Below are 142902 nucleotides of genomic sequence, written 5' to 3'. Positions count from 1 at the left end.
ATATTAAAACACTGCTTTACACGTTTGGAGCCAGTGTGTGTATATTAAAACATTGCTTTACACATTTGGAGCCAGTGTGTGTATATTAAAACATTGCTTTACACGTTTGGAGCCAGTGTGTGTATATTAAAACATTGCTTTACACATTTGGAGCCAGTGTGTGTATATTAAAACATTGCTTTACACATTTGGAGCCAGTGTGTGTATATTAAAACATTGCTTTACACGTTTGGAGCCAGTGTGTGTGTATTAAAACATTGCTTTACACGTTTGGAGCCAGTGTGTGTGTATATTAAAACATTGCTTTACATGTTTGGAGGCAGAGTGTGTGTATATTAAAACATTGCTTTACACGTTTGGAGGCAGAGTGTGTGTATATTAAAACACTGCTTTACACGTTTGGAGCCAGTGTGTGTATATTAAAACATTGCTTTACACGTTTGGAGCCAGTGTGTGTATATTAAAACATTGCTTTACACGTTTGGAGGCAGAGTGTGTGTATATTAAAACATTGCTTTACATGTTTGGAGGCAGAGTGTGTGTATATTAAAACATTGCTTTACATGTTTGGAGCCAGTGTGTGTATATTAAAACATTGCTTTACACGTTTGGAGCCAGTGTGTGTATATTAAAACATTGCTTTACACGTTTGGAGCCAGTGTGTGTATATTAAAACATTGCTTTACATGTTTGGAGGCAGAGTGTGTGTATATTAAAACATTGCTTTACATGTTTGGAGCCAGTGTGTGTATATTAAAACATTGCTTTACATGTTTGGAGCCAGTGTGTGTATATTAAAACACTGCTTTACACGTTTGGAGCCAGTGTGTGTATATTAAAACATTGCTTTACATGTTTGGAGGCAGAGTGTGTGTATATTAAAACATTGCTTTACACGTTTGGAGCCAGTGTGTGTATATTAAAACATTGCTTTACATGTTTGGAGGCAGAGTGTGTGTATATTAAAACATTGCTTTACATGTTTGGAGCCAGTGTGTGTATATTAAAACACTGCTTTACACGTTTGGAGCCAGTGTGTGTATATTAAAACATTGCTTTACACGTTTGGAGCCAGTGTGTGTATATTAAAACATTGCTTTACATGTTTGGAGGCAGAGTGTGTGTATATTAAAACATTGCTTTACATGTTTGGAGCCAGTGTGTGTATATTAAAACATTGCTTTACACGTTTGGAGCCAGTGTGTGTATATTAAAACATTGCTTTACATGTTTGGAGGCAGAGTGTGTGTATATTAAAACATTGCTTTACATGTTTGGAGCCAGTGTGTGTATATTAAAACACTGCTTTACACGTTTGGAGCCAGTGTGTGTATATTAAAACACTGCTTTACACGTTTGGAGCCAGTGTGTGTATATTAAAACATTGCTTTACATTTGTTCCTGTAGGCATCCAGCTGAAGAAGGGGCAGGAGCAGCAGGAGCAGCAGGCCAAGCGGGAGCCGGTTGGAAACGATGTAGCCACCATCCTCTCCCGACGCATCGCTGTGGAGTACTCCGACTCAGAGGACGACTCCGAGTTGGAGGAGAACGATTGGTCCGAGTAACACACTCGGCATTCTCTCTCTCTCTCTCTCACTCACTCACACACACACACACACACACACACACACACACCTTACAAGCGGCATAATCACTTAAGATGCACACACACACACGCACAATCAATCAGTCGATCACACTCTCACTTGAATCAATTCCCACTGTACCACATTCACAGGTTGTTGTTACATGTTGCTAAGAAAAGAACAGACACAAAGCAAAGCCTGCATACAATCACATGCTGTAGGTCCATAACATAAGCTGAATGGTCCAAAACTGGAAGTGTAGGGGTGTATTCAAGATGCACATTGTAAAGAGACTAGTCGTAATATACTGTACCTTGTTAGGTTCTTATACTGTGATGCTGACCACTTTCTCAAACCCTAACATTCATTTTGACACTTAAGTTTCAAAGCAGTGTGAATACACCCATCTGTCTACCTGTTATTATAACACTATACAGTAGATGCCCTGTGAAGATGCTTATTTTATGTATAGTTATGGCTTAAGAGTGTTAGAAAAAACATAGAAACTTCCCTCTTAAGCTAACCGATGTACTTGTCTTTTTTTATGTTTTTACTGATACACGTGTTATGTGTAGACAGGTGTTTAATATGTAGACTACAGTAACTGGAATTGAAGAAGACCTGCTCGGCAGTAGCTGTGGTCAGTATCGTAACGGGTTCAAGCCACTGAACGGGGAGAGCGTTTGAAATGAGTTCTGAAACAAATATGGATGAAAGACAGTGGTGAGATTAAACGAGCATTATAGACAGCCAAAGACACGCCCACTTCCAGGTTAGGCATACGGATTTCATCCATCATTTATTTTCCCATAGATATTTTGTAAAATGCTTATGAAAATAGTTTTACTTGGTCAAACCAAGCGATACAACTATATTTAGAATCAGAGGAGACCATAGAACATTTCCACTCTGACCAAAACGTATATGTATATATATATATATATATATATATATATACATATATATATATATAAGGTAAAGGTAAAGTCCCACTGATTGTCACACAATGTGTGAAATTTGTTCTCCGCATTTGACCCATCCCCTGGGGGAGCGGTGAGCGGCAGCGTGCGCCGCGCTCGGGAGTCACATGGTGATCTAACCCCCCAATTCCAACCCTTTGATGCTGAGTGCCAAGCAGGGAGGCAAATGGGTCCCATTTTTACAGTCTTTGGTATGACTCGGCCGGGGATCGAACTCACGACCTCCCAGTCTCAGGGCGGACACTCAGACCAAAAGGCCACTGAGCTGGTATATAATTATATATATGTACGTATATAATATATATAATTTTTCCATTTTTTGGGGTACGAGTGAAATTATATATAGTCACTCCTGCTTCTAAATATAGCTGAATCACTCGGTTTGGCCAAGTAAAACTATTTTGGTAGCAGTTTACATTACAGCTCGGTAACATGGTAATAACCAGGTAAGAAGCTTGGTGTTTCCCATAGCGGTTTCCTTCCTTTGGGTTGGGTTGGCCATGGTTAGGTGTAGCGGTGCCTGGGGGAGCACTCTACTGAGTGCACTTTTCTAGTTAGTATTTGTTTCTGGCCCTGTTAACAATTACATACATTTCAGTCTAATTACCCAGATATACCCATTTTTGGTAATTACATGGTATTACCTAATTATTACTTCTTTACCATCCCACTATTGCCCCCCTATTACCATGTTGTTACCAAGCTGTAATGTAAAGTGCTACCACTATTCTTCCAAGCATTTTATGAAATGTCTATGGAAAATAAAATAGCGGCTGAAATCCATTAAGTATGCTTAACCTGGAAGTGGGCGTGACTTTTGCTCTCTATAGATCATAGTAGATATGGTGAGTGAGCCATCTGAGTCATGTATAAGCTCTGTAAACTTTGACCCAGAAGAAAATAAAAAGATGACAAATGAAGGATCAGGGTTGGGCTGCTGTCTCTTTACTGTTCCCCTGTCGTCAATGGAGACGACACATACCTAGCTCTAAGATTTCAGTTTCCGTGGTAACAGTAGTACAGCTGAGGGGAGTTGCCGGGGAAACAGAGGAGCACCGAGCTAGGCCGAAGATGGAACAAATCAGTCAAGGCAGGAGTTGTTTTTATGCACAGCACATTATTTTAATACAAAATTAACAAGATCTCTCAATTGAGTGAACTAACCAAAGCAATTAAAAAGTACAACTAACACCTTGGAAAAATATACACCACGTTCACACACTGGTTTACAATATCTCAGTTAGTGCATGTTGATTATCGTTTATACGTTTCATTTTGCAGATACTTTAATTTGTTGTGCCATTTTCGTCCAAAAAATAAAGTGCATTTCACATTGAAAACTACGCATACGTCTACACAAGATGCTGTTACTTGTAGCGTCTCCACCTCCTGTCCTCCCACACACATATTCTCAGGTCCTTGAGTGTTTGATATTTAGCTCTACATTGGTACTCAGAATGACACCCCCTCCCACTGAACTAAAAGCCCATCATTGGCTACACAATTGGTCAAAAACACAGACGTACCCCTCTGTTGCACTGTACACAATGGCCATACTTTTGTGTACCGTTACACTGCAAAGTCACTCAACACAGAGTAACAGGCGAGTCCATATGGAGAAGTATTACATCCAGTCATCCAACACCGCAGCTTTTTACTATTCTTGGATACAAAGCCCTTGTTTACACCTGCTCAACCATGAAAGTCTCATCTCAGATCTTTACAGATACCAGGTTGACAATACTGTGTAGGCTGCATGGGAGGGAAACATTCACCAGAACAGGCTGTGTACCACTGCTCTCTCAAACATCCCCCCAGTCTGTGTAGCCAAATCAGTGCAGTCATCACATTATACCAGCTTTTGCAAACTGGCGCATATCGAACCGAGGAAAGTGAAACTCAACAGAAAACAAACTACAATGACAGAATAGGTGGAGAAATGTCATTCAAAATCGGTGCACCCTGTCTCACCCCCTAGTTTGACTGGCTTTGGTAGCACCATGCACGGTGGTATAATGTTCCTCCTCATAAGCATGCCATATTTACAGAATCCAATTAGTCAAGAGGAGGGGATATCAATTAGACAATTTCTTGATTATGACTACATTCAGAAAAGGCTTTACAGTGCCATACTGCCATATAATACAACATCAGAATCTGAAAGAATTCAGGCCAGACTAAAGTGGGGGGAAAAAAATAGAAATTCTCAATGAATATAACAAAATAGACTTTTCTCCAAATGTAAAGGAATAAGAGTTTGTGATGGTTTGTGATGTGCCAGCTTGACCTGTTGGTGCTCATCGAATAACTACAGGGTTCAGTCTGACACGGTGCACAAGTTAACATACACAGGCTACGTTCCAATGCTCACAAATGCCATTCTTCTGCTTCCCTTACACATCCCCCCATTTCCACACATGATCCGAGACCAGGAAGATGTCATTTGTTTTTGCATTTGGTGGGAAGTCCTCAAATGCTAGTGATCGACCACGTTCTCTCAGATCACTTGTTGGTAGGCTACTATCGGGGGAAGGGATGCAGCAAGGAAGGACAGAAGAAGAAGCATTATTCTTTCTATTTGGACGTGGCCAATTTAGCTCATAGAATCCTTCAGAGGTCACTTAGCGGACACCTGCCTTCCTTGACCAGACTACATTGATTTAAAGTAGAATAGCATATCAGTGATATAGAGGAGACAGAGGACACACAACAGGACTATAGGATCCCAGTTCATTCAAAACAGTCCCATTCACTTTGGCTTGAAGTGCTGGAATTCTCCGCGGAGAGAGTTCGTGTCCTAGTCCTGCATCCTCTTCAAAGCTCTACATGCCGTATAACAAACACATAACGAGGTCACTTCTCTCCGAATTGACAGGAAGACTGGCAGCATTATCCTCTAAGGTCAGGGGTCAACAGGAAGTCGACACAGACACACACATGCACACACCCCGAGGCCATGCAACTCGTACCGTATGCACAAAACACAGTCCCTATTCACATACGCGCACAGACAATTCATGTTACGACACCTACGACAGTTCGTATGCTCACAAAGGCAGAGGCTAAACAGAAAACTAGTGGCAAGCTTTCACAATTTCATTCAGGTATCAGAAATGATCGAAGTCTGATTTGGGGTCGTGAAAACCCTTTGCAGAGAAATGAGGCAGTGGTGTCACCGTGACAAATGAGGAGTTTGTGGCAATCAAAATCGATTTCGTCCACTTCTTCGGCCCAGAAGTGATGATCCTATCTGCTTTAACATATATCACTGAACCATCATACTGTAATACCTTGCCTCCTTACTGGAGCAGTCGTTATAGTACTTCACTATGCAGGAAGAAGTTATTATTCTTATTATTATTGCTGTCTGAGTATTGCTTCACATCTATAAAATAACTACCGCTGATAGGCTAGTTATTGCTGAAATGATTTGTATGAAGGAAATCCTGCATGTTTTGGGCTGGAGGAAATCAGAGCAGCTGGTACAGTAGGTGTTGTGTTGTGTCTTCCATCAAATGACGTGGTCCAGAGTTTGATCAAAGCACAGCTGGAAGAGCAAAACCTGTTGCTACTGTACAGTCAAATGATTAACAGCTGCAACCATTAGTTGATTCATCGATTAGTCAATCGACAGAAAATTAATCGCCAACTATTTTTTATAATCGATTAATCGTTTAGAGCAGAGGTTTTCAAAGTGGGAGGTGGGCCTCCCCGGGAAGGAGGGCTCCAAGCAGTTTCAGGTTTCAGGAGAGGCTCAGTGAATGGAAGTTGGTTAGTTATTATTACATTAGTTATCAAAATGAGATCACATAATAGCCTACATGTGTGTGATTTGGTTAAAGATAGTTCAGAGATACAGTAGTTTTGGGGAATTTTACTATTTTTCTCACCTTCCCAGAGTCAGAAACTAATAAATGCCATCAGACAGGCACTTTTCTATGTATTTGATGTAGTCTGAAGTCTGTCAAACAGCAATATCAGGCTATCTTTGCTCAATTGTTGACTGCCTTTGGGATTAAATAACATAATCATGATCCAATAGGCTTCCAGGAATTGAGCAAGAGGGGGGGCGCCTTTTTCCAAGCTTTGTCTGGCCCACAGTCTCAGACTTTGAAAACCCCTGGTTTAGACTAATTTGTAAGAAAAACACGAAATAATTCTCATTCCAGCTTCTTAAATGTGAATATTTTCTGGTGTCTTTAGTCTTCTATGACAGTAAACTGATTACCTTTGGGTTGTGGACTGTTGGTCACAACAAAAGACATTTGAGGATGTCATCTTAGGCTTTTGGGAGATGGACATTTTTCACCATTTTGTGACATTTTATAGACCAAACGACTAATCGATTAGTCGAGAAAATAATTAACAAATTAATCGACAATGAAAATAATCGTTCATCGCAGCCCTAGAAATAATATTACAAATTTCATATTTCTGGAAATGGAAGGGAATTCTTGTGACTGGTTTTTCCCACATCTGCTGATGATTGTAGCTCTTTAAATGTGATGCATGTGAGGTACAGTGTATATCTAAATCAAGTATTAGGGTCATGTTAACATCAGGATGTACCATGAGACATTAGGCCTGCAGTACGGACACACTGCACTGCATGTCAACGCTGCAGGAAAAAGGAAGATCTGTGCTGCTCGCATGCAAATTACATTGAAATGTAGCATGCAGGTCACATGGTAGTGGAAGGAGGTTTAGGAATTTATGGGCCTCTCTAGACAGAATTACATTCAGATCCATTCATCATTTTGTAGATTCCCTGACCAGAAAATAAGACCTAGAATTGGCTTATTGTCTGTCTGTGGTCCCTAATATTTTTTTTGTAATGATCTTATTGTAGGCTAATTAACATCATTTTATGGCATCACTATAATATTATTACAGGGACTAATACCTTTTACTGTAATATTTGTGTAGAATCCTGTTAAAATCAGAGGATTACTATCGTTCTATTACATAAGGGTTTTCTCAATCTCCGGACATTCAAAAGGTGAAAAAAGCAATGTCGTTCCTAGAAGTGAAGGAGGTTAAATGGGCCTATACAGTCATTACATAACCAGAGAGGCCTATGTTCGGTTTGAGACCCGTAAGAATAAAAAGCCATTGGGCTGGCTGATCGTGGGGGGTCTCCAGGGACTTTTGAGAGACAACACACGCCTCCCAGATACAAGCTGAACTAATCACATTCACGCACCGAGCAGGGTGGGGACAAGCTTTCCATACAGTGACATGGAGAGAGAGAGAGAGAGAGAGAGAGAGAGAGAGAGAGAGAGAGAGAGAGAGAGAGAGAGAGAGAGAGAGAGAGAGAGAGAGGGAGAGAGAGAGAGAGAGAGAGAGAGAGAGAGAGAGAGAGAGAGAGAGAGAGAGAGAGAGAGAGAGATAGAGAGAGAGAGAGAGAGAGAGGTGGTGGGGGGGGGGGGGGCAGAGGAGGAGCGGCTTGATTTCTTTCTTGGCGTCTGTGGAGGACGCGGGGCGCAGATCACAGAGCAGTGGGGCTATTTATAGCTCTCCGTGGTTGTTTAGCTTTCGACGCACGTTCAGAGTGCAGCAGCACAGAGAGAGAGAGAGAGGGATGGGATGCTACTCCAGCCTCACATGGGCTCCACTGTGTAAATCTCCCATCTCTCCTCTTGTCCGACACATCGCACGGACAGTTGCTTAATCTGCCCGGCACATTTACGCACGCACAGGAGTGCAATCTAATCATAATAATAATCTCTCCCAATTTGAAGGTGGTGGGGGGGGGGGGGGGGGGGTGGGGAATCTCTCCCAATTTGAAGGTGGGGGGTGGGGGGGGGGGGGGGGAGTCCATGTCAAGCAAAGCTCCAGTGCTGTTAACGATATTCACATTCTATATACAGCTGCTGCCTGAACACGTGATGCATTCAGCACGCTCCGCAGAACAAGGAAAGGGCGTGGCATGGAGTGAACAGGAGGGGGCGGAATGGAGACCATTTACCGGGGAAGACAGTGAGATACCTTGCCCTATGTTGAGCATAACAAAAAACACACTGTCTGCCATATACATCCAGGCAGGCTATGGATGAATAACCAAATAGCCTCTCTCAGTAGTCGGAACTGAATGTGCAGCCCTCTGCTAAGAGCTGTGTTAAGACTATCACTATCCCCTCATCTCCCTTACTACTGCTCACTCTGACGCTGGATGGCTCCAGGCAGGAGCAGAGCAGCAGAGCCAGCCCAGGGCACCTCTCTCTTCCGACCCGGGTGTGGGTCAGACGTCGCTCGGGGTCCGTGCCCGCTGTGCCACGCTGGCTGGCACACAGCCGCAGCACACCAGCCACAGCGCCTTCTGGATCTCCTGGTTCCTGAAAGCATATATGACCGGGTTGATGACGGAGTTGTAGGTGGCAGGCACCAGCGTGGCGTAGGTGTAGAGCGGAGGGTAGGTGTAGTCGGCGATGAGGGAGTAGACAGTGAACGGCATCCAGCAGGCGGCGAAGGTACCCAGGATGATGGCCAGCGTGGACACGCCCTTCCTGGTGGTGACGTAGTGAGGCGTGGCGGCCAGGAGGTGGTGTTGCAGGGCGATCTGGTGAGCGTGGCGCATCACAATCTTACAGATCTGCACATAGAGCTGCAGCATGAGGCCAAAGAGCAGCAGGAAGGAGACGGACAGCACGGCGATGTTGTTCTTGGTCAGCGGTCGCACCACGCTGCACGTCTCCTCCTCAGCCAGACAGTTGATCCCCGTGACGGGCAACAGCCCCAGGCACAGCGAGAGGCCCCACAGCAGCACCAGCATGGTGTAGGTGAAGGCGGCCGTGCGCTCCGAGTTGTAGGTGAGGGCGTAGTAGAGCGACAGGTAGCGGTCGATGGTGATGGCCAGCAGGCTGAAGACGGAGGCAGAGAAGGAGGCTACCACCAGGCCCACGGTCAGCAGCTGGGCCGAGTCGGAGCGCAGCAGGTAGGCACAGGTGAAGTGGAGCACCAGGCCCACGCCGGCCAGCAGGTCAGCCAGCGCCAGGCTGCCGATCAGCAGGAACATGGGCGCTCTGAGGGCAGGGTTCTGCCAGATCACCAGCACCACCAGGGCATTCTCACAGGCGATGAGAGTCCCGGACGAGCACAGCACAATGTCCCAGGGGTTGATCAGGAGAGGCAGCTGGCTGGGGGGAAGGCTCTCCTCTGGCGAGTACGTCCCCAGGCCTGTACTGTTGTCCAGCCCGCCTCCGCTGGCCCACGCTGTGGGGTCGGTGCTCAGCCAGCTGGGGGTGACCGGCGGCTCCTCAGTCATTGTGCCCCCCGTCTGAAAATGTACATACACACACACACACACACACACACACGCACACACACACACACACACACACGACACAGGCTATATAAACACATAGGCCTGCAACAACGGCAATGCACTTTGTGGTCATGACACATCCTTTACTCTATCCACAATTCACACCCAATCTCAAATCAGTTACATTCTCTGCTATAAAAGCACGTTATGGACTCCATAATGTGCTTTTGTGTGTGATCCTCCATCATATGGAGGATCACACATTTTGCCATTGTATGCTTGGGAAAAAGGAAAAATAAAAAAGTGGCGACAAGGTAGCTCAGCAGGCCAATGTAAACAGTAAATAGAAGAATGAGCTTCTTGATGCTTATAGAATAATTTAATAAAGAAGTAATGTACAGGTATACTTAATCAGTTACAAGTACATCTTCAGAGAAGGACAAGGGCACAAAGCCATTGTATGCTTAAAACATCCAGAAGCAGAACACTTGCTACACCAGATACAGTAGATGTATCAGCCTGTAGGCCTCTGGTTCTCTCCCTCTTTAATAAGTGAAGAAAAATTAAACACCCGCTGTGTAACAATAGAATGTAATTTTTTCTCCTCACATGTTTGTTTATTGAAGCTTTCAGGGCATACAGTAGGCCCTATATCAGTATTTGAGTTTCAATGCCTATTGTCGGACAGACACATGTTATGAGGATATATCTATGTGTAGATCCAGTATAATAGTGACAGTATAAATATAGTAAAAATATTCAATTAAAAAAAGTACAGAAATGTAAATTTGAGCTGTTCCACTTAATAAACATGCAATGTAGTTGCAGATTAGCATTAGGAATTCCATAGACCTTCTGATCTATGTAAATGAAAGGTATTGGTTGTTATGATGGAGGCCTATATAGATTAAGCAGGCTGTAGTAGGTACAGGGGTAAATGTGAATAAATTACGACACATGGACAAGGATCAATGCAACAGAAGAACATAGTAGAAAACCAAAACCAAACCACATCAAACCTCAGGCCAGATTGGCTGAGGACGGATAGCATCAATAACCTTCCGTGGCAATATTTCATGGTGTTGTCAACTTGTCAGAGGCTAAGTAGCCGACTGTTCTCCATTCATAGCAGAAGATAGGCTACCAAACATCATTTACGTCTCAACCGCCATGCATCTAACGTTACCCTGAGTCCCTGTCTGACCATATGGCGCTGCTATGGTCTGCTGCACCTTGCATGATTGCATCGGAGAAACACAGCGGTTGTTCCACGTCAGCAAAAGCCTACGAAAACAATGGGCAGCATTTTTCCATGCATGTCCCATAATATGCTTATTCTGAATCGTCCATCCAGCCTACCTTGACTCTGAGGTGAGACTCCCGTCTAGATGGAAGGGCAGCGGCAGCCTTGTATTTCCATGTTATTGAAAAGGATGGCGGCAGGTGCAGCGCCGGGGCCAGATGCAGCCCGGGGGATGCTGATCCTCTGATAATGGAGAAGAGCGCGCGAGTCGAGCGCCTATTTGCCGTTCACGGCGCATCGCCGTGGACTGCGGCTGTGCAAGAAGCAGCGCGCAGAGCAGAGCAGCGGCGGAAGAGAGAAGGAGGGAGGGAGGGAGGGAGGGAGGGGGAGAGGAGAGGGGTGTGAGAGAGTCCCAAACGGGCCAGACTCCGAGATTGAACTGAATGCTCCCTGCCTGCCTGCCGTCTCAAGGGCACAGACAGATGCGCGCAACTCACCTAACAGTAGCCTATAGGCCATTACTCGATGTATTTTGATATGTGAGAAGGTAAAATTATGTAGGCTAGCTGTTTATCACATTGAAAAACATCGTGCAGCATTATTTAAATTAAACGTTTATTTTGAAATACTTGTTCCTCAACCATTCATGCCATGATGCCAATAACGCTCATTTAGACTCGACTCACTCGAGTCATCTGCAGAATACATGAGATATTATGACATGTTATATCTAGTCTGATGTTAGCCAATAAGACGCGGAGACTTCTTTCTTTCCTCCCAGCCTCCTGTGCCGCTATTCTGGTGCTGTCTGAGCTATTAACAGTAACCATGATCTGTCACCCCGCCCCCCCTTCTCCTCTCCCCACTTTCTCTGTCTCTCCCCCGTCCTCCATCTTCTCTCCCTCACCTCTCCATCCTCGTGGCACTGCTTTCAAAACGCCTCCAAGAAAGAATAGTTCAAAAGGAAATTCTGTGTGAGCTGCTAGTTATGCATACATCTGTCCGCAGTAAGCTGACCAAACATCTCAGTAGGTGCGTGGGTGGTTTAATGGAGCACCTGATGCCTTTAGGTCTGAATGGATTAAAAATAGCTCCTGTTCCAGTAGAAGGCAGGGCTACCAGGTACCACCGCTAAGGGGTGATGTTGAGCTCATGAGTCATCAGTGCGCACCTGTGGGAGAGAGACAGAGGCACGCACACGCAGCCTGAATCTTATTGGCTTTATTTATTTTTCTTTAAAACAGAAAATGATCGCTTCACAACAGGCCTTTCAAGCAAACCCTCACGTTAAACTTGCCAACACCTACAAAACGGTATCAAAAGTGCACCATAGTGTTAATACATCTGCTTAAGTTCTAACATTTTCCAATGATAATATTATCTTCTTGTAATATTTATACAAATACCATTCTGTACACTGTAGAAATACACAACCTGGCGTGTCTCATACTTGGGACACTGTCACCCCCCCATTCTCCTCCTCCTCCTCTTCTTCCTTCTATCCACACTCCAAAAGATGACCCGCTCGTAAGTAAAACCTATTGCAGAATTACAGTGTGAGCAGGGGTGAACACGTCTCCAGGCCAATATTACATTATGAATTATTAAATACCCATTCACCTCACACCCAAGGCAAAAACCAGCACGCAACTCATACAACCAACCTCTGTACAACCCTCATTCAACGTCTTTTTTTAAAAACAATCTTGACACGATTTTCATTCATTATCACCATGGGTCATTGGCCCTGCAGCAGCAGCGGCGGCGGCAGCATCCAGTCAGAATGGGGGGGGGGGGGGGGGGGGGGGGGGGGAGTGGACAGGAGGGGCAGCTGGTGCTGAGGGGAAGCTCCAGGCTGAGCTGCAGCGACAATGCGCGTAAAGCACAGGTATGGATTACAGCTGTGCAGGCAGGGGTCACACCACATGGGCCGTTGTGGTGCGTTTATTGTCCGTGACTCCCCCCGGAGAGGGAACTGAGCTTTTCTCCCCGGGCCACTTTCAGTCTCTGGACTGGTAAAAGAGGATGTATCCCGACTCAGAGTTCTTGGAGATTTCAGAAGTGAGACCGTAGAACTCTTCTATGGCCTGGGCATCAATTTTCTACAGGAGGGGAAAGATGACATTTAGTAGAGTTACAAAATACCAAAAACAACAACAAAAAAATAAAAATAAAGAGCTATGAAACGCTCTTGTGAATAAATCAAACTTGAGAAAAATTAGACTGAGGAGTCACTCACCTCTACAATGTCATCGTCAAACAGCAGCCAGAAGTCATGACTCTTCACAATGGCAATGTAGTGACCCCTGTTTGGACCACTGGAAATAAAAGACATTTGGGTCAGTTCTAGAAGGTAAACGTTAGCCTATCCTATCTTATTAGCCTGACCTGCATAACAAAACACGTGTGTTGCTGCAGACTAGATGCAAAAACTGGAGGACGCCTAAAGCCTCGGACGGACTGGACAGACTGGCCCTTTATCTTGACACCCCATGCTTCCATCAATCCACATGAGCAGAAAATTGCAACTGAAGTTAAGGGCTTAAGAACATCTTTAAAAAGGACTGATCCAGGATGTGGGACTCTTAGGTTGGCTATTCTGGGGTATTTGAGGCTGTATTCAGGCAGCACACACACACACACACACCTCCCACAATGCACCACCACAGCAACCAGGTCGTAGAGCCTCTCAGGATTGGTGGCGTCTCCGGAGGTATTGAAGAGGCGGAGCTCCAGCGGGAAGACGACGCGATAGGACAGCTTGGTGTAGCGCTGCAGCTGCTCCATGTACTTGAAGCGCTTCAGGTGCAGTGCCAGAATCATTGGCAGCTTCTTTACACGCATCCTACATCACAAATGTAACAGTGGATCAAACAGAAATGCCTAGACGCATAGAAAGAAATGCTTAAAGGACCCAGATTTTGCTAATATAATGTATTATTATTTTATTGTTGGCCTCCACTAGAGTAGATTTGCGTGATTCAGTTAAAAAAAACTAATTGTTTATCTTGTACTGGCTCTTACACGTCACACACCAGTATGCATAAATAATTAACATGTATATACTGACCTTTTGTGTGCCTCCTGTTTACTTCGACATTCTTCACAGTAGTATTTGTACTCGCTGCACAGAGTCTCGGTGTTACTGAAACCTCTGGATGGAGAAGGAAAAGGCCCCGAAGATCAAATTAGTCCTCGTCTACAAATCAAGGTTTTGATTTCAAAACATGATCCATTCCCTTCCTGCAATTTGCTGTGCTACTCTCCCATAATGTAATGAAAGCCACGGCAAAGCTGAAACCTGTTGGGGCATCTTCTTCTTATTAGCCATGCAATAAAGGCTTTTTAAAATGTCTTCTTCAACAGTTCACTGGAAGTCAATTATCATTGAAAGCCCAAACCAAACTGTAGAAACACTATCCTCTCACTAAAACATCAATTGGGGGGGGGGGAAGGGGCAACAACAGGTGATTAAACTCTGAAGTGGTATTTTGTAAGTTTTGTGCTTGAGTTTACTAATAACCTCAATACTCATTCAATACTGAGCAGTGCTGTCATACCAAACAAGCAAACATTTTTGCCTGTGTAGTCTTCATATTCATATGGCTTCATATGTCCCATGCCTGGTGCTAACCTACTTCTGTGATGTTGCTATACCTGAGGCAGTGTGTGATGGAGGTATTCTGTTCTACATCCACAGAAAGGTCCAGAAAGTCCTCATCTTTGCTGCTTATCTGAAGAGAAAAGTGAACATCAAACCACGCTAACCATAAACAATCCCAAAGAACTACGCAGACACATCAACCTGTTACCTGATCACTTCCGATAATAGTTTTACAGTGAAAACTAACAGTATTCACAATGTTAACTAAGCATTTATAATGGTGGGATAAGTGATAATACATTTATTCAATAATACTGAAAAGGAGGCCACTGCAACACACACACGCGCTGGTGCAACGTATAGGCCAGTGCAATCAGTGTCAGAAATCTCAGTAACACTTTACAATACGGCTACAGTAATTAACTGTTAATTACTGCTTAGTAAACCTTAATCAACCCTTTGTTAATGGTAATTAACTAACCCTTACCCCAACCCTTAACTAACCCTAACCATTAACTAACCCTAAACTATTAAATAATGTATAAATTAATACTTAGTTAACATGAACACCATTAGTAAATGATTAGTACACATTAGTTAACTGTTAATTAGTTAGTTAGTTAATGTTTATTAAGCATCAACTAACCCTTAATTAATGTACCCTTATTGTAAAGTGTTACCGATATCTCACTGGTTGAAGGTGTACTAATGATCAGTGAAATCAGCGGCTGTAGTGATTTGCTGGAAGGAAAACTCTGTAAACACGGCTCTTGATGTGTAAGCTATGGAAACGTCCCACTCGTACGCCGGCATCAGCAAGGCATCTTACCGTTTCACAGGTGAGGCAGCGCGTCTCGTTGGTCAGCGTGCCTTGGAAGATCTCGTGGACCCAGGTGGGAGCGGGCGTGGCGTTGCTATTGTTGTTCTGGGAGTCCAGCGTGCCGTTGGCCAGGCGGCCGTTGGTCTTGTCCTGCTTCCTCTCCTCCTGCAGCAGCTCAGAGATGGTGTTGAGCAGGTAGTTCAGGAACTCGTGGGCATCCTGCTGCATGTAGTTGTCAAAGAGCTCTGAGGTGGAAGATGACAAGAGGGAGAGCGACAGTTGAAACGCCATTTTAGATGTTTTCAGCGAGTCGTTCAGGAAGGCAAGGAGATCTGACACACTTGATCAAGTTGTAGAGAACAGTTTTGACTTTTGAGCATGCAGTATTATTCACCAATGACACTGACTGTTGTGCTGTGGACTGTGTGACCCCGTTAAGGAACTGAGGGGTTTTCCCAGGTTAGCTACATTATATGAGGAAGTGCGCATGCCAGTGTTTGTGTTGCTTGTTCGCTGCATCACGAATAAACGACACGCGAGTTGGCGCGACCGCACTGCAGCAAGGCGTCTGACTCACGTTCCTTCTGCACCTCTACAAAGTGATGACTTGACACTTTCCTCTGCTACCATTACAGCTTACCTCCATGCCTGTCTCCTTCACACACTGATGAGCTCCAAGGGTAAAAATCCTGTCCATCTCTTTCCTTTGCTCTTATTTTGCCAACAGTTCTCTCTTGCATTATCATTCTTTGGTCACAGGAATGTAAGTTGATTCTACTGTTCCACGCATTCTAAGCTGCTACGGATAAAAGCATCAAGTCAATGCATAAAATGCAGATGTACATTTGCCTTTAAGGCTTTAACCTCTGCTGTTTTCTCTCCTGTAACTGCGTATTCTAAGCAGAGCACACCCACCCTCCCAGGGTTCATCAAGAGTGCATCCCTTCCCAGTCTCACCATTCTCCCAGGGCCTGAAATTCGGCGTGGGATTGCGCATATATTCTGGAATTCCCGCATAATTTGAATTTACACACACACACACACACACACACACACTGAGAGCTCTGCTCTCCAACATGTAGGTTGACGCAACAGGCTATGTAAAAGGGGGGTCCATTTTCGAGTGAGCAGACTATGTAGCCTACAGTACATGTCGTTGCCCTGTGTTATTGCTTCCAGTTGAACGTTATTTTCAGCCTAAACAGCCAACCATGTGCGAACTGTTCCTCTGTGTCGGCTGCTTGCTTTGATGCTCTCTCTCTCTCTCTCAACCAAGAAAAAAATAACCCCTTCCTGCAACAGCTCTCTCTCTCTCTGTTAGTATTATATTAGCTGTTTTTAACATTAGTGTTAGTATTTATTTAGCCTATTACTGTAAATGTAGCCTAGTACAATGAATGATTGTCTTAGTGTTTGTGTTCACATTAATCAAGTATTCATGAATTAATGTTTAGGGATAGTTTATGTATGTATATTTGCGACCCCAAAAGGCAATTTATTATTTTGGCCGGTAAAAATATGCTTGGACTCTGAAGAAGAATGTTTTCATGCAGACTTATGTTGCAGGGACTAGAATCATCATACTGGTGTAATTGTATAGATCAAGGGTTTAATCGAGCATTCATGAAGTGCTTTAGAGGAGATTTCAAAATATCAAGATATATATCTTGTATCGCGATATAGTCTAAAAATATCTAGATAATATTTAGAGGCCATATCGCCCTGCCCTAGCTTCAAATGGCCAAAATCTTTAGCCGACGACTGAATAAACCCCCCGCCAAAGTCTATAAATCCCCCCCCAAAGTCTATAAATCCCCCCTATCTGAAGAACATAACGAATTCCCCCCTAGTTTGCAAAGTGAATTTCAGGCCCTCCTCACCATTCTCCTTGCGTAGTCGTGTGATAAACTTCTTGGGCGGTATGACGCCCACCTTCCTCTTCTGGTTGGCGATGCTGTGGAACAAATCGGCCAGGCAAGTGAGCAGGTTCTCCTTCCGCCGTGGCTGGCTGCGGTACGCCAAGATCTTCTCCCGGAATGGTCGGCAGAAGTACAGAGCCTGCAGCACTGAGTTACAGTAGCAGGTGTTCCCGAACTGAAAGGAGGAACACGTAAGACACAGACTCAGTATGAGTCAGGCAGACATAAAGCAATGATGCAGAACCAGCAGAGTATATCATCTACTCACATTGACCAGGCCAAAGTAGTGCTCATTGACGGGAAACTGCTCAGAGCCAATCTCTTTCTCCAGAGCAGAGGCATTGGCGCCCTGCAAATACACAGGTGCCAAACAATTCAGTATTTTCTTGATACAGGATAGGATACACGAGAAGAACTGTAAAAACACACAAACACGGTACTTCCATCCGTAAGCATCAGCATCAAGGTCATCTATTGCTGAGATCACATAAAATCACTAACTTTGGTTAAAAGCTCAAAGACCATGCACCCATTTTCGCATCCACTTTATGCCATTAATAATTTCCAATTTGGTTAATATAATAATACAAAAAGCATACATCAATTATCTTTAACTGATGGGTGAAAATTATTGCAGGTGTAACGTGAAACTGTCCCTGGCCAAGGCTTAAACGCATTCAAACGGGCTTTAAAAATGAAACAAATCTGAATAAGGGAAGATGACGACACTGGGAAAATTACATATGTGTCAGGACAGGAAGTCCAGACGGTTTTAATATTAGTCCAGTAATCACTGGTTGTTTTAAGCATTGCATAATCACTCGTGTATGATTTCACAAGGCCGATTAATTAATATCCACTGATGCGATATAGGAAGCAATCAGCTAGCTGTACATGGACCTGGACCGAGCCCCCAACTGCGCAGCTAACCATGTCGCCATTCGCTGCGCTAATAACCTTTACGTAGCTTGTCAAATGTCAGCGCGTCAATCTAGCTATTTTTTTTAACAGTTGGGCTAACGCTAAATATATTTCAACTTAACTGACTATTAAACTGAAATCACGTATCCAGCTGTTGGCAAGCAGGAAGATTTAGCTAGCTTGAGTAACATTAGCTAACTAGTTAGCTGCGAGTCACAGCTGTAGCAGGTGCACTGTCACTGTGCAAAATCATACGCTGCACCAAGAAAGCGGTATTGTTAATAAATTACACCCGGCCAAGTCGTTACATTAGATGAGTTGAAGTGGAAGTAGTCAAAGTTCAGCTATCAATATAGCTAACGTTAGCAAAGGAACCAGCGGAGAAGGTAGTAGTGGGTAGCTGCTGTGGTCGGAAAACTGCTTGGCTAGGAGACCAGAGTTGGATGTTTTGGGCCATTTCACAGCTCAGAATACAAATATCGTTAGTAATAAAGCCACGGTTGTCGTGTTATCCTAATAATCGTACGAGAACGACATGTACTCACCATGGTACAAAAAGAGGCAAATTTGGAGACTGTCATTAGGATTTCCATTCGGCTAGCGCCATCTTCCACCCAATCGCCGCGAGTAGGCGAGGACAGGGCTCCCTCGTGAGCAGCAGCAGCAGAGCGGCCAGGCAGGTCTTGTTTCTGCTGAGCTGCTATTCCAAGAAACGGGCGAAGCGAGAGGTTTCGATCCTACGTACTTCCGCCTTCGCGTAAACCCTATCTACCGCAAAAAAGAGTACATGAGCAGTTGAGTAATTTTTCCTAATTAAGTTGAGCTAAACGTTTTTTTTTGTTTTTTGTTTTAGTTTCGCTAAAAGTTGCAGGTGTTCTGGTGCAGTAGCCAATGATTTCCATTGGCTGTAGTATGACGTGAACTATCTTAGGCTTTTTGCGCAAGCATCATACAAACCTCAATTAACGTTACATACTGTGTGCTAGCTAATGTACCTAGGGAAATAACACCAAAGTAAGTAGCAGCTTGTAAACACGAGTCTGTTTCTTTTTCAGAAAACGTTAGCCCTTTTGCTCAGATTGTCTACTGACGTAGTTAAACAAACCAGGGAAAACCACAAAATAGCAACGACTACATCTGATCAAGGACCAGTTTATATATGGTTAATGGTTGATTGAAGCTTGGAGTACATCTTGGAGTATATCTGTGAATGCACTGACTGGATCTGCTGACCTAACATCAACATGCATTTGGTTGATTTGGTTCAGGCAATATTTTGGCAAGCCTGAATTCTATTTTACAAGGTGGAGTTTGGGGTCCTTTAATCTCTCTTTCCGCCGTACCCGCCATCTTGTAGTGACCGGGGGTAAGATTATGCTCCGTATTATAGATACATTTTTACATTTATTCGAATAGTATGTGGACACAATTCAACACATACAAGCACTCGTCATCTTTTTTACATCTCAGTTTGTTAATCCCCCTTTAAGTCGCGTCCCAAAGAGAGATACAGCCTTTGTAAGTGAACAGGAGCAGCAGCGTGTCTCTCCATGTGGGCCTACCAGACTAATTCAATAGGCCACGAAAGGCTCCTAGAAACAGCATTTTACTGACAGTCTCCTAAGTCTGCTCTATTATAACCCGGCTTTGCAGTTAACTTTGTAAGTTTTATTAGATATTGTAAAATTGTAGATCCAGTGCCACCTATTATTTTGGTGAAACGCACGATCAGCTAACGTTAGCTTTCACGTTGACGTTTTGCCACAGCCGGTGTTAGCGTTAGTAAAGTAGTAAAGCTCTTGCGGTCTATGGTCGAAACAACAGGGATGCAAACTAATCACATGAAAGTCACATTTTTGATACCGAAATAGGGCATTTAGGTGAATGATTTGAGTGGTGTTGTCTGCCCTGGTATCTCACTTTTTTCACTCTTGACTTTGCATCCCTGAAACAAACTCTTGAAAAACTAGAGATTGATTGGGATATGTGTTACTGTAGGCTATACTAAACTTGGATCAGCTAACGTTAAGAAGGCAGAATCTCACATGTACTCCCTATCTGTGGAATAACGTTACACTAACTACTATAACTAACTACAGTCTATTCTTCTCCCGCAGTAATTAGGCATCATGACGAACACCAGAGGCAAGAGGAGGGGGACGAGGTACATGTTCAGCAGGCAGTTCCGCAAACATGGTGAGGCCTTATTTTAAATGTGTAACCTAATACCAGCTTCACAATCCATGTCTTTCAATAACCTGGCTGAATATTTTATAGGCCCGATTCCCCTGTCCACATACATGTACATCTACAAGAAGGGAGATATCGTCGACATCAAGGTAAGACTTAATGGTCATCTTAGATGTTTTTAATAGATGGGAATGAATTGTGTACAATAGTGTTATATCTCTCTCAGAAAGATGACATCAAACTCCATTGCAAATTCTGTCAGTAAATCTTTGCTGTGCTCATATAGGCAAACATGCACACCTTTCAGAACATCACTGCATCCTTGCAAATGCCCTGGTAAAATTGACATTTCTATCAATCAGTTCTACTTTCAGAAAAATCTACTAATGAAAAGTGCAAAATAAAAGTTGACATTTCATCGAGTAAGATCTGCTTGGAGTAATACATGTGAAATTTACCAATGTCCTCTAAGCATTTAGGAAAGGCATGATGTCATTTTATCCTAGGTAGTGTTTGCCAATCACATAGACAACTTTAAACTGCCTGAACCTTCAACAAACCGAAACATAACATTCTCTTCCACACAAGAGATCAAACTTTTAACGGCGTCTTTTGGCTTGCAAATACCCTTGCACTGTTGAATTTGTTGAACATTAGTTGAATTGGCACCATGCATTGTGATGTTGCTGCATGCTTTCATTGTTTAAAGCCCCATTCAGCAACTTTTCCAAGTTTTGCTATTGCAGTATCGATATCGCCGTTCAAAGTCAACAAAACATAGCGCCAGAAAGCTCTATGTACATGTTGTGACATCGGGTACTCACCACGTGATGGAATAATAATCCATAGTTACGTGAAACGTCATTTTCGTAGCAAAACGTCCTTGTTTTCATAAACACAGCGCTTTCGCTGTACAGCACATGCACGCGTCTTACAACTGCGGTGTGTGACCAATTGAGGTGACATTCTCCCTGTTACAAGTCACTGTACCATCTTCAATGACTAAAAAGCTGTTATATTAAGGTGACAAAGTTATTGATTGGGGCTTTAAATATCTAAAGTCTTAATATGTGACTCTCCAGGGCACAGGTACCATTCAGAAAGGAATGCCCCATAAGTGCTACCACGGCAAGACAGGGCGTGTTTACAACGTAACCCAACATGCTGTGGGTATCATCGTCAACAAGCAGGTCAAGTAAGTAGAACATATCTTATGTTTTGTTTGTGGCAAATCTTGATGTCTCATTTCACCCCTAATTTAGACTTCCATCTATGAATGATTGATGATTACCCCACCTTCACTTTGCCACCAGGACTGTTTTGATGTCCTCAGTGGTCATTCATGTGGGGCAAAGTATTTGATCCTTAAGCATCCCAGCCTCACTGCTGTTTTGAACTGGCGTTGCAATGAGGAGACAGCAGATAACTTGCAGATATTCATAATCATGCTAAATACAAGACTGAATTTTGAGCGAGAGCCACCTGTCTGGTCTCTTCAGTGTTACGTTTTGATTTGATTGTGGGATGTGAGCTCATTTTGTCCTCTCTGCCCTTGCAGGGGCAAGATCCTGGCCAAGAGGATTAACGTGCGTATTGAGCATGTGAAGCACTCAAAGAGCAGGGACAGCTTCCTGCAGCGCGTCAAGGCCAACGAGAAGAAGAAGCTGGAGGCCAAGCAGCAGGGCACCTGGATCGAACTGAAGCGTCAGGTACCAACGGACCCAAATTGCCTTGTCTCCTTTTTAATATTGGCGGTTGTGAAATTATTTGTATTGTAGTTGTCGTACCTTAAGCAGTTCATTGAAAAGTTCAGTGGGAGGTCTTTGAGACGGTCGCTCAGTGATGATTCTCCTCCTATGATTGCAACAATGAAATTAAATGCAATTTCTATTTCACCGGCGAACTGAGAGTGACCAGCAAACATATCACAAGCGTACCACATTTATACCCCTTATACCTTAGTGCTTGAGCATATACAGCTGGTTTATACCACTGGACTTGTCATAACTGCCAGCAATCACCACTTGGCCATGTACATAATGTATCTGCCCTGTCTAGTACACCCAGATTCCTCCAAGCCTCTATAAGTATACAGAAAATGTAAGTCTTGTCAAGGTCTCAAATCTCTGCCATTTTTAATTGAGAAATGTGTAGGAATCATGACATTTTAATTGGTATTGTGTATAAATGGTAGTGTAAAACACTTCTGTTTGGAAACTCAAATGCATGGCCATTCATTTGAAGGAACTGATATCGATTTGTGAATCCCGATATTACGGTAGTCTTAATATAATGCCTTTTCCGTGGATGCTTGAAACTTTAACCCTCTTACACTTGCGTGATTCAGTTCTTGGCGCAACAAGATCTCGTAAACAATATTTTTAGTGCACCAGGTTAGAGGGTTCCTTGTTCAATTTACAGCATTAGTTCTTTGAGAATCTCTTTCATATCCAAACAAAATTGGTATTGCAACTGAAATATCAAATTGGACGTTGTGTAGCGGAATCGAATCGGGTAATCAGTGGCGATACCCAGTCTTATATTCGGGTATACAGAAATGGTCGATCAGTTACGGTAGTTTTGTTAGGGTTTTTCTCACCTATCACAGATTGAATGTCAGTGGGGTGAATAATGCTCAGTCACATCTACTTTTTGACCTCCTGAAATTCTTTGTGGTTTCTCTTCTCTGCAGCCCACTGCTCCCCGTGAAGCCCGCTTCGTCTCCACCAAGAACAACACGCCCCAGCTGCTGGAGCCCATCCCCTATGAGTTCATGGCGTAAAGTGCTGACTAAAATAAATGTTTGTACACATGCGTCTTGTCCTGTCTTGTTCATTCACACACTGACTCTGTGTTAAGTTGACATGGTGCGCTGGTGCTCAGTGATGATTCTCCTCCTATGATTGCAACAATGAAATTAAATGCTATTTATATTTCACCGGCGAACTGAGAGTAACCAGCAAACATGTCACAAGCATACCACATTTATACCCCTTATACTTTTGAAGCCTAGCACAATCACCGCTTACAGTGCACATTGTGCATCTGCCCTGTCAAGGATACACACACAGGTTGCACAAGGTACAGCTGAGATGATGTTTTTAGAAGGTTATTGAAAAATTAAGTGTATTTCAGGCATTTAGTGGTACAACCTGTTGCCATCTAGTCATGCTAGTGAATTGAGAACAAGGCTGTGTAGACAAGGTAACCAGTCCCCATTTTATTAGTGTAGGTAGGCCTAAGTTAGTTAAGTAATAATACACTTGTGCTGTATTGCAGCTGGTGCACTAGATGGCAGTATGTACAAGGATGTGGGCTTTTAGTATGTCCTGCTTAAATAGCGATGGACTTCAATAGAGCTATATCCAAATGGGCGATAGAGGGCAGTATGCACTAGTAGGAAGTCTTCCCTGATCAAGAGGTAAGAGTGCAGTTACATTTATGCTGTCAGGTGTAATGGATAACGTTAAAAAAGCCCTTGCATGTCATTTCTGTTACTGGCCCTAAAAGCTACAGCAAATATGTCATTCCTATAATAGTTTTGTATGTTACCTGTTTTCCTTTGGACTGAAAAATAAAATTGATCAGTCATAGACTCAGCTGCTGTCTGATGCTTGGGGCGGTGGGGGGTGGACACCCCCTGTCCTACCATGATGTGTGCTATTTAATCAGCGGAGGCTGAATGGCTGACTGGTTATGTGACAAATGGGTTATCTCATCCCACCTCAGTACTTTACCCAATATTTACACCAATTAGGAGCAGTTTACAGAGATAGTGGCAGCAGCTGGGAGGATGAAGTGGGTGTGAGGGAAATCAGGAGAGAAGAGGCCAATCTGTGTTCAATGAGGATTGTTGTTCATATATTTAAGGTGTATAAATTGTAGAATATTCTGGAAAGATATTAACTGAAAAGATCCCTAAGTCTTTTGTGTAAAGGGGATACAGGGGATATTTGAGTATCTACAAAGTATATATTCAAAAAAAGGAGGTGCCTTGGAAATATAAGTTGCAAAATGAATGTGGAAATCCCCCATCACACCTCAGTGGCCCCCCATAGAGATAACCATTCAGAGGTTGTGCTCCCCCCTCATAACCCTAGGCCTAAGGTCAGGGAATCTAGACACAGGTCTTATCAGGACAGAGTAATAAGTATCCAACAACCTAAATAGATAATACCAGGAAACAGAAAACCAAATAAAATGCAATCAATCAATGAATCGGTGGCACCTAAAGCCCTCGTTATTGATCGGCAAGAGCTGGATTTAGCTTGTATTTAGATAAGGCAAGCGGTGCTGGTTAGTAAGTTGCCTGTGTGTTTTTGTATATTCCCACAGCTTTACACATGCTGGCTACACATCTCGAATATATCAATTCAGCATCAATGGAGTTGCATTCAGAATATGCATTTACGTGGAAACTGTTGAATGACTACCATGAAAGATCAAATAGTAATACTAAATCTAATCTAATCATCATAAGAGGACTTTACACCTCTTACACACTATTGGGAGGCTACTCCAAATACCATAATCTGAATTTTGGCCTGCCTATACATCTACAGTAAACCCTTTGTGTGTGTGTGCGCGTGTGTGTGTGTGTTGTGTTCTCACAGTTAGACGGGACTGTGGCGCTGACTCATGGGAGTTACTGATTGAAGGAGGAAAAGGTAAACAGCGAGGGAGAGAAGGCGAGCGAGAGGGAGGAGGGCAGAAGGGGCACGAGGCCTGTGGATAAAAGCTGTGCAGCACTATGAACTCCTTAATCACACACGTTTGACACACACACACAGATTGAGCCTGTCAGCTCAGCCAGCGGCCCCAGAGCAGCTGTATCGACCCTGTGTGTTACACATTAACCACACACACACAAACAGTAGATCATTAGATATGGACATAGAGGCTCGCACCACTTATGCAAGAGGAATTCTGTGGAAATGTATTGCATTGATATAGGCAGACGCAAAATTATACCAGTATCTGATCATGCTTTTCCTCAGCTAATTTTAAAATAAAGAGACGTTCAGTGGCTGAAGGTAGTGTTATGTGGGTGTGATGCAAGTGTGGGTGTGATCACATGCAGTATGTCCACATGATGTGTGTGTGTATTTGGGATAGGCTTGACAAGGTTTGACAAAAGCACAAGGAAATCCCATCCCAGGCCAAACAGCTCACACTGTATCTCTGTGGGTGATAGGTGGGGTGATATAGGCTGTGTGGCTTGGTGGTTATCAGGTGGGTGGGGGGGGGGGGGGGGGGGGTGGGACATGGTCATATACACACATATATACAGAGCCAGCTGTATTGATCATGTCCCTGGCAGTAGGGGACCGGATGGGGAGAGGAGGAGGCTGATAACCGTGTCAACTGACCCGCGCCTGCTGAGCTGGAGCGTGGGAGGGCACCGAGGTAACGCCCGACAGCTTCTCAATAGGCCTTATTCACCTAAGTCAGTCAAAGGTTTCGCATGAGAGCATGGCATGGGCCACAGAGGGTTATCTCATGTTTAGACAGGTAGATATAGTCTTATTGGATTGTCAGCATCCCATTTAATAAAGAGTCACCCCTCCAATCTGTCTTTGTTTTTATATGTCCAAAAGCCTTAGCATAGTTATTATGAAAGATGTTTGAGGGTTTTAATCATGTAATTTTGGATTTGATTGTAATTTTAAATTGTAGTTTAACATTTTCATTGGTCTGTAGTAGGTCAGAGAAAGGTTGACTTAGTTGAGGTTTGTGGGTTACAAAGGATTTCACTGAAGACTAATTTCTGACAACAATAAATCACAGCTATCAGAAAACAATATTGGAGGATTGATAAGATTGAGATTAGAGCAATAAATTCCATGTGTGTTTGTGATTAATGGAGACAGACAGTCGCCTCTCTCTCGCACACGCGCGCGCACACACACACACAACCACACAGTAAATCAGCATAGGGACACACTGCAAGGAGCCTGGATGACATTTTTAAAGCCTGTATCAATCAAAGTGTAGGAAAAAGTCATGGACCTTTACAATGTTTGTGTACAGTATAAATGGGATGACTATTAACAGCTAAACTGCTGTTGAAACGGCTTTTAAATGTTTCATTACCTGTAGCCTACTACATCTTACACAGCCGAGTGGTGGTGGTCTTCCTCCACCACCTGCTCATCCTCTGAACAGAAGAACCAATCAAGCAGTGGGAGGCTTTGTAAGTGTGTAAAAGATGCCACCTTTTCAAAAATGTTTTGTGTTATAGTAAGATCACCTTTAAGTCAACAAATATATATTGTTCAATTTAGTTTTTGCTGTATTGGCCATGTTGTTTATGGGGTTAGGACACCCCCCTTCTGTCCCTAATTGGTACATTCCAATAAGTTAAATTATGCACAGGTGAGTAGCTGGTGGTAGGTCAGTAAATGTCCTGCCCCTTGACTGATTTGGTCTGTAGCCACAACACCACATCTAACGTGTGTTATTAAAGATGGGGGAGAGGCTGCCAAGTCAGAAAAGCTACATTTGTTCTTTTTTTGATTGTAAAGCCACGTTCAGTAAGTCATGGAAGCTAGAGGCTCACCTTTGCAAACACACAGGATTGGTAAGTGGTTCTGATCTGCTATAGTAAGACAAACAAATGCAAAGCCTAAGATGTAGATACTTGATAAGATGAAAGTAAAGTACAGCAGTCAAAACAGCCGACATGTTTGCTTAACAATTAATGTCCAATGATTGTTCGGTTTATCTGTGTGTTGTTTCTCAACCTCAAGAGACCGTTCTCCTGTGAGAATTGTGACAAGTGCTTTTGCACCCGCTATCAACTCACCAGGCATGAGCTCAGCCACAGTGGGGATAAACCACATGGGTAAACCACTGCATTCCTTTCTTTGTGATCACTAAGAAACTTCAAACAACTTGTATGGTGTTTTCTCAAACTGCTTTGGTTCAACCTCTGCACCCACCTGCTGCCATCTGCAGGTGTCTGGCTGATGGATGTTCTGAGGCCTTTGTCACACATGCCAGCATGAAGAACCACATGGTTCGAGTTCACCAGCACCAGGAGAAGCAATATCAGGTGAGAGCGTGTCCTCTTAAAAACACCATTTCAAAGTGACACTGACTTGCTCCGTCAATGGGATTTTGCTTTACTGTCTCTCAGTGCGAGCATCTGGGCTGTGGAAAGGACTTCAACAAGAGGAGCCAACTGACTGCCCATAAGAGTGAGCACACACAGCTTCTGCCATTTCGGTGAGTACGGCTGTGGAAATAAGTACATGCTGGAATTCTTATGCCGTGCCCCATCGTCGCCAATCTGAACTTGTATCATTTTATACAGCTGTACTTTCAATGGCTGTATAAGGGAATTCTCGACTGTTGGAAAACTGAAGCACCACCAGAAAGTGCATGCAGGTTGGTGGTTAGTTTTAACCAAAATGTTTATCCTTTTTTTTACTGATGTAAAAACAAGTGCATCTGGTCCCCTATTACAGGTTACCCTTGTGAGGCTGAAGGCTGTCCCTTCCAGGCCAAGACATGGACAGAACTCCAGAAGCACAGAAAGATTCACAGAGGTATGAATGTACTGAGGTGAAGCACTAGTCATGTCGTTGGTGTATTACATGCTTTGCTACTCCAGACCTAAAATAGCAGCCCATAGCATTAACTGTGCAGATACCACTTGGTGCATTTCAGTGCATGCCATTGAATGGGGACGTGTGACTTTGTGTTCTCAGTCAAGTTGCAGTGTGCAGAGTGCAAAAAGCTGTTTAACAATGCCTGGTTCTTGCACCAGCATGGCCAACACACCCACTCTGGGGAGGAGAGGGTGTTCTGCTGCCCCAAAGAAGGCTGTGACAAGAAGTTCCGTAAGCGCTTCAACTTGGACAATCATGTACTGGGCGACCATGAGGGCGAGAAGCCCTTCAGCTGTGTCCATCCTGGCTGTGGAAAGAGCTTTGCCATGAAGGTAAACCTGCACACTAGTGGTCATTATGTGATGCTTGGATCAACTTGAAATAGCTGCATCCCCACAGATTAATCAATGCCAACAGAGACAACAAGAGGTTGTGTAATCACACCTGACATCCTCAATGAACATGAACCTGAGCTTTTCCTTAGATCTGCTGGCTGTAACTAACTGATGACTTGGCTTGTTCAATGTACCCTGTTCATTAGGAGAGTCTGTGGCGACATGGAGTGGTGCATGATCCAGCCAAGAAAAAACTGCAGGTATTTTGTGCTTTCCCAGCCCTTATTCCCCAGATGGATAAATGCACCCCGCCCCCAATCTTCTAAGTTCTGTTTGCCTTCCAGAAACGACCTCCCAAAAGGAAGCCGTCCTGGCATAAGGCACAGCAACTCAGAATGGCAGCTGCATCGACACAAGCGGAGACCCACAAACTTGCTGCAAAACTGCGCAATACAAAGTTGGTGGATACCAACCCATGAGGCTGCACTGTACATATCTTGGTTCTATTAAGTTTCATTTAAGGGTGGCACAACACCACCCAATCTTTCTTTTCAGATGCACCTTTTGTTTATCCAAATATGAAATAAAGCCTCACTACAGCACTATTATGCTTAGCAATTTCTTTTAAACCAGTTTCAAAATGTGGTTACTCATCATTGGGAGTAGAGTATACTAATCAACTGTCTGCTCATATCTATCAAACATGCTGAACTAGCTTCCAATGTCGTGTACATTTGCATGGTAGATTAGTCATTGATCCTTTGAAGGAAATCTTTATTAAACAAACACACATTCACACATGTATAAAACGCCAGCTGACTGGACAGCTGGTTGTCATGGTGATGAGGCCTAAGGGCAGTTTGAGCCCCTAGGGTGCGGCAGGTTTCTAATAAGGCCTGGGGCTTATTCAGCTGGATCCAACGTTGGTGTTGCAGATAAAAAAACTCTTGATTAAAGTGACTATAAGTAATGATCCTAGATGACGGAGGATCAGAGACTTGTTTTATACTATAGAACGTTGCATCCATGTGAATACAGCCCTGGATTCTACTACAGCCCGGTGAGGTGACTACAGCCCAGATAGTCTGCTACGGGTACAGTACCATCTCCCTGTGGGAGTGAACACAACATGACCATATGAACACAGCAGTGTGTGAGTGCAGTCTGTCGAGTGACGTGGCACAATCTGGAACAGCCGCCACCTGGTCAGGACAGGCTTGGCCCGGTCAGGTCCTGCAGGGTCTATAACGGTTCTGAATGGATTTGGTCCTGGATAAAGCCAGTGTGGAGCGATGTAGCATGTACCAGTTCACTTTGGCCCAGCTTGTTCCCAATGTAGAACAGTATAGAACAGTCTGGCTGGATTCAGTCTGGTGTGCTCTATGCCAGGCTGCCAGGCCAGGAGACCACGGTGAGCCCCACCCGGCTGCGCTGCTCCTTAAGCATGGGCACCAGTGCTGAGTGGCTCATTCCCGCTGTTGACAGCCCGTTGACTGCTACTATCATGTCGCCACACCTAGGATGACACACCAGGAGACACGTCAGCAGGGATTACAAACCGCATCTGACAGCTTGGAGTAATGCGCCACTCAAATAGCATTATATGGTGACGTATCATATGACGAGAACTCATTTGAGATGACAGAAGCATTTGATACGGCATGTTTTTTTTTTTTTTTTTTTGCACATATTAAAAAAGAAAGAAAAAAGGAAAATAAAAGCTTGTGCCGGTAGAGACAGGAAACCCTATGTGGGCTATTCATGGGTCTCTACTTCAGAAGTTAAACCAATACTAATAATAATCAATACAAAGCATACAATAACAATATAAACTAAAACAAGAGAAAATAAACAAGCAAACAAATAAAAAGAAAAGCAATAGTAAAAAAAGAAAAAAAAAGAGCAACCAAAATGAGTAAGTAGACAGACAAGTACTTCAGTAGACAGTTAAAAAGTCAGTGTGATTTTGAGTTTGGATTTGAAGGAGTTAAGAGATAATGCTTGATTGGCGATATTGATATGAGTGTTCCATAGTATAGCAGCAGCCCTGTAGCATATTGGAAATCACTATCTTACATTAGGAGGAAGTGACATGAATTAATTTTAAGTAGACCACCCTCCGCTTCACTTTGTTGCTATTGAGACATTCAGGGAAAGATACAGAGCAAGGAAGACCAATGGAGAAAATCCTGCTGGATTGTGACCCAGTTCAGTGGAGGGAAATTACTGTGCATTTCAGATCCAGGGGTATTAACTACACAGTCTCTGGCTATTGTTCTTAGAATTTAAGGTCAATCAATGAATCCTCCAGAGAGCAGTTTAGCCTCCATTCACTTACATCAAGGGATATGGAGGGTGGAGGGTAAATCCACCTTAACTCTGTTCTTACACCCTTTAACTTTCAGAATAGCGTTTACTCACGTCTTTATCCTGACATAAATCTATAAGCCATACTGTTAGTTCAAAGTATGTATAGATGGGCTGGTTTAAGGAAGAAAGCGCTGTGTGTTATCACCAAATGGGAGGTCATGCAATAGTTTTTCTATTCATCACCACACTGGTCACAGTCAGTCAAGTAAAGGACGGCTGATCACTCACTTGAGGCGGCCATCGTAGTACGCAGGTGTTCCAAGGACGATGGTCTTGATAAAGAATGCCTGGTTGCTATGGTTTTCCTCGTATCCCCCGACGATGCTGAAGCCCCAACTACCAGGATGGCTTCTACGCAGTACAATCTCATGACTACTGTGCAGGTAGCTGGAAGACAAGAGGAAACTACTGATTGGAAAGAATGGGGGGTGTAGGGGAGGGAGGTAGGGCTGCACAAAAGTGACAACATTTATGGTGATTGGAGATTATGTGGAACATTGGGATGATGCCATGAACTGCATGAAATGCAGGTGGGCTCACGTTCAAGATTTGCCCTTTTCTTTTTTCTTCCTTTCTCCCCGGGTTTTCTTCCATTTGAACCCCAATTGTCCTCAACCAATTCCCCCCGCTGTCCCAGTCGTTGCTCCACCCCCTCTGATCTGGGAAGAGTTGTAGACTAACACATGCTTCCTCCGATACATATGCCAGCCGCTTCTTTTCACTTTTCACCTGACAGCGAGGAGTTTCACCAGCAGGACGTAGCGCGTGGGCGGATCACGCTATGCCCCCCCAATTCCCCTTCCCCCAGAGGAGGCGCTAGTGCAGCAACCAGGACACATACCCCGCCGGCTTCCCACCCGCAGATACGGCCAAATGTGCCTATAGGAACATCTGACCAAGGCGGAAGTACCGATGCTGGGAATTGAATCTGGGTCTCCGCAGTGGTAGGCGAGTGCTTTTACCTCCCCCTCGCCACTGATTGGTGAATCGCTCGTAAAACTGAGAAAAGGCATTTGCATATGACGATGTCAGACCAGAAGCAGCTAAAACTCAACTCCATTGAGTGGGCGGATTCACAACAGCAGAACACTTTTTTTATACGTCTCATCATAGTGTTGCATCACAGCAGTACACCCAGAAACGCTCATGCATCACACAATTCTTCAAGCACATTCAAATCCACGCCACACGATTACAGTCAAAGACAACTACATACAGTACCTAAGCCACTAAGCCAGCCTTGCTCTCTTACATGTCTTCTCTTCGGCTTCTTACCTGGGCAGGCCCAGCCACATGACCCAGGAGGGGGACCAGCCGGCGTCGTAGTCGCTGTCGTGGGTGTGAGGCAGCAGCTGGTCGTGGCCCTGCTCCTCCACCATGCTGACCTCGAGCGCCCTCAGCTGGACGGAGGGCGAGGCAGCGCTGGCCTTCAATGTGCCCACTGCCTCGCTGTGGCTCAGGTAGGTCAAGTCCTGCCCATTGATACTCAGCAGGACGTCACCTGGATGATGGAGTGGAAAGAGAGGGTGAGGAAGAGAGGCTTCAATTCCTGGAATGCTGCCGGCAGGACACTCCCCAAGTTTGAAGTCGATTGGATGAATGGTTCTCGAGATAAGCCGCTTTTTGTATGACTATGCGTGTTTCCGAATTTCACAAAATTCAGCACTGCACTTCGTCAGGCCCCTCCAAAGCTACGTGCAGACTGCAGCGACGTTTGTCGCGTGTAGTAGACGCCGGCTGTCGCTGCTGCTCATTCATTTTGTATCGCGTCGCCAGGTATCCCAGCATGCTTTGCAAGGCGATAAACAGCGGCTGGCAGCGACGAGAGGAGGGGCCAGTTTGAAATCGACCAATTGAAGACGGAAATACAGCAAGAAAGCCAATCAAGCTGCAAGCACTAAGGACCAGCAGGCAACAGCAGGCAACAGCAGGCGTCTACGCGCGAAAAACGTTGCTGTAGTCTGCACGGGGCGTAAGGGGACTCCCCAAGTCTGGAGGCGATCCGAGCAATGGTGTGCGAGTTATGATGACCATTTAAAATCTATAACATTGCCCCCCCCCACATCAGATTAATTTCGGATCCCTGAAAAGTTTCAGTAAAGTTTGGAGGCGATCGGAGCAACTGTGTGCCTTGCAACTCCGGACGGAAGGAGGGACAGACAAACAGCAATGTTATATGGCTGGCGTGCAAGTGGGGTAAAACCGCCCATATATCTCAATGGGCTGACTCACCAAAGGACGGTGCTGTGGCTCTAAACTACAGGTTTGGGGGTTCTAGAGCAGAACACAAGACGTCTGCTCAGATTTGCATTTAATGCGGTGGTTAAATCCCCGATCGTGTCTGCCTGGGCTGGGCTAGCAGCTAAATTCGAACTTCGCTGAATGGATAGAACGGGGGATTTACCCCACCCTGACCACGCCCCCAGCCAGGCTGAGCCAGCTAACCCAGCGTCTATGAGGACGAGACATCGCCTCAACCAATAGGAATTGGAATGTCACCCAGCTCGAAGGAAACAGAATTGGAACTGGAATGGAATGACGAGAGACAGCATTTTAAATTCCATTCAATTTGACTTCTAAGGGAGGGTGTCTTAACTTAAATGACTTGAACATAAATCAAACATTAGGAATCAAATAAGACAGTAAAACAAAACCAATACGCTCAATCATAATGTATGTATTCCGATTACATGTTAGGCATCAAACACCATCTGGGTTATGATATTCAGTTTTGAAAATCTACAACATTACATATTAACTCAGATAAGAGAAAAAAGAAAACGTGGAATTTCACAGAATTTAACTAAAATCTTTTTTATTATATAAAAGGGAGCAAGTAGGCAATCTGTCTGTTCTCTAGATCATAGATCATAATATTCACTGTTGGTTATGGCTGGTTTGTCTGTTGATGAAGGTGTAGTGTACAACAGTTGTAACGATAGGTGGCACCCTTTCGTCTGTTTTTGGGCTGCCAGAGAGGGTCTTTAAGATGGCTGCCGCACCTGCGTGCTGGCCCTCTCAGTAGATCACTCAGAAGCTCGACAAGACCGCTTGTTGCCAGCTAATGTTAGGATATAGTTATGGATGCACTGTTTTAGGTATTATTCTTTTGTCCCACTTTTGGGACCATGTGACCGCAAGAGGCTATTGTGGATGCCTCATGCAAGCAGCAGAGTGGAGCTGGCCAGGGAGAGGGAGTCCTAAGCCATAGCAGACAGCTAGCTGGGTGAGTACACTGCTCTTTCATTCATAAACCAGCCCATTCATTGTTCCATGTTTCATTATGTTGCGTGTTATTACCAGTCCGCCCCTAGACAAAGATAACCTATAAGATTGGACTGGGCCGACACATAACATTTGGGTTGCCCAGGAGCCTAGGCGAGCGTCCAGGAATTCGAATTCAATTCCAATTGTTTTCTGTAGGTTTTTTCAGATTCCAATTCCTCAGTTGTATTGGAATTGATGCGTTCGTTCATTCATGAATTGACCCCAACACTGAGTTGCAAATCATGACAATAATAATGCAGATTTGACCTAACCCTCCTATTATTTTACTTTTACGAGGGAAAGCAGTGCTCACCTCGTTTGATTCGTCCATCCCTCGACAAGCAGCCGTGTGGTTGGACGCTGGTTACAAAGATTGGCAACTCCCCGCTCTTGCTGCCGCGCCCCCCTGCCACAGTCATGCCCAGAGACTCAAGAGGCTCCTTCTTCACAGTGATATGTTTCTCCTTACACGTCACACACTGGGAGAGGTCCTGCACATCACACACACACGCACGCACGCACGCACGCACGCACGCACGCACGCACGCACACACACACACACACACACACACACACACACACACACACACACACACACACACACACACACACACACACACACACACACACACACAGGTTCAATCCCTATTCCATACCACAGCAAATTTGTATTTTAACAGCTGTGTGTCTAAATGTCCTTGAGCCTACTTAGTCATTGTAAGTAGCATTGGAGGATAGATCATAATGTAAATATTAAAGCACAAACTCTGACACACACTCTCCACCCCCACAAACACATATCTCAGCTACACACACTCTCCACCCCCACAAACACACATCTCAGCTACACACACTCTCCAACCCACTCACCCCCACAAACACACATCTCAGCTACACACACTCTCCAACCCACTCACCCCCACAAACACACATCTCAGCTACACACACTCTCCACCCCCACAAACACACATCTCAGCTACACACACTCTCCACCCCCACAAACACACATCTCAGCTACACACACTCTCCACCCCCACAAACACACATCTCAGCTACACACACTCTCCACCCCCACAAACACATATCTCAGCTACACACACTCTCCACCCCCACAAACACATACAGCAGTGATTCCCAACTTTTTTCTGACTCATGGCCCATTTGAAAATCTCAAAAATGTTCACGGCCCACATCCGACCATAAACAGTACGGAGGCCAAATAATGTCTTCTCAGAGAGCTTTTTATTTTAAAGATAAAAGGAGCTGTCCATCAGCACCACACAGAAGTCAGAAACTAAAAGTGAGGGGGTGTCTGCAATAGAGTAATTAACAACGCACGCATGCACGCACGCACGCACACACACGCACGCACGCATGCACGCACGCGCACACACACACACACACACACACACACACACACACACACACGCACACACACACACACACACAGCACATGCCCTCACTCTATGGGTGCTGGTGCGGGACAGGTGCGTGGGCACAGGGCTCGGGGTGGAGCTGTGGTTGGGCAGGAAGTGATCAAGGCAGTAGAGGTCTCTGGTGGAGCTGGACTTTGGTGGTGGAGGAGGTGTCGGCTTGCTGGCTCGGCCAATCAGCAGATGGACTCTCTCTCCGCTGGCCTATGAAGTCAGAGTCAGCGCGTTAGCAACAACCCCATATAAACAGTGCAGTAGGGCTGGGCAATAATTTGATTTTGATGATATGAAGATATTTTAATATCGTGACACATTTATCCCATCTAAATTGATGATGGCAAGCAAATTTAAAAATACAAACTCTCGTAAAACAAGGTATGGTAGGAATATTATTTGAATAATTTTGATTTCTTTGACATCAAACCGAACATTACCATTCGGTTCAATGAGATGAACATTAATTTGATTATTTAACATGATTTTTCATACATTAACCATATGAGTATGGTTGGGTACCGCAACCCGGTACCGGTACCTTTACAACCAGTACTACCAGTACCAAATTACAACGCAGAATTAGGTGCCTCATTTCGGGGCCATGCCCGAGCTGCTGAGTGAAATATCTGCCCTCTGGTGCTCTGAAACACACCTTCACTAACATTATCGTTTTGAGCGTGCCACTTGAAATCCTCTTTAAATAAAAAAATCACTTTAAATCCACTTTCAATTTTAAAATGTATCGGTTCAAGCACAGTTTAGGCACCGATAGCGTTTTAAAAGTATTGTTTTACCACCGGTACCGAAAAAATACGAAAAAAAATACCCCGAATACGTATATTGATATTGAGAAAGATCCTTATGATTATTGTGAGATTATTGTTTTCAACCATATCGGCCAACCATATCCATTCTTACCTGTATGATCTGTGCGGCCTGTTCTGGAGTGCCGTGGTGGAGGTCCTGCTCGTTGACGGCCAGCACGCGGTCATTGCTGCACAGCCTGCCGTCCTTGGCCGCCAGCCCTCCCTCTAGCAGGTCCAGCACGAACACGCCCGCCTCGTCGGTCCTCCGCACCAGCTTGATGCCCAGCTGCTCCGACGAGTCGCGCTTGTTCAGGGTGATCCTCAGGCTGGCCGGGCTGGAGGGGGTGCCCTCGGGGGTGGAGCAGGGGGCCTGGGGCACGGCCGGCGTGGAGGAGGAAGAGGAGGGAGGGGCCCGGGATGCGCAGCGGCGCTCCCGCAGCACCGTGAGTTGCAGAGTGGCGCAGGGGCGCGCCAGCGTCGAGCGGGCAACACTGTGCGGCACGTTACTGATGTCCACATTGTTCACCTGGGGAGAGAGGGCCGTTAGAGAGAGGTTAGACGCTGTTGAAACAGTGATGGATGGTGGTTTTAGGAGGAGGAAAAGATGATTTGCAAGGCATCAGAAACATCAAGACAGGACTGAGAGGAGGTGTGACGGCAATATGGTGGCAGCCTGAAGGTTAGAGAAGCTGGATCATGATGGGGAAAAGAATCTCCATATAGGAAGTGAATGAATAATACTATAGCCTCCCTTAACAGCTACGATCAAGGTGAACCTTGAGCAAAGTACTTAACCACTAATTGCTCAAGTGATAAGCTGAACAGTGGCCAACACTGAAAACGAGTGGACATGTTCCTCTAAATCTTCCCCGGATAAAGCCAAGGCCAAGCAGCACTGAAGAAAGACAATAGAAATTGACGTTTGAAGGTCCTCACCTGCAGTATCTGATCCCCAGCCAGCAGCCTGCCGTCGCGTGCGATGACCCCGTCACGGTACACTTCCTGAATCACAATGTTAATGAGCGGCGTCTCATTCCCCCCCACGATGCTGATGCCCAGCTCGACGTACGGGTTTGCCCGGTGGACCTCTATGGTGGTTATCTCTCCTTCAGGAAGGGAGGGCAACTTTACACAGCCTTGACGGACACACATGAAATCACGTTACAAAGTTGCATTTCAAATTTCTATTTCAGATCTTCCTATAGGATAATCATGTCTGAATGTGATTATATCACCTAGAAACACTGCTGGCAGAGAAAGTGTGTGTGGGGAAAGTAATGCCCTCCTTTCCCTACTTTCTCGATGTCCCATTGAGCAAGGCACTAACTTAACCCCAGCTGCTCTAGTGGGCAACAGCAGCAGACTGCGGTTGTATTGGGCAGGTGTGAATATGAAGTAGGGTAGGGTGTTGGAAAAGAGAACAGCCGAATTTCCCTGGATAATTTAAGGTTTAAAATAAACTCTGAGACTACTCGGACTCACACAAAAGGTATAATTTCACATCTTATATCACTAGTATTCAACCCTAGGGAAGATGCTCATTCAAATGGAAGAGGCGGTACCGTACCCTCTTCAGCGGAGAGAGGCGGAGACTCGGGGCAGTCCCAGCCAGAGGAGGCGGAGCTAACGGAGCGGAGGAGGTGGATGCAGGGATTACTGAGGGGCCGCTTCACCCTGGGCACAACACACTCCAACCCTACCACACCTAGAAAGAGAGAGAGGGACAGAGAGAGAGAGAGACTAAGAATGAGAGGTTAATAACACACACGTTCGTTAGGTTACGTGGATATCTTTGCTACTGTGCCTTATCACTGGATTTAGCTCGACTGGATGCTATGTACAATCTAAAGGTCTTCACTTTATCTTATCATCTGAGGCTGACAGAAGTTTCAAGCAAGGATGAGGCCAGCGGAAGAACTCACTGTCTTCCTCGGTGCTTTCCTCGAAGGCGGGGTTGTCGAGTCCGGGGTCGTCTGTCCACACGGGCCCGTCGCTGCTGCAGGCGGTGGGGGGGTCCGGGGGCGGCGAGGGGTCGCTCTCCCTCAGGTCTGTTTGCGGCGAGCGGGGCGACCTGGGGGGGCTGGTCGCCATCGCTTGCTCATCCCCACTCTCGGACCGTGGGCCGTCCACGCTTGTCTGCTGACACCGCGTCCCGGGACACCTTTCAGCGAGCAACAGACGGGTGTAATAAAAAAGCTATCCGGTGTCAGTCAGCCAGTCTGTTAGACATGTACGGAAAAAAGTTCCACAACAATTAATGTAATGTTGTTTTGATCAAGTTCCCCCCCTAGCCCCTAGCACATGCTTCCTGCACTAGTGCAGCGACCAGGACACATACCCTTAATCCGGCTTCTCACCCACAGACACGGCCAATTGTGCCTGTATGGACGCCCGAACAAGCCGGAGGCGACACGGGGGCTTGAACCTGCGACCCTTGTGCTGGTAGGCAGTCAATTAATGTAATGTGATACTTTATTGATGTGTACAGGGGAAATCTAGTCTTACTTTGCCCCTTCACTCGTGCTCATGTCATGGACCCTTCAACAGGGCAGATTCTTGCTCATATGGGTGAAAATACACACACACACTGCCCAGTCTCTCTCAATGTCTCCTCACACCACGGCTCTTCTACCCACTTTGAGAGACACATGCCGTCTGCAGTGTTTAACCTGTCCACACTTGCACGCCCTCTGTAACAAGATCAACCGCTCCACCTTGGCCACCGCAGAACACTGTGGTCTGGCATACTTGCCATTTAATCTAATAGACGGTGTCCAATCCTTAATCTTCGACACAAACAATGCTGATTGACAAAGTCACACCGCGGCAGCCGAGTCGTCCCGCCCTTGGCTCCTGCTCACTGTATCTTAGACCAGGGCTTTTCAAAGTCTGAGACTGTGGGCCTCCCCCCAGACAAAGCTTGGAAAAAGGAGCCCCCTTGCTCAATTCCTGGATGCCTATGGGCTCATGATTAAATTATTTGATCTCATAGACACTCAACAATTGAGCCAAGATAGCCTGATATTACTGTCTGACATACTTCAGACTACATCAAATACATAAAAGGTCTGTCTGAAGGCATTTATTAGTTTCTGACTCTGGGAAAGTGGGAAGAAAACAGTAAAATTCTCCAAAACGACTGTATCTCTGATCTATGTGATCTCATTTTGATAACTAATGTCATATTTTTTCACTTCCATTCACTGAGCCTCCCCTGAAACTGTTTGGAGCCCCCCTGTGGAGGCCCACCTCCCACTTTCTGAAAACCTCCGTCTTAGACCTAAGTCTACATGGCAGAGGAGAGGCTCCTACTGTATCTTAGACCTACGTCTGCATGGCAGAGGAGAGGCTCCTACTGTATCTTAGACCTAAGTCTACATGGCAGAGGAGAGGCTCCTACTGTATCTTAGACCTAAGTCTACATGGCAGAGGAGAGGCTCCCACTGTATCTTAGACCTAAGTCTACATGGCAGAGGAGAGGCTCCTACTGTATCTTAGACCTAAGTCTACATGGCAGAGGAGAGGCTCCTACTGTATCTTAGACCTAAGTCTGCATGGCAGAGGAGAGGCTCCCACTGTATCTTAGACCTAAGTCTACATGGCAGAGGAGAGGCTCCTACTGTATCTTAGACCTAAGTCTACATGGCAGAGGAGAGGCTCCCACTGTATCTTAGACCTAAGTCTGCATGGCAGAGGAGAGGCTCCTACTGTATCTTAGACCTAAGTCTACATGGCAGAGGAGAGGCTCCTACTGTATCTTAGACCTAAGTCTACATGGCAGAGGAGAGGCTCCTAGTGGTTCTTAGACCTAAGTCTGCATGGCAGAGGAGAGGCTCCTACTGTATCTTAGACCTAAGTCTACATGGCAGAGGAGAGGCTCCTACTGTATCTTAGACCTAAGTCTGCATGGCAGAGGAGAGGCTCCCACTGTATCTTAGACCTAAGTCTGCATGGCAGAGGAGACGCTCCTACTGTATCTTAGACCTAAGTCTGCGTGGCAGAGGAGAGGCTCCTAGTGGTTCTTAGACCTAAGTCTACATGGCAGAGGAGAGGCTCCTAGTGGTTCTTAGACCTAAGTCTGCATGGCAGAGGAGAGGCTCCCACTGTATCTTAGACCTAAGTCTGCATGGCAGAGGAGAGGCTCCTAGTGGTTCTTAGACCTAAGTCTACATGGCAGAGGAGAGGCTCCTAGTGGTTCTTAGACCTAAGTCTGCATGGCAGAGGAGAGGCTCCTAGTGGTTCTTAGACCTAAGTCTGCATGGCAGAGGAGAGGCTCCTACTGTATCTTAGACCTAAGTCTGCATGGCAGAGGAGAGGCTCCTAGTGGTTCTTAGACCTAGGTCTACATGGCAGAGGAGAGGCTCCTACTGTATCTTAGACCTAAGTCTGCATGGCAGAGGAGAGGCTCCTAGTGTTTCTTAGACCTAAGTCTGCATGGCAGAGGAGAGGCTCCTAGTGGTTCTTAGACCTAAGTCTGCATGGCAGAGGAGAGGCTCCTACTGTATCTTAGACCTAAGTCTGCATGGCAGAGGAGAGGCTCCTAGTGGTTCTTAGACCTAAGTCTACATGGCAGAGGAGAGGCTCCTAGTGGTTCTTAGACCTAAGTCTGCATGGCAGAGGAGAGGCTCCCACTGTATCTTAGACCTAAGTCTGCATGGCAGAGGAGAGGCTCCTAGTGGTTCTTAGACCTAAGTCTACATGGCAGAGGAGAGGCTCCTAGTGGTTCTTAGACCTAAGTCTGCATGGCAGAGGAGAGGCTCCTAGTGGTTCTTAGACCTAAGTCTACATGGCAGAGGAGAGGCTCCTAGTGGTTCTTAGACCTAAGTCTGCATGGCAGAGGAGGGGCTCCTACTGTATCTTAGACCTAAGTCTGCATGGCAGAGGAGAGGCTCCTAGTGGTTCTTAGACCTAGGTCTACATGGCAGAGGAGAGGCTCCTACTGTATCTTAGACCTAAGTCTGCATGGCAGAGGAGAGGCTCCTAGTGTTTCTTAGACCTAAGTCTGCATGGCAGAGGAGAGGCTCCTAGTGGTTCTTAGACCTAAGTCTGCATGGCAGAGGAGAGGCTCCTACTGTATCTTAGACCTAAGTCTGCATGGCAGAGGAGAGGCTCCTAGTGGTTATTAGTCCTAGGTCTGCATGGCAGAGGAGAGGCTCCTAGTGGTTATTAGACCTAGGTCTGCATGGCAGAGGAGAGGCTCCTACTGTATCTTAGACCTAAGTCTGCATGGCAGAGGAGAGGCTCCTAGTGGTTCTTAGACCTAAGTCTACATGGCAGAGGAGAGGCTCCTAGTGGTTCTTAGACCTAAGTCTGCATGGCAGAGGAGAGGCTCCTAGTGGTTCTTAGACCTAAGTCTGCATGGCAGAGGAGAGGCTCCTACTGTATCTTAGACCTAATTCTGCATGGCAGAGGAGAGGCTCCTAGTGGTTCTTAGACCTAGGTCTGCATGGCAGAGGAGAGGCTCCTACTGTATCTTAGACCTAAGTCTACATGGCAGAGGAGAGGCGAGGTTTAATCTTTACCCTACTAAAGAATGTCACGTCAGCCCTCACACTGACCTCTTTTGTCTGAACCCGTCTTTCCCTGTCTTTTCATGGCATGGCGAGAACATTCTTCCCTCCCGAGCCTACGCTGGGATGTACCCTTCTCCAAATGTGATTGATTAAAAGGTTTGGACAAGGAGACTGTTGACAGTGAAGGTTAAATGGGTTGGAGCTATGAAATACTGAGCCACAGGTTTGACAGCTTGTCACCAGAACCGAGAAGGGCTACAGAACGTACTTTCTGTTTCTTTGGACTATCGCCACACTTTGGATACAATTTTCAAGGCATACAATTGACAAGACTAGGGGCTGTGGTAGGTGTCTCATGTCAAACCAGTTTAAGCAACAGCTTGTTAGCAATAGCTTGTTAGTGTGAGCTTGTTAAGGACAATCTCCTCTTAGAGGTGTTAAGTGGGTATTGTATAACCAGTCAAAAGGCAAGACGTCTCAACAAAGCAATGTAAGTTTCCTTAGCAACAGACATTGGTTTAAGGAATTCAACCAATCAGAGGTCTGGTCCCGAATCAATAATCATTAGATCGTGCAAGTGAACACTAATTATAATCTTGTTCCACTCAACTGGAGCTCCACGCTGGAAGCCTTTTCCCAAATGTACAGTGCACTGTATAAAAGGAAGTCTTTCCTTAAAGACTGCTTCTACGATTGCATGACTAACATGCTAGGGTCCTCTCTCCTTGTGTAAAGAATAAAGACTTGTATTCACAGAGACATCTGATTCAGCATATTAATCCAGGTATTGGTTGGTGGGTACAGCCTGAGTATAATATGTTCCAGAGTAAGTCCCTCCTTATAAACCGGTTTCAACTGATTCTTCACATACATACTGTACATGTCTGTGGTTTAGACTGTTATCATTTCTAGTAAGCTGACTCAGTCTGTAGCTGTTACTAGTACAACTAGTAGCTTCCCATCAGCACTTTCAGGTGTTGCACACCATACACACTTCACATGCTGTAGAGTCGACTGTCGATTTTTATTCTATTTTACTATGACCTGGTAAAGACAATACACACAGTCTTATCGGATCCTAAAGTTATCTATTTCTGTTATTTATTTCCCGCAATAGCATGATAAAAAGATAGGCACCAAGCAAAGTAACATCACTGTTTTAGCAATAAGTATGCTGCGTAAATTCTCCAAGTATTGCTACATTTCTTCAGACAGCCTTTCACATGTTGAATTGACACTATTTTCATCCACGTAACAACCGACAACATGTTATCTCACACTCATACATACAATTGTCTTTCTCACTGATAACGAGAGGGACAGAGAAAGGAAGAAAGCAAGCAAGAGTGTGAGAGTGTGTGTGTGTGTGTGTGTGTGTGTGTGTGTGTGTGTGTGTGTGTGTGTGTGTGTGTGTGTGTGTGTGTGAGAGAGAGAGAGAGCGAGAGAGTAGCTAGATCAGAGAGAAAGCGAAGAAGCGGGAGAGAGAAAATGCCATCTTGCCATCCCAAGTGCAGCTGACCTGACGTCCTGCATTGTTAACTCACCAGAGGCCAGGGTTGCCTTTGGCTGTTTCACAGAAGAAATGGTTGAAAAGGTCTCTGGTGTTGAAGTTGCTCAGCATGGTTGCAGAATGAGACCACAGAGCTTCTTGTCAGCCAACCCATGACTGCGGTAGGGAAACACTAATCCCCCGTCACATGACTTACAGCCCAATAATCCCCTCAGGATCTCACATCACCTGGTCCAAATGGGTCAGAAGCCAAACCATGTGGATGGACTGAGACCCTTTAAGATGACAGTGGTTGAGTCTAACCATTCTGGACTAAGATCTACGGTACATAGTGAATCTTGCCTGGTTCCCAATGGAAAGTATGGAGGCATTTCAAATGCATACCACTCTTCGACCCATGGTTATTAAGATGATGTTTGGAGAATATACATGTACTACGCGTGCTCGATGCCTATAGAGGCTCGGCCTCACCCATAGCTCTTATGACATCACTGATGACCACTGCGTGTCGCTGCCTCACCTGCTCTATGACATCGTAATTAGGGCAATCACCTAATTAAGAAATCCAGCTTCGTCAGGTCACCGGCACAGCCCAGGGGCGGAAGCCATCGTCTCCGTCTGGTTCCTCCCGATTCTACCTGTTTATACTCCCATCACTTATATAGCCTCACACTGATGGCATCAGTGATAATGTCATCAGTGATCAGTGATGACATCACATCGTCACTGATGACATCACATAAAAAATCCAACTCCATCATCACTGATGTCACTATGACATCACTGATCAGTCTTGTCACAATGCATCCTTGTGTGTGTGTGTGTGTGTGTGTGTGTGTGTGTGTGTGTGTGCATGCCCTTATGACATAACTTTTGACATCACTGATGACATCACTGATGACATCATATCGTTAGCTAATTAGCTTAATTAAAAAATCCGGCTCTGTCAGGTCACCCACACTGGTGCCCTTTACACCCCCTGAAAGTTTCAGCCTGATCGGACTTGAAACGGCGTACCTGTGGCCGGACACACAATTGAAACATACAAACTATAAATATCGCCCACATACTCAATTTTATATATAGATAGTGTGCGTGCATTAGGTGACATACTTCTCAGTTTCAGTAAGTGTCCAATCCATCTGGTGTCTTTGCTACTCATCTGATTAACACCCACATAACTGCAGCTCATACCTGGCTTACGTGTCAGAAATGTGTGTGCAGAGATTAACGTGCACTGATGTGTGAAATATGAATCAAATGTGTGCCATGTGTAGCCTGTCTGTCCTGTCCATGTTCATAGCAACTCATCTGTGTGTGTGGTTCCATCTACCTGTATGTGCATGAACCTCGTACTGTATGTCTGCCTGTATGTGCATGAACATGTCATTGCGGTCTCTAGTACCTGTGTTTGAGATGTGCCTCCAGGTCACAGCGAGGCATGCTGAGGGAGCAGATTGGGTTCAAAGGGCAGGACACAGACAGCTTGTCCAGCAGCTTGTGAACCAGGATGCTGGACCTCCGGCACGCCTGCAGCTGCAGCCGCGCCCTGTCCAGCGGGCAGAAGTCCCGCTCCTGCAGGAAGCTCCGTAGGCAGCGGGCGCAGAAGGTGTGGCCGCATGGCGTGTCCAGCGGCTGGACCAGCGGCTGCAGGCAGATGTGGCACACCAGGTCATCGTCCACCTCCAGGCGGTAGTTGTAAAGGTGGTTCTCCCGGCTGCGGTGGATCTGGCCGCACTCGGAGCACAGAGCCTCCAGGACCGGCTCCGCCGGCCCGGCCGGACCCACCTCACAGCCCGGGCTGCCCATCCCTGCTCCTCCCACCCGATTTGGCTTTGGCACGAATGACTCCAGCGGGGGGCTGCGTTGGATGGAGAGGGTGGGGGGGGGAGGTCGGGATGGGGCACGTGCTCCTATCCCATAAGCTTCAGAGGATGAGCCGGTTGTGGAGAGGACAGATGCCCCCCAGTGGCCAATGGCACATCACCCTGTGGGTCAGAGGGCAGAGACGGGGGGGTTAAACAGCTGTTTCAAAAAGACGAGTGTCTGCTTCCATTTATTCATGTGGACAATACTTTGTGTACGTGTCATGAACCCACGTGTAACCTGCGTGAATGTGTGTGTGTGTGTGTGTGTGTGTGTGTGTGAGTGTGTGTGTGTGTGTGTGTGTGGTGTGTGTGTGTGTGTGTGTGTGTGTGTGTGTGTGTGTGTGTGTGTGTGTGTGTGTGTGTTTGTGTGTGTGTGTGTGTGTGTGTGTGTGTGTGTGTGTGTGTGTGTGTGTGTGTGTGTGTGTGTGTGTGTGTGTGTGGTGTGTGTGTGTGTGTGTGTGTGTGTGTGTGTGTGTGTGAGTGTGAGAGAGTGTGTGTGTGAGTGAATATATGTGTGTACGCTGAGATTATGTATTGCTGCAGCTTCTGCCCACTAATCTGACAGTATAATCTCTCTTTTGCTCTCGCTTGCTGCAATCTTCCAATTCCACAGAGAGGGAATTATGTGGGATTGAGGCAGAGAGAGGACACAGATCAGAGGAAGTGGGATTGGGAGAGCAATAAAGAGGGGAAAATGGTGCCGGGAAGAGGTAGAGAGGCTTAGAGAAAGGGAACAAGGAGAGCAAGAAAGGGTGGTGCAAGCGATTCATGGGATGAGACCTGATATCAGAGATAGGAATGGGGACAGAAAACGACAGGAAAAGGGATGGTGTGTGGAGACAAGGGAGGCGGGGGAGGCTCCAGAAGGGAATCAGACACACAGACGGCGAACATGGTCACAGCCAAGAAACTGGCAGGGATTCTTGAAACACTTCACAGCAAACAATTACTGCAGCTTGATGTTTTCTCTTTCATTGCGAGCCGTGTGCATGTGCTCTGGCCCGTCCACAGCAGAGACAGCGGCCCACTCACCAGGCGACCGAGCACAGTGGATACTGACAACTAGTCATTTCCACTGGACACATCCACATCCAAAAGCCATGTAGACCTTCTGCTAGAGTCTATTAGCTGAGACCTAGGGCTGGGCGAAAAATTCAATATTATCGTTTATCGTCTTTCAGTGGAATCATATATGATGATAATTCATTCAATTATATGATGATGATGATGATGATGATAATATGGTGATTTGGGGATATCATCATGACACACAATTCAGCTGTCTAAATTGATGATAAGCAAAGTTGACTCACTTTACTTACTTTACTTAACAAAATGAAGTTTCAAACATTTTTAAGGAATATTATTTGAGTAGGCTATTTCTATTTTGTGTCACATCGATCTCACCTAACATGACCATTCAGTTCAAGTGGATTTAATGAGATGTTGCATACGTGAGCCATATCGTGATATGTATCGATACCAAAACAATCTTTGTGTTCATCGGGATATTGATTTCAGCCCAGTCCTACCGAGACCCTCTGGGGGCTAATAAATAGCCATCGACAGGCAGCAGGGGGCGCACTTCAACACGCAGTGGGCCGGCCAAGCCACAGAGACTACCTGCCTCTGTTCAGCTGAGGGTCTGCTCCTGTCTCCATGACGACCTGGAGCCTGTTCAGTGGGGCTTGACATTCAGAGTGTAGCCGGGGAAGGATGCAGCCGAGCTACACAACAGATGCACTTCTCTCAGCAGGACGCCCTCCCTGCTACAGGCTGGAAGCTCGTCAGAGAGAGGGGAGACGATGAGAGCCCCTTGTAGGCCTGGGCAATATATCCATTATATCATTATCATGATATCGACTATTATCATGATATCATGACATGAGACTAGATATCGTATTAGATTTTAGATATTGTAATCGTGATATGGCATAAGTGTTGTCTTTTCCTGGCTTTAAAGGCTGCATTACAGTAGAAGTAAAAGTGATGTCATTTTCTGAACTTACCAGACTATTCTACCTGTTCTATTATTTGCCTTTAGCCACTTAGTCATTATATCCACATTACTGATGATTATTTATCAAATGTATCATCCTATAATAACAATGTGAAGTCTCTGTGTGTGAGTGTGTGAGCAGCAATTGTGTTGGGCCACAGCTATGCCATTTTACGTGCGATCGCGCTGAATCTTTCAGGAAGCGTAAAAAGCACCTCTGCGGGTGACCTATTTTTTTTTATTATATAATTAGGGCTGACTAAATGGGCCAAAATGGCAAACTAGTAGTGGCCAAAATGAGCCAACACAAGTTCAGCACCATGGAGAGCTCCATTCGTTAGCTACTGATGGAGCTCAGGGAAGTGGACTATGAAAACCCTCTGGGGAGAGAGAGGAGAGGCTGCATGCCAACTCTGCGAGTGAGGCCTGACTAAATGGCTAGTCACATAGGGACGGCTATTCTGCTAGTTGTATACATATTTTGTGAAAGCACCAGTAGTCATCCCGACAATATTGTCGCAATATCGATGTATTTGGTCAAAAATATTGTGATAGGCTATTTGATCTTGTCCATATCGCCTAGCCCTATCGTGTTTTAATAAAAGTGCTTGTGACATGTCACATGATGTGACTTTGACTTACAACTGAACATTGATCCCACTTCATAGAAAATACCATGATATGATTTTTGATCCATATCACCCAGCCAGCGCTAGACCCTTCTTCCTCTTGTCTCCGTGACTAGTTCCCACTTCTGTGACAACCTGCCTCTGTCTCCTCGACTACCGGACCGGTAGTACTTATTTCAGTCTCCTTAAGTACGTGCTCCTGTCTCTGTGTGACTGGCTGCTTCTGTCTCTATCCCGCAGCTGGACATGAATTAATCATGAGGACACAAAGCTTCTCTGTTCCTATAACAAAGCTCTGACATCACCACACGCACACAAACACACACACACACACAGACACACAGACGCACACACGCACAGACAGACTTGTCCACATGCAGGCACGCAAGTATACATCTCAACAAGCAAGAGCAAACATGCATACTCACACACACACACACACACACACACACACACACACGCACGGGGTCCTGTTGAGGGTATCAGAGCCTGTGAATGCTGTTTATCAATAAGTTAAGGCTTTAGGTCTTCACTGTGCCAGCAGTTTAGAGTGCCAGCCACAAAAGCACTTAAATCTATTTTAAACATTGTTGGACTCTGTAGCAACAGATTCCCTTACACACGCCTTTTGAAGACTGCTAAATGCTTAATAGCTGCCATGCAACATCTCTCTTTTGATCCCAGAAGGGACTCTGTGTGTGTGTGTGTGTGTGTGTGTGTGTGTGTGTGTGTGTGTGTGTGTGTGTGTGTGTGTGTGTGTGTGTGTGTGTGTGTGTGTGTGTGTGTGTGTGTGTGTCTGTGTCTGTGTGTGTGTCTGTGTGTGTGTCTGTGTCTGTGTCCAAGGCCACAGTGTTATTGTCAGTGCACTCATTGGCTTCCTTTGCTTTCTATTGATAAATAACTGTCTGGGCCCTACACCTGCCCATGCTAGCAGATCAGTCATTTTCCCACAGATGACATTTACTCTCACAATATAGAACATGTCATATGCAACAAACTACCTCGTATGCACAAATGACATTTTCAACTGAGATACAATTATGTTTTGGGCCATAAATCTCAAATCTGATGTCCTGTCGGCTTAGCCTACATTTTCATAAAGCCCTATCGCAGTCTCTTATCTTCAGCAATGTTCCAGCAAAGCTGTTGCAAAGTCCGCTGCTTCTTTCTAAACAGTCACAGATGCAATGAAAACAACAACAAAAATGACATTGATTTAATTGAAAATTACAATATATTTTCTTCACTGCCATGATAGCCCTAATTTGCTTTAGCTATGCACCAACTGCAGTGTCATGATCTATAAGCAGCTACCCAAATGCGTTCAGCACATTTGATCAGACGAGGGCATTTTATTTTTTGTAGCCTAATCATTGCCCCCATCTGTCTGACTCCATCCCACCCTCCAGAAGCGGAATAGGACAGATGAAGCGACAATGGCAATCTCAATGCAAAGCTCGACAGAGTGACACTGGATGTGCAAGCAGAATACGTTATGCAGTGGTCATAATTTACCTGTTCTGGCTTCTCCTTCGTGCCGTGAACTCCGGTGGCCCCGGGAAGGGGACAATTAGCTGCGGGACCTCAATCACACATTCACCGCAAAGGACCGTTCCTCAACCGCACGAAAACGCCCCCGTGCCTCTCGCGGCGGTGGACCGCCCATCGCTTCAGCTCCCCTGGCCGTCAGCGAGAGGGGCGGGACCTGGAGGTGTCAATCCAAAGCCGAGACAGAGGTGGCTTTCAAACTGCCTGATCAAAAAGGCAGGAAAAACAAACAAACAACATAAACACACTAGTTTCATTTATTTCTGTATTTACTTCAACCGTACAATGTAAGTAAGCGTATTTCTAAATACATTTTGATACTGGCGAGGCAGTTGTTGCATTGCGTCAAAAATAAACGACTGGAACTGGCGAGGCATCACAGGTCAGAAACTCACACGGGGTCCTCGGTTGAAAGTCCCCGCGGAGAAGTAAACAATTTTTAGTCTCCAGACTTATTAAGTTAGCCTTTTAAACTCATGACCTGTGTTTGAGCCACCACGACACGATGGCAGACGAGAGTGAACTGGAGAAGTATGTCAACTCGGTAACTTCACGCATTAAGCTATAGCTACATTTCTAGGTAGCTTTCTTTCGTAACGTTAACCCTAAAATCCACTCGTCCCTAACTAGGACGACTATTTTTGGACGACAGCTGCTGTGTGTTTTGTGTGTGTGTGTGTGTGTGTGTGTGTGTGTGTGTGTGTGTGTGTGTGTGTGTGTGTGTGTGTGTGTGTGTGTGTGTGTGTGTGTGTGTGTGAGAGAGAGAGAGAGAGAGAGAGAGAGAGAGAGAGTGTGAGTGTGTGTGTGAGAGAGAGAGCATGTGTGAGAGGGAGGGAGGGGGAATGAGCGTGAAAAGGTGAGAGATTTCGAGGTGGTTTGAAGAAACCCTGTCCCTTCACATTATAAACGTAGTGTGTACTGTTATGTGGCTAAAGGTCGCCGGCTAAAACAGTCTCCTCTTCAGAGACTGCTGATTCAGCAGCGCGGGTCAAACCAGGACACGCTGTCCCTCATTCACTGACTTAATGATTCACTCTCTCCTCTCCTGCATCCCTCTGTTTTCTCTCACTTAATGAAATTGTTCCTCCACTTGGCTCCCTCCTGACGTCTTTGTGCCATCTCGATCCTCGACTCTCACAGACACTTCTTCTCCTTTGCATGACTCCATTTCTTTTCATGCATAATCTTATTGCTCTATTTCTACCCCTCCAGGCGTGCAGTAGAGGAGCTCCTGAGGGAGACCAGCAGGGCTCGGGTGAGAGCTGAGACCATGGGCCCTGCAGGATGGTGAGTATCTGACCTGACCTGTCATCTTTTCATTTAGCCTAAGGCTTGGCGATATGGACAAAATCAAATATGATTTTTTTTTTTTACCATACATTGATATCGATATTGCGACAATATTGGTGCTCTCACAAAATCTTTACACAATGAGATTTTTGATAAATAAATAATCATCAGTAATGTGGATATAATGACTAAGTGGGTACAGGCAAATAATAGCACAGCTAGAACAGTCTGGTAAGTTCAGAAAATGACATCACTTGACTGTAATGCAGCCTTTAAAACCAGGAAAAGGCAACACTTATGCCATATTACCATATACAAAATCGAAGAGGATATCTAGTCACATGTCACGATATCGATAATATTGCTATATTTCCAAGCCCTAATTCAGCCTTGACACATTTGTAATTTCTGCATGGTGTGCTGTTACTTATCAGCTTAGCTGTAGTTTGTGCATGTGACTGACTGTACTGGCACTGACAACATGCTGTGCCAATGCTGCTACACTGGAACCATTCTTCTGCTTTAAACACAATGTGGTATATTTGCGTTTATTCTGCGGTCATTCTGTCTGCACTGCACCCAGGGCTCTAGATTTAGATTAGATTCAGAGAAAGCTTTATTGGCATAAACTAAGCATATTACAGGATAAAATAATAATGTAATAATAAAGTAAAGGATAGGCACTCTAATTATAGGAACTCCGTTAGCTCTATTGTGTATCTGGCTTGTTAATTGTAAGCACCAATTAACCTACTTCTTGTGCACCTGTTGAACTTGGCAAAATGGGAGGGTTTATAAAGAGACAGTCGGCATGTGTGGGAACGCCCACAAAATGTTATATGGCTTGTGCGCGAGTGAGGTAAAACCGCCCATATATCTCAATGGGCTGACTCACCAAAGGAAGGTGCTGCGGCTCTACACTACAGGTTTGGGGATTCTAGAGCAGTAGAAAACCACGGGTAGCGAGCACACTCAAAATGGATAAAAAACTCACTGGGTGCAGGGCAAGTAAGAGTTCAGTGAAGAGAGAAAAGCCAGCACTCCAAATGTCCTTTCATAGGATTTAATAGTTCCTCAAACCTGGGCAGCAGCAACGAACGTTTCAGTCAAAGACCTTCCTCAGCGTTGAGGAAGGTCACACAAAGTAAACACCCCTTAAGGACCCCTGGGGGTCCCCGGACCCCACTTTGAGAACCACTGCTTTAAGTTACTGAGATAGCCTACTTTTTCGAAAAGAGAACATTGTTAGATGGCCAGAGGTCAGAGCTGGCCAGAGGACATTTGACTGTCAATAGCTCCATAATTGGACAATTTACTTTTATCCAGTTCATTTTGCTTATGGAGAGCCACAAAGTTTGTACTCTGTAATGGATATGGTTTAAAACGTAGTGAAGTGCAATATTACTTAGGAAGTGGAAATGTACCGGTACTTAAAAAGTAAAATCACAGACTTTAAACAGCTCAAACCAAACTAATGAGGGTTATCTTTAACCTCAGTCCAAGAATGCACATTAGCCCAATTCATTTTAAAGAGTTGAATTGGCTCCAGTTGAAACAGTTCAACAGTTAAAATTCATCATGGTCTATAAAATATTGCATGACCTTTGTCCAAATTACTTTACTAAGTACTTTCAGTTTGTTTAGGACACTCATAGCCTGAACACGAGAACTAGTGTAGCAGACTTGAAACTACCCAATCTAAAAAGCAATGTGGGGAGAAGTACATTCCTCTATATGGGGGGGGGGGGGGGGGGGGGGTAGAACAAGATCCCTAATGAAATTAAGTGTGCGGATTCTCTGAACGGTTTTAAGAACCTTCTGAAAAGATTCTTACTGAGTAAGTTAGAGTAATGTGCTGAGCCTTTCTTTGAAATGGTTTTTGAACTTGTGTTGATTGTATCTCTTGTTTCTTTTTATTCTTGATTGATCTCTATTGTTTATTTATGTTATGTGTTACTGTATGTCCTGTTTTCTAAGACAGGGACCATGTTGGAAATAAGTGTCCGCACTTTTACATGTTTATCCTTGGATTTTGTTGTCTTTTATATCCATAATAAAATCAATCAATCAATAAAAAACAGTACTCAAAAATTAGAGTACACACAAAGGCCAATTACAGTGATGTGAGTAATTGTGATTACTTCCAACCTGGCATATTTGTCACAGGACTTGCAGACTAGAATGTTATACACATACTGTATGTGACAGGAGTGTAACACATCTGTAACACTGCCAGATGTGGGAGTTGAAAGTGTGTGCCGCTCTCTCTGGTCTGTCAGGATGAAATGTCCGCTGCGGAGCACCAACAAGCGTTTCCTCCTCAACACACTGCGCTCCACCGGCCTGCAGCGCCACTCCACTGGGCCCGGGGGAGAGGGACAGTCCGCCACAAGAGGGCGCCCGAGGAGCCAGTCCCAGTCCCGGGACAGGAGCCGCAGCAGAACACCTCCCAGAGAACACAGAGCTCATGTAGGCCACAGGGAGCAGAAATGTCCCCACAGGGACGGTGGCCAAAAAGATACGAGACACGACAGAGACAGAAGGCATAAAGACAAAGACAACAGAGACCATAGACACAGGAAGGATGTTCCGAACAGAGACAGTGAAACACACAGCTTTCAGAAAAACCTCTCTCCAGGCAAGGCGCACTCCTCCGGGGAACATGGGCGTTCCCACCACAGCTGCCCTCTGACCGGCCGACACGCCCCGCAGACCTGCCGGCAGGTCAATAGGAGCTGCTCACGCTCACCTGTTGGGCACGTGCACAGTGGAAGGAGCCAGAAATGACGTTATATACTTGGATTTTTATTGCAGAGGTCCACAGCTGCTTCCTGCTATACCTTTCTGATACTGGAGAACAAATGGCTAGATCTCCCCCCCTCCCCCCTTTCTCAGAGAGTCAGGGAAGAGAAATGAGTGATATGTTGTCAAAGGGTAAAGCTGGTGTTTTTTGTTTTTTAATTAAAGTGTATTTTCTTCTTGGACTACTGGAGTCTTCATCTATCGATCTATCGATCTATTTATCATCTATCCATCTCTCTCTCTCTCTCTCTCTCAATATATATGTATGCGAGCTGCAGGGCGGGCGAGCCCAGGAATCGAGCGTGCGAGATGCCTAGTTATAAAAGGGAGCAAGTGGGCACTGTTTGTTTCCATATGACCAAAATCATATTATGACAGGACTGATGATGTCATAGGCATTGTGGCATCATCAGTGATGTCACTCGAGCAATTGTGGTTTTTGGTTACATACTGGCAATTGTTACATCACTCATGATGTCATAGACATTGTGACATCATTGTGATCTCATCAGTGAGTGATGTCATCAGTAATGCAAAGTTGAGCAATTGTGCCGCTGTGCATGCCAATAGAGCAGGGCGAGGCCACGCAGTGGCATATGCGAGCTGCAGGGCGGGCGAGCCTAGGAATTGAGCCTAGTCATTCAAATAACCCCTAAAATTGCATCCCATTCTCCTGCAACAAGTGTTAGTTTTTGATGACACTGGATAGGAACTCTCCCCCACATGAATTGGGTCTTGAAGTCACAGCTGTGTTTTGTACTGGTGTTTCCTTAAATTGCTCTAACAGCCAGTGGCCAAGATAATGCAGTGTTGTTTGTGGCAAACTAGACTTTTTCATTGAAGGGTTTCCACTGAAATGAGAGCCTATGAATGGCAGGACCAGTATGCTGCACACTTTCTTGGGTGAGCCATAATTTACAATGCTCTCCTCTCACATTGAATGATGAATGGTTTGCTGTATTTTCTTTTCACCTAGAGGAGGCTTGATTCCAATTATAATGTCATTAGCATTCTTCTGTCATTACTCCCTGTTGGCAATGTTTACATAAGCCATGCTGTCGCCACTGGGTAAGCACATTTTATCGTGTCTCCAACTTTTTTGACATATATATATACCAGCTATCAGAAATGGCTTTGTTTGTGAAAAAAAAGGAATAGTCTTGTTTCCCTGACACTCCTACATGTTCCTAACACTTCTGGTAGCATGGTTTCTGCATGCTATTAAATACTGTAGTACTCCGTTTAATAATGCTATAACAACAACAACTAATAGAGTAGTAGTAGTAGTAATAATAATGTACATATAGCCCTATAGATTCATAAATCTGAAATTGTAAATTATAAATGGAATTTGATTAATCAATAACATTATATAACCTATAAGTTCATAAATGGATAATACTCTTATTGAAGTAAGGCTTAAAGTTGTAGCCCAAATTAATCGATTAAAACAGGCATAGGCTGTCTGTCAACTCCATGTAGCCTATGCAGCAGGGGTTTAGTTGTGTGCAAACGTTTTAGCGGCTCATGGGCTTCCAGGACAACAGGTGGGCATTTGCTCAAGCGTTGACGAGGCTGTATAGCTGTACTGTGTCATTCCATCTGCTGTTGATACCTGTTCTGTCCATTTAGCCTGTCTCATTATAAACTTTACTATTTTATTGTTCCTCAACCACTGAGCTTTTTTCCCTTAAACATTGAAACTGTCAAGCTCTTTGGTCAATAACTTGGCCTGATTACCCATAGGCCTATTATGACGCAAAGTGGCGCTGCATTACTTGTGGCTTTAGCCATTACGCAAAATACAGGCTGGAAAGTCGCCTAAATTGCGTTTTACGCCCGCCATGCTTCATAAACCACGTTGTCCATCTCCATTGTAGTGGAGAATAGCTTGGGTTAACTGTTTCCTTCCTATTTGAAACAATGTGCAAATATAAACACCATTAGCCATAGCCTACATGGGGTGATTTGTATGGAATTGGTTTACTTGAACTTTATTGCATCACTGAGTGCCCCATTAAGATACCGAGGAAAGTGCTATAATTGCTTTTGAAGAACTCAGTGCAAATAGCCTGTTGATATTATATCAACGTAAAAGCATGATCGTCCTGTACAATATTTGCCAGAAAAATATAGGTAAACTACATTGAACATGTGGCAAAGGCTTAAAATTTTGCATTATGACCCAGGGAGCTCAGGGGTTGTGGAGACACGCGCCACGCACGTTAATTGAGTCCTGTTCCTCACTCCAACCTAATTGGTTTACCACGAGGGGTGTGTTTAATGGGGCGAAAACACGGCGGCGTAATGGCCAGCAAACATGGCGAGAGTGCAGTGCGTAAAAGCGAGAGCTGCAGGTCTGTTTGTCATTGCCGACAGGGTCGGCCCATCATGCAGCGACCATGGGCCTAGACACGTTAAATGGTGTTAAATGACGCATTTACAGAATGGATTTTAAGTCACCAAGTTCTATGTTAGGTCAGGTGTAGACACATGAAAAGGTTGTGGAAACAGGCCTGGTGTTTGAGCCTTTCTGGCCCTTTCAGCTACTTTTCAAACTATCTCTCCATCCAAGTCTGTTATCTCAGAGGTCAACTAATGCTTGCGCCCATAGCCTACTATCGATTTCTCCATATATCAGCCACAGTATACAAGCGCCATAGCCCATATCCATATAAATTGTCGATGGCTTCATTTGACGACAGTCCAAGAAAATCTCGAGACTGACGCGTTCTTGTTTCTTTCGCGCTCTCTGGGCTACTACAGCCTGGTTCAACGACCTCATTAACCCACCACCCCTCCACGGGCAGAGGTGGGCTCTCCGGTGACAGGTCCACAGATACACCTGTCTGTTGCGGGGGTGAACGCAGGTGGATGCAGGTAAACAGTGCGGTGTTTACCGAGAGGCATTGATTTGCGCGCTGACGGCCAGCTCCATTCAGCCGCTGAAAAATCCGAGAAGCTGCAGCCCCAAGGAGAATATCCTGGAAACAAGGGACTAAGGTCTGCCGTTTTGAGTAAACAGAAACCAATGGCTTGGGCGCTGCAGAGTCACATGGTGGTGACTGTGTGACACACCTGTAGAGCTGCAAGGGCCCGCAGTTGCGCCAGAAGCAGGTAGAGCGAGCAGAAGGTCCGTACACGCCGAGGAGGGCGCAGGTACATGCGTGCGCAAACCGCTCCAGAGCCTCGGTTCCTCGGCAGTCATGAATCGGGAAGATCATTATTACCCATCGCAGGTTTTTAAAGAGTCCTGTGCCTACCAGAGGTCGCAGGGGGGCGAGGACTACAGCCACAGCCCGCCGCCCTGCCTCTACATGAGCAGGCAGGTGCACTCTGTCTACAGCACGCCGTCCATGGGAGCCTTGGACCAGGCCGGCCTTCCTGACATTGTCCCATCCTATGGTTTACCCATGAGGGATGATTCAGGTGTGCCGCAGCTCCACCACCCCCAGGGGCCGCAGCAGCAGCCTCTCCCACCTGTCGGGGGGTACGGAGACACGGGGGAGCAGAGCAGATATCACCTCCCTTTCCCCTGGATGAAAACCACTAAATCTCACGCACACACCTGGAAGGGCCAATGGGCAGGTAATTCCTCACACACCGATTCAAATCACTATGGCTACGCGGTTTATTTGAGACCATAACAACAGGAAGAGGAAAAAATATGAATAGTAGTAGGCTATATACGAATTGAAAGTAAGATTGGCGGGTGGGGGGTCACTCTGAATAGCCTACAGGTAGGAAATTGAGTTTATCAGGAACTGGTTCTTTATCAGTCCTGAAAATAAAGATCAGAAAATAAAGAATGTTTCATTTCAGTTACATTTTGGTTCAAATAGGCTACTATAATAGCTAAATACCCTAACGGGTGCAGAAAGTTGAATTGACTGTGTCTGAGGCCTATGACATCATGTCCCCAACAATATTATCCTGGGTGTTTCAGTTTACCTGTCAGTCATTTTGTAAAAGGCCGGAAGGTCAGTGCTTGTTTTCATCAGGTCTTATCGCCATACAAATTTGCGTTTTGTCTATAAGGCCTAGCCTAAAGATTTTCACAAATCAGTGATGTCGTAAGCCGCCTATATGTCTGTTAAAAATGCTCCAATATTTTACAGTCGTTCCATTTTTTTTAATTGATGTAGGCCTAGTGATAAATAAATACAATAAATAAATCAATATGGATTAATATAGCCTATAGGCATATAGCGGCATAGGCTATCCCATTATAAACTTTGTTGTCCAAAGCCTAAGTTATCGACCACAACAATTTAATTTGACTTAGCCTATATTTCCCTTTAGTCTACTGTCTAATTACCAGATGGAAGTATATTCCTAATAAGCTAAGTTTTGGGCCACAAACTTTCTTCAGATGAAATGCGCATGACCCACACAAATACGCATCTTCACAAAGTCCATCTTAGCAAATGATTCAACAGAATTTATCTCTTCTTATTATTAGGCCTATTTGCTTAGGCTATTGCTTATTATTTAAAAGGATTTGAAAAGACAAAGACTTTGATGATCAATTAACCAGTCTTAAAAGTTGGCATAAAGGCCTCCTGCGAGGCTGCGGCATTGTAATTTTGTGGTCACTTTTTCCCCACGATGTTATTCTGATTAAATAGGCCACAATGGATTCTAACTGCTGTTACTCCTTTGATTGGGCATAGTAATTATGCATATTATTATTAATGTATATCTTAGCTTAAATCGTATTTTCTGACGGTTGTGCGTAAAGAGAGCCCCCAAAAACTCATTCAAAATCTCAATATCATGCCATACAAAATGAATACATGCGTCAATGTAGACTATACGTGATTTCTTTCATTCACAAAAATGGTTACAACGGGCTTGTTGCATTTTCTAAGTTAAAAAATATATAGCCATATAAAAATGCAAATATGCAGGCATAGGTCTATGTGTTTTCAGTTTTAATCAACGCAAATATTAGGCTATGCATGTCAACTTTGTGTTTTTTTTTTTTTTTTTTTTTTTTTTTTATGTGACCTACTTAGTTTTATGCATAGGAGCGCAGCCTGGCCCTACGGATCATAATATAATATTGGTACAGTATTCATATATTTTTAAACTAGATTTCTAAGGCCATAATTAGTTTAGTTATTTAATTAATTAACATTTCTTTGTTGTTTATTGGGGCTATTATTTGGTCATTAGTTTAGGTTTTACATTTACATTTAGAGAAAGCATATTGTCCAGCAACTGTCCAAAATGGCTTCAAATATCTAGCTGTGGGACGTATTTGTCCATATAGGCTCAATCTATTTTATTCCATTTCACTTTGTTGCTGATAGAATAAAATAACTTTTCGCCAGACTGATTAACATTGTTCATGCATGCATGGGCAGGGGGCTCCTTGAGGGGACCAGGGGGCAACAGCAAAACGAGGAATAATAATTTCACTATAATTTAATTTAGACTACTAGAAATTCTCCCAATGAGGAAATGTATAATAATGAGTTATGGAATCAATGGTTTCACTATCACAAATGATCTGACAACAGAATTGCCTGTTTGGGTCCCTGACAATACCTCATTAAACGGGGGTTGGCCTAATGTAGGTCTGTTGGAGTGTGTGACATGAAAATGTCTGCGTATATCTCCACTCTGGTACAGCCCGGCATCTAATAGCCTATCATCTAATAAACTCACTTTGTTACTTAATTTCTGCATGGGACAAGTGGAACAATGGTTTCTGACAGGCAAGATATGAAGCTATTTTTGGTGATGAATTTTTTGACTAAGTCACCAAATGTGCACAGCTCAGAGGAACACTGGTCCTCAGTGCTTCCCTCCTGTGATTATTTATGTATGTATGTATGTATGTATGTATGTATGTATGTATGTATGTATGTATGTATGTATGTATTTATTATTTTATGGGCTTATGGTTCCAAATAGATTTCTGATCCAAATGAGAACAATTTGGATTCTAAGTCTCTATAGGTTGGCTATGGCAGAGTTTATTTTGATATCTATATTTGCTGTAATTGATATTAAAAACATAGAAACTCACCTCCCATGACCTCGCACATACAAATGTCTCATCTCAACATCCTGGCTCCACTCAGTGCAGTACACTCAAACTCCACTCTAGCACTGAGCATGATCCCATTCCTCTCTTCTCCTCTGTCTGTCTGTGTGCCTTCTGCTTCTCTATCTATCTAGGGCCGTACGTGATGGCGGAGACGGAGGAGAACAAGCGCACAAGGACAGCCTACACGCGAGCGCAGCTGCTGGAGCTCGAGAAGGAGTTCCTGTTCAACCGCTACATCTCCCGGCCACGGCGCGTGGAGCTGGCGCTGACCCTCAGCCTCACCGAGCGACACATCAAGATCTGGTTCCAGAATCGTCGCATGAAGTGGAAGAAAGAGGAGGACCGGAGGAGAGCAAGAGGGACCGACCCTGAGCAGGACTCTTCCATCACCTCCGGGGACCTGAGGGAGGGTGCCTCCACTAATGGATCCACCACCACCCCGCCTCTCTCTCCCCTGCATGGCCACGCTCTCTCAAACTCCGGAGAGCCCGCCTAGACTCCGAGGAGGGCAGACACACCAAGAGGCACTTATTCTCAAGACTAAACCCAGATCACAGGAATCCCCCACTTTTCTTTCAAGAACCTCCAAATAGATACATATTAGACCCCATCTGATAAGGAGAGGATTTATGTTGTTAGATATTGGCCTACCTCTGTACAAAATGATATATTGTAGGTGGGGTGATGAGAGTATGAAACCATAATGACAAGTCACAAGTGACATGAAACTATTCCTCATTTTGCGCATTGGGCATTTAGCCCAATGGAACCCCTTCTTGGACACCTGGTGGACCCCAGACCCCAACTTTGGGAGACTGGAGGGGCATTTCTGTGATCTCACTCACTTCGCCATGGGTCGGAGCTTCTGTTGGGACATATGCTACAACCAAAAGACATGATGTGTGAACCATTGACTGTTATATACAGTCAATGATGTGAACATTACCAAATCATGCAAGGACCACCTCTCTTTTTTTGTCATAGAGGAGACAGAACCTAGGTGGATTCAGCTGCTTACACAAACTGTGGTGTTATGGGCTAATCTGTCTGCCATGATGTCTTTGTATTCTTTTTGACCTCAGAGAAATGAGTGGCATTTACAATCAAGTTTAGTTTATGAGTGTATATAGTATGACTCACGAATATAGGCCATATTATCAATGTTAAATTTTATATCAATTGTTAAACTAAAAATCAATGATCCATGTGTCACATTGCTTGAAGAATTCATTAAGGATGAAGCATGACTGAATGTTTACTATAGGCTACATGTTTAAAAACAATACGATGGGTAAATTACGCATGATGTTATGCGTATTACGCAGCGTAATTCAGAATAAAACCATCTCAGTTTACAATATCCATCATGGCATTCATAGGTTTTACATAGAGGTGGTAAGTGGCACCGGTGAAATGCCATGTATCCAAAAATAAGTTACAGGTTCATAACTTGTGCGCGTCAGTGCGCACGAGGCCTTGGAGACGCAGGTGACAGATCTTCTTCACCTCATCGACGCCGCACGCTCTCTCCACTGTGCGCTCGTTGCCAAGGCGCTCGGACAACTGTCGTAAAATGCTCTGCTTGTCGCTCATCCGGGCGCAGATCACAAACGGGAAGCCGAAGCGCTCTTTGTATTCCTCGTTGAGTCTGGCCATGCGCGATACCTCCGCGGAGGTCAACGTGTCCAGTCCGGCTCGTGCCTGTTCCTCGCGCGACTCCCGGGTCAGAGTGCCACTCTGGAGGTCCCTGCCCGCGAGGTCGGGGTGACATCTGAGGATCCCCTCTTTACCTGAACACACATGGAGATGGAGACTGATGATTACTGCACTGCCACATACCTTGCCTTGACCTCATTAACACTTCCATACATGTGGATGGGATGTACTGGGATTGTATGACTGGGATGTCTCCCCATAGACTAGACCAGTGGTTCTCAAACTTTTGCACGTCAAGGACCACAGACAACCATTTGCTAAGCTTGTTGCTTTTAGATGTTTTATTACAGAAAGACAGTGTATGAAACCCATGACAAAAATAGTCATTGGGTCATTGTGTTTGGCTATATGGATGGAATTATAGTGAAAATAGCCCAAATGATTCCCCTTTTTGCTGGGTAGGCTACTCATAGAACCGCCTCAAGAACCTACGGGACTAACGGGAGTCCCCGGACCCTTTGAGAACCACTGGACTGGACTATTAAAGCTGAATTTATGTAGACTAAATCAGTAATCAGTGGGCTTTTTTAAGCAGATTTAGGCTATAGCTATAAGTGCAACAAAAAGTCACAGGAAAATATATTGTGTTTGTTTTGTGCACAATGGCCTGGGACACTGCTATGTTGTACAGCCCTCCCTAAAACGCAGATTAACGTTGATTTGTGAATAAAATAAAATGCACGACCAACCGGATTCTGGAAGAGCCTCGATGAAATCATTGATGGCGGCCTCCAAGGCAGCCAGGCTCGCAAAGGGACGCCTCGACCATACCGCAGCCGTTATAATGGGGCATTTCTCCACCACATTACCGAGAATATTCACAAAATCTTCGTAGGAAAGGGCATTTACTGCGCTGATGTCCATGCTGTTTGTGGGGACGCTCTCCAGTTATTGCATAAGCAGTTACTACTGACCTTCGGACATGCCAAAGTCAAAGCCCCTGCCATGGGGGTTAATGCACCGTGCATTATGCACCCTTGGACTTGGTGGGGTTTGGGCACTTTTGGTTTCCATTTCAAAAAGGGTCCTTTTACCAGGTCAATGTCAGTGTTGAGCGCCTGCCCACATAAACATTTGTGCAAAACCCTGTCGGAATATTTCTCATATTTCAAATGTTGCCAATCCGTCTTGGAAAGAGTAGCTTAGCCTGAAGGGTGACAATTAGTCAAGCACTCTCTCCTGCGCGGGTACAGCGCGAAACGGAGATAGTCTGGCAAGCGAGACTAGTTAAGCACAAAATCCCAAACATGATGCATGCAAATAGCCTACATAATACCCCTTAGATGCAATGGTCAGATAGCCTATATTAAACATGCAAACTCTGATCTCTGGCGCCATCTAGCGCACAGACAGAGCCACATGTTATCCTAGACTGCTTCTGTTTGTCATCTAGATTCTACAGCGTTTTACTTCAACATGCAAACATTTTGTGGATTTGCTTTAATACTTTATTGCATGTAGCCTATAGCCTAATATCTTCAAAAGAACAAACGTACAGGCAGTGTAATATATAAACCCACTGAAATCTTTCAATGAAGCATCAGAATTAACCGTTTTAAAAATATGTAAAAATGTATTAAAAAACGAAAATAAATACAAATAAGTCTCGGCAGAATCTGTTAGTAACAATTGGAATAACAACAACAACAACAACAACAACACTGTAATCACATTTCACTGCCAAAAAAATATTAAAAGGCAAATTGCAGTCATAAAAGTAGGCCTATATATTAAAACAACAATAACAGTGTTTTATGAAACCTGTTGGAGGAAGTTAGCTGCACAGATTAAAACTCAGAGAATATAACACTGTAACAACATACATTATTTTCATTGTTCAAATATCACAGGCTGAAATCCCAGTCCTACAAAAAAAAATCATACAGCAAAATAAAAATATCAAAATATGTGTTAAATAAACAAAAGTAAAATAAATGCTACATATTATTCAATCCCACCTGGTACCCTGAAAAAGCTGACAATATTTAAATTGTGTGGAGAATATGAAACAACTATCCAACTCTTCTATTACATAATTGGAGATTATTATCATGAAGCTGTCTTAAAATAATGCTAAGGTGGGTTTTTTGTACATTTCCTCCAGAAAAGACCACTGGGTTTACCTCAACATGCATTCAGTGAGCAGAAATGACTGGCACTCAATTCCATCAAAGATGCTCACTCTGACTCTTCTGTATCATGTTTCATTTTGTCATCAGCTGTCTTGACGTCAGAGTCGGACGTTGTTGCTGTTGTAACTTCTTCAGTGGCATGGGTCCGACAATACTGATTGGATGACTGCGTATGATTGTCCTTCTCTTTTATCAAAGCTGAAATGTCCAAGATGGCAGGTCCATTCTGGTAGTCCGAGTCTTTGGAGTTCCGGTCTGGGATATTGTGGTAGAGCTGAAAGAGACAGGAGCTTGGTTAGGTAGCCGCATTACTTTTTGATAATTATGCTCCTAATGTCCTGTCTGAGGGAGATGTCAGCCTTCTCTGTCTAATGGTATAGATGAATGCTACACATCAAATAAAGTCTACCAAAAAAATATGAATGTATTTGTCCCCAGTCAGCAGGTGCCTACCTTCTCTTCCATGTCTGCCAGCTGGTCATCCATGAAAGCCAACAGCTTGGAGAAAGGAGGACGGTTGCCAGGCTCCAGCTCCCAGCACTTACAGATCATCCCATAGCTGAAGGAGAGGGAAGATGAAGTATTCACAGATTTATCTGGTGTCCTTGCATCAAAATACATATATGTTTTTGGCAGGACTCAGGTGGCTCAATCTGCCCTGGTGTTTATATACTTGCAACCATATAGATTATTTTCACTCTCACTCACTTATTGTGCATGCAATTAAAATATCTAAGATGTGATAACAGTGTTGGATTATGGACTGGGGACACCTACACAGACTCGCCGGCATAGTACGGGCACTCCATCTTAAACCCACTCTCAATCATGGAGTAGAATGTGCTATCCACCTTCATGCCGGGGTATGGAGTGATGCCTGAGAGAGAGAAAGGGAACGAGACAGAGACAGAGACAGAGAGTGTTTATCATTGGGCAGGAATTGTTTGCACTGTCTTTTAAAGGTGTTGAATGCTGTTTGAGAAGGCTACCGAGTGAGAAGATCTCCCACAGCAGAATTCCATAAGCCCAGACGTCACTCTTCATGGTGTACATCCCCTGGAAGATGCTCTCTGGCGCCATCCATTTCACTGGCAAACGCACCTGAAAGACAACGCAGCCATATCACACACACACACACACACACACACACACACACACACACACACACACACACACACACACACACACACACACACACACACACACACACACACACACACACACACACACACACACACACAAACACAAACAACACAGGCTCTGATAAAAGCACTTTAATTAAAAAATAATGGGAAACAAGGTGGAAAGGTGATATTGTGACATACGTCTCCTCTCACGACATAGTTGGAGTCGTTGTCGATGTCCCGGGCCAGTCCAAAATCCCCAATTTTCACCAGTCTGCTTTTTGTCACCAACACGTTGCGGGCTGCCAGGTCACGATGGATGCACTGGAGACAGACAGGACCAAATAACACTATATTACTTCAATCACATCGCATCCTCAAACATCAAGCCCATAATTGTGTTATGGCATAATGTATTATCTCACCCCATTGTTAACATTGTGATTTAATGTACAGTGTGAACATTTTGATGGAAAAAGATGGTACATGTCAGCTAAGCAGGAGTTTTACACAAAATTAGAGGTTGTAGTTTGGTTACATTTTAATGTTTGTAAAGATTGGATGAAAACAGACCAGCAGTTGGAGTTATGGTGGGTTAAGAAAGCATATGTCCCATCTACAATTCAAACTCCTCAAAAACAATTTAATGTGTATTGGTAAAATAATGTCTGCCTCTATTTTTGAGGAACAAATGTAGGTATATAAGGGAATGTGCAAGGTACAATCTCAGAGGGATAGGATGAGGGACAATCCTTATCTTATCTTTTTTCTATGTAGAAAAATGCAGTGGTGGTATGTTGCATGGAAAATAAAAGGGATCTCTGTGTGGGGGTGTAGACTTAAAATATGTAATGTGTGAGCCTCGCCACAGTGTGGCCCTGTGTCCTTACATTCTTGGAGGAGAGGAACTCCATGCCCTTGGCCACCTGGTAGGCAAAGCTCAGCAGATCATCGTAGGTCAGCGTCTCCAACTCCTCCTGTTGTTCATCTGACTCCTCAAAGATCACTTGGTCTGGAGATAAACCGGGATCAGTTGGGATCTACACAGCTCAGAGGGATCCACTACACACACACACTGCTCAGCGAGATGCCATTAACAGGCTCTGCATGTCGGTAAATAACATCTGTCTTTTAGATATTTTCTTTTTATCTTTGAATATTGATATGATCACTACACTGCATAATTACACTAAGACAAATTCCTCATAATCTTGCATATTGTGCCAATAAAAGTGATTCTGATTCTTGACGACATGTAGCCTATGTTCCAGTGGCGGCCGGCCACTAGAGGGCGCCAGGGCGCCGCCCCACCTACGCACATAGGAGGGGGAAATAAAAGGTATATATATATTTTTTGGGGGGGGGCCGGTGTGCAGCATGCACAGCAGGGCCCTTACATTCCACTCAGTCGCCGCATTTGAGCACGGATCCAGGGCGAGGTAATGTCTTTCCACTTTCCAGTCCGGTAGCTGGCGGTAATGCACCTCTGGCTAATATTGTGGCTAGCTCGTTACAAGGAGGACGCTGCGGCATTAAAGTTGAGAGCCTGTGTCCCAGTTCACTTGAAGGCAACACAGTCTGCTTCATGTGTGGGCATGCCGACTTTCCCCTCTTCCCTCTCTGCTCGCTCTCTGGCCAGTCCTTCAGTCCTCATTGCAGCACCCCGACAGGACAGACACAGCGAAAATGGCAGCGGCTTCGTCTTGCAAGCCGCCCAACGCTTGTAGAAAAAGCAGATGCACGAAGCGAAATATGGAAATATTTTGTATACCTTGCCGACAGCGAAGGCAAGCCCGTGGACACATCGAAACCAGTGTGTAAAAGGTGCTTCAACGCGACCCAAGCGAAAGGCTCAAACACATCGAACCTGGCTAAACATCTTGCTGACAGGCACCCCGACCTGTTCAAAGAGTTTAAAGACCGACAGGTTAGCGAACGTGAACGATAAACATACATGCCCTCAAATAAGTCCAACGAGTATTGTGTGACAAGCGAACTTGTTTCACTGAAAAAGTTCGCTTGTCACAATAGCCTACTCGTTTACAGTGAAACACGAGGCAATGTGTTCGAGCACAGATCTCTGCCAAGAGTCATGACATGTAACGTTTAGGGGAGGGGACATCAGATGACTGCATACCATGTACAATATTTAATAACACTATGGCCCTCAATGCCAGTGTTATTAAAGCTTTTACATGGTAAGCAGTCATCTGATCTCACCTATCCTACAATAATCCCAATTATTAATGATATACGGATTCATTGTAAAAAAACACCTAGCCTACACGTATGGGGGGGGGGGGGGGGGGGGGCTGGGAATACACCACATAATAAGCCTACATTTCAATAGCCTACATTTATGTGTGAAAATAATATATATTACTAGATTAACCATAAATCTGGCACTTCATGTTAATGAAGCTTAAACCCAGGATTATTAACCCACATAGGCTACACTACAGCACAGGCACACTACAGTTGATGTGCACTAAAGTAGACTGAACACAAATGACTCAATACACCTGGGCAGAGTTCTGCACTTTACTGAGCACACCGGCCCTATGCCAGGTTTCGACCTGGCCTTGTTTTAAATGAGCGAGGTGAGTATTAGATAGTGAGTAGCCTATATAATCGGCAATACATATGTAGATTCATAATGATCTATATGTGTACTGTTTTGGGTCAACTAGTTTCTGCCATGGACGCCGTCCGGGGCCTTCTGGCTTCCACCAGTGCTAAGCCAGGATCTGTGTAAATTGCACATGCGCTGTTCGCTCTCAAAACAAAGGGATTCGGGGCGCTGGTATCTAGCGACCAGGTGGAGGTGGGGCCAGGTAGAGCGACGGCAATGCATTCTTGACGGACTCTATTTGCATGCACGAACGTGCTTTCCTCATAGGTAATGTAATGTAACTCATTCACATGCTGTGGCAAGTCCTTCTTCCAAAGTGTTTATGCCATGTGCTTTTCAAGTAAATATGGATGCTAAAGGGAAGTTTGATGTAGAGATCAGAGGGCTGCTGACCAGGTTACTGTCTATTTCTGTAATCTGCTCCGTGATTGATATGCCTACTAATCTGTTGCCCATATGATTCAGAAGGTAGGCTACTAGTAGGCTAACGTCCGTTACTACTTGCTTGATTTAGGGCTGGAGTGGATGATAATTCAATAGCCTATTATTGTTTGTTGTCTTTCAGTAGAATCATCATGATGATATGAAGTTATTTTAATAGTGACATTTCTGCTGTCTAAATTGATGATGACAAGCAAATGTTACTTAAAAACTGATCAAATGAGGTATGGCAGGAATATTATTTGAAAATGTAAGGTTTGTTTGACATCACCATTCAGTTCAATGAGATGAACACTGATTTTGCATACGTGAAACATATGATATTGATATTGAGAATAATCCTTATGATTATCATATTGATTTCAACCCCATTGTCCAGGCCTATAGGCTATTTGGTATAAAAAATGCACCAGCCGCTACTGCTATGTTCTCCTCATTTAGGGTTCAACTGAAGGAGAGGCTGACAGTATGCTTACCTTCACAGCTGTCCGGTCCAGAGTTGAGGTTGAGGAGGGCTATGTTCTCCTGCCCCCTCATGGTGGAGGGGTACATGGGCACATAGTTATCCACCAACTTGCTGAGAAAACACAAGCATATATCATTATACCTCACTACATCTACATCTGAAATCACATCCATTATTCCAGAGTAGATTTTGTGTCTCTCCATAAACAACAGAAACTGGACAATGGTAAATTGGTAAAATGTGGAGCCATTTACAATGAACAATCAGTCAGCAAAGAAGAAAAGAGTGAGCTGGCCTTACTTTGTTTCTGCACTTTATTTTGTAATCTCCAAATTTGCCAATTACAACAATGAGATTTGAAGTCTGTATCGAATGTAATCGACTTTAACAGTGTTCTCTTTTTCTAAAAAAAAGAGGGTAACTCAGTATCTTGTACCCTGAGAGTACAGAGTAAAAGAAAAAGCAAATTTTTACTTTTAATTAAATAAGTTTGTGCACAAAGTACTTTTAACTACCCTACTGTGTAACCTACCAAGCAAACTCCTTAACAGAGAATCATTCCATAAATATGGCTGTGCCTCTACCCATATATCTGTCTAGTGCAGTGGGACTCAACCTTTTCCCTAATCAAGAGCCGCATTGACCAATTTTTTTTTTAGCAAGAGCCACAATCCCAAAAAGTCCCCTTTCCTCCCATTATTTATTCTTAGATTTTTATTTATTTATTTATTTTAAGTAGGACTTAAAAGAGCCATAGCTACCCATAAAGGAGCCACATGTAGTTGGGATAATCAACTTGCTTTGTCCGGGGGCCACTTTTGTATAATGATAGGAGGCCAGGGGCCATTTAACAAACAAACAAACAAACAAACATTAATATTATTTTTTCTGTACAGTAGGGGATTGTAGGTTTTTGGGGTGTCAGCCAGAGTTTAGTCTGACAATTATGTGCACACAGGATAGTTAGGTTAAGTTAGTTAGGTACATATTATATATAACTGCCTGAGTGGCAAGCAGATGGCGGCATTTGTCAATTTAGCTGGAGCTCAGTCAAACTTTATTTGATGTTAGTTTTCATTGTGAATTAGAAAATGGTTGGGGGGCCACTCTGCACCCTATCGTGGGCCGCATCTGGCCCCCGCGCCGCAAGTTGAGTATCACTGGTCTAGACCCTCGGGTTGAGTATCACTGGTCTAGTGTCTCTACATATGTGACACACCCTGTGTTGACCTATCCCCAGTGTTATTCTCCCTCCCACCCATTCCCACCTGGAGCTTTTCTTGGGCAGGTTGTGGTACAGGCCGCTAAAACGGTCCTTATTGAAGGCGTCGGTCAGAGACTTGTGGTAGCGCTCCCTGTTGTTCTTTAGATAGTTCAACAGGTCTCCATAACAACAGTACTGGAAGATCAGGTATGTGGGTCCTAAAAGACAACAGACAAATAATTCTTAGCATTTATTTTGATCTCCTAGTACAGGATGTGTGGTGGTTGATAGAATCAGATAAGTTCACACTCTAAAGGTATAGTAAATTGATTGAATATTTTTTTGCGATCATCAGAAATGTTGTCACAAATTTTTGCATCATCCTAAGTGGCAAACTCCCACCACTTAATCAGGATCAAATCAGATACAATAATTATATTGTTGATAAAAATACTATCACTTTTGCTGTCTGCCATAGAGTTTCTCCTCTGTGATATAGCTGTTTGTTGACTTTACTTTTCTTCCAGAACATTGGGTGAGTCGCTTAGGCTAGTTTTTTGTCTGTAAATCTGTTTGTGAATTGTTTCGGCTAGATTTTCTGTCTGCAAGTCCTTGAGTGAAACTTATAGTAGTTTAAAGCTGCTAATTGCTCTCAGCTGACATCAGGTCAGCAGGCGTGGTGAACGAGCCATTGATTGCATAGGCGGGGCTCAGAGCCCCTGTTGAAGCAGTACTTCTTAGCACAGTCAGTCTAACGCGGCAGCTGTAAGCGGCACGAAGCCTCTGGGCACGAAGACTCCCGCACGAGGGTAGGCCAGAGAATAGGGCTTTGTGTTACTTCTCTTTTACCAACTACCTACTCTTCTACCCATGTGTCTTTCCCCCATCCCCGTTGTTACATCAGCCCGTAGACGCCGTAGATATCGCAGCTTCAGATGTAGTAACCCATGTAATTTTTCCTACCCAAAGCGCACAAGTAGTCCCTTTACTATTATTGCAGGACTCTGGAACTGTCAGTCAGCTGTTAAGAAAACTGAGACCATCTCAGCTCATGCTCTCTCAATCCCTCCACTTTCTAGCTCTCACAGAGACCTGTATCATACCTGAGAATACTGCTACTCCAGCCGCACTCTCTGTGGCTTACTCTTTCTCCCAAACCCCCAGACCCTCTGGGCGTGGGGGAGGCACTGGTCTCCTCATTTCACCAAAATGGACCTACACGGTCACTCATCTCTCTCATCTCTCTATATCCTCTTTTGAGTCCCATGCAGTTGCTGTTTCCCTACCTGCCAAGCTCAACATTGTGGTGATCTACCGCCCGCCTGGTCCGCTGGGTAACTTCCTTGATGAGATGGATACCCTCCTCTCCGTCTTTCCTGAGGATGGCACTCCACTCATTCTTCTGGGGGACTTCAACATACAGGCGGTAACCCTGCAATCCCCCCTCTTCCTTAACTTCTTCTCATCCTTCGATCTCGACCCACTCATAAGGCAGGGAACCTGCTTGACCTGGTCTTCACCCGATCCTGCTGCACTTCCAACCTCACTGTCACTCCTCTCCCTGTATCTGATCATCATCCCTTCCCATCTCCCTCCCCAACCCCCTCCCAGCTCCCACCCATACTATCACCCCCCGACGCAACCTAAAAACTCTCACCGACAGCCCTCTCCTTGGCTGTCCTGTCCCTGCTCCCTTCAGATGAGCAGTTCTCTCTCCTATCCACTCAGGAGGCTTCCACTACTCTTTTATCCTCTCTCTCCTCTGCTCTTGACTCTCTCTGCCCTCTCACCTCGAAACCTCCTCGATCCTCTCCCCCTGCTCCTTGGTTGTCTGAATCTCTGCGTAATCATCGAACAGAGCTTCGGGCAGCTGAGAGGAAATGGAGCAAAACACAGAACCCCAGGGATCTCTCTGCTTACCACCTTATCCACTCTAACTTTACATCTGCTGTCTCAACAGCAAAAACCTCCTTCTTCATTTCTGAAATCCAGTCCTCTGCCTCCAACCCCAGCAAACTGTTTTCGACCTTCTCCTCTCTCCTCAACCCTCCCTCACCTCCCCCACCATCCTCCCTCTCTGCTGACGATTTTGTAACCTTCTTTGCTAAGAAGGTAGATGACATCAGATCTTCCTTCCCCCCTCCAGTCAATAGCTGCAATACTCCCGACTACAACTCTCTGACCCCTGCTACAGGACTTACCTCCTTCTCTCCCCTCTCCCCCGAAGAGGTAAGCTTGTCAGGTCAAACCGTGCCACCTCCTGCCCCCTTGATCCTATCCCTTCCTCTCTTCTCCAATCCATCTCCACTGATATATCTCCCTTCCTCACTACCCTTATCAACTCCTCTCTATCCTCTGGTCTTGTGCCAGCTCCTCTAAAGACTGCTAGAGTCAAGCCCCTCCTTAAGAAACCCTCCCTTGACCCTACTGCCATCCAGAACTACTGTCCTGTCTCTCTTCTCTCATTCATTTCCAAAACCCTTGAACGGGCTGCTTCCAAGCAACTTTCTCTCTATCTCTCCCAGAATGACCTACTGGATCCTCTACAATCTGGCTTCAAGGCTTCTCACTCTACTGAGACAGCCCTCCTTTCAGTCACTGAGGCCCTACACACTGCTAAGGCCTCACCCTCTCCTCTGCCCTTGTCCTCCTTGACTTGTCTGCAGCTTTTGATACAGTGAATCACCAGATTCTTCTCTCTACTCTCTCTGATCTAGGCATCTCAGGATCTGCACTCTCCTGGTTTGCCTCCTATCTCTCTAACCGCTCATACCAGGTTCTATGGCGAGGATCCCTATCCAGATCCTGTACTCTTAGCACAGGTGTGCCCCAGGGCTCAGTCCTGGGCCCCTTGCTATTCCTTCTCTATATCAGATCTCTTTGCCATGTGATCTCATCTCATGGCTTCTCTTATCACTGCTATGCTGACGACACTCAGCTCTACCTCTCTTTCCCCCCCTCAGACACGCAAATCGAGGCATGTATCGCTGCATGCTTCAAAGACATTGGTGCTTGGATGTCTGCCCACCATCTCAAGCTGAATCTTGGTAAGACAGAGCTACTCTTCCTCCCCGGGAAAGACTGTCCCCTCACCGACCTTTCCATCTCCATTGACAACACTACTGTGTTTCCCTCTCAAACAGCTAAGAACCTTGGGGTGATCCTTGACAATCAGCTGTCCAACTCAGCCTACATCGCAGCAACTGCCTGCTCCTGTATGTTCTCCCTGTACAACATCTGCAAATTCCGTCCGTTTCTCAGAAGGGAAGCAACACAACTCCTGGTCCAGGCACTTGTCATCTCTCGCCTGGACTACTGCAATGTTCTTCTGGCTGGGCTACCTGCTGCAGCCATCCGACCGCTTCAGCTCATTCAGAACGCTGCAGCCCGTCTGGTATTCAACCAACCCAAATTTTCTCATGTCACTCCCCTCTTCTGGGACCTTCACTGGCTTCCCATCTCGGCACGCATTAAATTCAAAACACTGGTTCTGGCCTACAGGGCAGTACACCAGACAGCGCCCCTGTACTTACAATCTATGGTCAGGCTCCAAATCTCTCACCGTTCCCTCCGCTCCTCCACCAGTGCAGGATGCCTCGCCCCTCCTCCACTATGGGGGCTCAAAGGTTGCGCATCCCGTTCGCGACTCTTCTCGTCCCTGGCACCTCAATGGTAGTCTTGGTTTCCAGACGTTTGGTGAGCGGCGCCAACAGCGCCCCCTAACCACCAAACGTCTGGGAATTTCACTGTCAAAATCTTTCTCTTCGAGCCCGGCGAGAACGGCCGGCAGCAGACACGCCTACATTTATTATTAGAATTTTATTTGGTAGCGGCAATGCAATATTTCATAGTTCCAATATAGAGCAAGACACTGATGTGCTGCAAAGAGAGTTTATACCTGTTGTTTATTTTACAATAATTTTTCCTACCCGGAAGTGGTCCGCTGAACTTGTGTGAAGTCATTAGCAGCCAGCAGGCTCTGTAACGTAAGCCTCGGGAGTCGGGTTTATCGCTGGGGGAAAGACCTCTAGCCGCCGGGGCCGGATGAAACACGTCCTATTAACAGGTTATGTTTGTTTCTAAGTGATTAATATGTTTCTCCGCAAACGCGGCGATGTTTTGCGAGACACCGGTTCTGCATGAGAACTGCCCCCAGAAAGCAGGCCCGCCCACAGCACTCATGATTGGTTCTCCGATGCAAGGCTTCCAACAGCACCACCTAACGTTATGAAAAGATTTAAATAGTAATATTCTCAGTCTTACAGTAGTGAAACGGATTAAGACTGAGGGCTGAGTCTACCTCAATGGTGGAACGAGCTTCCACCTTCGGTCAGGATGGCCGAATCACTGCCGATCTTTCGGAAAAGACTAAAGACACACCTTTTCAGGCTTCATCTGGGCCCTTCTTGAACTAACTTCTTTCTCTTAAAAAAATAAAAAATAACCAACTTGTACCACTGTTCCTTCAGAAGTTGTAGTTGTCACAGACTGTGTTACATAGTTGATTGCTCTATTGCTGACAAAAATGTGTTATTGTAAGTCGTTTTGGATAAAAGTGTCTGCCAAATGACGTAATGTAATGTAATTGTGTACTAATTCCATTTGGTCCAAGACCGTAAGACACACACAAATCACATAATTAAGGCTTGTTTGTTAAAAATAAGTTCAGTCATTTTCATTTCTTTCTTAGTTCTGATAGAAATTGCCATTACTAATTGGTTGTATTATTTATTATGTGTGTTTGATTGGGTGTGGTGAATGTACCTGAGCCTGTGCACGCCCCGAGCAGGTTAACCACATTGGCATGGTGACCGATGTGAGTCAGCATCTTTAGCTCTGACATCAGAGCCTCCTTCTCCACTGTCTGGTGTTTCTCTGCAAGTCAAACACCAGATCAGCCTTATCCAAATGACCTCAGGAGAATTTTGCAGTTCACTCATGGAACAGAGCGCGTCCTAAACACTGACCTTTAAGCATCTTGACAGCCACCTGCTGTGAGACTCCAGGCTTGTTGATGCCATAGGCTGTAGCTTGGACCACCATGCCAAAGGCCCCAGAGCCAAGTTCTTTACCTGGGGGGATGCCCATACAACATTAAGGTGAGTAATATAATTCTAATGAGCTCCACTTTAAAATGCTAAATTGTCTGCCATGGCAACCCAGGAGGGAGTTTACCATCCTGTAAGCTAATTACTGCACAGCAAAGATATGGACCTTACAGTCAGTAGGTTTGTCTCATTCATACCCAGTTCCAGGTTCTCCCTGGGGAACTCCCATTTCTGGTCATACTGGAAGTCCTTGAAGTTGATGTAGATGTAGTCATTATCATTTGGTCCAACCATCTGGATCATCTGTAGCTGGGTCTGATACTGGGGTTTCTATTGAGAGAAAGAGAGAGAGAGAGAGAGAGACAAACAGGTTTGATGCAATATTTGTGTGTGTGTGTGTGTGTGTGTGTGTGTGTGTGTGTGTGTGTGTGTGTGTGTGTGTGTGTGTGTGTGTGTGTGTGTGTGTGTGTATAGATGTGTAATGCATACCTTTCTTTTGACAGTGTACATGAGCACTGCAATGACTACTACCAAAGCCAGAAGCAGGAACAAGCTGCATAATTTCAGCATCATAGAGTCAGAGCCAGGGTCTGCAACACCTAAACAACAGCTATGTATGACCACCAGTTTCTAATCACAGTAAATACAAAATAAAATAAATAAAAAAGTAATGCAAAACTGATTTCCCTACCTGTGGAGGCCAGGGTTTGTTCTGAAGGTTCAGCTCGCAGCTCAGGGCTGCACCAGGAGCCAAGTGAATTAGTAAGGCAACACCGAAAAATGTCGTCTAAATCCACTGAAGTTGTGATGTTGAGTGAGCTATTGAGTGGCTTGTTACAGAACAGATCAGAGTATTCTTTGGAGGACCCTGGGACCACTTTCCAGAGATCAGAGCTGCAAAGATACAATGTAGCAGGGATTTGAAGAAACTCAAAGCTTAGTTTTGGTTATGTGTTTGTGTGAGCACATCAGAGCAGTAATACCCTCTGACAGGAAACATACCTGCCATTGGACAGAGAGCTGGACATCCAAGTGACATTGACTGGTCCGGGATGCGTAGTGTGACAGGTGGTAAAATGGCAGTTGAACCTTGGAGGCTCTGAAATGTGTGGTCAGTGGGACTTTGTATCATATAAAATAACAGTAAATAGGCCTGTTTAAATTGCGCAGAGGTTATATAACTTATAGAAAACACACGCACGCACACAAATGAACACACACACACACACACACACACACACACACACACACACACACACACACACACACACACACACACACACACACACACACACACACACACACACACACACACACACACACACACTATATCATGGTGTATCCATCTTACCTGCCACACACAGTGATATGGTCTTTGTTTCTTTTTGTCTTCCCGCCTCCAAATGCAGCTTATATTCTCCAGATTTTTGCTGATTACATAACTCCAGAGTCCTGAGGAGAAGATCGTGTCATGGCCAACAATTCCCTTTGATAATACAACTCATGTCATGTGATTGAGATGATTTGTGTCTGTCTCCATTTGCCTATAGAACTATGAACTATGGGAAATACTTAGCATAGGTCGAGTTCTTAGATAGAATGGAGCCCTTGCAAAAAGAACTACCTGTTATTGGATATCCGTGTGGGTCTGCGGCACTCCGTTTTGTGTTTGTCAGGGTCTTCCCAGACGCAGCCCTGCAGCATAGGGTGAAAGGAGACATTGGCTTGCAAGCAGAAGCTGGATGCCTCCTTGGCCAATATGGTTTTGCTCTCATCGAGCTGGACAACGAGGAAACTTTCAGCTGAGGAGACACAGGAATGAAATTCAAGCTGAAAGTCAGCTGTGCGTTGTGATGAATGAATGTTATCTTAAGCATCTCGGTCTAAAACGAATTATATAGCCAATGCATTCTGAGCCTAAATAATTAGAAAGAACAAGACAAGAATGATTCAGAATTATGATTATATGGTAACATTTGAAATCACCCTACACACAATTTACAAAGTGAAAAAGTAAATTGACAAGAGTTGAGTTCTACTAACCCAGGACACGAATGTGGACAGACTTAGTTTTGTTTTCGTTGTTCCTGCATGTATACATGCCACTGTGGTTCACATTAAGTGATTCGATGAACAGGTAAGCCATTTTATAACCGTCATGGTTATCTGTCAGACAAATCTGGGAAGAAAAGAGAATGCCGATAATGTTGATTTGAACGGGAAATATCAATGCAATTATTTTTCATGATGAGTATGAATGAAATATGGTAAGCTAGTTTTATGGAAAGCACAAACGGGAAGAAATTAAACTCTATTCACACAAAAATTCAAAGAACACCACGGAAACTGAAGATACTGTCAGTGGTCACACACTCTACAATAGGAATTACCTCCTGCTTGGTGTTAACTTTGCATTCTGCAGAGTCAACTGTTTTATTGTCTCTCTCCCACTTGGGATATGATTTTGGCTTGTGTTTTGGCCTGTGTCTGCAGCGAAGCAGCAGGGGCTGACCAGGGCTGAGAATCACCTCAGAAACCTCCTCACTCTTCCTCCAGTCACTGTCCATGTCTGAAACACACACACACACACACACACACACACACACACACACACACACACACACACACACACACACACACACACACACACACACACACACACACACACACACACACACACACACACACACACACACACACACACACACACACACACACACACACACACACACACACAGCAGGGCCACAATAAGTCATACAACAATGGACATTGATTACACGGTCAGCGTCTAGAGTGTTTTCATTTATGGGGTTAAATTGTGCACATATTAATGCTTTAGTAGCTGTGATTAGGGGCTAGACATACATTTCACTTGATTGACAATAATGAGTTATATGCAATTTAAAAAGCAAGGCAGTTTGATCAGGTTAGAGAGAGACCAGCTGCTGGAAGGCTGCTGTGTGTGTGTTTTGTGTGTGTGTGTGTGTGTGTGTGTGTGTGTGTGTGTGTGTGTGTGTGTGTGTGTGTGTGTGTGTGTGTATGTGTGTGTGTGTGCGCGCGCACACGCGTGTGTGTGTTTGTTTGTTTGTTTGTGAAGATGTGCATATGAAAATGAAAACAACTACATTTCTCTACAAGTGGATAAACCTATCTTCTTCTGACATGGTTTGGATTTCATTTTTGGACTTCGTGGTCATTTAGTTGTTGAGTATTTGAATTACCATAGTCATACAGCTGGGAGCATTGTTCTCCTTCAGTGTTAGAGGCACAGCACATCACTGGTTTACTGACATAGAACTTGCTGTCTACTTTGCTCTCTGTCTTCCCGCTTCTGTTTAAGGGGAGGAGAAACATCGTTATTTAGATCATCTGGATTATTTCTGTCTGACATGGGAAGGTTTTTGGTGAAATTAATATAAGCAGACTACATTATTAACAAATCGTTGTTGGGTGAAATCTTGGTAACTCCTGTTTTTCTCTCTCTCTCTCTCTTCTCATGTCCCTGTGTGACTGGTCATTTTAGTCAGGCCTAGTTCACAGAGTTGGCATGCAGCCTGTTCTCTCTCCCCAGAGGGGTTTCATAGTCCTCCTCTTCACTGTCTGGTTACAACTCAGCTCACATGTGTGCTGCTCCAGAGTTCATGGGCTGATTCAAACTGTGCTCACCTGTGTGCTGCTGCACTCTGGAGCTCTCCATGGTGCTGAACCTGTGTTAAGGCATTTTGGCCACTAATTAGCCATTTTTGCCCATTTAGTCGGCCCTAATGACCTAATTCAAAAAACCGTCTATGTTAGGTCACCCGCAGGGGTGCTCTTTATGCTTCTACACTTTGAAAGATTCAGCCCGATTGTGCTCACACACATACATATAGACACGTTGCATTCTCATTATGGGATTGAAGGATTCCAGGCTCCTCTATGGGTTTAAAAAGGTCTACCATCCTTGGTTTGACAAAAGCCTCTTAAAACCCACTGGTTAAACTGAAAAATACATGGTGGTCAAGCTGAGAACTACTGTTTTTCTTAGTTCCTCAAAAAGTGATATTTTGGAGATATTCACCCGACAACAATATCTTTGACAAGTACATCCACATGCGACATGCGATATCTTACCCAGACCTGTCCATGTGGTCAAACCATTTGATTGTGGGCTCTGGGCAGCCCTTTGAGACACATGTAAACCAGGGGGAGGACATTCGCGTTTCTTTAGGGACCAATTTCAGCTGTGGTATTGCGGGACGCTCTACAGAAAAAAAAACATAAGGTAAAATTATAGCTTCATTACCATCGATTACATGAAGTTTATGTATATAAATATATAAATAAAAGCACAATTTTTCTCAGCATCCAAAAGCCTAGTGTTGTTTTTCTGCTCAGTTGTGCTCTGACAGGACCAAAAGCTGAGGTGAGAGAGTGCTATAGTGTGAAGTTGCTCACTCGACACAACGTGGAGAGACACAGTCAGGCATCGGGTTCGGTTGCTTGTTTCACAGCTCAGCTTGTATTCCCCAGAGTCTGCCTCAGAAAGAGGCGGCAGGACCATGAAGTAACTCCCATTCCTGCTGACGGTTCAGGGAAAAGCTCTGTTTGTTGCTTCAATCTAAACAGTCAACACAAAAGAAGGGAATAGACCTACACACACACACACACGGACGCACACACTTACGTTGTCTGTATTAGCTGTGTTCCCTGACTCCAGTTACAGGCAGAGTCTCCAGAGAACTGCTCGAGGGATATGTTGAGTTTCTTACCAACATACACCTCTATACTGACGGGACCAGAGGCTTCGAGATGATCAGCTGGCAGAAGATATGACACCTGAAGGATAAGACTCACCTGTTAATTTCCCAGCATTCAGTGTGGTTAGGACCATCCCATTCAGCGTTGGCATTTCATGATAACTAGCTCTGATACCCATTGGAGCACACGATCACTAAATAACCATTAAGTCAGGCCTCGCTCACAGAGTTGGCATGCAGCCTCTCCTCTGTCTCCTCAGAGGTCTTTCACAGTACACTTCCCTGGGTGACTCCACTTTCACTTTGGCCAGACCGCATTCCTATTTGGCACGGGTACCGGCAGGGGTCCCGAGCAGATGGTGACAGGGCCAGATTTTTGAATTCAGTAATTAGGGCCAACTAAATGGCCAAAAATGTGTTATTAGTGGCCAAAATGAGTGAACACAGGTTCAGCACCATGGAGAGCTCCATTCGTTAGCGACTGATGGAGCACACCTAACCTGATTTGGAATCACCCACGGAGTGGGACTATGAGGCCATTTACACCTGGCGCTAACATGCGTTTTCTGTGATCAGATTGCAATCAGATTGTGTTTTATCCCTTGAAATGCTAGGTGTAAACACCCCCAAAACGCATTGAAGGAGGATTGCAATCTGATCGGCCAAACCACCTCCAGAGGTGGTCAGGGATGCATTGTGTACACATTGAAAACAAGTGTAAATGCAATGTGTCCTCTCAATCTGGATAGAGCAACATTATGCGGATTGAGAGGACAACCATTTCTGCCATCAGATTGCAATCAGATTGCAATCTGATGGCAGTAAACGCATGTTAACGCCAGGTGTAAATGGAATCAGGTTAATGTGGTCAAGCACAATCTGATTGCAATCTGATGGCAGAAAACGCATGTTAACGCCAGGTGTAAATGGCCTCTATGAAACACCTCTGGGGAGAGAGAGGAGAGGCTGCATGCCAACTATTTGAGGGAGGACTGACTAAAATGCTAATTAGTGATTGGGTGCTCCAACGGGTATCAGATACTACTATAAAGGCAGGACCGTCTCGCTGTATCTCTGTGTGTCCGTTGCATAGGCTATCTCACCGAGATCCGATTGACTTAAGTTGGTGAGTGTGTTTCTGGGACCCTGGCATGTGCAGTGTATAATTTGGTGCAATTTGGACACATAGTGCCGCCTACTGGCAACACAGAAAGTCGTTTATTTTGACAACATTTGTTTGATCGACTTCACACTTGGGGAGTGTGTTGCTGGGCACCTGAGGAAGTGCATTGTCGAGCTTGGTGCAATTTGGACATGTACATACTGGAAACACCGGAAGTTGTTTGTAACTTGGCTGTACATGGTCAAATTTGCCTCAAACTTCACGTTTGATGAGAGTCCAGCCCTGAAGATATTTACATGCCAATATTCAGTTATAATCATAGTGCCACCTACTGGGAACACCAAAAGTGGTTTGTATCTAGGCTGTACATGGTCGAATCTGCCCCAAATTACATGTTTGATATGAGTCCCGGCCTGAAGATATTTACATGCTAATATTCAGTTATAGTCATAGCGCCACCTACTGGCAACACAGGAAGTAGTTTGTAACTAGGCTATACATGATGAAATCTGCCTCACACTTCACATGTTTGATGAAATTCCCTGCCTAAAGACATCTACATGGAAATATTCAGTTATGAGTTATAGTCATAACGCCACCTACTGGCAACACAGGAAGTGGTTTGTAACTCGGCTGTACATTGCTAAATCTGCCCCAAACTTCACATCTTTGATGAGAGTCCCAGCCTGAAGACATCTACGTGCCAATATTCAGTTATAGTCATAGCGCCGCCTACTGGCAACAGGAAATAAACATGTTTCATACTTCTTTCGTACTCCTCCTCGCGGGTTGACCAGAAATTTCATGGTGTGTTCTACTGTTGATATACTGGAACATGAGGCATACTTAGTGGGTGTTCTCTAGCGCCACACAAAGCAAGGAATATCTGTATGTATGTACTGTATGTATGCAGTATGTGCGTGTGCCGGGTGTGTCCTATCTCGTCTATATCTCGAGATCCATTTCTCCAATCGACTTCACACTTGGCGGGTGTGTTGCTGGGAACCTGAGGAAGTGCAGTGTCAGATTTGGCACAATTTGGACACGCTCAATATTCATTTATCTTTAACCCTTCAGCCGGAGGCAGGACTCGCCATCTTTGGCTGCTCGGAGACCTCTCTGGACTTCCCCACAGCTGTGCAACAGTCTCTGACACTGGGGACAACTGTTGCAAAAAACTCATCCTGAAAGAATGGAAGTCCCCCTCTTCACCTTCTTTTCAACTGTGGTTGACGGACATGATCTCTGCCATAAGGATGGAGAGGCTCAGATCCCTGAGAGCCAACTCAGTTAAAAGGTTTCAAACAATTAGGAACCCGTTTCTGGCCTACCTCGACGAGGTTGGGGGCAGTAGGTGTCTTGCCTGATTGGTTTCCTTAGGACCCCCTGAGGGGACCCCATGTGCAACGTTTCTTACAAGCACATAAGCACACTATGGATGGTAGCACTATATTATAATTGTTGATTATGTTTGTTTTTTCTTTCTTTTCTTTTCTGTGTCTGAGCTTGTTTGTTTGTATGTTGTTACAATTGAAAAGCATAATAATAATAATAATATATATATATATATTAATTTATCTTTGAATAAACAAGAAACCACACTAGCATTGTTTAATAATAACAACACACAAAATAGGTCTAATATAAGCTTTTAAAGGTATGTGCTCTTTTCATCTTTTGTGGCAGAGTGCAACCGAAAGACAAAATGATTGAATTCTAACCTGTCCCCATGCAGTGTAAATGGCTTGTGGTCAAACTCAAATGCTGTAGTACCTGGGAGGCATTAATTCCGATAAACAGAAATGAAACAGGAATAGGTTTGTTCACTTTTGAGTTATTTCTCATCTAGTGATGTTCCACAACCTCTTGTTTTGCACTTTTGTTTTTATTTTTTTATTTTCAGGTAGAACAATTCGCTCACATCCATGCTAAAAATGTATGCATTAATTTGGACCTATAATGCACTTTGGATAAAAGCATATCAAATAGTATCTAATGTATGTCCAGCACTATCTCTCTTAGAATATAGCTGAGGTTGTGTCATGATTCAATTCTTGCACATTTCAAGTCTTGTACCGTATATCCCTTCCTTGTATCTTGCCAAAGTACAAAGTCAATCTGATTGTGACTCTGAATGTTGATTCAGCAATTAACTCAAGAAAGACTAAGCCTATTACTCATCTAAACAAAATAACAAAATAAAACCGTACCTCCTGACCGGGTACGCAGACCGGCAGCTTCTGTGCTCCCCCTCCATCAAAGCTGTGTGTGCTGACAGCACCCAGCATGAAAGCAGCTTGAAAGACAAAACATTACAGGCTGATTTCCAGAATTCAACCTGTGTGCATGTGTGTTTTATGAACAGCCCTAAGCAATTCCATTAGCTATTTTAAAGTGGGACACATGTCATGTAAAAGCTATAAACTTGAGGAAGTAATTTAGGTAATTGAATCATTAAGATAGCTATGCCTATTTCTTTCAACTGCTTTAAGTTATTGGCTATTATTGTGGCCCAAGGAATTAGGGTAACACTTTAGAATACAGCCTGCAAATAACCATGTAACTACAGGGTAACAAGACTGTACTTATAGTGTAACTACAGGGTAACAAGACTGTACTTATAGTGTAAATACAGGGTAACGAGACTGTACATATAGTGTAACTACAGGGTAACAAGACTGTACTTATAGTGTAACTACAGGGTAACAAGACTGTACTGTACCCCGTAATTACCCTATAAGTACAGATCTTGTTACCCTGTAGTTACAGACTAAATTCACTTCTTTTTTTCTTCTTTTTTTTATTGATGTTTTTGCGTAAATCACTTGACATAGAGAATTCAGTTCTTATATGGTATGACCCAGACCCATCCACCATCACACAGATTTACATCGTTTTTTACATTATATAAAAACAACACAAAGACAGAACAGTAAACAGAAAAAAAGGAAAATAAATTACAACAAACAACAAAATGTAAATAGAAAAAAATATATATATATATACCACGTGATCAGATCTTATATCTTACAGTACCTGTGTTATCTTATCAGGAGGGTAGAACCTCATTTAGTCTTCAGACCTTTCGGTTAGCTTTAAAAAGTGACCCCACACCTCAATGAAGACATCTTCTCTATAAGTTACCCTTTCATATCTGTGCGGCACATTAGTTCCATCCATTCCTCGAATGTAATAGGAGTAGGTGCCAATGTCTTAATGCGATTCTACATCCTGATATCATGGCCATTCTATACCACAGCCATTGGTATTTAGACAATAGTATCTTTTGGTAAGAAGCCCAGTATGCAAGTCGCAGGAGACTTATGCAGTTTTTTATTCAGTACTTCACTCAAAAATACTAAAATTTTGTCACACATGTTCTTAACTCTCTCACATTCATACAGCATATGTACAAACGTACCTATATCTTTATCACACCTCCAGCAGGTGTCATTATTTCTCAACTTAAGTTTGGCTAGCTTACTGGGGGTCCAATAGCTTCTATTTAACACTTTGTATAGGATAAGTTGTGACTGTGCTTCCCGAGAGCATTTAGACCATTTGGCCACTAACTTCTTCCAAGTGTCTTCAGAAATGTCTTCACATATATACTTCTCCCGGCTTAATTTCAAGCCTGTCAGGTTGGGTGCATGATGATCTCTGATGACATCATAAAACCTTGATGCACGCCCCCTTCTATACCAGTCCTGATAAAATACCTCTTGAATCCCAGTTAATGGGTCAAGTGAAGAATTTGTCACAGAGGATATACAGTGCCTAATCTGCAAGAACCTATAGAAATGTTTGTTGTCTAATCACATGAAAGACGTCTTATCAATTTTCAGTCTTTTATTAAACCAAACTGAGGCTCTTGGTGTAAGATATGGGTTAGCTCTAGTTAATTTGTGTGACTGGTTCCAGGTTTCTCTAACAAAAGACAGAAGAGGGTTCTTAAGAGGTATAGGTCTGTCTGATTGTGTTAGGAAGGATTCTAAAGACAAAGGAGACACCAGTTCTTCCTCAAGCTTGACCCAGACAGGTACCTGTTCTACAGAAAGATTTGACTCGGATAGCTGTGAGAGTGAGAATGCATAATGATACCAGGTTAATTTTGGCAAAGATAGACCACCTTTTTCCTTAGCTGCATACATTTTAGCACAACTAAACATAGGTATTTTTCCCATCCACAGATAATTTATCATACTGAATGAGCAATTGAGGTGGGAGAGTTAGGGGGAGCATGTATAGAATGCAATTTAATTTAGGGGCTATTATCATTTTCACTAGATTTTTCTTACCAAGAAGGGACATATACATTTTGGCCCAGGCTAAATTAACTTCTTGTAGCCCATAGTTACACTATAAGTACAGTCTTGTTACCCTGTAGTTACAGGCTAAATTCACTTCTCGTAGCCCATAGTTACACTATAAGTACAGTCTTGTTACCCTGTAGTTACACTATAAGTACAGTCTTGTTACCCTGTAGTTACACTATAAGTACAGTCTAGTTACCCTGTAGTTACACTATAAGTACAGTCTTGTTACCCTGCAGTTACACTATAAGTACAGTCTCGTTACTCTGTAGTTACACTATAAGTACAGTCTTGTTACCCTGTAGTTACACTATAAGTACAGTCTTGTTACCCTGTAGTTACATGGTTATTTGCGGGCTGTATTCTAAAGCGTTACCCAAACAAACTCAAGACACGGCAAAAGAAAAGTTTCCTCATGCTGTCTAAGGAGCAGAACAGATGTGTTTTTAGGAATCACCCATTTTGTTCTAAAATAGTGCCATATAGCATCATGTCAACATGATTTTCCAGTGAGTATACACTGGACTAGATAGATATATATATATATGTACTGGATAAAGCAGAATACTAGTCGAAAATCAACATTCATAGTTCACAATCATGAAGAACTTAACATGCAAAAACAAATATCACCATAATTTCTGATAACATGAAACAGCATATTGCTTACATTAAAAAGTCATATCTTTACACATGTCTTAAAAGTCAGAAAATGTGACAATTATTTAATGACTATCCCAGTGAAACATAATCTACATTGCAATTACACTGACTCCGCAATATCAGCTACTGTTCAAGAGAGACTTCAAATGGCCTGACTCACCCACAATGACTTTCCACATTTATGCACGCTAGCTCATCAACTGGTTAGAAACCCCGAAATGTTGATTGTGAACATGCCTGAATGCCTTTTAAACAGGGGAAGTTTGACACTGCAGATGATGACGCTGTCAGCAGCCTATTAGCTACTGGCTGATAATATTTGAGAGAGAGAGAGAGAGAGAGAGAGAGAGAGAGAGAGAGAGAGAACTGACCCATTGTTTTTTAACTGAAATTTACAGTTCAAAGCCTAACCCTAATAACTGATTTTACAAGTGTGCCAGAACAACATAATTTATGTCAATAATAAAACTGCCTACCATAAGCAACAATTCAGTCGTTATATTATTATTACTGTATTATCCACATTATACACACACACACACACACACACACACACACACACACACACACACACACACACACACACACACACACACACACAACCCTCTCACTCCCCCCCCCCCCCCCCCCTCTCTCTCTCTCTGACAGGAAATGGACAGGAACTTTCTAAAATGTGTCCCCCACCAGACCACACGCATGTTTTCAAAATGTGGTGATATACATGCATTTGATTTTATGACGTCAAGCTTCTTAATTATTATTTGCCCATATCTCGTGTGGTGTTCTGACCGATCAAATCTCGGGAAATACAGCGAGGTTGCATTCTGACGCTGTGTCTGGCTTTCCTGTCATTTTCCTGCTGTAGTATTGACATAACTGTATCTAGCCCTGACTGAATCCACAATCTGCAACAGTTTATACAGTTTAACAATGATTAAAATACAACCCAGCCGATTGCAACATCACAGACCATCCGCATTCAACATTCAAAGTGCCTCAACTCAAGAGACTACTTTCTTTTTGGATGCAAGTTCATTTTGCAGCAGGTTCTGCCAAGCATCGGAGAAGCATTGTACCCACAATGCAAAGCTATGCTAGCTGGTTTGTAGCAGAGCAGCCTGCCTGGGAGCAGAAAACAACAACAGCGTGAACGCGGTTCAACAACAGGCTACTTTGTGAAGCAGCTGCATGGATAGCGATAATAAGGACGATCCGGATTTTACGCATGCAATGCTCCTTTCGCAAAAGAAAACGCATTATAGCCTTATAATGTGAGTACTGCAAAGGCTTACGTATTTTCCACCAGCTGGAGTTATATTAATCTGTTCATTTAGGGAATCTGTTTGCAGGCTAGCTGGCTAGCTCGCTAGCTAGCTCTCTGCATCCCTCTATGTTTGAGTATCTTCCGGCAGCAGCGGCAGCAGCAGCTTGAGGTGCCATGAACAGTGGACTCCCACCTCCAGCTGCTCCGCTCGGCCCGGGTGTCGGGATACCTAATGTCAAGGTGAAGTTCTGCCGATACTACGCCAAAGACAAAACCTGCTTTTATGGAGACGAGTGTCAGTTTCTGCACGAGGATCCGTCCATGTCGAGCTTGTCACTGCACGGCGGAGGCAGCCCCGTGCCGTTCTCCATGGCTGGGGGAGCCGTGACGGCAGCGGGGTACTCCCTCGGCGGCTCCGCGGCGGCCTGCCCAGGCGGCGGGCAGGGAACCACTGCGGTCTCCAAGAAGAACGAACCCCTGGGGCCTGCAGGCACGCCTCTGGAGGGGCAGTTATTAACCAGTGAGTATGCGCTGGTTATTAGAGAAGCCCAATCACACAAGGCCTGACACGGGCTAAGTGGCTGTGACTTTACTTTTGGGCCATGCTGGGCTTTGGTAAAATTTTGCCCGAGGATTCAAGTGAGGCCTCTTTGCCCCAAAACAACGTGGGTTGCATTTGCTCGGCACTGAACATGCAAAACAATTGATCAGACACATTGGATGGCTAACGTTAGTCTTGTGAATAGTTTTGGCTGCAGTTAACGCCAGTCATGCTTATAACAACCCGATAAAACTAGCAATGAGGTGATTTACTGATGTAGCCCACACGAAGAAGGCCTGCTGTTTTGTATGACAGCTGTGACTGAGTGAGTGGGCAGAAAGGCGAGCTGCTAGCTAGTGTAACGTTAGCTATTAGCCAGATAAACTGCATTCAACGGAGTGATTGTGTTTTCTATTTAGATTGGGGTTGGCCAAATTATATGCGGTCATGTCACTTAACACTGTCTGAGGAAATGTTGCTTAGTGTTAGCTTAGCTTATTTAACGTTAGATATTAGCTAGTAGTTTAACGTTAGCTAATAGCTAAGCTAGCCATGCGCAGGGCATTGTTTTTGCTTTGTGTCAACCTGTTTTTCACGGCATAAACAAACTAACGTTAGTAAGTAACTAACAATCACCCACCACCCGGCCACTGACGTTAGCTGTCTTTGTCCAGTGTAATTGGGCATGCCAGAAATTAGTGTAAATAGTTAAAATCATTGAGGATCTCGCACTGTGGCTGGCTGCTTTTAGTAGTGGCTCACGACTGCAGCAGTAACGTTAGTAGAAGTGTTTACGTTTTTTCCCTGTTCCTAATTATCGTTAGCTCTGACTGTGATTGGCTATGCATACACTATGTAGTGCTGTGTCAAGTAGTTTATAGCATGACAATTAGATTGTTCCAGCTGCAGTTAGTAGTTGCTCAACTATGCTTTCTGTCACCCACAGTCCCAGGGATGGAGGGCGGGACCCTGAGCGATGCCAATCTGACCAACTCATACTTCAGCAGCAGCTTTATTGGGGTCAATGGGTTTGGAAGCCCCGCAGAGTCAAAATACTCTATGATGCAGGTACAAGACAGTAGTTATAGATTAACTGAAAGTTGAAAATGTGGTTTGATAAAGACTGCATTGAAAACATGTTGATGTGCTCACATGCTGTTTTAATTATGGCTACGGGTGCCCAGGTAAATTGGGTACATGTGTTAATTAAATGTATACAGTACCAGAGCAATGGAAGTCCAAAATGCTTGATTGATTTGTCACATGACTCACGTAGGTCCATTCCATAGGCTCCATTCTAGCATCAACCTATAGTGAACATTCAAGGATAGTTCCAGGAAATATGTGGTGGGCTATTTGAAAACATAAAAGAATGCTGATAATATACAATTTGATTATTTAAATGTCTTACCCTTTCCTAAGTACATCACAAACAGTCCATTCTGTTGCAACTCTACAGCACTGCTTAATCCAGAACCTTACTTCCGGGAACTATTGCGAGGTAAAAAACAAAGAAGAAGAAAAGCCCATTGGAGTGAATGGAGATGATGCAACTCTTACTATCTGAATGGCTCTGTACAGTACCATTTAGATACTTCCAAACCTCTTTTTTGTCATATTCTTCTGCAACCCCTGTATTCCTTGTTTCTCTCTTTAGCGAATGACTACCAGCAGCAGCTCTCCCAGTCTCCTCAACGATGGTGCCAAGAACTTTAGCCACAGCGCTCACGGTAAGACCCCTACGATACTCCATGGAGCAGCACTCGCCACTCATCTACTGAACACTGAAAGCTGCAAGAGAGCAGCACACCGCTTCCCAACTCCTTACCCCTTTATGCTCTTCTGCAGATCCAATGAACTCTCCCACATCTTCACTGTTCAGTGATTTTGGTGCTCTTAGCATATCACAAAGGAGAAAGGTGAGCACACCAACACCATTTTTTCTGCTTTCAATACATTTAAAGCATGTTCTCATGTTTTTAGGCAGAGTTCTGTACTTTTGCATGAGCAGGTACTGGAAACGTGGATTTATTGTCTATAATCATTGGTATATTTTGTCTCATATGGGAGTGGTAGATACATTTGATGTGATTTTTGACTTAGATGTTACTCCCTGTGTATGTCGCCAGGCTCCTAACCCAACAGCAAATGAATTCATCCCTAAGGGAGCTCCGCGCATGGCCACCATGGTCCAGTCCCCTGTCCAGACCTTCCCCTCGCCCCTCGCCTTCCCACATCCTGGCCTCAGCAGCTCCACAGCTGCTGCTCTGGCTCCTGGTAAGGCTTTCGGAACTCCATTAACTAGGAACTCACCCCATTATATTTCACATTTTTGTACTTTATAGATGACTCAGTTTTGTTTTCCATCTTTAACTCTACAAATGTATGGCCTCGCAAATTTGGGAAATCCCTCTCGTCTATCAGTCCATGTGTGATACTCGAGAAACAGATTTTGTGTGGTTGGGACTGTTGTGTGTGTGGTCTGCCATTTTTTAAGTAGTAGTAGTAGTAAGAATAATGATGCATTTTATTTGTACTGCACTTTTCATTCATAGTGAATCTCAAAGGGCTACAGACTGAAAAACATGCATGCAAAATAGTCACATTTTCATCATAGAAAAAACAGGGGATTTCTCAGTGGTTTTATGTCTGCCCTGGTATCTGTCCCCTTTTGCACTACCATGACGTGAAAAAACCTTCCAGCCTTAACACAAAAAAGCCTTCCAGAATAAAAAGGTTTTTAGGCTTGTCCAGGTTCTGCGTGGCCCTTACGGTTAGGTAGACTGTTCCACAAACGCGGTGCAGCTGAGCAGAAGGCCCGATCCTCCATGGTGTGTGGAGCCTCAGTACTGGGGGCCCTGAGGAGCAAGCCGTTGGTAGATCTAAAAGTGCGGATGGTGGAGGTAATCGGTTCTTGTAGGGAGGGAGGCACATGTCCGTTAAAGCATTTGTAGGCGAGTAGCAGGCCTTTGTAGTCAACCCCTGAATGAGACACTGAGCCAGTGCAATGAGAACAGAGTTGGTGTTATGTGTTTGTGTTTTCACACTCTCAACAGGATCCTGGCAGCACTGTTCTGAATGTACTGGAGGTTCTGGATGCACCTGCCCAGGGGTCCCAGTGAAGAGTGCATTTCAGTAGTCCATCCATGAGGAGATAAAAGCATGGACAAGCTAATACTTCCCTCTTGTCCCTAAATTTAGGCATGTCTCTTTCTGCCGGATCTTCTCCCCTCCACTCCCCGAAAATTACGCCCCACACCTCACCTGCCCCTCGCCGGCGCAGCCATACCCCTAACCCTGCCAACTACATGGTGCCCACGAGTGCATCTGACCAGGGCCACATCATCCAGAAAGAGACAGTAGGGGGGACCACCTACTTCTATACGGACAACACCCCGGCACCAATGGCTGGGATGGTACGTGCCCCACACAGTGTCCTGGCTCTGCATTGTAGTCACGAAATGTATGTGGACAAAATAAACACTCCACTAGAGTCCTGATTTGACCAGAATGCAGTTATTTCACGAGAAATAGATTCAAGAAGCCTCAAGCTTGTAGTTTGGGGGGGAAAAACACATTTTGAACAAGCTGCTAGTTTTGATTTCTCAATAAATAGGAAGTTGTCTTGCTGGTTTCATTGCAGGTGTTTCCTACCTACCATATCTACCCCCCTACTGCACCCCATGTGGCTTACATGCAGCCCAAAGCCAACGCCCCGTCCTTCTTCATGGCTGATGAACTCCGACAGGTATCGCCCACTCTTCCTCCTCATGCATTCACTGATATCCATTCCCCCTGTGTGTTTTTATATCTGAAGGTGATGTCATGTCTTCTCTCGTATTCTCCAGGAGCTGATAAACAGGCATCTGATAACGATGGCCCAAATCGACCAAGCAGATAACCAAGGTAAATGGTCAGTTGTGTTGTGATTGGACCTTTGACACAGGTGGTCCTGTTTAGAGTTGATATTGATTTGATTATTCCACTGGGTGTGCAGTGGAGTGAGGCAGGCTTGCACCATATTTGTTCATTTCAATTTACAAAATAGATGGTTTTCTGCCCTGCTGTGGGCCTCCTAAGGGGTTCTTATCATCATGTGATCGGGGAGGGGGGTGTTTTCACTGCATTGTTTGTGGTTTTCGCAAGTCTTCCTTCCAGTCTGACAGGACACTCGCATTTTGAGGGTGTCTGTTCTCAGAAACGCACAGATGGGCAAAAGTGCATGTGAACTGTCAAATTTCGGTTTGGTTGAACTGTGAAAACAAATAATCTGTGAAAACACAAAGGCAGAGTTAAGCACTGATGTAGCTGTGGTTGACATTAGTTGCCCCATATGGTAAATGGACTACCGTAAATGGAATGGACTGCATTTATATAGCGCTTTTATCCAAAGTGCTTTACAATGTGCCTACATTCACCCATTCACACACCGAAGGCGGCCAGCTGCCACGCAGGGTGCTGGCACAGCCATCGGGAGCAATTTGGGGTTCAGTGTCTTGCCCAAGGACACTTCGACATGCGGACTGGAGGAGCCGGGGATCAAACCACCGACCTTCTGATTAGTGGAGGACCCGCTCTACCTCCTGAGCCACAGCCGCCCCTGTCTCGTAATATGGGTTACGTAAAACCTACGTAAAGATTTCTTTTAGATTACCGGTATGTGTATTTTGAGATTTGTGTCTGTGTGTATTTCCCTGAAACGACTTTTGTCTTTGGCAGGCGTACCGACTGAGGTAGACAGCTATCACAGCCTGTTTCCCCTAGAGCCCCTCCCCCCACCAAATCGCATGCAGAAGACCAGCAACTTCAGCTACATCACTTCCTGTTACAAGGCGGTCAATAGCAAGGATGATCTGCCTTACTGCCTGAGGAGGATACATGGTGAGAAATGTAGTGATGAGATGATTTACCATCTTTTAAAATATTGACATTGGTTTCTAGAAAATTCACAAAACTGCATTGGAACAAGTGGAATTCTCTTAACACATTGGCCGAATTTGTCCCTACTACTGTAAATTCCGGACTATAAGCCGCGGCTTTTTTCCCGTTTTTTGGCCTTTTTTGCCCCCTGCGGCTTATATAACGGTTCGTCTTATCTATGGATTTTTTCCCCAAAAAAAAAAAAATCTCTCTTTTTTAGCACTCTTTCTAACTATAAATCCACTTCTGTTTTAATTTCCTCTCTTGCCCTCTTTTAACAACATAACATAACATAACATAACACAACACAGGTAAGCAGAAAGAAAAAGACGAAGCAATCACGCCATGAATGAGGAAATGACTCACCTGCTGGAGGCTGGAGATACACCGCTTGGGCTAAACTTTTACTCCGTGAAACACTATCGATTAAGTCCGACATCGCTCAGAGGTTTTGAGCAGCTTGAAAACAAGTTTGAAAACGTGCAGAAGTCCATCCACTCACTCACTAAAGAAAATAATGCAACCGTGAAGAGTTTCACTCGTGTCCAGCCATCTGGCCGAGTTAGAGCCGAAGTCCCGAACACAGTGAGAAAACCTCCCGAAGCTGCTGCTGCCTGCTGCAGCGGGGTGCATATTGTCCGGCCAGCCGACCGAGAGGCATGCGAGCCGGGCACTATTAAACAGTTGGGGTGTGTGAGGTGGCTGGCTGTGGAGGTGGCGGTTTCTCCTCCTCCTCCTTTCTCCCGCACACCGGGCGCCTCGGCCACGTCCAGACCCCGGCCTGCCACCGAGGGCCATCTTCATCTGCCTACTCCGCTGGCCCGACCGTCAACTCATCCTCCAGGCTGCGGGGAAGAAGCCCCTCACCGTCCGCGTTGGTGCAACAGAAACGCGCAACATACAACAGCATCATCGAGTCAATGGATATCGCTTTGGCGTACTGTACCCAGCGAGACTCGTCATAACCATTGATGGACAGCGGCGGAACAAGAGCTCAAAGTGAAACTGCCGAATATCTTTTGAGTTGGACTGGTCAATAGTACTGTGAGTAACTAAAATAAAAAAATAAAAAACGGAATTCTCTCTTCTTTAGCACTCTTTCTAACTATAAATCCACTTCTGTTTTAATTTCCTCTCTTGCCCTCTTTTCACCACACCGCGGACACTGTGTGCACTGTAAAAAAAAACAAAAAATACCACAATGTGTGATTTTGTCTGGGGATTAGTGACCTGACTTTTGTTTTGTTGAAATGTTAATAAATGGGAGCTTCCCCAAACAGCCATCTATTTCCCGACAATCCCCTCTGTGCACGAAGCCTTACATATGGTAATTAAACATCAAAACACCCGCGGCTTATAGTCCGGTGCGGCTTATAGAAGAAAAAAATAGTCACCTTTGAAGGTGCGGCTTATAGACCGGTGCGTCTTATAGTCCGGAATTTACGGTACTCAAGAAAAATGGAAGAAATAATCTCATCTCTCCTACTGTCTCAACGAAGAAACAATACTAGTGAAGAAATCATATTTTTCCTTAGTAAATACAAATAGACCTGTTCATAATTCACAATCCTTTATTTTTTGGAGTGGGCAGTGGGGTAATTGTGATGTCCTGTTTCCTCACATCCCCTTAGTATAAACATAAAATCCATATAACTTGTGGCACTCATCCTAGTTGTAGGTGGCAAACAGGATATACTGATACTGTTTGATATTTTTTAAATTGTTTATTTCTGCCAATGTGTTGTGTATCTGATTAAAGTAACCTTTGACTCGGATGTTCAGGTTTCCGCCTTGTTAACACCAAGTGCATGATGCTGGTGGACATGTGGAAGAAGATTCAGCACTCCAACTCTGTAACACTGCGGGAGGTCTTCACCACCAAGGCCTTTGGAGACCACTGTGAGTGTGTGTGTGTGTGTGTCCAAGCATGCATTTGTGTATCTGTCTCGTGTGTCTTCTGCATAGTTCATTTGACTTTTTTGTGTGTGTGTGCAGTCACGTGTTTGTTTTGTATCCACATGTCTCTGCAATTGGTGTTTAATTGGGTGTACATTAGAATATTACCAAAGAGTATAGAAGGCAAGAGACGATACATTCTGGTGCTTTTTTGACAACAGCGCTGCTGCCATTTTGGCCTGAAAACTGTTCCTTTCGCCAATGGGACAACAGGATAGAACCATGACAGCCAATCAGAGGCAGAGTAGGGGGGGTCTTGCGAAGAAATGTGGTGCTCCCCATGTTTCAATGGAACAACCTATTAGCCTTTAGTTCTTATCAATATAAGTTATTTGACAGTACATTAGACCTCATGGCAGTGCTACAAATGAAGCTGTTGACACTAGGGATGTCGAAAATCATAATTTTCTTTGACCGACAACCGACCCTCATTAGCCGACAATTGTCGGTTAACCGAGAAGATTAAAATGCGCATTTTGACTGTCTGTGCCCCATTAAACCCTTACCACAACAAATGCTTGATTTCTTTTGATTAGAAAGCGTTTATTTTTACATCTACAAGCAGAAGAAAACACATTAACAAAACGAAAAGACAAGTTGAATCCTCCAGCCATCTAAACAAAAACATTCCTCCGATAGGCTATACTGCTTAGAGCTGCACGCTTTGCATATTAAGGACACGTCAATTGACACGCAGCCACCCCGTGAAGTACTTTGAGTGGACGACAGCCCAGGGGCTGCAAGGCGCACTGACAACGCGTGCATCACTACAGTATCTTCTACTTTTAGCAATATATAATACCTGCTTTTGGTCTCACTCCTTCTCCCTCTGTCTTCACGCACGCAACGAGGGCTATGCTCTCTCTATCTTGCAGGGCTCCACATGCAGCTGTCAGTAGCTGCTTTCACACCGGCTTTGAAAGTGTCAATGAATGCAGTCTACAAACAATCCGTCTCTCGTTGTGAAACAATTCCCCCGAACTGCTCTGTGTTGGACAGTAAAGACTAACTTAATTGTTACTTTTCAATCGTCAATTAGACGCATGTCTGCATTTTTGTAACACGGTAAAAAACTACTGTTTGATCATTGAGTGCGAGCGTATGCATGCGTGTGCATGATGAACATGCATGCAGAGAGGGAGGGAGAGAGAGAGAAACCAAATGAACCAGTGAAGAAAAAGTAATGTGCACGTTCCATCAGGTTTGACTCCAGACACGGACGTGCGCAGTGCACGCTGAACGCTGTGAGATGAGCAAGGTGTCGGGTTTCAGGCCATGCGCTCCTGTCCTGACCAAACTGAAAAGCCGTTTCATGACAGCGGCTGGAACACAGAAGCAGCTGACTGGCTGGCTGTAGTCTGCACAGGGCAGGCAGGGCGCCGCGTCAGGGGAGAAATGCATCGCACTTCTCCTGTCTGCTCAAAGCAGAGGGGGGCGGGGCTGTGGCGCATATATGGAGCGACAGAAGTCGGTGCTGCTGACAATGCACACGGCTTTTCTCTCAAACATTTGGAAAAGCCTTTCTCTAAATTAATGTTCTGGCAGGAGCTTTTAATTTCTATATCCTGCTGCTACAGTAACTACTTGTTAACATTGCTTACAGCGGAGGAGGAAAAAAAACACCATATTGGCAACAGTTGTATGCCAATTTAATATGCAAATTAACCGTTTGACCGACATGCTTAACCGACCAATGACGTTGTCGGCGGTTAACCGGTTAACGGTTAACCGTCGACATCCCTAGTTGACACTAGGGATGGCCACCAATTATCGGAAAATCGATAATTGATTGTTAAACATCATGTCAATCACGTGGATTCTTTTTTAATCAAATAGATGTCCTGAAAGCATGCTGAAAGAATGGATTTCAAGTCACTACGTGATAGCAACCATGCAGGGGGCGCAATCTAACACTTGTGGGGGTGGAGCTGCCATCGAAACTACAGCCAGTCACTGAAGCAAACATGAAGAGAGCAAAGCGAAGTTTTGTGTGGGATCATTTTGAGTTAAAAGACGGCGTAGCTCAGTGTAAACACTGCAATGGCGTGTATAAGTACAATACAGCCATGACGCCAATGATGTACCACTTGAAGAGCATACATCTGAGCCTGGTTAACAAGAAGAACGAAACCTCATCCTCCTCTCAGCCTACCATCACTTCAGTGTTAACGCAGAGGAGATTTGATGGCCAATGAGCAGAGAGGATCACCCAGACGATCTGCAACCTCATCAAGATGGATATGCTGCCCGCATGTATTGTTGAGGGCAACGGTTTTCAACACCTGATCAATGTGATTGAGCCAGTGTATGAGATTCCCTCACGACGCACCGTCATTGAAAAGTGCTACGAAAAAGAGAGCAGCAGCTGTCTAACAAGTTAGCCACAGCCGGCCGTGTTCATTTCATTGAGGAAAACATGTCTTTAGTATTTTCTGCTATAAAAAATAAATAACAATGGATAATTGATTGTTAATTGACCCGATTTTCGATTTTGGAAATTTATTAAAATGCCCATCCATAGTTGATACGCTTGTTATTACAGCGTGGTTTCTGAACTACTATTATCAAGTTTGGCTCCGTTCAGCTGTTAAAAGTTACAAGGAATGATCTCATGTCCAGCTGGCTGATAGAGACTAGAGATTTTTGTTACTAAGTAAAAAAAAATACAGCAGTAGCAGTACAATTCAGGATAAATGGAAGATACACGCTTAAATGGGGGGTATCTACAGTGACTACTGTACTGATATGTGTTCGGTTTTGACAGTGACTACTGATGTGTTTGGTTTTGACAGGGACTACTGATATGTATACGGTATTTACTATATATGTGTGTATATGTATATATACTGATATGTGTTGGGTTTTGCTAATAGTTCTAACGATTCTCCTCTCTGTCTTTTTGTCCCAGCCTTGGTTTTCTCCTATGACTTCCATGCGGGGGCAGAGACCATGTTCAGCAGACATTTCAACGACCCAACAGCAGACTCCTACTTCACCAAGAGGAAGTGGGGTGAGCTGGTCTTCCCTCCCTCCCTACCTCAGTCCCTACCACACTTATATCCTTCCTCCCTCACACCAAGGGTAACACTTTATTTGGATATTTTGCCTAGAGAGTCTATACAGGGTATTTGTAACATTTCAACCACTTTAATAAGTGGTTGTAATGTTGACCCAAAAGAAATCGACGCTTCGAAGCTTCAATCGTTGCCATGGCAATCGACGCTCAAATCAGCAATCAGCGCTTTGTTGTTATTGTTTCCCCCCCCTCCTCTCCTCTCTCTTTCTCTCTCCATAATATCTAATGTGAGGTGTAGCTTCGTGAGACAGTCTCTAGTTTCCTGGCTGGGCGGGGTCCTTCAGGCCAACACTGTTTTTAACACAGGGAACTCACACCGGCACGCACCGTGAACACAAACAAATGCACCCTAGGCTTGCCACGGTATTAGGTGTTACCGGTGTTACACGGTAGTGGGGGATACACCGATTACATAACATGTCCACCGTTAACACAGTTTGTTTTTATGGAGGAAGAAATGAAAGGAAAACAGCAGTTTCAGCGTGCGCCTGGTGGAAATTACAAGCGCTCCCTCTGCTGCAGTGTGGCTCCACTGTTCTGGTTAGACCAGCAACTAACGTTAGTTAACGCTATGCATCTTATGAACACAAATTATGCCCTCCTCATACAAATGTAGGTAAGACCCTTTAGCTAAGCCTGCTTGTGCATGCGGTTGTCACTGCGGGCAATTCTCTGGAAATGTGCCTTTTTTTCCACAGCGAAAAGTCGATGCTAACTTCTTAGCATCAATGCTAGCGGGAGGGAGGACTTACTTACCATCATTCAGTGATTGCCTGCTTACTGCTGCTTGCTGGTATTGTTAATCCCATGTCAGAAAAAGTCTCCAGATGTGTCGCTAATTTTAGTTTCTTTTGAGAAAGATTGTCTCCACGGGCATCTGAAAAGTTGTCTCGAGTCAGATGCAGCCATGAGTTGTGAGGCAGCCAGTGTTGTATAGCTGTGAGCATCCACGCTAACATTAATACGTTACACAGCAGCAGCGTCTTGTCTCTATGACCCTACAGAATGGACGGTTAAAGCATAGACTCTTGCTTACTTTAAAACTTTTATTATCAACATGCATATAACGTAACGTTCGCTCTAGTCTAGCTGCTGCTGAGGATATCAGACTGGTGTCTCACTGTTATTGTTCCCGGGGACAACATGCACTAGTAGGAACTAACAATCCTATTATTTAAAAATAAATGACGGTGTCACCGGTAACACCGGTGTGTTTATTACCCGGTGGGAAAATGTCCACACCGTGGCATCCCTACACCCAACAGCCAGCCAGTAGCCACACAGACGGTGATCTGTGGTCTGTTGTAAACATGAAACTTCATACGCTTCTTTCCAACCCAGTGTGAGTAAAGTGTTCAAGTGAATTCAAGTTGTTTAATTTGTTTATAATGTTAGGAATTAACAGCAGTCACAGAACGTGAATGTGACGTTGGCTCTGTCTATCACATGGATTTGTTATTACAGAGTGGTAGTGAAAGTGAAGTTGGCTCCGTCTATCACATGGATGAATGTACATACAGCCAGAGCGCACATCATATTAGGATGAGACACGTAGAACGTGTTTGTTAGTATAACGTTAGTCACTCATGTAAACTACCGTAGTCACCTTTAGGTGACAGTCACCTTTTTCATCCTAAAATAGGAGGATTTCTGAGTGGTTTTCTGTCTGGCCTGGTGTCAGACGATCAGCTCAGAGAGCAGAGGGAAATCCACTAACGTTACACTGAGCTCACCTGAATAAATTCACAACATTTCGTGGCAAATAATAATATCCGCACGTCTGACTTGGAGCAGATGAGGAGCGTTTTGTCAGGAGAAGCCTGGAAGGAAGTTTACTATGGGCCGCGGACGATGCTGAGCTGACAGTGCTTTCAACTGTGTGAGTAGCCTACAACATGTTTGTTCCTCAGCGGGATCGCCACAGCCGAGAACGCGCACAACTAGAGATGTAACGGTATGAAAATTTCACATCATGATTATCGTGAGCAAAATTATCACGGTTATCGTATTATCACGGTATTCATAAAAGATTGCTGGAAATGTTCAAAAAGTACTGAGAAGACTCACTGAAATCATTTTACCTTTTATATTGAAAACTCAGACGCAAAAAGGATTGACACACTCACTGAAATAATTTCTCGAAGGCTGCACGTTTGCATCTGGGAGACTGTTGCCAACTTTGGTTGATGATGGACAGTATTTACCATGTTTTTCAAAGCACTGTAATCACAGTAACACGGTAATCACGATACCACGGTTTTAATGATAATGAGAATGTGAAACGGTACGGTTATCGTAAGGAATTTTATCACGGTTATCATTAAAACCGGTAATCGTTACATCCCTACGCACGCACAACACTACCCGAGTTTTTTTTTTTTTTTTTTTTTTTTTTTTTACCCGATTTTGATCAATTTACTTAGCCCTACTTATTAGTTGACGTTCAACAATTCATCTGTTAACAGTATCTAGAGTCTATAGGTGCGTTCACACCGACCTATTAAAGTTTGTCGCTGGCGTCGAGTTTACATACAAAGTCAATGCAAACGAGCGATTGAGCGTATATTCGCCTGGGAGAATAATCGCTGGCCGTCCGAGCGGCAGAGACAGAGCGATAGGGAGAAAATACGCTCGTCGCTCAAGATGAAATATTCCAACTCGAGCGAAAATACGCTGGCATCAGTCGCTCGCTGTTCAATGCTGATTGGCTGCCGTGTGAGAGTGAGTCAAGGATCACTCTGGTTTGGAACAAACCGCTGGTTTATTGTGTGGCAACAAACCGCATTGACAGGCTGACAGCTGACATGAAGTGAAGTCTGTACTACCGGTATGCAGCTCGCATTAGGAGCACGCTGATAGGCTTTAGCTTGTAAACAATGACGGTGGCTCGTAGTGGATAAACAGCATGACATTGCGTAACATTATATCCCCCACATGTCCGTCATTTCGTGTGCCTGTTGATGAGCGATTTAAACAGAGCGACAGAGCGATTCCAAAGGGTTGACTTGAGCGACAGAGCGAAAAATAAATATCTCGGTGTGAACACAGCTTATGAGACAAGTCATGAACATATTGTACCTACATATTAGCTAGGTGCAGGTGTGTGGAATGGGAAGCAAACAGAATCTGTCTGTTGAATCTCAACTAATAAGCTGTTAAAACAACATCTACAGACAAAGCGAAACGGTTGAATTGTTGAATGTCAATTAATGTCACCTAACAAGCTGTTAAAATGACTATCTAAGACTAAGACTAAATCTAAAATTGAGATTTAACCATACAATAAGCATCAGAAAGGCCAAATACTAGTAGGCTACTGTTGCCAGTCAGACCGCAAATAACCAACACATAAACAGATAAACATCTTATTTGCTGATAGGCTGATGGCAATCAGCAAGGCTCTCGAGTACCACCAGGTGGAGCCTCGTGGACCACCAGTGGTCCCCGGACCACAGTTTGGGAATCACTGATCTAAATAAAGTGTTATCCAACATAGACCCAAACACTGTCTCACACTCCACTCTACACAGCACCCACCACCTTTTTAAAGTGTTTTCTTGTTTGCAAATGGATCATTGCTCTGTCTACATTTAGTCTAGCATCGAGTATAAAGCTTACATGTGTGTTTGTTGTTTGTATATTTTGAGTCAGCCTTGAGTTGGTATGATGTGTGTTTGATTCATTTTGCCAGGGTATTCAAAAAGCCATTAATTTGGAATGTTCATGTGATTATATAATATTTATTATATCAAATCACAAGATAATCTAAATTAAATACACTTTTCCCAAGAAGTTAGTATAAAACTCCCCCCTTTCCCCCCCCCCCCCTTCAATTTTAATGTGCAAGTGTGAAGCCTGAATGAGGATTGCTGTGTTTGGAGGCTAGTTTGGCAGTTGGTGGACGTGTGGCTGTGTGAGACACACATTGGGACTTGGAGGAAACTGTGGTTGAAACTAATCCTAGGGCAGGTGCAGTATGGCCTGGCCTACCTAGAGGAACGCAGACAGAGGAAGCAAAACCACTCGGAGCCAGTCTGGCCTCCTGCTATGCGCCTTACTACAATTAAGTAACTGTTGTCACTGTTGCTCAGAGTTGTGGCACACGCCACCTTCAAACCGCAGCGTAGGAATGACACTGTAAGGGTTATGGGGGTTTCCCCACCACCATTGGACTGTGTGACACATACTACAAAAATACCAACACTTCCCTGGGTCATCCAGACAGAATTTCTCTTTTTTTATTGGAATTATTTCAGGGGAGGGTAACATTTTGGCTAATTTTGCAGTGCAAAAACTGTGGCTATTGTTGTGAATTACCCACCCCAGTGATTCGCAACCAGGGGTACGCGTACCCCTAGGGGTACTTGAGCAGCTTGCAGGGGGTACTTGGAAAGATTGGGGATTACAATTTATTTCCAAAATGATAAAAAAAATCACACCCAGGTGACAAACAATACGGGAATAAAAAGCAATACGGGAATAAAAGCAATATAGTAAAATAAAAATGCACAAGGGATAACAATACATACACAGGATAAAAACAATACACACAAACAAGATAAAAGCAATACAGTTAAAGTGCAATATCAGTACAATAAAGTGCTGATACCATACAGTAAAGTGCAATCAAGGAAATTATGAGAGGGCTATTGGTTATTGTTATGGGTGCAGTGTTGGTTAATTTTGAGCCATTCCTTAAGTTTAGTTTTGAAGGTAGGGTATGCGGGAGACCGTTCCATACCCTACCGCCAACGATGGACAAAACGTTTTTCCCATATGCAGTGCGTCTGTGGCCCAACTCACAGTCTCCTCTTTGACATGCCCTGGTGGTCATGTCCTCCACGGACCAACGCTTGAAAAACTCTCCCAGAGGGGGTGGGGCAAGTCCATGGAGACACTTAAAAACAAAGCAGGCCTGTCTGAAAGTTTTAAAATCGTCAAAATCAAGGAAATTATGCTTCTTTAAAATGTTACAGATATGAGCAAACATGGGTTTTTTGTCAAAGATCTTTATGGCTTTCTTAAAAAGAGATTCAATTGGCTTAAGAGCTGTTTTGCAAGCCAAAGACCAGCTCGTTAGGCAGTAGTTGATGTGGGAAAAGATCATAGAATGTAAGAACATCAGGGCAGCATCGTCAGTCAGGAAATTTCTGATTTGTCTGAAGTTCGCCAGATTGAATTGAACTGAATTGGTCACTTTCTTAATGTGTTTCCGAAAGCTGAGGGTTGAGTCCAGGCTACCGGCTGACAGCTAATTAGCCGTTCATTAAACAATTTCGAGCCGAGTACTTTTTGACTGTACATTTTTTAGTATGTAAATATGTACATAAATATGTACAGCAGCAAACGGCAAACTATACACCCAGTAAATGCCTTTTAACACATTCACTGCCAGACGTTTTTTTTTTACTGTAGTTAGCTTCTGCCAGAGGGGTTTTTTGAGGATTCTGGCTCATCTTTCAAGACCCGAGGATTCTTTTCTGCTAAGATTTTGTGAACACACAATATCTCAAAAGAACTACCGTAAATTCCGGACTATAAGCCGCGGCTTTTTTCCCGTTTTTTGGCCTTTTTTGCCCCCTGCGGCTTATATAACGGTGCGTCTTATCTATGGATTTTTTCAGCAAACGGCCACTCGGGAACCTCCAAAATCTATGGATGTTGGTATGAGGCAGAACGAGAGCAAGACAGACATTATGAGAGCGAGACCCTGATTGGATGATGTTGCAAAAAATGTGCCTCGCGACCTGATTGGAGCACTGTGCCACTACTCTCTCTCAGCCACTACGGTAAAACACCCTCCCTCCCTCCTCCCTCGCTCCGGGGGGAAAAAGGCAGCGATTGAGCCTGTAAGACAGTCTGAATGAAATTGAATGTAACATTCCCAATTCTATGTATTACATTCTAAAAAACTAACAGCAACATTTTGGAAGGCTAAGCCACACAACTAGCTCGTTGTAATCTAACATCATGCTTCAAAAGATGGAGAACTGGCTGTGTTACGACGATGGCGGCGATTGAGCCTGAAAGCCATGTCTGAGACAGTAGCGAGACAGGAACAACAACAGCAGCAGCAGCAAAGGATCATGCACAAACCCGAGACGAAAGGGACTGTCCGTCAGGGCGCGGACGACTGTGTGTCAGCAACTCCCTCCCGACTACCAGGAGAAAATTACAAACTTCGGCGAATTCACACAAAGAAAGATCAAGGAATATTCCATCGGACCGGAGCAGATCATAAATATGGATGAAGTGCCTTTGACGTTCGACCTGCCTCTCACTAGGACTGTTAACAAGAAAGGTGAATCGTCCATCACGTTGAGAACCACAGGTCACGAGAGAACGAATTTCACTTGTGTTCTTGGCTGCACAGCAGCTCCCGCCGATGGTGATTTTTAAGCATCTCACAATGTGTGATTTTGTCTGGGGATTAGTGACCTGACTTTTGTTTTGTTGAAATGTTAATAAATGGGAGCTTCCCCAAACAGCCATCTCTTTCCCGACAATCCCCTCTGTGCACGAAGCCTTACATATGGTAATTAAACATCAAAACACCCGCGGCTTATAGACCGGTGCGGCTTATAGAAGAAAAAAATAGTCACCTTTGAAGGTGCGGCTTATAGACCGGTGCGCCTTATAGTCCGGAATTTACGGTAATAGAATGTGTGCTTTCTCTATCTAAAAGAGTTAGTTTGTAGAGTTAGTAGTTATGTAAGCATTAGCAGTTGAATACAGCATGGTTTCAGCGTCAGAAAAAATATTCAGAGATAAACGGCTTTTTGTGAAATTCGATAGAACAGTCACTTTAACCATTCATTTTTGGCTCTCTCTCTCTCTCTCTCCCTCCCCCTCTCGCTCTCTCTCTCTCTCTCTCCCTCCCTCTCGCTCTCCCTCCCTCTCTCTCTCTCTCTCTCTCCCTCCCTCTCGCTCTCCCTCCCTCTCTCTCTCTCTCCCTCCCTCTCGGGAGGGAGACGCACTAGGTTTAATCCTAGTGAGAGGGGGAGAGGGAGAGAGAGAGAGAGAGAGAGGGAGGGAGGGAGGGAGAGAGAGAGCGAGAGAGAGAGAGAGAGAGAGAGCGAGAGGGAGAGTTGCTTCCAACTCCTCCCTCCGTGTGTGTCCTCTTGGCCGCAGCGGCCGTGTCACAAGCTCGTTGCTGCTGCTGTAACCTCGCGTCACCAGTCTCATTGCTTTGCTGCTGCTGTGCCTGTCTGCGCGGCCGCTGTTTGAGGAAGTCTGGATGGAGGACTCGCTCGCTTCTTGGAGTTTTGGTTGAGAGAAGCTTTTGCGATTCTGGTCATATTTATGCTGCGTGTTTCAAAGTGTGTTCCATCCGTGATCTATTATGCAAATTTGCAATCCCGCACTGCCAGCAATCAGCGCGAAAACGAAAGCGTTTTCGCCAATCCATTTTCATGAGAATGGCTTCGTCACACTGCTTTTTGCTTGCCTTCCTCCTTCCTTGTCGCCACTTAGTGGGTCGGTGGAATGGGTTGTACACGTTGTACACGTCCAATACTTATATAAGAGATGTAAAAGGGTTAGATGCACATCCCACCGTCAAAAAAAAAAAATTTTTTTTTGACGTATTAATACGTCCATGGCAGTGAACCGCTGGATTTTTTTTAACGTATATATACGTCAGTGGCAGTCAACGTGTTAATACTTGTGATACTATGTGACATTTTATTGCTGTTACAATCGGAACGATGTTACTAATTACCAGTCGGAACCTACGTGATGCATGCTGCTGCACGTGCGGTGCGTTTAATGAGTACTGACTCAGACAGGTGGCTGCTCGCACACAATCACACCGGCTGCAGGACGCACTGTGAAGATGTCAAAAGCAGATGAAGTCTGGCTCTGGCTGGGTCAAAGCCCCGACTAATAACGCTAACCTTGCGTCAGCATCAACATCACAAATCTCTTCTTCTTCTTCTTCTTCTTCTTCTGAAAATAACCATTTTGTTTTTGGGTTTTTAGAGTGTGAGAATGGACAAAATTTTAGAACACAACCAGGGACCTCCACTGAACACATAGGCCTAATGTTTTCTTCCTGGAACAAGCATTCTTCTTCTACTAAACATGTACTGTAAGCATTCTGACGTTATCATTTTGCTCTAAAAGTGCACCAGATTGCTGCATTTTACTTTAAAATGTACAAAATTTCCTTCCCCAGCACCAGTCTTTTAGCCTGGGTAACTGGTTGTCAAGTTTTCTGGGCCCAACAAGCTGAATCTCCTCCTATTTCACATAATATGGTCAAACACAAACTTGACCTTTCATACTGATGTGTGCACTTTCACTTCTTTTCATTGGTGTGTTTGACAATGGTTGACCTTTCTACTGATGTTGGAACTAGAGATGTGAGACAGGTTTGCCGCGGTGATCATTTTGGCGAGGAAGTTCATAACACATTTTCACACTTAAACCGATTCTTTTCAATGAAATGTGAAAGTGTGTCTTGTGCGATAACGCATCATGTGCACCTGTTGCAGGGCAACATGAACCTCCGCCGCCCCGGCAGCACGCAGGCCTGCTCCCAGAGTCTCTGATCTGGGCCTACATCGTACAGCTCAGCTCGGCCCTGCGCACCATCCACACCGCTGGTCTGGCCTGCCGTGTCATGGACCCCAGCAAGATCGTCATCACTGGCAAGACCAGGTTAGAAGACGTCACACATTTGATCGCGGTTCAATAGAGGAGAAAATGTTGTTTATATAAGTCAGGTATAAGCCCAGTTATAACGTAACAACCACAGAAGCCACAGGAATCTCACTTGCTTTACAGTCAGAAGGTGTTGACACGGTTAACTGTAAACGCAGTGAAAGCGGAAGAGTATTTTCAGCCTGGGCTTCCTTTTTCTTTTAAGAGAAGCATCACATTATGCTCGTAAAAAGAAATGTCACACACACGTACACACACACTCAAACACACACACACACACAATGTTGACGATAATGCTATATGTCTTTGCAGGTTACGGGTGAACTGTGTCGGGGTGTTTGATGTCTTAACGTTTGACAACAGTCAGACCAACCACCTTGCCCTAATGCCACAGTACCAGGTATATTCCATAGTGTCCATGATGTGGCCACTTCAGATGCATCCATGTGGGGGAAAGTTGTATAGTGGAGAGAGTCACGTCACATCTACTTGACACATTGTGTGTGTGTAATGGTCTTGCTAAGCAGAGCTCTTTGTCCTCCGTGTGTATCTGATTTGTGCATGCAGCAAGCAGACCTCATCTCCCTGGGCAAGGTGGTGCTGGCCTTGGCGTGTAACTCCCTGGCTGGTATTCAGAGGGAGAACCTGCAGAAGGCCATGGAGCTGGTGTCCATCAACTATTCTTCAGACCTCAAGAACCTCATCCTGTAAGTGCAGTGTTTGGCTTTACTTTCTTCACACACTGTTAGTCTTGTATGATATCCAAAGAGTGAAGGCTCTTGATATCCTTTTAGCATATCATGCAGTGACTGCATTAATGCACGGCTAACAGAAATGTTCTGGTAATATTCCCATTCCCATGTAGTATTGATATAATGCATTGGTTGTCTCCGCTTGTTGGCAACAGGCAACATCATTAATTTTCCTCCTGTCATGAGATGTCGTCCCATGCTTCCATGCTGATCATGTTGTCACAAATGATCCCACGGTGACATCTGAGAAGCATGAAGGCTGCTTTCAAGTCTTACAACTCAGAAAAACTTATATATACGTATTCAGATTAAGGTCCAAACAACCCCAAATTATTGTCATGGCAGCGTAAATCCTCCGGTCATGACCTTTATCAAACATAACTATCTTAACTTTACATGGTCAGTTAAGTTATTTTAAAAATACTAGAAATCTTTTGCTCGTTGCGCATTCCTTTCTAGCGTCCCTCGCTGCCTTGTGCGCTCCTTTCTACCCAGCATGCCTCGTTGGTTTGCCCTTGAGGCAGACGCAGCTCGCACGTTACGCGTGCTCGCCCTGCCTCACACACCAAATGTCTCATATTATTCAGTTTTTATTCTTGTATTCTCAAATATATCACATGGCTCAGGATAAGAGTAAGTCTAGTCTGGTTAAGTAAAAGAGTATTGAAGTAATGTGAAGACGAAGTCGGAAGTTCTCACTGGCAGAGCAGATGCACTGCTGGATCCTGATTGGCTGACAATCCCAGCTCCTCTAATTAAAGGCTCGTTTGAGAGGAGTTCTGTGCAGATTCGACCAGCGACTTGCTTGGGCGCTGCATGACGGTTAGAAAAGTTGTCCGACCTGCTTCGACTGCGGGACTCTCGTGAGAGCGAGGGGGCCGCAGATTTGGAGTGAGGCAGCGCAGCTGCTCCCCTCCAAGAACTGCACCCGACTGCACAGCTCAGAGGATGACGAGAAACGCATCGAGCTGAGCACCCATTGGTTCAACACATGTGCATCACAAACCCACAGTGAAGTGTAGAAACTTCCATTTTATATCTATTCCAAGCTGTCACTCCATATTTTACATAAATTCCACCTGTAATGCTTACATTAAAATAAAAATACGTAATCTGAAGGGCTGAGTCATTTGAGCAGTGAGTGTGGGTGGCGCTAATGCATGTTTTAATGTGTTTACAAACTGCTGTTAAACAAAACTGTAGAAGAAGAAAAGCAGCAGAGAGTGTGTAGTCGGGGGTGTTCGGTTTGTTGATGCCTCGCCTGACTGCACTCGGCTGCTCTCGTCTGCTTTCCAGGCGAGGCAGCAGTCAACTCAAACGAGCCTGAAGTCAACCTGCAGAGTGAAGACTTAACAAGCTTAAAGTCAACCTGCAGAGTGAAGACTAACGAGTCTAAAGTAAACCTGCAGAGTGAAGACTAACAAGCCTAAAGTCAACCTGCAGAGTGAAGACTAACAAGCCTAAAGTCAACCTGCAGAGTGAAGACTAACAAGCCTAAAGTAAACCTGCAGAGTGAAGACTAACAAGCCTAAAGTAAACCTGCAGAGTGAAGACTTAACAAGCTTAAAGTCAACCTGCAGAGTGAAGACTAACGAGTCTAAAGTAAACCTGCAGAGTGAAGACTAACAAGCCTAAAGTCAACCTGCAGAGTGAAGACTAACAAGCCTAAAGTAAACCTGCAGAGTGAAGACTAACAAGCCTAAAGTAAACCTGCAGAGTGAAGACTAACAAGCCTAAAGTCAACTTGCAGAGTGAAGACTAACGAGCCTAAAGTAGACCTGCAGAGTGAAGACTTAACGAGCCTAAAGTAGACCTGCAGAGTGAAGACTTAACAAGCCTAAAGTCAACCTGCAGAGTGAAGACTAACAAGCCTAAAGTAAACCTGCAGAGTGAAGACTAACAAGCCTAAAGTAGACCTGCAGAGTGAAGACTAACAAGCCTAAAGTAAACCTGCAGAGTGAAGACTAACAAGCCTAAAGTAAACCTGCAGAGTGAAGACTAACAAGCCTAAAGTAAACCTGCAGAGTGAAGACTAACAAGCCTAAAGTCAACTTGCAGAGTGAAGACTAACGAGCCTAAAGTAGACCTGCAGAGTGAAGACTTAACGAGCCTAAAGTAGACCTGCAGAGTGAAGACTTAACAAGCCTAAAGTCAACCTGCAGAGTGAAGACTAACGAGCCTAAAGTAGACCTGCAGAGTGAAGACTTAACGAGCCTAAAGTAGACCTGCAGAGTGAAGACTTAACAAGCCTAAAGTCAACCTGCAGAGTGAAGACTAACGAGCCTAAAGTAGACCTGCAGAGTGAAGACTTAACGAGCCTAAAGTAGACCTGCAGAGTGAAGACTTAACGAGCCTAAAGTAGACCTGCAGAGTGAAGACTTAATGAGCCTAAAGTCATCCTGCAGAGTGAAGACTTAACAAGCCTAAAGTCAACCTGCAGAGTGAAGACTAACAAGCCTAAAGTCAACTTGCAGAGTGAAGACTAACGAGCCTAAAGTAGACCTGCAGAGTGAAGACTTAACGAGCCTAAAGTAGACCTGCAGAGTGAAGACTTAACAAGCCTAAAGTCAACCTGCAGAGTGAAGACTAACGAGCCTAAAGTAGACCTGCAGAGTGAAGACTTAACAAGCCTAAAGTCATCCTGCAGAGTGAAGACTAATGGGCCTAAAGTCAACCTGCAGAGTGAAGACTTAACAAGCCTAAAGTCAACCTGCAGAGTGAAGACTTAAAAAGCCTAAAGTCAACCTGCAGAGTGAAGACTAACGAGCCTAAAGTCAACCTGCAGAGTGAAGACTAACGAGCCTAAAGTCAACCTGCAGAGTGAAGACTTAAAAAGCCTAAAGCCAACCTGCAGAGTGAAGACTAACGAGCCTAAAGTCAACCTGCAGAGTGAAGACTTAACGAGCCTAAAGTAAACCTGCAGAGTGAAGACTTAACAATCCTAAAGTAAACCTCCAGAGTGAAGACTTAAAAAGCCTAAAGTAAACCTCCAGAGTGAAGACTTAAAAAGCCTAAAGTAAACCTCCAGAGTGAAGACTAACGAGCCTAAAGTCAACCTGCAGAGTGAAGACTTAAAAAGCCTAAAGTAAACCTCCAGAGTGAAGACTAACGAGCCTAAAGTCAACCTGCAGAGTGAAGACTTAACAAGCCTAAAGTCAACCTGCAGAGTGAAGACTTAAAAAGCCTAAAGTCAACCTGCAGAGTGAAGACTTAAAAAGCCTAAAGTCAACCTGTAGAGTGAAGACTTAAAAAGCCTAAAGTCAACCTGCAGAGTGAAGACTTAAAAAGCCTAAAGTAAACCTCCAGAGTGAAGACTAACGAGCCTAAAGTCAACCTGCAGAGTGAAGACTTAACAAGCCTAAAGTCAACCTGCAGAGTGAAGACTTAAAAAGCCTAAAGTAAACCTGCAGAGTGAAGACTAACGAGCCTAAAGTCAACCTGCAGAGTGAAGACTAACAAGCCTAAAGTCAACTTGCAGAGTGAAGACTAACGAGCCTAAAGTAGACCTGCAGAGTGAAGACTTAACGAGCCTAAAGTAGACCTGCAGAGTGAAGACTTAACAAGCCTAAAGTCAACCTGCAGAGTGAAGACTAGCGAGCCTAAAGTAGACCTGCAGAGTGAAGACTTAACAAGCCTAAAGTCATCCTGCAGAGTGAAGACTAATGGGCCTAAAGCCAACCTGCAGAGTGAAGACTAATGGGCCTAAAGTCAACCTGCAGAGTGAAGACTTAACAAGCCTAAAGTCAACCTGCAGAGTGAAGACTTAACAAGCCTAAAGTCAACCTGCAGAGTGAAGACTTAAAAAGCCTAAAGTCAACCTGCAGAGTGAAGACTTAACAAGCCTAAAGTCAACCTGCAGAGTGAAGACTTAAAAAGCCTAAAGTCAACCTGCAGAGTGAAGACTAACGAGCCTAAAGCCAACCTGCAGAGTGAAGACTAATGGGCCTAAAGTCAACCTGCAGAGTGAAGACTTAACAAGCCTAAAGTCAACCTGCAGAGTGAAGACTTAAAAAGCCTAAAGTCAACCTGCAGAGTGAAGACTAACGAGCCTAAAGTCAACCTGCAGAGTGAAGACTAACGAGCCTAAAGTCAACCTGCAGAGTGAAGACTTAACAATCCTAAAGTCAACCTGCAGAGTGAACACTTAACGAGCCTAAAGTAAACCTCCAGAGTGAAGACTTAAAAAGCCTAAAGTAAACCTCCAGAGTGAAGACTTAAAAAGCCTAAAGTAAACCTCCAGAGTGAAGACTTAAAAAGCCTAAAGTAAACCTGCAGAGTGAAGACTTTCCAGTTCCAATGCTGCAAACTTGTATGATGGGATGGATGTTGGCAATTGAGTGGAGTATGCCAGTCGAGACCAACTCCAGTCATGATACCGTGACTGGAATAAGTCAGAAACTGCCTGCCTGGTTTATTTTTTATGACTCCGCCGGCGATAGCCAGGCCGGAGGCATTATGGATCCGGGTTGTCCGGACGTACGTCCGTCCGTCCGTCCGTTGAGGTTCCTTAACGCAATATCTGAGGAACGCCTTGACGGAATTCAGTGTTTCCCCCCGCGAGATTTTTTTAAACATTTTAAAGTAAAATGCATGAATTTGGTGTACCGTACTTTGAGAAAGCTTAAGAGCAAAATTAAAAGGCTAGATCTATGAAGAACATGTCATCATTACTGTGCTGTGGGTTTACACTGACAAACTAAATTTCTCCCTATTCATAGCTTTCAAGGGGCGTTACGTGCTGCCGGGAACGCCCACCTGGCGGTCAAAAAAAAAACTTAGGTAGGCTGCCAGCCAAGTCGACTAGTTTCTCACGCTGTGTTTGTTCAGCCAAAATGCCGGATACCTGTTGGGCTATCGGTTGCACTAACCGACGAGGAGACACGCCTGGCTTGTGTTTTTACAGAATCCCGTCGGAGAAAGAAAGGAGGAGGTTGTGGATTTGTGCGACGTTACTCAGTCGCTGGGGAGGGCAAAAAAAATTGCTTTTTTTTCTACCATCAAAGTACACACGTCTTTGCTCTTTGCGGCCAACATTTCATCAAAGGTAAGCTCAAGTAACGGTACAATAATGATTAATACCCCGTTAACGTTACTTGAGCTTACCTTTGATGAAATGTTGGCCGCAAAGAGCAAAGACGTGTGTACTTTGATGGTAGAAAAAAAGCAATTTTTTTTGCCCTCCCCAGCGACTGAACCATGTCGCACAAATCCACAACCTCCTCCTTTCTTTCTCCGACGGGATTCTGTAAAAACACAAGCCAGGCATGTCTCCTCGTCGGTTTAGTGCAACCGATAGCACAACAGGTAGGCTATCCGGCACTTTGGCTGAACAAACACAGCGTGAGAAACTAGTCGACACGGCTGGCAAGTTTTTTTTTTGACCACGCGCGTAACGCCCCTTGAAAGCTATGAATAGGTCAGGGATACTCAACTTGCTTTCCCACTTTCGTGAAATGATAGGCGAGGGGCCAGTTAATAAACAAACAATATACATTTTTCTGTAGCGGATTGTAGGTTTTTGGGGTGTCAGCCGGAGTTTAGGCTGACAGTGTTGTGCACACCGGATAGTTACCGTAGTTAAGTTAGTTAGGTTAAGTACATACATAAGTGCCTGGGTAGCGAGCAGATGGCGGTATTTGACAATTTAGCAGCTAAATCATAGATTATTGAAAGATATTCCAGATTCCAGATTGAAATGCTATAACAGAAGTATTGGCCAGAATGACATGAACATTTATTGGACACTTATTCAGCGGATATCTTGCATGTTGCAAGATATTACAGGTGCACTGTAATTTTTTTTTTTTTTTTTTGGTCAACATCTTTTTGTGGCGGTCCAAATCCTTTTGTGGCGGCCCGCCACAAATTCCTTTATGTATGGGAAACACTGGCTCAATTTCATCAAATTTGCCTTGAACATCCACTTAGACTCAAGGATGAACTGATTAGATTTTGGTGGTCAAAGGTCAACGTCACTGTGACCTCTCGAACGCCATTTTCAAGCTTGTTAACGCAATATCTCAGGAATGCCTTGGCGGAATTTAATCAAATTTGCCTCAAACATTGACTTTGACTCAAGGATGAACTGATTAGATTTTGGTGGTCAAGGTCACTGTGACCTCTCGAACCCCATTTTCAAGCTTGTTAACGCGATATCTCAGGAATGCCTTGACGGAATTTCATCAAATTTGCCTCAAACATCGACCTGGACTCAAGGATGAACTGATTAGATTTTGGTGGTCAAAGGTCAAGGTCACTGTGACCTCTCGAACGCCATTTTCAAGCTTGTTAACGCGATATCTCAGGAATGCCTTGACGGAATTTCATCAAATTTGTCTCAAACATCGACTTGGACTCAAGGATGAACGGATTACATTTTGGTGGTCAAACTTCAAGGTCACTATGACCTCATGAACGCCATTCCCAAGTTCGTTAACGCAATATCTCAAGAACGGCTTGATAGAATATCTTCTGATTTGGCTCAAACATCGACTTGGACGCAAGGATGAACTGATTCCATTTTGTTTATCAAAGGTCAAGGTCACTGTGACCTCTCGAATGCCATTTTCAAGCTTGTTAACGCAATATCTCAGGAATGTCTTGATGGAATTTCTTCGAATTTGCCTCAAACGTCCACTTGGACTCAAGGACATTTTGGTGGTCAAAGTTCAAGGTCACTGTGACCTCACACACCCAATTTTCAAGCTCTGTAATGCAACATCTCAGGAGCGCCTTGACGGAATTTCTTCCAATTTGCCTCAAATGGCGATTTGGACTGTAGAATGAACTAATGGCGTTGCGGTCGTTCTAGTTTATTAATTCAATTAATTAAATACCATTTTTAACAAACAATATACAATTTTAATAATGTCTACATTAAACATTTGTATATCAATAGAGGAAAAACTGAATTATGTGAAAACTGTGATAGGGGCTCTATCCTAACCCTAACCACCCCTTTAATGGGGCCCCATCAGGGCCGAGGGGCCCGTGTAAATATTGTCACATTTATTTACAGAGGAAGTGGAAACCCACAAATAACAAGACTGCACCTATACACAGACTCTGACTTTAATGTGTGTGTGTGTGTGTGTGTGTGTGTGTGTGTGTGTGTGTGTGTGTGTGTGTGTGCACGCGCGCCCGCCCATGCAGGTATCTGCTGACTGAGCAGTCTCGCATGCGCAGCGTCAATGACATTATGCCTATGATCGGAGCCAGATTCTACACGCAACTGGATGCCTCACAGATGAGGAACGATGTCATTGAGGAAGACCTGGCCAAGGTATGCAAATAGACTACATGTATGCATAAGAACACACACACACACACACACACACACAGACACACATAAAAGTGTTCATGTCTCACAAGGAAACGCACATACGGGAAATTATGCATAAACGCATGTGATTCACTTGGGTATTTTTTTGGGTAGTAAGGAGAAATGGGTTACGGGTAGAGATAGTTATCAGTGAGCACACACAGGATGTTGTGCGCTATACTGTAATCTCTCTCGCCACCTTCTCCCATATTAGACAGAGGTGTGAAACGCTAACCATCCACTCAGCCTTTTTCTTCTCCTTCACCCCCCGGCTTCCTCTTTTTTCCATAGATCATCTATTACTACCTTAGATGGTTCACCGCAGGCTCTGCCAATTCTAACAACTGGTAGCAGCAAGTCTCTTAAATGTAAATGATGGTCCTCTCCCCAAGGGGCACTTTACACGAGGACGGTTTCCTATGGAAACGGGGAATTATTGTATCGTTAGTGCCTCCCGTTAAGACGGCGACGGCAAATTCGCGCTTAGGAAACGACACATTTTAAAACCACCCTCCAGAGTGGAATTGTTGGTGACGCTCCCCGCTGAGCGCTCCATGTAATCACTTTGGAACGGCACATTTCAGAAACTCTGACGTGCCTGCACAGGCGACACACGCGATGCCGTGCGCGAGTTGGCAACCAAATACAACGTCAGTATGAATGAAGTTTGGCAACACTCAGAATTAAGCTACACTGCGGCCAACTTCAGTTACATGTTCATAGCGTTACTGCTGCGAGGAGCCGATGGCTGTACCCGGTCGGCATTTAACGTTAGTTACAAAAGCAGTCGACAGTGTTTTCTCACTGCCAGTAGCAGTAGGGTGACAGATCACAGTCAGCTGGCCAGCGCTGAATGAGGAGCCTCCCGGTCCTCGCTGCTCGTTAAAGATTTCCAATAGGCGTTATTCTGATAAACTGGTCACGTATATATTACATTCTCACCCGACAAATATTAAAACTTTAACAGTTTGGGGGTTTTTTTTAGCTTGAAAAAAGCTTTTTGGCAAGTCTAAATGACTGCGGAAAGTGTACTCTACTTCCGCGTTTAAAGTGAAATTACGTCATGCAGTAAGCGTCCTTGTATGGGCAAAGAATAAGGTGATCACACTGCCACCTAGCGACCTGGCATGTACATTACGCCGTTTTAAAAATTCAACAGCGCTCATGTAAACAGGGAGAAGGTGTGAAGGAAAAGGTGTGAAGGAAACGCTATTGTGTCGTTTCTTTCAGAAACTGTCCTCGTGTAAAGGGCCCCCAAGTCTCGCTACTCCCCCCCTCCCCCCCCACTTGTTTTCTTCTTCACGCAGGCTTTAAGGGGGGTTAGTGCTGACCTAGCAAGCTAACTTGAAAGGGAGATTGTGAGTTTCCCAAACTCCGCACAAACCACACATATAAACACAAAGCTGCCCGTTGTTAACTCAATACAGTTGAAACTAAGATATTCCATTAAAAAAAGAATTTTTCTAGCCACAGATTTAGCTACTACATCAACGAACTTTAGCTTTAGCTAATCGCTCCCTGCTAACATGAGTTCCTGTTGCCAAATCTCGCGAGTGTGTTGCTGAGATAGAGACAGGTCTTAAACAAGTTTAATTTGCTCCTGATCTGTCTGTCTGAAAAATGCCTTTTTAGTGTCAGAATATTCAGAAGATATGTGGCTTTGGAGAATGGGCCGAGTATTTACTTTAATGAATATAGGGGCTAAGGGATCTGTCATAATCTGAGATCACGTTGACTTTTCCCATTGACTCCAATAGACTCAGACCTGCCGAAAATCTCTTATTGGGCATGTCCGTGGAAAACCATGAGCAAAACCCACGTGCCAAAATGACAGGAAGTGAGTTGAAGTTGAACAGTCTTGCTTGAAATCCCATCGTCTTTGCACGTACCAACCACATAAAGCAAACTGTCATGTGCTGATGTTGTTGCAATTGGTGATCTCACTGTGCGTCCTTATGGGGCACTTCACCGAAAAACAAGGCTGATTTATTTTGCACTGCTGATATTCTGGGTTAATTGATCTGATGGATTTTATAGGATAGCAAAAATAGGCCTTGGGCTTCAGCCTATTTCTTTTTCGGTCTGTGTATGAATTTTATTGTGTGAAATGGTTTGATGTAAACAAGTACAATGATGTTCTTTTGCCTGTGTATGGAGAGGCAAAGTGAACGTCACTTCCTGCTTCAGCACTGTACCAGAGATTTTCCCATAGACATTTCGTAAAATGCGTATAAAAATAGTTTTACTTGGTCAAACCAAACGGTTCAGCTATATTTAGAATCTGGAGAGATCATAGAACATTTCACTCAGACTAAAACTTAAAAAAACATCGAAAAAATATTTCCTTTAAACCCGCATTTTTTGGTCAGAGTAAAATGTTATGCAATCTCTCCTGTTGCAAAATATATCTGAACCATTTGGGTTCAACAAGTAAAACTATTTTTATAAGCATTTTACGAAATGTCTATGGGAAAATAAATGGCGGATGAAAATCTCTGGTACAGTGCTGAAGCAGGAAAGATGTTCCACTTTGGCTCTCTATATTCACACAAATTGTTACGTTTTGTACATATGACTGAAATAAACCAAATAATTCATTCAAAAACATGATCCTACTACGCATATCTGAAAATTGTAGAGTTTGGCAGACATTAATTTAGTTTGACAGTTATAGAGAATTGACTGGACTTAGTTGATCACCAGTGATGTCATCAGAAAGCACTGAATCATTGTGTTTTATTAATTAGAAGCCTTCTGATGCTCAACTGAACTCAAATCAACTCAATAACTCTCAAACTAAATGAATGTCTGCAAAACGTTTTACAGTTTTCGGACATGTGTGAGATTACCGTATGCACAAAATAAAACTGCATTGTTTTTTCGGTGTAGTGCCCTTTAATTGATGTGCAGTAAGTCTCAGGATCAGTTTACATGAACGCAGTTACAATGACGGGAAGTATTCTGGGCGATGAGCAGCAAAGTAACTTTTACGACTGTAGAAATCGGGTTAGAGAGAGAGGCGGCTTTTCTGTCCAAACCTGCTGTGGTCTGTGGTCATCTTTGCTGGTGGTTAGTTAGAGCCGTTAGTTTCCTGTTTACCAAAACTATCTGCATTTTATGTGTGACCTAAATTATCGTCTGTGTGCGTACAGAGAATATTGTCAGTGCGCTTCGCCTGCCCGGTGTCACTTTTGATGCACTACTTATTTTTTTATGCCTCTGCGCCCGCGGCAGCCGTGCCTGGAGGCATTATATTTTTGGGTTGTCTGTCCGTGATAGTCCGTCCCATAATCGTGAACACGATTTCTCAGGAACACCTTGAGAGAATCATCATCATCATCATCATCATCAGTAGTATATAAATGGGAGCTTGGGCTCTGTTTGTTTCTCTGTTTCTCAGTCCCACTGTGATGTCATAAATCCCACTGTGACATCATCAGTGATGTCATAAATCCACTGTGACCTCATCAGTGAAGTCATAAATCCCTCATAAATCCCACTGATGAAATCCCACTGACATCATCAGTGATGTCATAAATCCCACTGTGACATCATCAGTGATGTCATAAATCTGACATCATCAGTGATGCTGGTCTCATTGGCCACACAGCAGCCGAGCTGTGAATGCGAGCTGCAGTAGGAATCGAGTGCGCGTAGCGCGCGAGATCCCTAGTTTCTTCAAATTTGGCACAAACGTCCACTTGGACTCAAGGATGAACTGTTTAGGTTTTTCAAAAGTCAAGGTCACTGTGACCTCACATCCGGGCCATAGAGTGCCAAAGTCACGCTTATAAAAAAAGGTTTTACTTGGTCAAACAGGGATTCAGCTATATTTGGAATCATGAGAGACCATCCGAGTGAAATGTTCTATGATCTCTCATCTAATCTCTATATAAAAGGGAGCTAGGGCTCTGTTTGTTTGTCTGTCTGTCCCGCTGATGAAATCATCAGTGATGTCATAAATTGTGATGTCAGAGGCATTGTGACATCGCACACAGACAGACAGACACACGCACATAAAGTCCCAGTGATGATGTTATCAGTGATGTCATGAATTGTGACATCATCAGTGATGTCAGAGGCATTGTGACATCATCAGTGATGTCATAAGATGTGATGTCATAAAAGCAGTTGTGACATCATCAGTGATTTCATAAGAGTCCCACTGATGATGTCATCAGTGATGTCATAAGAGCGCCACCCACACTCACTGCTCAAATGACCCAGCCCTTCAGATTACTTATTTTATTGTTAATGTAGGCATTCCAAGTGGTATTTATGTAAAATGTAGAGTGACAGCTTGGAATAGATATAAAATTGAAGTTTCTACACTTCACTGTGGGTTTGTGATGCACCTGTGTTGAACCAATGGGCAATCAGCTGGATGCGTTTCTCGTCATCTTCTGTCCCTGTGATGCGCGCGCACCCACTAATGTTTGTATACAAGAAACCCGTCTATAAGTCAACCCTCTTCACTTACTCTCCCTGGATGACAGGACAGGGAGATTTTTGTTCCGCCAGGGTGACAGGGTGATTGTCGTTCCGCCATGTGACAAAGATATCTATCAGTCCTCTGTACTCCTGTAAAAATAGTCTATGTGGAGATGGCATGTTTCTCACTGCAAAGTATTCAATGGAATCATACATGTCAATATAGTGATAACCAATTTTTTTTAATTCCTTCAAAGTCTTCACTACATATATTTTATGAGTCTGGACAGACATGGATGTAAACTTCAACTTGACTTGTTGTTGGAGACATACAAGGCGTTATTTCTAGTTTTACATAAAAAGCACCTACTAGCATTACTTTTATAAAGACAGAAATATGCTCTAATAGGCGGAGGAACTCCAATAACAGCTCCTTCCCTTTTCTTATGAATTGCAATTGAGCACAACTGGGCATAGCAAGGGTAGGATTTTGTATGACAGGGTATTTATTGCTAGGTGTGTGTGTGTTTCAACCTATAGATGGTTTGAACTTGACATTGACAACATAAACATTGTAAATTGCCCCTAGTTTACTTCCTGTTGCAGTGTTTGCTAATATAATAGCTAACAGGAAATAAACAAAGTTTCAAACTGTTCCCTAGCAACACAATGCCGTGAAAACTGTCTATATTCACGATACTATAGAGAACCATAGTGAACGTCACTTCCTGTCTTGCCACGCCAATACTTTTTGATCCCGTATTCCCGTTTGAATTGTGCCATGAGGTCCACATGTAAATGTAGTCAATTTAAAAGAAAACTATGCATGTCAAGAAAGTCGGTTTGTCCTGAAACTGAAACCTAACGTTTAGTTTTGTATGAAACCACTCAATCGACTACATCTCTCGTCTCTCACAATGTGCGTCACACAAACAACAACATGGCCTGGCGAGAGAAACGTCACTTACGCGACTGGTTGTGTGTCTTTTTTCTGATTTATAACTTATAGTGATACAATCTTAACACAAACTGACTTTCTTGAGTTGCAAAGTTATCTTTTAAATTGACAAACATAATATGTGTACCCCGTGGCACAATTCAAACGGGATCAAAACTCGTCACGTATCTCCATTCACAACCATTCATATTTTTTAGACGCTGGTACGCATGGCGAGGCAGGAAGTGATGTTCACTTTGGTTCTCTATAAGATGACTTCCACTGCTTCCGGCAGCACAATTATTGCTACACTTTGTGCCACTTTTCAAGTTTCAGCTGTGTTCTGACTTCAGCTCCATGTCATTTCCAGTCTATTGAAAGACACTTAACTCTTAACTTACCCTAACTGAATTCATTCACTTAACTACTTTCCTTAAGAAGTCAAAATGCTAAATGGATGCAACTGATGAATGGAATCATTGCGTGTTTGCAGGAAGTGCAAAATGGCCGTCTCTTCCGCCTGTTGACCAAACTGGGCACCATCAACGAGAGGCCAGAGTAAGTAACACTAAAGACAAAGAAAGACGCACTGCTGCATGTGATATGTAACTCTGAGAATGCTAAGTAACTTTGTGTTGCTTTCAGGTTTCAGAAGGACCCAACGTGGTCGGAGACGGGCGACCGCTACCTGTTGAAGCTATTCCGGGATCACCTGTTCCACCAGGTGACAGAAGCTGGGACCCCCTGGATCGACCTCAGCCACATCGTCTCCTGCCTCAACAAAGTCAGTCAGCGCTTTGTCTCATTGATTTTTCAAGAGGCACAACCCTCCATATTCATTTTTCAGATTGATGAATTGTCTAATTTAGCAAATTAATTCTGATCATGTCAGAAGATGTCTATATATATATATATATATATATATATACAGTATATATAATTACCAATCTCATGATCACTGTCTTACTGTGTCCGCCTGTTTGTGTGTGTGTGTGTGTGCGCGCTCACAGCTGGACGCGGGCGTGCCTGAGAAGGTCAGCCTGGTATCTCGGGACGAGAAGAGCGTCCTGGTAGTGACGTACTCGGACCTGAAGCGCTGCTTCGACAGTACCTTCCAGGAGCTGCAGGGTGCTGCCACTGGACCTCTGTAGCGCCCTCTTTGGGCCCGGGGTGGGACTGTCCAGACCTGGAGCACACTATTGCACTACAGCGGAGGACCAGGCTCAACGAGATGACATCAGCGTGGCAAGGGCAGAGGGGCAGGGCTTGCTGAACCTCAGTCACATACACTGACCATGTCCACCAGGAAGGCTTTTTCTAAAGTGTATTTTTTTAGTTTTCCTAAACCCCACAGCTGCAAAAAAGACAACTATGGAAGCTGTGACGAACGAGTATCGTGACATTTTTTTAGATTTGGGGAACAAAACATGAGAAACAAACCATGTGGTTTTGAACTTTTTTCCTGCTTTTATTGTTTATTTCTACAGTTGGGGTTTATTTTTCTGAAGAGGATGCACTAAGATTTTAATTTTTTTGTTATTTTTTGTTATTTTTATGAATTTGTGTGAGTGGCCTACAGGGTGTACAGAGAGCGCTAAAGTCACACACACGCGGACGTAAAATACAAGAGCAGACTAAGAATAATAATTAAAAACAAATCCCAGCTTTTCTATTGACTGTATCTCTCTTCCAGCTGGAGACCACACCCCTTCATACTGACGCACTAGGAGACGGGACACACCACTCCAGGCTTTCATAGGGGGTTGGGGTGGACCCCATTTGTGAAATGGGCCAGCCCACCTTCGCCTCGGTTGTTGGTTCCCCCTCAGAAAGGACAAACCACTCGGGTTGGGAGGGAAGGGTAAAAATGGGCTGGGTCAATGGATTAGTGACATCTTGGTTCAGGAGGGTCCAGGGTTGCGGAACATTGGGCTCATAATGCGGGAGGGTGGGCTAGCAGATATGGGGTCGGGAAAGGAAACTGTGTGGTTTCTGTTGGCACTGAGGAAGGGGTGTCTTCTCCCGATGCTGTCTACAAAGTGTTTGTTACATAATGCAGAGTCATGCAGCAACCACCTTTGGTTAATGGACACTATGGTGACGTGAACCGCTAGGGACGGGTGATGTCAGATCAGCTGTCCAGCACTTGGGTGTCGCCCACGGGTGGGGCTTCTCTCGAGGTGGTGCCTCTTTGTGGAATGTCCTTATTTTGGTCCCCACCTTCTTCCTTCCTTCATTCTCCCGAACTTCCCTTCCCCTCAAGGTGTTTGGGCCCCTCTACATTTGAGAACAAGTGATCCTTTTTGTGACAATTTTTCTAGCTGGCATTTCATTTCATTTCTTTTTTTTTTTGCTCAACTGCCGTGCAGGGATGCATGACGGGATATGGGAGTGCAATTATTATTTTTGCCTCAATACAACTCTTTAATCTGTGGACCAATTCCAGCAGGGGTTGGGGGGGGGGGGGGGATAGTGGGCGGGAATGGGAACAGGGCGCCAATGATTTAGTTTTATTTGACTTTTACGATCGTGAGACACAAAACGTGCTGGAGACAAAGCAGTGACATCAACAACAAGCCCCCTTCCTGCCCAAGCCTCTGACCCGGGGGTCGCCCGGGCAGTGAGTCGGAGGTTCGGGGCAAAGGGGGTGGTGGCTGATGCACTCACTCGGACGGCTTGGATTTCTCTCAGGATGACGAACAGCTGGAGGGGCCCAATGATTGAATGTGTTTGGCTGTCATTGGCCGCCCCCTTTCCAGTCAGATAGATGAGCTACGATGGAGTGGGCGGGACGTCTTCAGATGGAGGTTTTGGGAAGTTGAAGGTACTGTGGAGAGATCATGCTCTGAGGGAATTATGTGTTGCCCTTAAGCACAGTTCCATATTTGAATTGGTAGTCAGGGCTTTTTTTTTTTTTTTTTACATCAGCATTCTTCCAATCAGAACTGTCCAGTTTGTAAATCGAATGCGTTCGGTGCAAACCTGCTTCGCCTTGATAGAAAAAAAACAAATCCAAGCTGTGCCAAACCACTTTTATTGATTCCCCTCTTTGTCGACCCTTGTCTTGCTCCCGGTAGCCATTGGAGAAAGTAACGTGTGCAGAGCGTAACGCTGTAGGACAGGAGATGGACCATATCCTCATATACATATGAAAGACGAGGCGAGCTGAAAGGTATAATCGAGGACAGTGCTTTGGCTGCAGTTGGTTTTTACCTGCACTTGATACAAGTGTTGTGGGAATCAATGGTCTGTACTTGAGGGCAACCCACCTGCAGGGAACTGGCTGTGTTAGATCATGTACTACTTCCTCTGTTTTAGTGAAATGAACAGATGAAACATATTTGGTGAATGTGGTGCTTTAGAATACCCTCAAACACATACAGTGTCAGACACAAACACACACACCCTACCTGGCCTACACAATGTCAGTGTTCATATCACTATCTTCCACTTCATAACACACTCCAATAATATTAGTGATGACATTCTCTCCCCCACACACGACACACCTACAATCACCATCTTGGTATGTTTTATGCCCCTCTTGTGTTCATTGTCTCAAATTTTGCAATATTTGTGTGTACAGCAGTATTTTAATAAAGAATACCAAAACTGATCCATGCCGCGTTTTTGCGATTGTAGATGGTCACTTTTTTCAGTAAAATTTTGAATGTTTAGAAATTAACTAACAAATGTGATGTCAATGTAGGGCTGGATTCACATTCAAATGTTTGCGTTTTTCAGATAAATCCCCTTGAAAATTTAAACATGAAAATCTTCTCACTTCCTCTTAAAGTTACATTTTCAGATCTAATTTCGCCTGAGTGCAATAGAACTTTGTGGAAATGTTTACTGGATTAAGCCCTAAATTATCAATCACTTATGAATAGTTTTAGAAACAGGCTATTTTCAATTTGCAATAAAATTGCACTTCACTGCTTATTACAGCTGAAATGCACATTTTGAGATGGTGTTTGAGTAAACATTTGAGCATTACTTGTACTTAAAAATCATTCTCTCGACTTGTACTTGTGATGACTCCTGGTTCTGTGACTTGCAGGAGCCTGGTGGGTGGAGTCGTCGTTAAGGCTGATTGAGTGCACCTGGGCGCATTTTCACAAGACATGCCTTTGGGAAAGGCCCTTGAGCCTCTCACTGCATATAGACGGTTTTAACTTGACAACAAAAACATTCTAAATTGAACCCCCGCTCACTTCCTGTTGCAGTGTTTGCTATGGACATGAAAGAGAAAAAAACATTCAAGTGCAGGACTGACCATTCCGTGAAAACCGTCGATATCAGTGAGGTTTCTCCTTTTTCCACCTCACCTCTCCTTCCAATCCGTTCTTTCACAAGCAAAAGAACAAATGGGCTGACAGACGCCCGAGACATTTGCAACTTTTGATCACATTCTCGATTAGAAGTAGCTATATTATTACCAAACTGTTTAAAGAGCATGGTGCAGGTTGGAGACCACATTGCATTAATATGGGGAAGGGCTATTTAGCAATGGGATTTGGGGGGAAATAAATAAATAAAAGACAAGTTTTTCTAACCAGCAGGGGGCACTATTCCATTTCATGGAACTTCCTGCAGTGATGTCACGGATGCAAACACAATATCTGCTCACACTCACTCAGACACTTTGCATTCTTATTACTAGCAAAATAGCTGTCCCTGTGTGACTGGCCATTTAGTCAGGCCTCTCCCAGAGGGGTTTCATAGTCTACTTCAGTCGCTGACTCAGCTTACCTGTGTGCCGTTCCACTCTGGAGCTCTCCGTGGTTCTGAACCTGTCTTGAGTCATTTTGACCACTATAATTTTTGCCAATTTAGTCGGCCCTGATTACCTAATTAAAAAATCCGCTGCGCCGTTAGGTCACCCGCAGGGGTGCTCTTCACACTTGCTGAATCAGTGATGATTCAGTGCTATCGCACGTAAAATGGCATAGCTGTGGACAAACACAATTCTGCTCACTCACTCATACACTCACACGCAGACACATTCTTATTATAGGATAGGATTAAACAAAAGAACAGAACAAAAGGTGTATCGGTGAGGAGAGGAGAGCGATTGAATGGTCTGAAGGTCTTCTCAACCCCTAATGAGTACACTGGGCCCAGGTGCACTGAATCAGCCCTAATGATGACCCCAGCCACCAGGCTCCTGCAAGTCACAGAACCAGGGGAGTGGGCGGGTCGTCACATACTTTAAACACAAAGTTGACACATGCATTGATTATTCAGCACAAATATTTACTTCAGTGATCAGTATGAGAGCACAACATTTACAGTTTATAGGCTCCAGTCAGTTTGGCTAAACCTATTGCTAGTGTACTGTATATAGAAATGAATGTAATTTATATTCAAATAATGAAATATAATCAAATTTTTGACACAAAAATGGCATATCCATGAGATAAAGATTACAGCATTGAAATAAATACCAATAGATACATTCTGTCTAACACATACAGTATCATTCCATAAATTTCTTCCAGCATATAGAAGAACTGTGAGAGGAACGGTCATTTCAAACAGCAGTGTTCCTCTTCCACAAAGCTCGGTGCACAAGGTACCAACATAGTAAGCTCTAATAGGCCTACTAAGTCAGTAGATACATTCTGTGTAATTGCATGTGATAAGTACTATCAGGCAATACTTAGCTGCTCTTGGAAGGGGTTAGGTCTATAATACTGAGCAGTATTATAGAATGCCAAAGTCCACTTCTGCGTTCAGCATGCAAACCAAGGGATTTCATCTGCCATTCATTTTCCATCTACATTGCGTAAAATACTATTACAAATATTTTTTCTTTGTCAAACCAAGCGATCCAGCTATATTTAGAATCAGAAGAGACCATATAACATCTCACTCAGACAAAAACTAAAAAATATAATTTAGTTTTGGCCCGAGTTAAATCTTATATGCCATAATATATGTGACCTCCTCTGACCAAAACAGTCACATGTAGCACTGGCCCGTTTGTGTAGAAACCTTTATGAAAAAATATAGATTTTGGCTGTTTTGGCGTTTCACCAGATTTTAGCAAAATAAAACCTTGGCCTTCATTCTCTGTAAAGATTATTGTGAAATGTGAATGTTAAATATAGTTTTGAAGCTCATAAATGTAGAGTGACAAGCAGAACTAGCTTACTTTGTCAATCTTTGAGGCCGTTCTTCTCAAAAACATAGTTTGGAAACAGTCAAGACATAAAGGGATGCATCTCACTCAATCTTTGGAGTACAAAGATAATTTTTTATATCACCAGAAAGCTTACAACAGTGTATAAAACTCAAAATGTGTTTCGGGGTCAATGTGACTGATTTTGATATAATAATAATAATAATCGGTCTTATATAGCGCTTTTCTTAATACTCAAAGACGCTTTACAATTAACAGCTAAACGTGTAACATAACTAAGGACAGGTGTTGGACAGACACATGTGGAGGTTAAGAAAGGGCAGGGGCAGGGTGGGGTTAGGTATTCGGGGCAGGACGGAACGGGGCAGACGGGACAGGACATATACATCTAGGGAGCTACAGGGTGGGAGGGATAAGGGAGGTGGATGATCAGATGTTATAGGCTTGCTTGAAGAGATGGGATTTAACTTGGTTTTTAAAAGAGGAAAGGGTGTCAGAGTTTCGGATGCTGAGGGGCAGGGAGTTCCAGAGGGTAGGGGCGGCAATGGCAAAGGCTCTGTCTCCGACGGTCCGATACTTGGTCTTGGTGATGGGGGTGAGAAGGTTGGCATCGGCAGAGCGGAGGCAGCGAGTGGGGGAGTGGCGGTGAAGGAGATCAGTCAGGTAGGAGGGGGCAAGGTTGTTGAGGGCTTTGTAGGTGATGAGGAGGATCTTGAAGTGAATACGTTGCTGTATGGGGAGCCAGTGGAGCTGACGGAGGATGGGGGTGATGTGTTCTCTGGAGCGGGATTGAGTGAGTAACCGGGCAGCAGAGTTCTGGACATATTGGAGTTTATGGAGGAAGGTGGAAGGGAGGCCGTAAAGGATGCTATTGCAATAGTCTAATCTGGAGGTGATGAAGGCGTGAATGAGTGTTTCAGCGGCAGAGGGGGAGAGGGAGGGGCGGAGACGTGCAATGTTACGGAGGTGGAAGAAGGATGTTTTGGTGATGTTGTTGATGTGGGACTTGAAGGAGAGGGTGGGGTCCAGGATGATGCCGAGGTTGCGGGCCAGGGGGGAGGGGGTGACTGGATGACCGTCGATAGAAAGTGAGAAGTTCTGGGAGGTGGGGAGGAGGGGTTTGGGGCCAGTGATGATTATTTCAGTTTTATTGCAGTTAAGTTTCAGGAAGAACAGGTCACATATGGTCCAAACTCAGCGATAGTGAGCACACTCAATCCAATGAGCAAACATGTGCAGGGCCAACAAGGTCTGATTAAAATAGAGAACAGGCCAGCACACTCAAATGTCTTTCAGTATTCATCTCAAATTGCTAGAAAATTGTGCATTTAGTTGTTGGGGGGGGGGGGGGGGGGGGCTCCACAGAGGTCTGGGCTAAGCCCCCAATGTCTTCAAATCCTAGAAATGCCCCTGCTTTTACGAAATGTAGATGGAAAAATGAATGGCGGATGAAATTCCTTGTTTCTTATGCTGAACGCGGGAGAGGCTGTGACTTTGGCACTCTATTGACAAAGGCGGATGCTAGAGAGCGGGGTAGAGGAAGGCGGAGTTATAGTCTGGAGGAGGAGAGTTCCCCTCCTCAGACTCCCAGTCGCATGGCAGGACAGGCGGCTCGTTGTCATGGAGACCTGTGATGTCATCACACAGGCACGACACCGGGTTCTCCCGGCACATACTGAAGGTGAAGAACCTACACACACACACACACACACACACACACACACACACACACACACACACACACACACACACACACATTATTGTCTTGTTTGATGTATTACATGAACACAGCAGTGGTTGCAGTGATGTAATGTAAGACTTCTTCCAGTCTTGACTTGATGATCATCAGCATTCAGAAAGGATGAGAGAGGAGGTTTCTGCACTCCACAGGTACGTAGAATGTCAACGTTTCTGAACCAAAAATATAATATAAACATAATCAACATTTCTTGAATAGCGCAGTGGCGAGTAAGGGTGTTGTTCCTAACCTTGACCAAGTTTTTTTTTAACTTGCTTAAACAGTTTTTTTGTGTGTTTAACGTTGGAAAGGCGTCAAGGTTTTCAAATTAACCGCTCTTTCGTTGAGTTTGTAGGTTTGCAGAAACGTAAAATGCCACGTTTTCGGAACGTAAAATGCAGAAGTTTTGTTTCAAATTTACATTGAGATTGTACCTATACTTCCAACACAGGGGTCAGCCAGTTACTTCCTATTGTGTTTACACTTCCTGTGACAGTACAGTACTAGTGAGCAGGTAAAACAGATGGCATTTTGAACAGGAAGTCGCAACACGACTGGGTCAAGTGGGCGTACATAAGGTGAATACTGTATGTGCTTTACAGAGACTTCAAATGCCAATGTTTTATTCTGGCGACTGGGTTGGGATTACAGTCCGGACACGGCGGCAAGGAAACTAAAGGGTTAAGAGGTCAAAGATTACAAGTCACCACCTGCTGAACTTCCTGGTGCCGCTGCTCCATGTCACACGCTTCAGCTCCTCTGATGGCAGGACCATCCCACTGTCACACTGCTCATCCTGAAACACACACACACACACACACACACTCTTCACATTCTTATTATAGGATTAGTTGTGCATTTATTGTGTCCTCGTGTGTGTGTGTGTGTTTGTGTGTGTGTGTGTGTGTGTGTGTGTGTGTGTGTGTGTGTGTGTGTGTGTGTTTTTACATTAGGGCTGGCTGGTTCCGTGCACGGCAGCTCTTCAAAGGTCTGAAGTGTGGCCACGCCCCTCATGTAACTGGATTCAAAACAAAAACAGTTCAAAAGGTTACGCTGAATTTCTCTTCCTTCTCAATCATATTCCTGTTTTGTGACCTGTTTTTTTGGTCTCCCATCATCACTTCCTCCTTTACTTGCATGCTCTGAAATGCACCTATGTTTAAAAACGACTTTCCCGCTTCTCTCCCTTAGCCTGTAGCGCTACTACACACAATGACTCTAGGGACACATTAAGCTGTAACATCCATAGTCCGACTTACATGCTGCTTATTAATGGTTACATGACGTTTGATGTTCTAGGACAGTGCATGGGGTAGGCATACCCCTAGGGGTAGGAGGTGGCTACTACAGGGGGTACTTGAGAGAAAGGGGGGAATGGAAAAATGTAAGAAGAATAAATCATGGAAATAAAACGTTTAAATAAATCTGCTCAGGGGGCAACTCTTTCATTCCATTTCTTATTTTGTAATGTTAAATCCTTCAAAAGGTGTGTTATCATTCATTCATTGCATCATATGCTAGAGTTTTCTCTTGCAGCTCTCTAAGCAAAATGTTGTCGTCGGGTAAAGGAGGTAGTTGGATTCTGAAATCAGGGAAAGAGGGCCCTGAAGCCAGTACGTTTGAGAAGCACTGTTCTAGGAATTGAAGCTTATATGATGGGAGAGTCAGCTAAATGCCTAAACATGATGCCACCATCACAATACTGTCAATGTGAGAAGAGAAAAATGAAAACCCAAACAGTGATAACCAGTGCACTGTGTAGATATTCTTTTTCATTCTCTTTTTCCATGTTCTCATCTTCTGCTCTGTCCTTACCCCAGGTTGGTGACAGCATGCGGCTGGAGGACAGTGGAGAAGCTCTCACCGCTGTGCAGGTCTCCACCCATCTCACCGCCATGCAGGAAAGACCCCAGAGGAATATAGTCCTTCCCATCCTGTTCAAGGACAGCAACAAGGGGGCAAATCTATATGACCTTATTTTGTGTGTGTGTGTGTGTGTGTGTGTGTGTGTGTGTGTGTGTGTGTGTGTGTGTGTGTGTGTGTCTGTGTGTGTGTGTGTGTGTGTGTGTGTGTGTGTGTGTGTGTGTGTGTGTGTGTGTGTGTGTGTGTGTGTGTGCGTGTGCGTGTGCGTGTGCGTGTGTGTGTGTGCTTATCTCTGTTCACACGTCACCACCTTATGACAAGGCTAAATATAAAATGACTGTAAATGTCACGACTCTTCAATGAATTGGAGTGTCCTAACTGAAGTTCTCAGCTCGCTGTCCCCATATAAACTTTGTGGTAAGAGTCAACTTACCAAGTGTGAAGAGGAGGCAACTTTAGAATAGGGAACCTGTTTGGGTCAATTAACCCATAAGTGTCAAACTACTAGTGGATTATTTATGAACAAGGCCTCGCTTTAGATTGGGGAATATTCTGAGTTATAAAGACTTAGTTTGGAGTTAATTGGACACTAGTAACACTTGTAGTTTTATGTTTTCTTAGATAGGAATATATTTATTAATAGTTATTAACAGAGAATAACTATTCTTGTGGTATTACCACCTTATAATGCACATACTGAGCAAAGCTTAAGATCATAATTCATGCAGAACTTGCTTATTTACTATCAATAAGCAGTAATTAGGAGGTTATTGAGGGAAAACTCTTAGTTAATGACCTACTAGTTGTAGAATATGATCATGCAGAATGATTATTTTAATTTTTGTGTTTTTCTATATGTGGTTGTTTCTTGATTCAATGAACAAAAGCCAATAAACATGTGGGGGGAAAACTTTGTGTGCGTGTGTGCGTGCGTGCGTGCGTGCGTGTGTGTGTGACCTGACCTGCTGAACCCTTGCCTGCAGCAGGTCTCCCAGTGTCTCCACCAGGTCAGTGAAGGTGGGTCGGTCTGAGGGATTGGCCTCCCAACATGCCAGCATGGTGCTGTAACTGCACACACACACACACACACACACACACACACACACACACACACACACACACACACCACACACACACACACACACACACACACACACACACACACACACACACACACACACACACACACACACACACACACACACACACACAAAGTTTTATATATATAATATACCTAATTACTATACCTAATATACCTAACTGTAATTTCTGTTAATGCATAAACCGAGATATTGAAATACTAAAAAATGGAAGGAGGAAGGGAGGAGATGTCTGTAAAGCTTATTTTGCTTGCAAATGCAATTTCCACTCTTCGGAGATATGGAGATAACGATCTACTCTGTGGGCCCCTCCTCCACTCTACAGGGAGGTCGGGTTCAGCTACAGGGCAGCTGTTTTTGCGGTTTAAAGCGCTGTGCAAAATATCAACCCACATCTCAGGTGTGCTGTACTCTGGTGCTCGCATCCTAGTGCCCCCCTTCAGCCTGTGGCAGAACTCCTCATCTATGTGAAGACCAGGGTATGGAGAAGCTCCTGTTGGACACACAGAGAGCAAGACAAGACATGAAACACACACACACACACACACACACACACACACACACACACACACACACACACCATATACCAGATATGAACATGTCTACAAAGATGTGTTAAGAGGGAGCTTAGCGTACCCAAAGAGAAGATCTCCCACAGCAGAATACCGTAGGACCACACGTCACTCTGGGTGGTGAACACCTTGTCGAAAATGGACTCTGGAGACATCCACTTCAGGGGGAGGCGAGCCTGCTCAGCAGTGCAGGGTGAAGGTTACAAAGATACATTTGCGAGGAAACATTACAACTTTGACGTGGATGCAATTTTTGAATGATGTAGGCATCTCATGCGCCAATCAGATAAGATGATGAAGGTGAGTTCATGTCAGTGTGCAGCCTTAGAGAGATAAGATAATGAAGGTGAGTTCATGTCAGTGTGCAGCCTCTGAGAGATAAGATAATGAAGGTGAGTTCATGTCAGTGTGCAGCCTCTGAGAGATAAGATAATGAAGGTGAGTTCATGTCAGTGTGCAGCCTCTGAGAGATAAGATGATGAAGGTGAGCTCATGTCAGTGTGCAGCCTCTGAGAGATAAGATGATGAAGGTGAGTTCATGTCAGTGTGCAGCCTCTGAGAGATAAGATGATGAAGGTGAGTTCATGTCAGTGTGCAGCCTTAGAGAGATAAGATAATGAAGGTGAGTTCATGTCAGTGTGCAGCCTCTGAGAGATAAGATAATGAAGGTGAGTGTGCAGCCTCTGAGAGATAAGATGATGAAGGTGAGTTCATGTCAGTGTGCAGCCTCTGAGAGATAAGATAATGAAGGTGAGTTCATGTCAGTGTGCAGCCTTAGAGAGATAAGATAATGAAGGTGAGTTCATGTCAGTGTGCAGCCTTAGAGAGATAAGATGATGAAGGTGAGTTCATGTCAGTGTGCAGCCTCTGAGAGATAAGATAATGAAGGTGAGTTCATGTCAGTGTGCAGCCTCTGAGAGATAAGATGATGAAGGTGAGCTCATGTCAGTGTGCAGCCTCTGAGAGATAAGATGATGAAGGTGAGTTCATGTCAGTGTGCAGCCTCTGAGAGATAAGATGATGAAGGTGAGTTCATGTCAGTGTGCAGCCTTAGAGAGATAAGATAATGAAGGCGAGTTCATGTCAGTGTGCAGCCTCTGAGAGATAAGATAATGAAGGTGAGTGTGCAGCCTCTGAGAGATAAGATGATGAAGGTGAGTTCATGTCAGTGTGCAGCCTCTGAGAGATAAGATAATGAAGGTGAGTTCATGTCAGTGTGCAGCCTTAGAGAGATAAGATAATGAAGGTGAGTTCATGTCAGTGTGCAGCCTTAGAGAGATAAGATGATGAAGGTGAGTTCATGTCAGTGTGCAGCCTCTGAGAGATAAGATGATGAAGGTGAGTTCATGTCAGTGTGCAGCCTCTGAGAGATAAGATGATGAAGGTGAGTTCATGTCAGTGTGCAGCCTTAGAGAGATAAGATAATGAAGGTGAGTTCATGTCAGTGTGCAGCCTTAGAGAGATAAGATAATGAAGCTGAGTTCATGTCAGTGTGCAGCCTTAGAGAGATAAGATAATGAAGGTGAGTTCATGTCAGTGTGCAGCCTTAGAGAGATAAGATAATGAAGGTGAGTTCATGTCAGTGTGCAGCCTTAGAGAGATAAGATAATGAAGGTGAGTTCATGTCAGTGTGCAGCCTCTGAGAGATAAGATAATGAAGGTGAGTTCATGTCAGTGTGCAGCCTCTGAGAGATAAGATAATGAAGGTGAGTTCATGTCAGTGTGCAGCCTCTGAGAGATAAGATGATGAAGGTGAGTTCATGTCAGTGTGCAGCCTTAGAGAGATAAGATAATGAAGGTGAGTTCATGTCAGTGTGCAGCCTCTGAGAGATAAGATAATGAAGGTGAGTTCATGTCAGTGTGCAGCCTCTGAGAGATAAGATAATGAAGGTGAGTTCATGTCAGTGTGCAGCCTCTGAGAGATAAGATGATGAAGGTGAGTTCATGTCAGTGTGCAACCTTAGAGAGATACGATGATGAAGGTGAGTTAATGTGAAGTCAGAAGGTCACCAGGATAAGCAGCTGATTTCTCCTTCACTACCCAACAGTCTGAGTGTTTGTTCAATCCCTGACCAGGGAGGAGGCTTCTTGTTAAAATGATGATGCCAGCAATTATTTTTGAACAAGCAATTGTGATGGTATTCAAATCTGATTTATGAACCAAATCCCCCATACTCACATCTCCCTTCCGGACGTAGTCGGGGTTTTTGTAAATGTCCCTGGCCAGGCCGAAGTCACAAATCTTCACCACTTTATTCTCAGACAGCAGAATGTTCCTGGCTGCCAGATCTCTGTGAATACACTGATGTAGGTACAAAGAGAAGGAAGAAATAAACCACTTGAAACAAACAGACACGGATGCACGCACGCACGCACGCACGCACGCACACACACACACACACACACACACACACACACACACACACACACACACACACACACACACACACACACACACACACACACACACACACACACACACACACACACACACACACACACACACACACACACACACACACACACACACGCACACAGGGCAGAGGAGTACCAGACCTTGCGAGAGGCCAGAAACTCCATTCCTCGTGCCACCTGGAAGCTGAAGGAGATGAGATCATTCAGGAACAAGGGAGAGTTGGAGACACACTTGTGATCTAGAGAGAGGGACGCAAATATTTGACACAAGGATCTGATGTCACTGTCACTGTTCAGACAGGCTGAATATGCGCCCCAACAGAGGAACATATTAAATCGGCTTATGTCTTACCCTGGTCATTCTCCTTCTCTCTCTCCTCCTCGAACCCCGAGTTAAGGCTGCTCTGGCTGCTGGAAGTGCTGCTCAGACTCTTCAGTGCTCCATCCTTTCCTCCAATCAGCTGGTATGGAGTAAAACCAATTGATTCTAATTGAAAACTATGTGGCATAGCAGGGTTTTCTGGCACAACTTCACCTACTTTCAAGGTGCATGCAGAAGGGAAAAGCTCTCAAGATGTCAAAAACTCGACCAAACGCGCATCGCTGATGAAGGCCACAAGCCAACCCTGATGAAGGCCACACACTGAAAAAAGTAGGTATAATTAAATTTAAGTTTTTGGAATATGAGTCTGTCTGTGATACAACTTTGTTCAGTAAATAGTAGACACCAACTGATCCAATTCTCGCCACTATGTGCCAGGTGTCATGTGTCAGAGAGCACTCTGTCTCATACTTTTTGGTCCTGTCCCTCACTGACCAGATTCTGGGCCAGGGTATTTGACTGGTACTCTAAGGCCAGGACTCGCCATCTTCGGCTGCTCGGAGTCTTCTTTGGACTTCCCTACGGCTGTGCAACAGTCTCTGACTCAGCTGGGGACAATTGTTGCCAAGACACTCATCCTGCAGGAGTGGAAGTCCTCTCCAACCTCTTTTCAGCTGTGGCTGGCAGACATGACGTCTGTTATATGGATGGAAAAACTCAGTTCCTGAGGACCAACTCACTCGGGAGATTTTTAGTTGTTTGGGATCCGTTTCTCGCCCACCTCGACGAGGTTAGAGGCGATGTGTGACTCGTACCGGCTCTTCTCCGATAGACCCCCCTTGTGAAACAATGATATATATTCCTGTTTAATAAAGGGAACAAATTTTAATTAAAGTTTTTCTTTATACTACAAGTGTTGCTGGAGTTTTTGACCCCTTGAAAATCATGGGACAGAAAGAGCAAAATGGACACATGATGGATAGAACGGGAGGTTAATGGCATAGAGACAAAACAGTTGGCTGGTTTGTGATATTTTCGATCAACATGTGGTAGCTGGTACATTATCTTTTTAGCACTATTCTACATTTGGAGCTCTGTTACACAACAAACATTGCACTAGAAAATGATATTTAGTAACACAAGCCATAATCAAGAATGCTGATCAGCATGTGTGTGACGTGTTGAAGCGTTGAAGAGGTCACTATCGCACTTCGACTTTGAGTTCTGTCAGCTTAAACTTTGTGAGTAAATGTAGGAAACTTGTCTCTTGCTCTGACTGGTACAGATAACATCTTTTAGAACCTTAAGCAGATTGCATAAGCCGGGTTTTGAGTATATGATTTTGTGTTTCCATTTTTTGCTGTGACAAGTGGAATTATGTAGAACTTACCCAAGACGGGAAGTTAAATGTGAGATATGCATGTCATGTGTGTACTGTGTGTGTGTGTGTGTGTGTGTGTGTGTGTGTGTGTGTGTGTGTGTGTGTGTGTGTGTGTGTGTGTGTGTGTGTGTGTGTGTGTGTGTGTGTGTGGGTGTGTTTGTATGTGTGAGATATAATAGCCATGACACCATCTGTGTGATTACAGCCAGAAACTGTGGCTGGAAGCTGTTGAACTGTCTGAATTCAACTCACCCTGTTGTGCACAAACACGTCTCTCTTGCTCTTCAGGTAGGCAGAGAGATTTCCATAGCGACAGTACTCCACTATAACCATCAGAGGTCCTGCACGCACACGCACACACACACACACACACGCACACACACACACACACACGCACACACGCATAAACACACACACGCACGCACGCACGCACACACACACACACGCACACGCATAAACACACGCACGCACGCACGCACACACACACACACACACACACACACACACACACACACACGCACACACGCATAAACACACGCACGCACGCACGCACACACATGCACACGCACACACACACACACACACACACACACACACACACACATGCACGCACGCATAAACACACGCACGCACACACTCACACACGCACACACACGCGCACACACACACACACACACACACACACACACACACACACACACACACACACAACACAGACACACACACACATGCCCGCACGCACATGCGCACACACACACACACATACACACATCACGATTATGGCATGCATAAGCACAAGGATACTCGCAAATATGCATGTACGGTCACACATTCACATAAATACAGAAGAGGATTGGGGCCACATCTGAGATTAAAGTCAGAATTCTGAGAAAATAGTCAGAAATCCAATTGAAAGCCCCAACATGTAACTTTGTGCTGAGCAGCGGCAAGAGCGGCCTCTGCAGCCACAAGTGGTGTAATTACAGGTGCTAACTGCCTAACTATGAAAACAGTAGAGGTTGCACACATAATGTACACACACACAGACACACACACACACACACACACACACACACACACACACACACACACACACACACACACACACACACACACACACACATCCACATCCACACACACACACACACACACACACACACACACCTACCTCCTGGTTTGGTGCAGGCTCCCAGCAGGTTGACTACATTCAGATGGTTTCCAATGTGGTTGAGGATCTTTAGCTCAGTCATGAGGGCCTTGTGCTCACTGGCTGTGGCTCCCTCTGGTGGTGAGACACGGGCAAAAACAGTGATGCTGGAGAGAGTTCAGTATGCCAAATGCTCTCACATACAACTCTAAACAATATTTTTTAGCTAAGACACTGTAGAGACAATCCTGGATGTGCAGCTGCTTGAGTTTTATTGCATTGCTGACACTGTGTAAAGAAAATATAATTTGTTCTTCATAAACAATAACTAGTTCTATTCTATTCTATCCATGCAGTCTCTGGATCTTTTTTTTTTTTGCCTCCGGCAAGAAGAGTATGTTTTCGGTCCCGTTTGTCCGTTTGTCCATTTGTTTGTTTGTTAGCAGGATTACAGAAAAACTACTGGGCCGATTTCCGTGAAACTTAATTGAAGGACCTAGCATGGGTCAACAAAGAACCGGCACGGATCCGATCCGATTCGACTCAAGGGAAGAGGCGGGGCTAGGGAAAAAGGGCCATAGCTAGGGACGGGTGGGTAGGGGCAGTGGCTATAGGTTTATCTGGGTGGTGGGAGGAGGCGTGGTCAGGAAAGGGCACCTCTCTATGGAAAAGGGGTCATAGCTTGGGAGAGAAAGGTCATAGAGAGTTGGGGTTTGAGGAGTAGGTAGGGGGAGTGGCTGGGTGGATATGGGTGGGTCAGGGTTAGGGTTCTGATCCGACTTGTAACATTTGCATATGGTAGCAGACTAGTATTGGCCTTGGCGGAGGCCTGTGCTCTCTGAGGGCCATTCTAGTTTATACGTGTTCTACCTTTGAGCATCTTAACAGCCACAGTCCTGCAGCTTGTGGCGTTGTCTATGCCGAAAGCAGAGGCCTGCATGACTTTCCCAAAGGCTCCACGGCCCAAAGGTTTCTCTGAGAGAGAGAGAGAGAGAGAGAGAGAGAGAGAGAGAGAGAGAGGTGTGTTTGTGTGTTAAGCTGCTTCATTCATTAGTATTATCATCCATCATAGACATCAGTACAGTGCATCCACATTCTTAATCCCACCCTAGCGATAGCGCCAGCTGATTAGTTCCAGTAAACATGGTTTCCACAGTGGCGGGCAGCAGGGTTGATTAGCTCAGCACAGACAACACAGTCTGATGAATGGAACGAGAGGCACTCCCAATAATATCTGATAAAACCTGTGAGAAAGTCTTCTCATCTGTTTGGCAATCTTAAATACCTCCCCTCTTGTTATTATCAAATTCCCCATTCATTCCCTCCCGGTTTGAGTTTGAGTTTCACTCACAGTCCAAGCTGACAAATGGAATAAGAGCCATCTTTACAGTTTTTCATAACGAGAGGAATACCTAATTTGAGGTGCTCCCGAGGGAACTCCCATTGGTTGGGATCATACTGCAGCCTGTCACACTGCTCCTCCATTGGCCCCTCGCCTGTGTCCAATATGATTGACAGGTACTCCGGCTTGGTGCTGGAGCGGTTTGGCTGAGGAGAAGGAGTGTTATATCAAAATGAAATATTGTGCTGCAACCCCAGAAACAGGTGAGCAGACACACACGCACGCACGCGCACGCACGCACACACACACACACACACACACACACACACACACACACACACACACACACACACACACACACACACACACACACACACACACATACACACGTACCTCCCCCAACATATCAAGAATATGATTACCTAGAGTTACCTAGAATTTTGCAATGATTTTTTAAAGGTTGATTGGACCAATAGCCAAGTAAACTTGCAATTCAATAAAAAGAAATAAAAGCATACTTACAAAACATTCACACAATAGCAGCATTATACTGATCAAATACAAATGGATGATATGCATTCATTAGTTTCATACTTATCAGAAAAGAGTGATATATCATGCTCACACAGAAAAGAGTGATACATCATGCTCACACAGAAAAGAGTGGTACATCATGCTCACATGGAAAAGAGTGATACATCATGCTCACACAGAAAAGAGTGATGCATCATGCTCACACAGAAAAGAGTGGTACATCATGCTCACATGGAAAAGAGTGGTACATCATGCTCACATGGAAAAGAGTGATACATCATGCTCACACAGAAAAGAGTGATGCATCATGCTCACACAGAAAAGAGTGATACATCACGGTCACACAGAAAAGAGTAATACATCATGCTGAAACAGAAAAGAGTGATGCATCATGATCACACAGAAAAGAGTGATACATCATGCTCACACAGAAAAGAGTGATACATCATGCTCACACAGAAAAGAGTGATACATCATGCTCACACAGAAAAGAGTGATACATCACGGTCACACAGAAAAGACTAATACATCATGCTCAAACAGAAAAGAGTGATACATCACGTTCACACAGAAAAGAGTGATACATCACGCTCACACATAAAATAGTGAAACATCACGCTCACATAGAAAAGAGTGATACATCATGCCCACACAGAAAATAGTGATACATCAGGCTCACACCGAAAAGAGTAATACATCAGGTTCACACAGAAAAGAGTGATACATCATGCTCACACAGAAAAGAGTGATACATCACGGTCACACAGAAAAGACTAATACATCATGCTCAAACAGAAAAGAGTGCTACATCATGTTCACACAGAAAAGAGTGATACATCACGCTCACACATAAAATAGTGAAACATCACGCTCACATAGAAAAGAGTGATACATCATGCTCACACAGAAAAGAGTGATACATCATGCTCACACATAAAAGAGTGATACATCACGGTCACACAGAAAAGAGTAATATATCATGCTCACACAGAAAAGAGTGATACACCACGGTCACACATAAAAGAGTAATATATCATGCTCACACAGAAAAGAGTGATACATCACGCTCACACATAAAATAGTGAAACATCACGCTCACATAGAAAAGAGTGATACATCATGCTCACACAGAAAAGAGTGATACATCATGCTCACACATAAAAGAGTGATACATCACGGTCACACAGAAAAGAGTAATATATCATGCTCACGCAGAAAAGAGTGATACGTCACGGTCGCACATAAAAGAGTGATACATCATGCTCACACATAAAATAGTGAAACATCACACTCACACAGAAAAGAGTGATACATCATGCTCACACATAACATAGTGAAACATCACGCTCACACAGAAAAGAGTGATACATCATGCTCACACATAACATAGTGAAACATCACGCTCACACAGAAAAGAGTGATATATCATGCTCACACATAAAATAGTGAAACATCACACTCACACAGAAAAGAGGGATACATCATGCTCACACAGAAAATAGTGAAACATCATGCTCACACAGAAAAGAGTGATACATCATGCTCACACATAAAATAGTGAAACATCACACTCACACAGAAAAGAGTGATATATCACGCTCACACAGAAAAGAGTGATACATCATGCTCACAGAAAAGAGTAATACATCATGCTCACACATAAAATAGTGAAACATCACGCTCACACAGAAAAGAGTGATACATCACGCTCACATAGAAAAGAGTGATACATCATGCTCACAGAAAAGAGTAATACATCATGCTCACACATAAAATAGTGAAACATCACGCTCACACAGAAAAGAGTGATACATCACGCTCACATAGAAAATAGTGATACATCAGGCTCACACCGAAAATAGTGATACATCATGCTCACACAGAAAATAGTGATACATCACGCTCACACAGAGAAGAGTGATACATCATGCTCACACAGAAAATAGTGATACATCAGGCTCACACAGAAAAGAGTGATACATCATGTTCACACAGAAAAGAGTGAGACATCACGCTCACACATAAAATAGTGAAACATCACGCTCACATAGAAAAGAGTGATACATCATGCTCACACAGAAAATAGTGATACATCATGCTCACACATAAAAGAGTGATACATCACGGTCACACAGAAAAGAGTAATACATCATGCTCACACAGAAAAGAGTGTTACATCACGGTCACACATAAAAGAGTGATACATCATGCTCACGCAGAAAAGAGTGATACGTCACGGTCACACATAAAAGAGTGATACATCATGCTCACACATAAAATAGTGAAACATCACACTCACACAGAAAAGAGTGATACATCATGCTCACACATAACATAGTGAAACATCACGCTCACACAGAAAAGAGTGATACATCATGCTCACACATAACATAGTGAAACATCACGCTCACACAGAAAAGAGTGATATATCATGCTCACACAAAATAGTGAAACATCACACTCACACAGAAAAGAGGGATACATCATGCTCACACAGAAAATAGTGAAACATCACGCTCACACAGAAAAGAGTGATACATCATGCTCACACATAAAATAGTGAAACATCACACTCACACAGAAAAGAGTGATACATCACGCTCACACAGAAAAGAGTGATACATCATGCTCACAGAAAATAGTAATACATCATGCTCACACATAAAATAGTGAAACATCACGCTCACACAGAAAAGAGTGATACATCACGCTCACATAGAAAAGAGTGATACATCATGCTCACAGAAAATAGTAATACATCATGCTCACACATAAAATAGTGAAACATCACGCTCACACAGAAAAGAGTGATACATCACGCTCACATAGAAAAGAGTGATACATCAGGCTCACACCGAAAATAGTGATACATCATGCTCACACAGAAAATAGTGATACATCACGCTCACACAGAGAAGAGTGATACATCATGCTCACACAGAAAATAGTGATACATCAGGCTCACACAGAAAAGAGTGATACATCATGCTCACACATAAAATAGTGAAACATCACGCTCACACAGAAAAGAGTGATACATCATGCTCACACATAAAATAGTGAAACATCACACTCACACAGAAAAGAGTGATACATCATGCTCACACATAACATAGTGAAACATCACGCTCACACAGAAAAGAGTGATACATCATGCTCACACATAACATAGTGAAACATCACGCTCACACAGAAAAGAGTGATACATCATGCTCACACATAACATAGTGAAACATCACGCTCACACAGAAAAGAGTGATACATCATGCTCACACATAACATAGTGAAACATCACGCTCACACAGAAAATAGTGATACATCTGGCTCACACATAAAATAGTGATACATCACGCTCACACAGCCAAGAGTGATACATCATGCTCACACAGAAGAGTGATACATCATGCTCACACAGAAGAGTGATACAAAATGCTCACACATAAAAGAGTGATACATCATGCTCACGCCTCTCACCTGTTTAAGCTTGCGTATGAAGAGAGTGAGCAACAACCAGAAGAGAGTGGCCACCACACAGGTACAGGTGAGGGTGGGGATTTCCAGGAAGGAGGATTCTGAGGCACCTGCACGCACCCACACAGGCATGCACGCACGCGCACACACACACACACACACACACACACATCATCGGGCAGTGTCCTTTCACTGTCTCACACTGTTACAAATGGTCCACGTCAACCATGATCCGTCGGCTGACATTCAAGCCATATACGGGCCTCTGGGTCCGGCTGGTCACCTGGCCGCTTCTGGACGTGGACGGCACTTCTCTAATGACATCATCACCACAAGATGACATCACAATGCCATCAGGTGACATCACAAGTGCCACAATTGTCTTAAGTGTGACATCACTGGCTGGGAGTGAGAGGAGTTATGACATCACCAGTGATGTCAGATACCCAGACTAGGACAGCTATAAGTAGGACCAGTTCAATAGGTAGAGAGGTTCTCCTAAGGTTCTCCTAGCCTTCTCCAGTCACGCCACAATCACAGAGTCCCACGCAAGATAGTGATTGTGGAGATGAAGCCTACAGCAGTCACCCAAGTACCCCAGGTCTGCTTCTGAGGCCGGACAGGACACTTGGAGTTACTCACAGATTAGGCAGTGTCTTGGCAGACACACCTGCGACATCGCGAGCGGCGAAATCTGAGCCAGGTTTATACCGCGAATCGGAACCAGACTACGGGTCCTTCAAACCCATACAAGAATCCGAACCAGAGTCTGGGTCCTTCATCGCCCGGAACTCTACAACACACACTGATCCTCACATTTTTAGCAATCTACCCCTCCAGCAATGTGGAAACCAGCGAGACACTACCACCCATCCTCCTCGTTCATCTCAGCCCCATGTTGTTTTTTGTAGGAAGACCCAGTTGACTGCAGAGTGGACCCTTCAGAGCCGCAGGACGGGCCCTTCAGAGCCGCAGGACGGGCCCTTCAGAGCCACAGGACGGGCCCTTCAGAGCCACAGAACGGGCCCTTCAGAGCCACAGAACGGGCCCTTCAGAGCCGCAGGACGGGCCCTTCAGAGCCACAGAACGGGCCCTTCAGAGCCGCAGGACGGGCCCTTCCGGAGGAAATAAAAAATGGAGACAGTTTCCTTCCTGACTGATCAGAACACAACAACAACACACACACATGCACGGAAGCGCACGCGCGCACACACACACGCACACGCACACGCACACGCACACGCACACGCACACACGCACGCACGCACGCACGCACACACACACACACACACACACACACACACACACACAACCACTCCTCTTTCCAGGCCCGGGCTGGGAAGCATCCGTCACTGCCCAATAATGGCATTCAAACAGGGGTAGTTGAACCATCGGGCTGGATGTATTTGTGTGTGTGTGTGTGTGTGTGTGTGTGTGTGTGTGTGTGTGTGTGTGTGTGTGTGTGTGTGTGTGTGTGTGTGAGAGAGAGAGAGTAACTGAACAAAAGGCAAAGCAAGTTCCACATTGGAAGTATGCTAGACATACTTTGATATGTGTTTATTTTTGGAAATGATAAACACACATATCCTTTTCTGTGTTTAATATTGGATGAGGCACTTTATAGCCCTTCTGGGTTTGTAGCCCCATCCTGCATATATGGCCTACATGTTTGTTTGTTTGTTTGTTTGTTTGTTTCCATCACTTTTTAATAATTGTGTGTAAATAAACTAAACTAAACTAAACTAAACATTCAGTTTCCTCCACACCTCATTGTGTAAATACTAATGACTATATATGACTATATATGACTATATATGGCAAACTGTTCTATTTCCAGAACTTG

General features: G+C 44.3%; 12 protein-coding genes across 13 annotated transcripts in view; 6 read left to right on the top strand and 6 right to left on the bottom strand.

Annotated features, from left to right (window-relative positions):
* The window catches only part of wasf3b (WASP family member 3b), a gene marked incomplete at both ends in the record, with an annotated part of 24720 nt that extends 23155 nt beyond the window's left edge, over positions 1–1565 (top strand). The window contains one exon of the mRNA XM_083663250.1: positions 1408–1565. Within this exon, the coding sequence (XP_083519376.1) occupies positions 1408–1565 (158 nt within the window). The remainder of the gene's footprint in view (positions 1–1407) is intronic.
* Positions 1566–8807: 7242 nt separating this feature from the next.
* Positions 8808–9830, bottom strand: gpr12 (G protein-coupled receptor 12; the record flags this gene model as incomplete). Its single annotated transcript, XM_083657575.1, has 1 exon — positions 8808–9830. The coding sequence occupies one exon, from the start codon at positions 9828–9830 to the stop codon at positions 8808–8810; it is 1023 nt and encodes a 340-aa protein (XP_083513701.1).
* A 2464-nt stretch (positions 9831–12294) lies between these two features.
* On the bottom strand, positions 12295–19044 carry usp12a (ubiquitin specific peptidase 12a). Its single transcript, XM_083655552.1, has 9 exons — positions 18883–19044; positions 17685–17765; positions 17378–17591; positions 15507–15742; positions 14731–14807; positions 14144–14227; positions 13721–13918; positions 13313–13391; positions 12295–13175 (listed from the first exon to the last, which is right to left on the bottom strand). Exons 1-9 carry the CDS (start codon positions 18928–18930, stop codon positions 13074–13076), a joined length of 1119 nt encoding a protein of 372 aa, XP_083511678.1. The 5' UTR covers positions 18931–19044; the 3' UTR covers positions 12295–13073.
* A 596-nt stretch (positions 19045–19640) lies between these two features.
* Positions 19641–23342, top strand: rpl21 (ribosomal protein L21). The gene is made up of 6 exons (XM_083651057.1): positions 19641–19703; positions 20455–20533; positions 20615–20676; positions 21610–21722; positions 22086–22236; positions 23220–23342. Exons 2-6 carry the CDS (start codon positions 20467–20469, stop codon positions 23307–23309), a joined length of 483 nt encoding a protein of 160 aa, XP_083507183.1. The 5' UTR covers positions 19641–19703; positions 20455–20466; the 3' UTR covers positions 23310–23342.
* Positions 23343–26955: 3613 nt separating this feature from the next.
* Positions 26956–28954, top strand: gtf3ab (general transcription factor IIIA, b; the record flags this gene model as incomplete). The annotated part of the gene is made up of 9 exons (XM_083663240.1): positions 26956–27107; positions 27277–27371; positions 27485–27581; positions 27666–27754; positions 27843–27916; positions 27997–28077; positions 28240–28472; positions 28682–28735; positions 28820–28954. Exons 1-9 carry the CDS (start codon positions 26994–26996, stop codon positions 28952–28954), a joined length of 972 nt encoding a protein of 323 aa, XP_083519366.1. The 5' UTR covers positions 26956–26993.
* Positions 28955–29855: 901 nt separating this feature from the next.
* On the bottom strand, positions 29856–45180 carry lnx2a (ligand of numb-protein X 2a; the record flags this gene model as incomplete). Its single annotated transcript, XM_083632360.1, has 10 exons — positions 29856–29991; positions 31074–31232; positions 32121–32346; positions 34426–34603; positions 35576–35749; positions 36461–36874; positions 37285–37484; positions 37916–38053; positions 38271–38509; positions 44777–45180. 10 exons carry the CDS (start codon positions 45178–45180, stop codon positions 29856–29858), a joined length of 2268 nt encoding a protein of 755 aa, XP_083488486.1.
* A 4654-nt stretch (positions 45181–49834) lies between these two features.
* LOC310793511 (uncharacterized protein) lies at positions 49835–53689 on the top strand. Its single transcript, XM_083655310.1, has 3 exons — positions 49835–49946; positions 50628–50702; positions 52985–53689. The coding sequence occupies exons 1-3, from the start codon at positions 49921–49923 to the stop codon at positions 53490–53492; spliced, it is 609 nt and encodes a 202-aa protein (XP_083511436.1). The 5' UTR covers positions 49835–49920; the 3' UTR covers positions 53493–53689.
* Positions 53690–56670: 2981 nt separating this feature from the next.
* On the top strand, positions 56671–60061 carry pdx1 (pancreatic and duodenal homeobox 1; the record flags this gene model as incomplete). Its single annotated transcript, XM_083632382.1, is given in 3 exon segments — positions 56671–56690; positions 56692–57095; positions 59697–60061. Coding segments are annotated over 3 exon segments (789 nt in total).
* Positions 60062–61008: 947 nt separating this feature from the next.
* Positions 61009–62145, bottom strand: urad (ureidoimidazoline (2-oxo-4-hydroxy-4-carboxy-5-) decarboxylase; the record flags this gene model as incomplete). Its single annotated transcript, XM_083656243.1, has 2 exons — positions 61009–61355; positions 61971–62145. 2 exons carry the CDS (start codon positions 62143–62145, stop codon positions 61009–61011), a joined length of 522 nt encoding a protein of 173 aa, XP_083512369.1.
* A 572-nt stretch (positions 62146–62717) lies between these two features.
* On the bottom strand, positions 62718–85378 carry LOC310792204 (receptor-type tyrosine-protein kinase FLT3-like). 2 transcript variants are annotated; one of them, XM_083653931.1, is made up of 24 exons: positions 85328–85378; positions 82402–82487; positions 78996–79147; positions 78767–78891; positions 78443–78572; positions 77551–77660; positions 76719–76897; positions 76372–76507; positions 75953–76130; positions 75680–75780; positions 75331–75427; positions 75020–75222; positions 74818–74927; positions 74526–74658; positions 74248–74352; positions 74045–74155; positions 69345–69498; positions 68087–68187; positions 65428–65549; positions 64739–64861; positions 64403–64514; positions 64191–64290; positions 63867–63972; positions 62718–63687 (listed from the first exon to the last, which is right to left on the bottom strand). In XM_083653931.1, exons 1-24 carry the CDS (start codon positions 85344–85346, stop codon positions 63460–63462), a joined length of 3021 nt encoding a protein of 1006 aa, XP_083510057.1. In that variant the 5' UTR covers positions 85347–85378; the 3' UTR covers positions 62718–63459. The 2 variants fall into 2 exon arrangements, with proteins under 2 accessions (XP_083510057.1, XP_083510058.1); XM_083653932.1 differs by having other exon boundaries at positions 78767–78888.
* A 938-nt stretch (positions 85379–86316) lies between these two features.
* Positions 86317–121458, top strand: pan3 (poly(A) specific ribonuclease subunit PAN3). Its single transcript, XM_083632261.1, has 18 exons — positions 86317–86951; positions 87919–88040; positions 88630–88702; positions 88821–88891; positions 89102–89249; positions 90174–90388; positions 90616–90720; positions 90821–90878; positions 91692–91853; positions 93675–93791; positions 96757–96858; positions 105420–105585; positions 105901–105988; positions 106156–106295; positions 113493–113622; positions 119523–119587; positions 119675–119813; positions 120040–121458. Exons 1-18 carry the CDS (start codon positions 86606–86608, stop codon positions 120178–120180), a joined length of 2388 nt encoding a protein of 795 aa, XP_083488387.1. The 5' UTR covers positions 86317–86605; the 3' UTR covers positions 120181–121458.
* A 5237-nt stretch (positions 121459–126695) lies between these two features.
* The window catches only part of flt1 (fms related receptor tyrosine kinase 1), a gene marked incomplete at its 3' end in the record, with an annotated part of 64188 nt that continues 47981 nt past the window's right edge, over positions 126696–142902 (bottom strand). The window contains exons 16-30 of the mRNA XM_083663228.1: positions 141063–141169; positions 137125–137260; positions 136583–136687; positions 135734–135847; positions 134818–134906; positions 133215–133323; positions 133004–133101; positions 132627–132749; positions 130512–130623; positions 130269–130368; positions 129738–129843; positions 128728–128846; positions 127861–127930; positions 127623–127708; positions 126696–126864 (exon numbers count right to left, since the gene is read on the bottom strand). Coding sequence (XP_083519354.1) covers positions 126696–126864; positions 127623–127708; positions 127861–127930; positions 128728–128846; positions 129738–129843; positions 130269–130368; positions 130512–130623; positions 132627–132749; positions 133004–133101; positions 133215–133323; positions 134818–134906; positions 135734–135847; positions 136583–136687; positions 137125–137260; positions 141063–141169 — 1643 coding nt within the window. The remainder of the gene's footprint in view (positions 126865–127622; positions 127709–127860; positions 127931–128727; positions 128847–129737; positions 129844–130268; positions 130369–130511; positions 130624–132626; positions 132750–133003; positions 133102–133214; positions 133324–134817; positions 134907–135733; positions 135848–136582; positions 136688–137124; positions 137261–141062; positions 141170–142902) is intronic.

Source organism: Poromitra crassiceps, assembly GCF_964638095.1.
Source record: "Poromitra crassiceps genome assembly, chromosome: 2".
Taxonomy (NCBI): domain Eukaryota; kingdom Metazoa; phylum Chordata; class Actinopteri; order Beryciformes; family Melamphaidae; genus Poromitra; species Poromitra crassiceps.
This window is presented reverse-complemented; position numbering and strand designations above follow the sequence as displayed.

Coding starts and splice junctions, on each gene's coding strand:
- usp12a (XM_083655552.1), bottom strand. CDS start 18,930: ATGGAAATCCTAATGACAGTCTCCAAATTTGCCTCTTTTTGTACCATG. Junction 17,766..18,882: donor TTGCCTCTTTTTGTACCATG/GTGAGTACATGT, acceptor GTGTATTTGCAG/GGCGCCAATGCCTCTGCTCT. Junction 13,176..13,312: donor TTGACGATGACATTGTAGAG/GTGAGTGACTCC, acceptor CCCCTCCTGTAG/AAAATTGATGCCCAGGCCAT.
- rpl21 (XM_083651057.1), top strand. CDS start 20,467: ATGACGAACACCAGAGGCAAGAGGAGGGGGACGAGGTACATGTTCAGC. Junction 20,677..21,609: donor GAGATATCGTCGACATCAAG/GTAAGACTTAAT, acceptor GTGACTCTCCAG/GGCACAGGTACCATTCAGAA. Junction 22,237..23,219: donor GGATCGAACTGAAGCGTCAG/GTACCAACGGAC, acceptor TCTTCTCTGCAG/CCCACTGCTCCCCGTGAAGC.
- LOC310793511 (XM_083655310.1), top strand. CDS start 49,921: ATGGCAGACGAGAGTGAACTGGAGAA. Junction 49,947..50,627: donor GACGAGAGTGAACTGGAGAA/GTATGTCAACTC, acceptor CTACCCCTCCAG/GCGTGCAGTAGAGGAGCTCC. Junction 50,703..52,984: donor ACCATGGGCCCTGCAGGATG/GTGAGTATCTGA, acceptor CTGGTCTGTCAG/GATGAAATGTCCGCTGCGGA.
- LOC310792204 (XM_083653931.1), bottom strand. Junction 75,428..75,679: donor CATATCACTGTGTGTGGCAG/GTAAGATGGATA, acceptor CACACATTTCAG/AGCCTCCAAGGTTCAACTGC. Junction 63,973..64,190: donor TACTATGCCGGCGAGTCTGT/GTAGGTGTCCCC, acceptor CCTCTCCTTCAG/CTATGGGATGATCTGTAAGT.
- pan3 (XM_083632261.1), top strand. CDS start 86,606: ATGAACAGTGGACTCCCACCTCCAGCTGCTCCGCTCGGCCCGGGTGTC. Junction 86,952..87,918: donor GGAGGGGCAGTTATTAACCA/GTGAGTATGCGC, acceptor TGTCACCCACAG/TCCCAGGGATGGAGGGCGGG. Junction 90,879..91,691: donor CGACCAAGCAGATAACCAAG/GTAAATGGTCAG, acceptor TGTCTTTGGCAG/GCGTACCGACTGAGGTAGAC.